Raw genomic sequence first — 144179 nt, 5'->3', positions numbered from 1 at the left:
CCCTGCCCATTTCTATTATGACCCTTATCCACAGTCTTAGGTTGTACGGCTGAGGTAGAAGATAGGTGTGTTGTTATCAATACACCTAATCTATTAACTTCTAGGGCCACACTATCCAGTTTGGCTGTCAGGGGTTTCAATAATTCTTCAATCTTTGCCTCTAATTTTTCTTCGAGGGTACTAATCAATAAGGCAAATTGCTCCAGATTAATATTTGTGGCCGCTACATTATTCCCTACATGTGAGTCAGATTCTCTGGCATTGCTATTTGGCACTGGTTGCACTATATCTACTCTTTTCTTTCCATGCTTCCCCCCGCGTTTAGTCAGTGGCTTTCTACATGATCTCACTGGTCTAGGAGAAGGGGAGGGCAAAGGCTGCTCAGTTGCCTCAGTAGATATGTAGGATACATTTTCCTGGAAGTGAACATGAACCTGTGCTTCAACAGCTATAAAAGACCTATTGCTTACTTCAGGTATATCATCTATGGCTAAGTCTACAACTAAGGACGGCATATCATCATCATCTGGCACCCGGTTACTCCCACGACCTAATGAGGCCCTACGTTCACTATTGATTTGAGTTACCTTTTTTACCAGATAATTATCCATAGTACCTAGTCCAGGTGCAGACCTATCTTTGTTAGCTTTAGACATCGTCCGAATATAGAACAAGACAACAGGCTTCAAATGCACTTTAGCCATTGACAGGTGAAATACAATAAAAGTCTCACTTGGGTAAACAAATCCTGGCCCAAAGTCCGTGGCCCAGCCTGGCCTCCTCTGGCCTCTGAGGGCCTAAGAGGGCCCGCCCTTTGCCCGGGCTTAGCCCGGCGCCGCACGCGCACGTCCCGCGTGGCGGGGAAGGGTTGATACCTATAAGGATATAACGATATGGGGCGGAGCTTCGGTGGCGGTGTTGGCCCTGCGGTCTCCTGGGCCTCAGAGTCCTGCAAAAGTCCGTCCAACAGCCCCCAAGCATTGCGCCTATCCACAGAGGCGCGAGTAGTTTTTAAAGCCCCGGTGAGAGGGGGGCGAAGCTTCGGTGGCGGTGTTGGCCCTACGGTCTCCTGGGCCTCAGAGTCCTGCAAAAGTCCGTCCAACAGCCCCCAAACGTTGCGCCTATCCACAGAGTCTGCCCCGGTTCAAGTTACCGGCCGCTCCATCTTCTGCTGCCTGAGTCCTTTTAGCCACCAAACAATGACAATGTTTTATCACCATCTTGTGGTGTGTCCCTGGCTAAGTTGTATTCCTCAGAGACATCAAAGGAATCTGGCAGTGGTGAAAATCTTAGACGTCAGGAGCAGACGTTGTGGATGTTACATCAGTCGCCCCCTCCATGTCAGAGGGAACATCTTGTGGAGCCTCTACTCATATTACTCTGCTGAATTGACACACATTTTTTAGATTAATTTACAAGATTAATAATAAGGCCCTCCACAACATCAGACCAGTATACCTAAACAACCCCCTCTCCTTCCACGCACCCAAGAGAAACCTCTGATCAGCCAACCTCTCTCTGGCCATCATCCCAGGCATCTGCAAGTCCAGAACTGGAGGAAGGTCCTTCTCGTACCCCACAGGCAAGACCTGGAATGACCTTCACCTCTAGCAAAGCTCTAACTGCTCCAATTCGGAGGGACATATAGACCTGGCTCTACAGATGACTCCAGCACCCTATGGAGCTGCCCCCCATCCCCATAGCATCTTGAGACCTTCATGGGTGAGTTGTTGCACTTTCTTTACAAGCCCCTGATAGATGGATTGATTGCTTTCAGTTTTGACTTCATGTCATTTTAAAGTGATTATTTTGAATTGTTTAGAAGTCTATTTCTCGCTAATATGAAGGCAATTTTGTGTTTCTAGGATGCTAAAGTTTCAGTACTACATCTCCCACACTACGTCAAGAAAAACATGTAAGTATTATTAAGGAGTCAATTATACTAGTATGGTTTTTACTGTATCTTAATAACTGCTGGGAACAAATGTGCAACATACACAATTCAGGCTTACTATTAGATGTACTGAAGGGGCTGGAATTTTAAGTGTTGTTTATTCCAACAATGCTGTCTGGCTGGAGAGTTTACTCTGTAAGGTCCTCCATAGAAATTGACAGAGGCGGTGTGGAGGATACACTACCTGCTCCTCACATCTCATAGAGCCAGAAAATCTGTAAGCAACCTTCTCCTGGGTCTTGGATCCAGCTCAATCCACTTATTGAAATTCTGGGAGACTCTAGCCAAATTGATTTTCTCCAGAATGGCCCTCCATATAATATTTTTGTCTGAGAGACAGGGACATTGAAGACACATTTTACCCAAATAACCCTTCATTATGTGCTGCACATTCCTATGTGCAGCACTTTCAGCTTCTTCTCACTAAATGTTAGCTTTTTTTCGCATTCTGCACCATCATTCTCTGATGATTCTTTACCTCTGCTTTTCAGGACATGTTAGCAGAAAAGGCTTGAGATATTCCGAATACAAAGGAGAAGTAGGATCAGCAAACAATGCCTACCATTTTGATGGTACAGAGCCCCCCTTTCAGATCATGTAATGTTATGAAATACGTATTTGCAAAGCACACTACCACCCATGAGGGTATCCTGGCATTGAGTGGTTGTGTGTCCCTAGGCTTGCGAATGATAGGCTTGTTTTTTGAAAATACAGGTCTTCAGCTTCTTGTGGAATTCGAAAGAGAGGAAGAGGCTTTGAAGTGGCATGGGAGGTAGTTTCATGCTTTAGTAGAGATGTGTGAGGATGCTTGTCCTCCTAATCTGTTTCTGCGTATGCATGGGATGTGCGCAAATAGGAGTCTTGTTTGCAAAGGTGTCTAGATCGTTTGTGGAAGGAGAGGGAGGTAGGTGAGACCTGAGTTGAGTAGTGTCTTATATGTTTGGGTGAGGAGTTAAAATTGATGGCATTTGTGTATTGGGAGCAAGTGTAGTCCCCTGAGGTATGTTGTGATGTGAGTTCTGCGTGGTAGATTGGTTATAAGTCTGGAAGCAGAGTTCTGTATGTTTGTGGTTGTAGGAAAGTAGGATCTGCTTTCATGGTTACCCTCACGTATTGCCTGATGCTAAGCTGTTTGACTAGTCTGATTGGGGTTCAGCTAATTAGGACCCCAGTCTATCTACTTTCTCTCTTAAATTGGTTTGTTCAGTAGTTATGTACATCCCAGATTGGATACTGGATTACCCTTATCAGTCCCTAGCATATGGTATTTAGGTACCTAGGGCATGGGTATGCCAGAGGTCTTACATGTATTATGCCTCCCATGGGAAACCATGCAAAATTGAACTACAGGCCTGCCATTGCAGCCTGTGTAAGCTGGTGCTAACACCACTTACGAAAGATATAGGTTTACTATATCTGCGGTTGCTGAACTTAAAACCTATACATCACCCATATAGCAGGCCTTAGCAATCCTGAAGGCAGGGTGCCTGGTTCTAAGTGTGAGGGTGCCACTGCATGAGCAAGACACTCCTACAGCGTACAGAGTCCATTCTCCCAGGCTGGAAGGGAAGCAGCCACATACCATATAGAGGGGCATCGCGTAATAACGCTATGACCATCTCGAAACTGGCTTCAATAAGCCCCATCGTGTTTGGTATCAAACATGTTGGAATCATACACCTCACTGTAAACTGCATGGGAGGTATGAATCCAAGCACTGGAAGAGCCCTCCGTTAGGCTCTAAGTGTTCCTAGTACCAACCTTTTTGACCCGGATGGCACAAGATGGTTGCTGCCGACCAGGGACACGTTTCTGCCCTCCTGCTGCTGAGCCAAGCAAAACAATAGGTATCCTGTCACAGAGAGGTGTGATCATGTCCCAGACAGGATTTAGTGTATTGTGACTCGTTGGAAGCGCTTGCCAGCTCCACATAGTCTGCAGGTAGAGCACTTTCGGTGCCCTCCATGCATAGTCCAGTTCAAACCAGTTCAGGGAGCCGTTGGCTCCCACTCTGGCGCAAATTGGACAAAGGGCAGTATCCTCCCTCTTGTCCAGCCCAACTTTGGGAGGGATCCCCATCTCATCCCAACACTTTTCAAAAGGGTACTTAAGGGCTTATCTGTGGGTGGGACCCTACATTTGCCGAGGGACAAGATACAATTCTGACACCACTTCACTTCTACTGTCTGGGCACTTTGGCCTGTGCTGGACTTTGCTTAGGCTTGATTCAGTCTCCCTTTCAGTTCGCTGCATCATCTGTACCTGTGCTTCACACAGGAACCGTCCAAGGCCTGTGGGCATCCAAGACCCTTTAAAGAAATCTACCTTGGAATGAAGGAGTCACTCCCCTGCATTTGCAGGCACCACAACTAAGTTGACCAGTCTGCTGATCCTGAGTTCCTCTGGACTCCTACGGTTCTGTAACACAGGTGGTGATTCTCCACAGCTCCCAAGTCCTGCCCTGCCCTCCTACCAAGTTTGAGGCCAGTATCCCTCGTGGGGGCTGCAATAACTGAACCACTGTGCACCATGTCAACTTGCAGTTGCAAAGGCTTGTTGACTTCTTTCCAAGAAGCTCTTTGGGTTCCAAGTAGCCCAATCTTGAGCTTCTCCTGTGACCAGAGTATTCAACCACATCACATCATTGTGCATTGTAGCCAGCATCTTTGGTGAGCTGCTTGAGGTCCTCTCACGACTCCTGTGCCTTCTGCCTGTGGGTCCATTTGAGGGTCACCTTTACTTCTCTTTGGCTCCCCTGATTGTGTGACCTGCCCTTGCTCCCCTGCTTGTGGTGAGTCTCTGGGGATTTGCTGGTCCCGACATTGCACCTTCCTTGATTCCTTTGTGGGTTGCATTTGCTGAGGCTTGTTTGTGCTCTCGCCGGACACCGACCCCTCAGAAATAGACATATGGATGTGGGACAGCTTGTGTATTGCTTTTGGACTTCCTCAGCATCACCTGGCCCTCACAGTTGCTGAGTCAAGGTCTTTGTCAACTCTCTGGCAACACCCCACATTGGTGGGCATTCGTTTATCAGGCTTCCTGGTCACTCCTGAGTGACATAGACTCTGTCCCCTCTGCTTGCAGGTACTCTTCACATTGAATCCACCTTTGGGTTCCACCGGACACTTTCTCCTTCTCCAGCAGCAGCATTTTCCTGAAGTCCTCTATTGGGTTCGACTGCAGTTTCCAACGCCACTTCACACCTATGCACCCAGCTTCCCTGGTGTAGGTAACTTGGGTACCACGGTATCGACTGGTGGGGTGGCTCTCCAGCCTTCTGTCCACCATGAGGTTTCTTCAAGGTCCTTAATCCTTGAAAATCCAACTGCGACTTGCGCATTGAGTTGTACGGAACACGCAGTTGTGTTCTCACACTGCACACAGTCTCTGTGGGGTCCCTATCTACTCACCTTGGGTGGCTCCTTTGGTCCCAAGCACTTCTAAGACCTCTCGAAATTGTCTTGACCAGAGTCCTCATGATTATACCACTTTCTTAATATATGGTTTGGTCCCCCCCAAGGGATCCATTATATATTTCATGCTATTTACTGTGTTTCTTTGCTAAAGTATTGTGTGCATTATGTTTATCTCCAGGAAGGAGATATCTAAACATTTTGGAGACTATATGATAAATACATATTTTAATAAATACGTTGTATTATCTTTTTCACTTAATCTATACAATAAGATTGCATTTTGCTAACACAAGCTGCTTTACACTCCTTCTGGACTAGGCCTGAAGGCTGCTCTCCACAGTTGTCACTTAGAGAGCTTACTAAGGTTGTCTAAGACCTCTTATATCACCATAAGGGTTGTCTGGACTAGTGCATGGTGCCCACTTACATTAGTGATAATCAAAAGGGGGAGAGAGAGGTACATTAGTGGACCTGGCCTCCTGTACAAGATGAGTTAATCAAAGAAAATCCACTAGGGTTTAGAGATTGGAGTCATTCCTGATAGAGGCAAAGACTTATTTTTCTTAAAATAACCCTCACCCACCAAAAGGGATGCTTCGTCATCGGATTCTTCCCGCACAGCTCCGGGAGGACTGAGAAGTGGGAGCACTTTTGAGAGGTGGGGACCATATTGTAAAACTAGAGTAGGAGTGAAGAGGGTAAGTGAATAGTGAAGAGAAATGTTAAAAAGTTTAGATTGCTTGTGGCCAGGTATTTTCACACATGACAAGGTCTTCAAGAAGGACTGGTCCCTCATTTCATGGCACTGCACACACGACTGACTTATTTTAAAAATAAAAACCGCCACCAAGATCTCACAGGAACTGAAGATGGATATACAGACAAATGAAATTCAACTTAAAAGCTACCAATCACTCATCTCTCTAAAAAAGAGACAAGGAGAGCTGAATCAGGCCATGAATGATTTTGAGTTCTCCTTGAAACAGAGTAAATTCAACAAACTCAAGAAAGAAACCACAAAGTTCAGCCACGGACGGGTATATATCCATATACCAGGGTGGATTACACCCCATTCGAGAGACATCAGGACTTTAACACCGCTGTGGACACATCAGATACCGGATCAAAAAGTTCTGCTCTACCAGAAATAGCAGAATCCACTATTTTTATTTTATTTATTTTGCGTGTTTGTAGAGCGCTAGAATAGACTCCCTGGGGAGTATCTCCGCGCTTTATGACTGTCGAACCTACAGGAGAACAATTTACATAACTGCAATCCAATTCTGAGACTGTATAGTTAGCCCTGGAACAGGAACGTCTTCAGCTTTTTCCTGAAGGCCAGATGATTTTCAAGCTGCCTAAGCTGGAGAGGGAGGCCATTCCAAATCTTCGGTCCCCTTACCGACAGAGCCTTACCCCCTTGTCTTGCCCGCTTGATCCTAGGAATCATAAGAAGCAATTGATCACTGGACCGTAGGGCACGGGAAGGGACATACGGCACAAACTTGTCTGCCAGATAAGAGGGACCCAAACCATGAAGTCCTTTATGTATCGTACAACAGATCTTAAAGGTGACTCTCTGACGAATGGAGAGCCAATGAAGCCTGGCAAGAAGTGGTTTTGATGGTGTTCTGGGAGGAGCATTTACCACCAGCCTAGCTGCAGTGTTCTGCACAACCTGCAACCTGTCCAGATCCTCCTCATTAGCTGACAACAAGAGACCATTACAATAGTCGAGACGACTGATAACCAGCGCCTGGACCAGGGTCTTTCTAATGGTGTCTGGAAGCAGTGGGAAGACTCTGCGCAGTAGTCCTATAGTTCGAAAACAGGACCCCACAATGTTGGTAACATGCTGCTTCAGGCTGAGTTCTTGTTCCAGACAGACCCCTAGGTTCTTGACTATCTGCTTAGGCTCAGGGACTGGGCCAAGGTCTAAAGGCCACCAGTCAGGAGCCCAGCAGATTTTAGCCTCCCCAAAGAGCATAACCTCTGTCTTTGAAACGTTGCACTGCAACTTGTTCAAAGACATCCATTGGGAAACTGCTCTCATCCCCTCAGAGAAAGAATGTAATACCTCTGGAGTTAGATGGTCAAAGGGAAAGAGCAGCTGAGTATCGTCAGCATATGACACTGGGTAAAAACCAAAGGCTCTCAGGATATTCGCCAGGGGGACCACATAGATGTTGAATAATGTAGGGCTCAAACAAGAGCCCTGTGGCACCCCCTTAGTAATCCTGGTCTCCTTGGATCGAAAATCTCCCATGGTGACACATTGGGTTCGATCCAGAAAAAAGCTCTTTAGCCAAGCCAATGCCATGCCCCCTAGTCCAGTCTCAGTCAGGCGCTCGACCAAAATTTCATGTGAGATGGTATCAAAAGCTGCCGATAGATCCAGCAGCACCAGGACAGCTGATGTTCCTTTGTCCTGGAGCATGCGTAGATCATCGGTAATTGACAGCAATGCTGTTTCCGTGCTGTATTTTGGTCTAAAGCCCGACTGAGATGGATCTAGTGCACCAGTGTGTTCCAGGTGATTAGACAAGTGCTTGTTGACATGCTTTTCTATGAGCTTTCCCAAGAATGGTAAGAGGGAAATGGGTCTCAAATTAGTCATGTCCGCCCACGCAGTGGCGATATTCTTGCGGATGGGTCGCACTTGGGCTCTCTTCCACTCTAAAGGGACACAGCCTGTATCCAAAGAGAGGTTGACCAAACTTTGGATTTCTGGTGCCAATATGCTCCTCACTGCGATCATCACTCTCGGTGGAAGCTGATCCATAGGACTCCCACTTTTTATAGTTGTAATGAGTCCCTCCACTTCAGCCACAGTGATGTTAGGAAAATTAGTGAAGGTGGGGGCGAGGACCTTTTTACTCGCTGGGACCACAGTGGGAAAGATAACATGTCCAATAGATGCTATGGAGACATGAATCTTTTCATAGATGGTTTCAATCTTGTTCGTGAGGAAGCAGGCAGTGTCGTCACAAAGTTGTTGAGATGAAGTGTCAACACTCTCACACGCGTGATTAATTGAGGGCATAGTTTGAGGTTGGAGACTCTCTCTTCTTATGTTTACTGTATGATAATTTAGGACCATTGACCTACCTCCTTGATTAACATGACAAATGGTGCTGCACCAAATGCTTAGTCTTAGACATACCACCATTACTAGGACTTTAGGTAAATGCATTAGGCATGGTCTCACTATTTAGTAGACTCAGGTCTTGTGCAATTTAGATCCTTTCCCGCTGTGGTCATGTTGTTGAGCTCCTGTTGTTTCGCAACAAAATTTATTTGTCTAAACGTTTTGGTGGTGACAATACGGTTATCTTTTTGTAAATATATATATATATATTTTTTTCAGATCCCTTGGTATCTGCACAGTCATGATGATAAAGGTCCTGATGAAGGCGGCTTAAAGCTGCGGGAGCCTTAAGTTACATCTTGGCCCATGTTCTTAGCATTGTCATCTTGCTAAATATTAATTCAGTTCCTTTCACCATCCTAGTTTGTAGTTTGAGTGTGGTATGATTGTTAGCACGTGAGTGTGTTGAGAGATATGGTTGTTACCAAGGGCTATTACTATATTATTTTGTATATTGCATGTTTTATATTTTTGGTTGCATATATTTATGATTCAATTGTACCTGTTCTGAATTTTTGATATGAATTGAAAAATGTTTGTCTTGTGATTTCTGATTGATAGCAGAATTTATATGAACTAAAAGATAAAAAGAGAAAAAATAAACTTTTATATGTTTTGAATAATTTCAGTATATTATCTATCTTTTGTCACCTGGTTTGGATATTCACTAACTTAATTGTGTAATTGAATTAGAAGGCCATTGCAGGAACGTTCTTACATTAGAATTGTTGTTTGTTCCCCTCTGTTCCTGGGCCACAACTTATCTTTTTGAGGGGGTCCCTTCTTACATGTTGCTAACACTCTCACATGCTGCAGGCTTCAGGAAGGAGTTCAGTATCTGGTAGAGAGTCCTCGGCGCATTTCCTACCGCCTCTAATTGTGAGGTGATATGTTGTTTACGGGCTGTTCGAATAGCTTCTTCTTATCAAGTAAGAAGAGGTCAAGGTAGAAGAGGAGACTACAGAGGACCAAGATGGATCGGGCCCCAACCAAGGCCCATAAATGTATCGAGTAGCCGCCTACTACGGTCCCCCGATCACGCAAAGCCCACCAATGGCATACAACCATTGGAATCCGGCACCACATGAATTTCAGTACTATCCACAGAATCCTTTTTTAGGATCACACCAAGGCCAAAGAAGAGGCCTCACATGGAGAAGGAACCAAGTGCACTGCGCAACAGAAGAAGAAGACTCGAGAAGGAAAACGAGGAGCATGACGGGTGCCCAGAACCAACAACTCACAACCAGCAAACGAGCAGCCTAGTAGTAAATTTGACCAACTTTACCCTATCAGAAACCCAAATGGAGGTTCTAGAAAAAGAACTGGGTTTTGTCCCTACAGAAAGAATGGACACATTTAAGATGTGCATTGAAGTGAATGAGTTCATTAGGAAACTAAAATTAAAAATGTCCTTTTCAGGAAAAGAACCAACGGATCACCTCAAGGATGATACAAGATTAAAACTAAAGTCCACATTTACCCCACCAAACACCAGCATGCCACCTGAAATTCTAGTTTTTTGCAAAGCAGTTCTCAAAGACATCAAAAGCCTGGATAACAACGACAGTAACATTTTCCACAACACAACAAGAGAACAAAAACAAGCAATGAAGGAATTGGGGAACAACAAAGACCTAGTCATAAAACCGTCTGACAAGGGAGGCGTCAGTGTGATCCAAACAGTGGCGACATACAACAATGAGTGTATGAGATTACTTGATGACCAAAGTAACAATGGAGAACTCGCCACAGATCCAACAGAGGCCGTGAGGGTACAGATTGAGAGCATGGGGGAGGAAGCCCTTATACACAAATGGTTATAAAGGAAAGAATGTGATTTATTGACCAAACAGCACTCCAAGAGACCCTACTTCTATACAAACCCTAAAATCCATAAAAGCCTCAAGTAACCATAAGGACGCCCTACAGTATCATGGATTGGATTGATCGTGTAGCCAGTATCCAAATTCGCAGACGCCTTTCTATGACCACCGGTGCAGAATCCTATACTTACCTATGTGACACCAAAGACGTCCTTCGCAGTCTACAGGACCAACCTTTCGAACCAGACACAGAATTACTGATGGGTCTCGATGTGGAGATTCTATATACCAGCCTCCCACATGGAGAAACACTTAACCTAATTGAGGACGTTCTTTTTGAAACATAATGGGATTACCAAGCACCCCGTAACATTGTCATGGAATGCTGCAAACTGGCCCTCACTAGAAACTATTTAAAATTTGAGGGAACCCTCTATCTCCAGACGCATGGCACGAGCATGGGCAGCACCTTTGCGCCCAGCTTAGCGGGACTCTACGTATACCACCTGGAGAAGCACAAGGTCCTGAATGAGAACCACAACCCTTTCTTACAACGCATCAGTCTATGGAAACGCTACATAGATGGCGTTCTAGTAATATGGAAGGGAGAAAAGGAAACAGCACAAAGGTTGTTGACATGACTGAATGCCCAAAATGATTTCTTGAAATTGACAAGCACTTCATCAGACCAAAAACTGGTGTTTCTAGATCTCAATTATTGTATGCCAAAATGGGGCACTAAATAAAACTACACATATAAATCCAACGGCAAAGAACTGCATCCTAATCATTGATAGCTTCCATCCAAGACACCTGCATAACAAGCTCCCATTTGGACAATTTCTACAGCTGAGAAGGATTTTATGGAGCAGGCAACAGACCTACACCAGAAATTGGTGAATAGGAAGTATCCTGTGCAAGTAAAAAAAAGCATTTAAATGGTCTCGGAACTATAATAGAGACGCTCTATTACAAATAAGACACCGAAACCAAAGGAAGCCAGACCCATATGTATTACTACATATAACAGAGTCAGCAACCAGCTAAATAAAATAATCAATAAACACTGGCGCTTGCTAAACTGTGGGGACTTGACATTTCCAAAACCTATGTTCTCACATAGCAGGGGAAAACCTGAAGGATTTATTAGTACACACTAGACCACAAAGGACCAATAATGAGACATAACAGTCCTTTCTAACCCCTTTATCTGGCCATCATCCATGTGGGACATGCAGTGTCTGCAATTTCACCACAAAAAGCCAAAAGATACAGTTCAATGATAACACTTCCTGGGAACAATGGCGCGTCACCAATTGTAATTCGAAAAACATAATCTATATGATCACCTGCCCATGCCAATTGCACTACATTGGTATGACCACTAAGATGGTAAAAGTGCGCATTGGTGAACACAGAAATAACTTACGCTGCAAGAGAGCTACAACCAAGATGTCCGCACACTTCATCGATAAGAGACACACAGTATAGGACCTAAAATGGACTGTATTAGAACAAATCCCAACTGAATCCCAGCTCTTTGAAAAAGAGCAACGTTAGGTTTTTCGCTTGAGGACACATGTTGATGGACTGAATGACAAAATTACACGTGCCATTTCTCATGATACCATTACTACGCGAACTCACAGCATCTAGACCTAATTAGTGACATCATTTAAGAATGCACATGGTCCAAACTACCAGTAATGAAATTGATTCTATTCCTCATACTAATGAGGCTAGTGTATCAAACTAAAATCTCTAGTTCTGATTATTAGGTGAGGAAACGACAAACCACCAAGTTTTTTCAGTGAAGTTTCAAAGTTACACGCAGTCTATTTATACATCACTAAGATCCTAAAGGGCAGGGGCCTTTTTGATGAATTTTGCAGTATATGGTGTCATAAAAGAGGGCGTAACATCTACTTATCATAGAAACAGGGGCTTTGCCAAGCTCAGCATAAGAAACTGTCAATTACCGCATAGCACATGACCTAAACAATATGGACTATGACAGCCTTTTACCGTTTATTGCATATTATTTACAAATGGCAGTGGTGGAAAAATTGGTAGCACATCTATTCCTCTTGTGCATTCAATATGACCATGCAAGTACTGGTGCCCCTCGAGGATAAGAAAACCGCACCCCACTGCCTAAGGTGCAAAAACACCGAAGCCCAATTGGAGCCAGTGAAAACATGAAACAGAGATAAACCTTAGCACTCTTAATTAATTTTGCGTTGATTTGTAAAGTTATTTAAGCAAATCAATTCAAAACACCAGAAGGACATCAATATTGTTCTTGCCGTATGAATAATTGCCAGAATATTGAGTTACAAAGTTAAAACACAGTACCAGTATAAACAAGATTATGTGGCAATCCTCCTTTCAAGTGCTGAACCGGCAGCCGACACGTGTTTCGTTTCATAGAAACTTTTTCAAGGCTTCAATCATTGTATGCATGTACGACCAAATAGTACAAAAAAAGTCCAAGTCTTGTAATGGGGATTCGTTTGTCCCTTGGTGTCTCTTTTTAATATAATAGAAGACCGCGTCACGTCTTAATTGGTATACGTCCACTCATTATTTATTTGTTTTCGTAGGGCTGTGAAATTCCTCTTATATAATCGAGACTCCATCGCGGCGCAGTCCTTTCAGATTTGATATTGCATATGACCGCATAAACACACTAATATGATGGTCACTCACTTTTTTAATAATACCCCTCCCAGAATACACCAAATATAGCTATTAATGGTAGCCATTTTCAAAATTAGCGGCCCAGGCAATCATTGTGCGAGGCATCAAGTACGTGCAGCCCAGGCTTTAAAACCAGACCGACAAGATACTTCCTTTAACCAAGAAGCCACAGGCAGGCTGAGATTGCTGCGAGAGGGAGTTTCTTTGATGTAGTCATTACGGCTTAGCTGCATCACGCAAAACGGAACAAGCAAAAGCCTGAGATATATCTAAATGATGTAATGTTTTATTTCCCTTCTGCCTCCAACTTTAAAAACACAGTTTTTTCCAATGGAGTGTAACTAGAAGCATCCCTCCCCTCCCGTTCAGAGCTCATGATGCAGCATAATATCTCATAAAAAGTAGTACCTTCCAATTAAATACTTTTACAAACTTCGCTAGAACAGCTAGCACTTAACCATGATGGCATTATAGAGTGTGTGTGCTTTCTGTTACATGTTGTTTTGTCTTGTTTGATATTTTTACTCACAGAGTACAAAGGCACTTCAGACAGAGTCACACCAATAGAAAACTATATCACAAAATATATCACGGTTTTCCTCCACCAGATGGTGATATGGTTTGCATTGTATAATGTTCTTGGTAGGATAACCCATGTTCTTTATGCATTATCATTCCAGATATGAAGTAAGCAAGACCATCATACTAGGTCCTGAAGCAACATACCTACTGGGTATTGTATAAACAAATTAAGTAATCACTGTATAGATATAGAGTGAATCCACTTACCTGTTCTTAGGACTGATTAGAAGGGATTAACTCTATTTAGTCCTGATGAAAAAACAGGGGCAGGCTTTGCAACATGTAGACTGGGAGCCTACACATACATCATATTGTGAGCCTCCCAATAACACCCATTTTAACAATTTCAGCCACTAGATTTTTTTTTTTTTGTAATACTTTATTTGAAAAAAGAAAATTCATAAACGTACGAACATTCCCAGATACATAGATACCTAAAACAGTATTACAAACATTGCAGTTCCATTAAATTTAAAATATCATTTAACAAAACTAATAACGAATAAAACAAGGGGCATCACTAAAACAATCATTTCCAGAAGGAACAGTTCAACCATTGGGTAGCAGTTTGGATCTGGTAAACCAAGCGCATGACACATATTTGGCGACCCCACAAACAATGTACATAGAGGAGGTGTTAGTTAAAATGATACGCAGGTCTGATTTGTGGTCCCTAACTCCAAGCTCCCTACAAACAGGTTTCAACCATTTTGATCTGGCTCGTTTATAAGCGGTGCAAGCAAACAAAAAATGGCTAAGAGATTCTTTCGGACACGAGCAACCTGGACATTTTAGGTCGGTCTCCCTCCTATCCTTCCACCCTTCCTTAAAAGTATTGAGGGGGAGGGTTCCGTATCTTAATTTAAGAAACAAAGTTCTATCACGGGGAGTCTGGATAAAATCTAAGAATGACTCCAACTTCCTGAAGGGCTTGTGTTCGAGGAAGTTGTTCGTCAAGGAACCCCATTTCGTCAAGGAACCCCATTTCGAATTCTTTAGATCCTTTGCCTCAACCCAGTCCCAGTAAAGTTTTTTAACAGTTTGTTTCGGAGGGGGGGATTGGGAGGCCCAGGACTCACCCAGTCCTATAGATACAACCAACTTTTTTAGATTATTAAGCCATTTTATTTTGTTCGCTGTATTCAAGCCAAGAAGCTCCTCTAGTACTAATGCATGATTGGATAATTCAGGGGTCCTTCTGAGGCATACCCAAAATAACAAGGGGCGAATTTGGATTAAATCTGAAATAGATCTTTGGCCCATGTCAAGGAATAATGGTTTCAAGGGGGTCGAAGAAGGAAGCGAAACTATGTCTCTTATGAACTTATTTTCGGCCACTACCAAAGCTTTGGTGTTCTCAGCACCCCAAAGTTCAGAGCCATATACTGCCGAAGGTAGCGCTTTCCCCCCATAGACTGCCAAAGCGGGAGCTACGGGTCTACTAATGGAAAGGCGCTGGTTTTTTAATATCGCTCTAGATGACTTTTTAAGATTCAAAACCATTTTAGATATATGGAAGTTCCAGCTTATGTTATTGCAAAGCCTCACTCCGAGGTAAACGAATTCAACCACTACCTCCAGGGGGGTGCCATTCAGAGAGAGGTTAACCCTCCTATTCTTTTTATTGGCGGACAGCACCATCAACTTAGTTTTGGTGGTGTTGACCGTCAATGCCCGGTCTTGACAGAAGATACAAAAACGATTGAGTAGTCTCTGCAAACCCATAGGGGTTTTGGATAGCAGGAGAGTGTCGTCTGCAAAGAGGAGTGTTGGTGTTTTCTCGCCGGCAAGGACTGGGGCATCCGCAGGGTCCTCCCTCAAATGGTCCACCACCCCATTTATAAAGAGGGAGAACATGGTAGGGGCCATCACACATCCCTGCCTCACTCCTCTATTGACCGGTATCCTCCCTGTCAATTGACCCTGGCTTCCCCAGCGGATCCGCGCATAGTTCCCTTCGTGGAGTTTAATAATAAGTTGCAGCAGATAACTGGGGAAACCCATATCCAATAGGACCGACCAGAGTTTGGCGCGTGGAATAACATCGAATGCTGTTTTTAAGTCTATGAAAGCCAGATATAGACTACCTTTGGCGATCGATACTGACTTCCAATAGACTGCACAGAATCGAAAGACCTGGTCCATTGCACCGGCATTGCGCCTAAACCCCGCCTGGAAGTGAGATAGGATATCCTTGTCCATAAGCCAAGATTCTGTTCGATTTATTATGACCCTGCCAACTACCTTCTGGATGGTATCTATTAAGCCTATTGGTCTGTAGTTGGCAGGGTCCTCTCTGTTGCCTTTCTTGTATATGGTAATAACCTCTGCACCTTTCCAAGATTCTGCAACAGGGTGTTCCTGCTGGATAAGATTCAGTAAACATGCTATAAAATCTGCCCATAGTTTAGGATCGTGCAATAGTAAGTCCCCTGGAAGGCCGTCTGGGCCAGCTGCCTTCCCCAGTAATATTTTGGAAATGGCGTCCTGTACTTCTCGCCGGGAGAATTGGTTTTCCGTGGGGCCATGCTTAGTACCGTTCTTGCTTTGGGGTTCAATAACTGGAGATGTTGTTGTGCCTTTAAGACTGACCTCACAGTATAAATTTAAAAAATGGGAAAACCATTGCTGTTCTGTTATGTGATTTAAAATTGGCTCTGCTCCCCTCTTATCAAGAGCGTTGGTCAATTTCCAAAAAATGATAAAGTTTTTCCCGCTGGCTGCGGCCTTGAGCTGCTGCCAGTGCTCCTCCTCCCAATCCTTCCTCGCTGATATTATACTGCTGTGGTACTCCTTTCTAGCCATTCGGACTGCTATGGGGTCCTTGCTTTTTATCGCTAGAGTAATAGCTTTCCTTTTTACCCTGCAATCTGCCGTATACCAAGGATTACATTTAGGTAGTTCACGATTTAACGTAGGGTTCTCCTGGGACCTCTTACAAAAAAAGCCACCTACTTTGGTTAATAGATCTTTGTAGGTGGTTTGCAGATTAAATCCGGGGGGGTTTGCTGGTGCCAAAACCGCTCCTGTGAGGTTACAGGTTTCAACTGAGACTATCTCTTTAATACATTTAAGTTTCTCCTCTTCACACTTGACCGCATTCCATTTCAGTTTCCGATTGCAATATGTTGGAAAAACCTCTTTGGTAATCATCTCTGGTTTTTCACTTGTATAGGTCCCATTTAACCATTGGATTACCATACATAATGGATTGTGGTCACTATCCGAAGATTGCCTAACCTCCATATCAACTAGGGCAGGCCATGACTGTGTATCTAAAAGGATATAGTCAATTCGCGAAGGGCAGCCTAGCTTGTTGTAGGTCATCGCCCCCTCACGATCTGACGCCGTCCGCCCGTTAAGAGCCCTTAAGTTGTGATCTAATACCAGAGCGTTCAGCTGGATTGCTCTGGCTGTCGATTTCTTTATGGGAACCAGAGCTAAGGGAGGTATGGCCTGTCTCCAATCCTCTACGTTGGGGCCCAAAGGTTCTTCATCGTCTAGGGGTTCAAAAGTACAATTCAAATCCCCTCCTACTAGTATTTTAGATCTGGGAGGAAGGTCTGATAACATCCCATCTAGAAGCTCTATGATTGGTGAGGCTAGCCCGCCCTGGAGGCCTCTAGCATTGATACAAAAGAGTTCAAGCTTAAAACCCCCTGCCTCACTCTTAAGGGTGATATGCAGAATGTCATTACAACCAGTATTGTGGGTGGTAGCAACACAATTCAAATTCATAAAGTTTAGATTCCTAGTGGCCAGGTATTTTTTAACATTTCTCTTCACTATTCACTGAGCCTCTTCACTCCTACTCTAGTTTTACAATATAGTCCCCACCTCTCAAAAGTGCTCCCATGTCTCTGTCGGTTGCAGGATGCCCCGTCCTGCAGTTGGGCGGGAAGAACCAGATGGTGAAGCATGCCACCAAGGAGCCTTTTGGTGGGTGAGGGTTATTTTAAGAAAAATAAGTCTTTCCCTCAGGAAATATTTGGAGTGACTCCAATCTCTTAACCCTAGTGGATTTTCTTTGAATAACTCACTCACATTAGTGGACAGCATATACCAGGCCAGCCTCTCACAGTGTTCTTGTAGTGAGTTGTTTGGTTCCCCCGGCATGGGGGTTGCTCCCAAAGTCCAACTTGCTGGTGAACAGGACATGAGTAACAGTTTTCCTAGTGCTCTCTCTTGTTAGTCATTTGAATATCTTTCTTAGCATCTTCAGAGTGTGGAAGCAGGATGCGTTTATGGCATTGACTTGTGCGGTCATGTCCAGTTTGCTCTTGATGATTATTCAATGGTTCCTACAGTGGGTTCTGGTTGTGTGTGCTGGTCCGAGTTTAGCCTGTCACCAATTGGAGTCCCATGGTGAGGTGTTCTTGCCGAAGGTCACCACTTCTGTCTTGTCAGTGTTGAGCTTGAGACAGGAGGCTTTCATCCAGTTAGCAACTTTGGTCATGCAGGCAGTGAACGTGTTTCTTGTATTGGGGGTCTGGTACTAGATGGAGAGAGAATGAGTTGCATGTTGTCTAGTTAGGAGAGGATGTTTTTGTGTGTGTGGATAACATTGGCCAGAGTGATCATGTATGCTTCGAAGAAGGTGGGGCTGATCCATGAACTTTAAGACACTCCAAAGATGAGTTTGTGGCTTCAGAGGAGTAACGTACCAGGCTGACAGCTTGTGTTCTGTCCATTAAGGAGCAGAACACTTAGAAGCAGTCCTTGAATGTCTGATGAGGTTGGAGTGTGAAACTGTGTCAAATGCTGCAGAGAGGTCCAGGAAAATGAGGGCTGCTGTGTCTTCTTTCTGAAGGTGTTTAATCACTTGCTCATTGTGATGTCATGAAACAGTCCCTGAATGTGACGTTCCCATTTTTCAACTCTCAAACAGCAATTTGCAATTTATAAAATTGCTATTAAAGAGCCAGTAAATTATGAATGCAATTTAGACCAAATCAGAAATTACTGAGGTGCCTGCATGACACCTACCAAATATTGATTAGGAATTTGTGAATCGGAAAGGATAGCAAAATGCAATATGGTATTAAGTAGCTTTATACATCTTGCACCATCCACTAAATTGCACCAGACAATTGTTGACTATATTATTTCACAAATATTTGGAGTTCACTACACTGTTACCAAATGTTTCACTTGGCTGAACTGTAGAAGCCAACCTATCAACATATAAATTTCACCATTTATGAACAAAACTAACCAGCTCAATAATTTGCTTTTAGAAATACAGTGGCTGAAAATCTCTACCAATCGCTAAAACAAATGGTTGGTTCATGTATAAAGCAAATGCTGGCATACTCTAACAGACACCTTACAATTTCAAGCAACTGACATTCTCTGTGGTTTGAAAATATGTGTGCTATATTAAAGATAAGCAGGGCAATAGACTTTTAATTTCACTTGATAGTCTATGGGGATATCAAAATAAACATACAAATCGCCAGGTACAATTGTTGTAACCTTATCTGATGTAAGATCACGTAGAGGTGTATGTGGGCATTCAATTGATGGGAAGCTACCAAATGGTCTATTGGCCTCATCAGATCAACAAGATTCACTTGAAGCATTTCAAAGTGTGGGTGTATGTCTCCTACAGTTTTCTCACATTTCTAGGATGGTTTAGCAATCAAAGGCAGACCATATCAATGTTTGTCCCCTCAACAAGCAGTAAGTATCAGATATCCTGGTGGGACTAAGGGGCATATATACAAAGAAGTGACGGAGCACAGTGTAAGCCTCTTTTGCTTTATGCCACTCTGCCCCAATTCTGAAACGCAGGGCTGCAATGTTTTTACAAATATAAGTTGCAGCCCTGTTACCCCCTGAGCTGGCGCTTATTTCAGCTGCCTAGTGCCAACGCAGGCACCCTTGCACCTAAGTTTTTGGAAAATGATTTTTTATGTACATGAATGTCTCCCTTCCAGCACATAAACAATCTTAAATGGTGATTTGTAACTTCTATGCATGCTGCTTTGTGCAGCGCACGTAGAAGTTGCAACTCGTGAGTAGGAAAGAACACCTTCCTACATATAAACAATAATACTGCACAATGCAGCACACATAGAAACAGCAAAAATGAGGAGAAAGATGGATAAGGGGCTGACGATGAAGGCCCAGATCCTCGGGGTGACTGGTACCTGTTTCGGCCTACTAAAGATGCTGCGGAGGTTTTTACCTTTGTTGTCGGAGGAACACAGGAAGCTGACCGTGCAGGCTCTGATAGGCTCCAGGTTAGATTATGCCAACATTCTGTACCTGGGCCTACCAGAGTACTTGTTGCAGCGGCTCCAAGTCGTGCAGAATGCGGCGGCCAGGGCCATTTTTGGTCTTAATAGACGTGCTAGCGCTTCGGGTCTATTGCTGACGCTGCACTGGCTACCCATCCGCAAACGTATCGCCTTTAAGGCAATGACTTTGGCCTATAAGGCTCTCCACGCGGTGGGAGCAAAGTACCTCCAAAAGAGACTTGCCTTTTACCATCCAGCTCGCTCTTTGAGGTCTGAATCTTTATTCCTGGCGGTTGTTCCACGTGTGAAGAGAGCGCGCCTGGGCGGCCGTTCCTTCGGCTTGCTGGCTCCACAGATGTGGAACTCGCTTCCGCTCTCACTTCGGGGGGCTTCCAGTCTCCTTGCTTTTAGGGGAGGTCTTAAAACCTGGTTGTTCACCCAGTAGGCCTCTCAGTAGCCTTTTTACTGTGTTCTGTCTTGTTTTTTTCTCCTTTTACTGTGTTATGTTATGGTGAAGTAGTTCTCCTTACCTAAAGCGCCGGGATACTCTTTTTGAGTCACCGTTGCGCTATACAAAAGAATAAATAACATAACATAACATAACATAACAGAAATAAAGCGTTTCTCCTTGTTTTCCATGTTAAGACCAGGTTTTTTTTAATCAAATTTTGGTGCGGCCTTCTATTTACTCCACACTTGTAAAAAGGGGACAGCGTCAAAATCAATGGATGTTGCGGCAGATCGCCCACAGCAACACCCATTGCCCACTCCTTTCACGCGGAGCATAGCTTGAAAGGGTAACTTATGTACAAGGCAGCGTTAAGCCACGTTAAGTGGTTTAACACAGCCTTGTAAATAAGGTGAAGCCCCTATCGCCACAGGAACGTCTTTAAAAGTGATCATCATTTTGAAATGATCATGACAATGATTGATAGGAAACTGCATAGAGGATCTTGTTTGTAACCTGTGTGCTTAAAACCAACGGAAGATGATCTTGGTGTTAAAGGCGTGGGTTTACACTTGATAGGTTACACTTGGCTGATAGCGTAGGTGGTATATGGAATTAAAAGTCCCATATAGTTAAGTGTTTCAATATACTTGTTTAAAAGTTGTAACGTGTCATTAGGACAATTAAGTGTGGTATTTCTATCCATTTATTTTGTATTTTTCGCAAATCTCCATGGTGAGTATTACATGCAAGGCTCAATATATTTTAGAGCCTTTCCAAAAACAGGCAGGTAGAGAGTTCGCTTCATTCTCTGGCACCAAGGACTTCATCAGTGCGTCAACATGAGACAGATTACCCAGGAACTACAAACTCCAGCAAGCTCCTAGCATTCCAGGAGTGAGGTGAGCATTTGGTAATGATCAGTCCTGTGAAACTTCACAGGAGTAGCTTTGGAATTCTAACAATCTTTCATCAAGGGTAGAAAGACTCAGGGACAGTAGGAATCTAGGAATATGTTTGCAAGATTTTATTAAAATTAAAATCATATGCTTGTGCACAGAATCTGAACAATATTAATTATAACAATACACATCTCAGTGACAATGATGTTAATGATTAGATAGAACAGCAGAAAATATTGTAATTTTGTGACAGTATTATAAGGACTTTCTGCAACCCCTCATTTCCCTAAGGTGACTAAGCAAAACATAACACCAAAAATGTGCTACTTTAGCTTCATATGTGGCTCATCCCCTCCTTCCTATTTGAAGAATTCAAGGATTGCTCAATAAGCAGCATATGTTGTGCCTCTTCCCTAGTTTTGCAGGTGCTCCATAGAGCCTGGAAAACAGGACTTGGTGTGCCTTCTTTCAGCCTTCAGTAAGAAAGGTGTTCACAGCCATTGAATGACCCCTGTCATGAATCCATACAGTGATATCCTCTTTATCTAAAAAATACTTGCTTCCAGCTTATATAATCATGTTGGTGATCATCTTCTCTTCAGAGCAAACAATAATGAAGCTTCTTTAACCTTTCGCCTATTTACATCCTAAAAAATATTCCTTTTACTTAAAACTATTTCCAATACATCAAGATAGGACATTCTCTGAAAGGTTCTTCGTAGCTTATGAGCGATTACTAGAAACACAACCATGCTGGGGGGCGTGGCTTGGACGCTGGCCAAGATGGCGGCGTAATCCCGGAGCTCCGGCGCCGCTCCTCACAACAGACGCATTTGGGAAATTTTCCTGCTATCGACTGCCAGCATGAACCAAGTCCCGTGAACCGGAACATGAGGAGAGCCTAGCGCCCTCATTGTTTCCCGGTTTCGCGACCTGTTCGGCGGCTACGAGGGAGTCCAGTTTTTGCGGCTCCGGTCGCCATTTTGTGCGCTGGCCGCGTTTCTCGGACGCAGCCGGCTTCTAATCCCTTGCAGCTGTTTCATACCTCATCTTCGGCTGGCAAAGGACACTTGCTGCACAATTCACTATGGTGAGCCCAATTCAATTAGGACTTGCTTTTTAAGGCATTTTTACACAGCGCACACCTCCTTCATGGTCTCTGGTGCCATTTTGTGACTGTGGCAACTCACCCTCCTCCTACGTTGCTTCTTTGCCTCATTGTTTTCGCCTCTCTCAGTCATGGCCATGGATTAATGTGTTTCCAGCTCACGCACTCCTTCGCTCTGCATGCCTTCTTGCTTATCAAGTATTGCATTACTGCGTCAGGAGTTCTTTCTTCACGACTTGCCTCAGGAAATTAAGCACTGCTTCTTTCATCTTCTCATATGGCTTTTTCTCATCTTTATTTCCTGCTTAGAAGACCGTCAATGTTCTTTTTAAGAGCTCCTGCATAGCTGAAGGCGACTATAATAATTCCAGTGGCTTTCTCCTCCTTGTGCATATTCATTATCAATTTATTGTCCTTTGCCTCATGGTCCGTTTGAGTTCTTCTGTCACCCTGACGTGCTCTTCTGCCTGACACACTACCTGATACCTGGTGCTGACCTGTGGTTTACTCCTTCCTCTAGTCGTGACCTTGTGCGGACCTTTCATATTCTTACTCTTCAGGTGCCTTTTCTTGTCAGGAAGACCCTATACTTAATATTGACTTTTTACCTCCGCTCTCACTATTCTGACCACCTTTCATGGGCCGGCTCTGCACTTTGAGACTCACCAATTTACCGAAGCCACCCATTGGTTCTGATTCCGACTCACCTACCCAGGAAATGGAGGAGGGGTAAATCTTCGAAGTCGGACTCTGCACATGGGGCTATCCCTAAGGCTTAAATGGAGGGAAAACGCAAGCCTCTTTGACCTCATCCAAACGTCTGAAGAAGGATCCGCCATCCCCTGGGAACAACGTTTCATCCTCTCTTGACCTTATCTTGGAAGAATTGTGGGCCTTCAAACCTTTTATGGAAGCAACCACAAAAAACATGCAGTCCATGCAAGAGAAATGGTCATCTCTAGATGCACGGGTCACAACTTTGGAACAATCTTCGGACTCTTTTCACTCTGTCTCCTCTCGCCTTCCTTCAATAGAAGCTGAAATTCTTCTCCTACGGCGTCAAACAGAGGATTTGGAAAATAGAAACCGAAGGAACAATCTAAGCTTATATGGTCTTCCGGAACTTTCAGAAGGGTCCAATCCTACCACCTTCTTTCAATCGTTCCTTGCAAAGATTCTTGACAATCCGGCTTTATCTTCCATTAACATCCAGCGAGCTCATCGTCTCGGCCCTAAGGCTGCATCCAAGCCTAGCCGTGTAATCATGCTGTTTTTGCAGTATACTGACCTCTTGCAGGTCCTTTCAGCCGCCAAGCTCAAGAAGCAGATTATCTGGGTAGGTCATCGCCTTTATCTCTCTCAGGATGTCTCCAAGGCAACCGCTGATCGAAGGAAAACATTTTTGGATTTACGGCCGCAGTTGAGAGCCCTCGGTGCCAGGTATGGTCTCTTACATCCATGTCTTTTCAAGGTCACCTATAAAGACAGAACAACCACGTACAAAGATCCTGTGGCCTTACAAGCTTTCCTTCGTCAACAGTCTCCTGATGTCATGGATACCTCTAGACCTGGATGAGTGACTTTGTTGTTCATTGCCTACAGTGGGTTCTGGTTGTGTGTGCTGGTCCGAGTTTATCCTGTCACCAATTGGAGTCCCATGGTGAGGTGTTCTTGCCGAAGGTCACCACTTCTGTCTTGTCAGTGTTGAGCTTGAGACAGGAGGCTTTCATCCAGTTAGCAACTTTGGTCATGCAGGCAGTGAACGTGTTTCTTGTATTGGGGGTCTGGTACTAGATGGAGAGAGAATGAGTTGCATGTTGTCTAGTTAGGAGAGGATGTTTTTGTGTGTGTGGATAACATTGGCCAGAGTGATCATGTATGCTTCGAAGAAGGTGGGGCTGATCCATGAACTTTAAGACACTCCAAAGATGAGTTTGTGGCTTCAGAGGAGTAACGTACCAGGCTGACAGCTTGTGTTCTGTCCATTAAGGAGCAGAACACTTAGAAGCAGTCCTTGAATGTCTGATGAGGTTGGAGTGTGAAACTGTGTCAAATGCTGCAGAGAGGTCCAGGAAAATGAGGGCTGCTGTGTCTTCTTTCTGAAGGTGTTTAATCACTTGCTCATTGTGATGTCATGAAACAGTCCCTGAATGTGACGTTCCCATTTTTCAACTCTCAAACAGCAATTTGCAATTTATAAAATTGCTATTAAAGAGCCAGTAAATTATGAATGCAATTTAGACCAAATCAGAAATTACTCAGGTGCCTGCATGACACCTACCAAATATTGATTAGGAATTTGTGAATCGGAAAGGATAGCAAAATGCAATATGGTATTAAGTAGCTTTATACATCTTGCACCATCCACTAAATTGCACCAGACAATTGTTGACTATATTATTTCACAAATATTTGGAGTTCACTACACTGTTACCAAATGTTTCACTTGGCTGAACTGTAGAAGCCAACCTATCAACATATAAATTTCACCATTTATGAACAAAACTAACCAGCTCAATAATTTGCTTTTAGAAATACAGTGGCTGAAAATCTCTACCAATCGCTAAAACAAATGGTTGGTTCATGTATAAAGCAAATGCTGGCATACTCTAACAGACACCTTACAATTTCAAGCAACTGACATTCTCTGTGGTTTGAAAATATGTGTGCTATATTAAAGATAAGCAGGGCAATAGACTTTTAATTTCACTTGATAGTCTATGGGGATATCAAAATAAACATACAAATCGCCAGGTACAATTGTTGTAACCTTATCTGATGTAAGATCACGTAGAGGTGTATGTGGGCATTCAATTGATGGGAAGCTACCAAATGGTCTATTGGCCTCATCAGATCAACAAGATTCACTTGAAGCATTTCAAAGTGTGGGTGTATGTCTCCTACAGTTTTCTCACATTTCTAGGATGGTTTAGCAATCAAAGGCAGACCCTATCAATGTTTGTCCCCTCAACAAGCAGTAAGTATCAGATATCCTGGTGGGACTAAGGGGCATATATACAAAGAAGTGACGGAGCACAGTGTAAGCCTCTTTTGCTTTATGCCACTCTGCCCCAATTCTGAAACGCAGGGCTGCAATGTTTTTACAAATATAAGTTGCAGCCCTGTTACCCCCTGAGCTGGCGCTTATTTCAGCTGCCTAGTGCCAACGCAGGCACCCTTGCACCTAAGTTTTTGGAAAATGATTTTTTATGTACATGAATGTCTCCCTTCCAGCACATAAACAATCTTAAATGGTGATTTGTAACTTCTATGCATGCTGCTTTGTGCAGCGCACGTAGAAGTTGCAACTCGTGAGTAGGAAAGAACACCTTCCTACATATAAACAATAATACTGCACAATGCAGCACACATAGAAACAGCAAAAACGAGGAGAAAGATGGATAAGGGGCTGACGATGAAGGCCCAGATCCTCGGGGTGACTGGTACCTGTTTCGGCCTACTAAAGATGCTGCGGAGGTTTTTACCTTTGTTGTCGGAGGAACACAGGAAGCTGACCGTGCAGGCTCTGATAGGCTCCAGGTTAGATTATGCCAACATTCTGTACCTGGGCCTACCAGAGTACTTGTTGCAGCGGCTCCAAGTCGTGCAGAATGCGGCGGCCAGGGCCATTTTTGGTCTTAATAGACGTGCTAGCGCTTCGGGTCTATTGCTGACGCTGCACTGGCTACCCATCCGCAAACGGATCGCCTTTAAGGCAATGACTTTGGCCTATAAGGCTCTCCACGCGGTGGGAGCAAAGTACCTCCAAAAGAGACTTGCCTTTTACCATCCAGCTCGCTATTTGAGGTCTGAATCTTTATTCCTGGCGGTTGTTCCACGTGTGAAGAGAGCGCGCCTGGGCGGCCGTTCCTTCGGCTTGCTGGCTCCACAGATGTGGAACTCGCTTCCGCTCTCACTTCGGGGGGCTTCTAGTCTCCTTGCTTTTAGGGGAGGTCTTAAAACCTGGTTGTTCACCCAGTAGGCCTCTCAGTAGCCTTTTTACTGTGTTCTGTCTTGTTTTTTTCTCCTTTTACTGTGTTATGTTATGGTGAAGTAGTTCTCCTTACCTAAAGCGCCGGGATACTCTTTTTGAGTCACCGTTGCGCTATACAAAAGAATAAATAACATAACATAACATAACATAACAGAAATAAAGCGTTTCTCCTTGTTTTCCATGTTAAGACCAGGTTTTTTTTAATCAAATTTTGGTGCGGCCTTCTATTTACTCCACACTTGTAAAAAGGGGACAGCGTCAAAATCAATGGATGTTGCGGCAGATCGCCCACAGCAACACCCATTGCCCACTCCTTTCACGCGGAGCATAGCTTGAAAGGGTAACTTATGTACAAGGCAGCGTTAAGCCACGTTAAGTGGTTTAACACAGCCTTGTAAATAAGGTGAAGCCCCTATCGCCACAGGAACGTCTTTAAAAGTGATCATCATTTTGAAATTATCATGACAATGATTGATAGGAAACTGCATAGAGGATCTTGTTTGTAACCTGTGTGCTTAAAACCAACGGAAGATGATCTTGGTGTTAAAGGCGTGGGTTTACACTTGATAGGTTACACTTGGCTGATAGCGTAGGTGGTATATGGAATTAAAAGTCCCATATAGTTAAGTGTTTCAATATACTTGTTTAAAAGTTGTAACGTGTCATTAGGACAATTAAGTGTGGTATTTCTATCCATTTATTTTGTATTTTTCGCAAATCTCCATGGTGAGTATTACATGCAAGGCTCAATATATTTTAGAGCCTTTCCAAAAACAGGCAGGTAGAGAGTTCTCTTCATTCTCTGGCACCAAGGACTTCATCAGTGCGTCAACATGAGACAGATTACCCAGGAACTACAAACTCCAGCAAGCTCCTAGCATTCCAGGAGTGAGGTGAGCATTTGGTAATGATCAGTCCTGTGAAACTTCACAGGAGTAGCTTTGGAATTCTAACAATCTTTCATCAAGGGTAGAAAGACTCAGGGACAGTAGGAATCTAGGAATATGTTTGCAAGATTTTATTAAAATTAAAATCATATGCTTGTGCACAGAATCTGAACAATATTAATTATAACAATACACATCTCAGTGACAATGATGTTAATGATTAGATAGAACAGCAGAAAATATTGTAATTTTGTGACAGTATTATAAGGACTTTCTGCAACCCCTCATTTCCCTAAGGTGACTAAGCAAAACATAACACCAAAAATGTGCTACTTTAGCTTCATATGTGGCTCATCCCCTCCTTCCTATTTGAAGAATTCAAGGATTGCTCAATAAGCAGCATATGTTGTGCCTCTTCCCTAGTTTTGCAGGTGCTCCATAGAGCCTGGAAAACAGGACTTGGTGTGCCTTCTTTCAGCCTTCAGTAAGAAAGGTGTTCACAGCCATTGAATGACCCCTGTCATGAATCCATACAGTGATATCCTCTTTATCTAAAAAATACTTGCTTCCAGCTTATATAATCATGTTGGTGATCATCTTCTCTTCAGAGCAAACAATAATGAAGCTTCTTTAACCTTTCGCCTATTTACATCCTAAAAAATATTCCTTTTACTTAAAACTATTTCCAATACATCAAGATAGGACATTCTCTGAAAGGTTCTTCGTAGCTTATGAGCGATTACTAGAAACACAACCATGCTGGGGGGCGTGGCTTGGACGCTGGCCAAGATGGCGGCGTAATCCCGGAGCTCCGGCGCCGCTCCTCACAACAGACGCATTTGGGACATTTTCCTGCTATCGACTGCCAGCATGAACCAAGTCCCGTGAACCGGAACATGAGGAGAGCCTAGCGCCCTCATTGTTTCCCGGTTTCGCGACCTGTTCGGCGGCTACGAGGGAGTCCAGTTTTTGCGGCTCCGGTCGCCATTTTGTGCGCTGGCCGCGTTTCTCGGACGCAGCCGGCTTCTAATCCCTTGCAGCTGTTTCATACCTCATCTTCGGCTGGCAAAGGACACTTGCTGCACAATTCACTATGGTGAGCCCAATTCAATTAGGACTTGCTTTTTAAGGCATTTTTACACAGCGCACACCTCCTTCATGGTCTCTGGTGCCATTTTGTGACTGTGGCAACTCACCCTCCTCCTACGTTGCTTCTTTGCCTCATTGTTTTCGCCTCTCTCAGTCATGGCCATGGATTAATGTGTTTCCAGCTCACGCACTCCTTCGCTCTGCATGCCTTCTTGCTTATCAAGTATTGAATTACTGCGTCAGGAGTTCTTTCTTCACGACTTGCCTCAGGAAATTAAGCACTGCTTCTTTCATCTTCTCATATGGCTTTTTCTCATCTTTATTTCCTGCTTAGAAGACCGTCAATGTTCTTTTTAAGAGCTCCTGCATAGCTGAAGGCGACTATAATAATTCCAGTGGCTTTCTCCTCCTTGTGCATATTCATTATCAATTTATTGTCCTTTGCCTCATGGTCCGTTTGAATTCTTCTGTCACCCTGACGTGCTCTTCTGCCTGACACACTACCTGATACCTGGTGCTGACCTGTGGTTTACTCCTTCCTCTAGTCGTGACCTTGTGCGGACCTTTCATATTCTTACTCTTCAGGTGCCTTTTCTTGTCAGGAAGACCCTATACTTAATATTGACTTTTTACCTCCGCTCTCACTATTCTGACCACCTTTCATGGGCCGGCTCTGCACTTTGAGACTCACCAATTTACCGAAGCCACCCATTGGTTCTGATTCCGACTCACCTACCCAGGAAATGGAGGAGGGGTAAATCTTCGAAGTCGGACTCTGCACATGGGGCTATCCCTAAGGCTTAAATGGAGGGAAAACGCAAGCCTCTTTGACCTCATCCAAACGTCTGAAGAAGGATCCGCCATCCCCTGGGAACAACGTTTCATCCTCTCTTGACCTTATCTTGGAAGAATTGTGGGCCTTCAAACCTTTTATGGAAGCAACCACAAAAAACATGCAGTCCATGCAAGAGAAATGGTCATCTCTAGATGCACGGGTCACAACTTTGGAACAATCTTCAGACTCTTTTCACTCTGTCTCCTCTCGCCTTCCTTCAATAGAAGCTGAAATTCTTCTCCTACGGCGTCAAACAGAGGATTTGGAAAATAGAAACCGAAGGAACAATCTAAGCTTATATGGTCTTCCGGAACTTTCAGAAGGGTCCAATCCTACCACCTTCTTTCAATCGTTCCTTGCAAAGATTCTTGACAATCCGGCTTTATCTTCCATTAACATCCAGCGAGCTCATCGTCTCGGCCCTAAGGCTGCATCCAAGCCTAGGGGTGTAATCATGCTGTTTTTGCAGTATACTGACCTCTTGCAGGTCCTTTCAGCCGCCAAGCTCAAGAAGCAGATTATCTGGGTAGGTCATCGCCTTTATCTCTCTCAGGATGTCTCCAAGGCAACCGCTGATCGAAGGAAAACATTTTTGGATTTACGGCCGCAGTTGAGAGCCCTCGGTGCCAGGTATGGTCTCTTACATCCATGTCTTTTCAAGGTCACCTATAAAGACAGAACAACCACGTACAAAGATCCTGTGGCCTTACAAGCTTTCCTTCGTCAACAGTCTCCTGATGTCATGGATACCTCTAGACCTGGATGAGTGACTTTGTTGTTCATTGCCTCATTGATTCTGCTGCATTGCAATTTTTGTTACCTTTATTGCTGTCGCATGATATGTTTTTCCTTACTGTTTCTGTTATAATGATTGTCTTATGTTCTAAATTCCTGTATTTTTCCTAATGTTTTTTCTCATTTCTTCAGATATGTCCCCTCTCATCTTTATCCTGATGTCTCTTATTGTCTTCTTATCTTACCCATTGGATTTATGATATTAGAGGTTCGTTGCCGGTTCTGGTCGTTGTCGTCGTCATCTCCCGCCACCACCATCCCTGTCCCTGTTCTGGATATTTTGTTTCGTAAGTATGTCTTTCAGTCGTTCGTTTTGGACTTGTACTGTCTTTTTGTGTATTCTTGTATCTGTCCTCTCTCTCTTTATCTCATCCTTGCACTCTCTCTTCCTGGTTTCTCCCTTTCTCCTCTTTTTCCTCTTTTTGGATACAATCTTACCATTGTACTAGTTTATTCCTCTTCTTCCTTATTTTCTCATCTTATCTTTATCTCCTTCTTTGTTCTTTATTCCTATCTATTCTTCTTACTCTTTTTTCATTATATCTCTTATGCATTACTGAGCATGTTACGCTTAACTGTTTTTTAAACTTGGTTAATTCCGTGTAACGACATGGAATGTTAAGGGATTAAACAAGGGTTCTCTCGCATTTAGCAAGACTAAAAACTGATGTTGCCCTTCTTCAAGAGACCCATCTTGCTGAGTCGGAGGCTTTGAAACTTAAACGTTCTTGGGTGGGTCATGTTCTATGTTCTCCTACGACGTCTAGGAAAAATGGTGTTGTACTTTTGTTACATAAAAAGTTAAATGTTTCCTCGATTACCCATGAATGTGATGCTGATGGTCGTTGGCTCATTGTTAACTTACTCATTGATAACATTCCACTCACTTTATTTAATGTGTATGGCCCCACTGGGATCGATAGATCCTTTTGGCCTGCTATCTCTTCCAAGTTGTCTTCCCTTTCTGGAGATTATATACTTCTCGGAGGAGACTGCAATCAGATTGTTGATCCCTTCCTTGATCGTCACTCGAAAGTTACTTTTGTTCCCTCTAGGATGCATACACAGTTTGTGAACTCCTTTCAAACCAATGCTTTAGTAGATATTTGGAGATTATACAACCCAGACCTTAGAGAATATAGTTTTTTCTCCCCCCCTCACCAATCCCAATCCCGTATCGATCACATATTCCTCAGCAAATCCTTATCCCAACACGCTATCCGTTCTGAAATTGGTTCCATTTTACTCTCCGACCATGCCCCTGTGTTTGTAGACCTTGACCTTCTTCCATTCTCCCCTCAATCTGGCAGATGGAGGTTTAAAAATGCTCTACTTTTGGAACCCTCCTTTTGTTCTGAATTCACTGCCTTTGTCAAGGAATTTTTTCTTTTAAATCAAACCCCTGACTCCCCTTTTGTTATGGTTTGGGATTCATTTAAAGCAGCCTCTAGGGGTTTTGTTATCAACTTTGTTTCTCGGCGCAAGAAAGATCGGCAGGCCAAATCGGAAAAGATCTTGGCTGACATTAAAGCCCTTGAGCTTGCTTATCACGCTTCTAAATCTGACTCCTCCCTTAAGGCTCTTATCGAAGCAAAAATTTCTTTTAATAAATTCACTACATAAGCTGCTTCTAATACTCTACTAAAGTGTAACTCTAGATACTATGGAGCTAAGAATAAAATGGGAAAGCTTTTGGCCAATTACCTGAAGATTCGTAAAGAGCGCACAAAAATTCAATCAATCAAAACTTCTTCTGGAGAATCTACATTTAAAGATAAAGAAATTCTCACTGAATTTGCCAAATTTTATGATACCCTTTATACCCCAGAACAAGATCCAACGTCTGATGAACTCCTCTCTTATTTTCAATCTCTTCCACCCCCCTCAGTTTCACATGTTGACTTTCAATCTTTAGAACAAGACATCTCGCTTTCTGAAATCTCTCATGCTGTATCTAAAGTTCGTCATGGCAACTCTCCGGGTCCTGATGGATTTACTATTGAATTCTATAATCACTTTGCTTCTCTTCTTCTCCCTAAACTCTTACTTTTATTTCAATCTTTTTCTACTGCCGGTTCATCTAGCGGTTCGTTTCAACAAGCCTTAATCTGTCTAATTCCCAAAGAAGATAAAGATCACTCCTTGTGCAAAAATTATAGACCAATATCTTTAGTCAACACTGATTACAAAATTCTAGCAAAAATATTAGCGCTTCGTATGGATCCCCTCTTACCAGATATAATTGGTCCTGAACAATCTGGCTTCGTAAAAGGACGCCTCTCCTCTGATAATTCCCGAGTTTTTCTTAACATCCTTAGCAAATCTTCTTCCTCGACTCTTCCTTTTGCAGCTATTTCCCTAGACGCCGAAAAGGCGTTTGACAGGATTGGGTGGGATTTCATGTTTCAGGCTTTACGTTGGATTGGTATCCCTTCTAAATTCATTTCTATTATATATTTACTTTATTCTGACCCTCAAGCCTCTATTTTTGTTAACGGGATGTCCTCAAATTATTTTTCTTTGCACAGAGGGGTTCGACAAGGTTGCCCTCTATCACCCTTACTTTTTGTTTTAGCCTTAGAACCCTTTCTTACCAAAATTCGTTTAGATGACACTATCTCTGGCTTTCATTTTGGTTCTCAACAAGTCAAACTTTCGGTTTATGACGACAATATTCTTTTTTACTGCTATGATCCTACCACCTCTATTCCCACTTTTCTTCAACAGGTTTCTTCTTTTTCTGCAGTCTCCGGATACGCTTAAACGCCGACAAATGTCAAATTTTACCTTTGAATTCTCTTTGTCAGAAACATCTCTTTTCTTCTACAGGTTTTTCTTGGCAACCATCTAAAATCAAGTATCTAGGGGTTTGGTTTGCTCCTTTATTATCTGATACTCTCAAGTTAAACTTTGATTATATTTACAAAAAAATGGATACAGCCATCGCTCGATGGCATCCACTCTTTTTGTCCTGGTGGGGTCCACTCAACTCCATAAAGATGATGCTATCTCCCTTGCTTCTATATACTCTTTCCATGCTTCCTTTACACATTCCTCTTTCTTACTTTAAGAAAACGGATTCTTTATTACTAAAATTCTTATGGAATGGCAAACGTCCTCGAATAGCTCTTGCTACTCTGCGAAAAGATAAAGCTCAATCTGGTGTATGTTTTCCTGATTTCAAACAATACCAGCACGCTTTTTCCATGAAACAATCCACTCGCTGGTTTTCAACTACTCTACCTCATTATCCTCCTGTCTGGATTAGCATGGAATCCTCTTTCATCTCTCCTTTTACCTTCCGTGAATTTCTGTCCTTTACGTCCTCTCTAACTCGTGTTCGCTTACCTATTCTTTCACATTCTCAAAATCTTCTCTCTCCTTACTTAACCTCATCATATCCTTCCCTCCTCTCCACCCAAGACCAACCGATTTGGAATAACTCATCTTAAAATCCGTAATCGTACTCTTTATTGGAAAGCTTGGCACTCTAGAGGAATATGTTGGATCTCTCAATTACTTTCTCAGAATACACCTCTCTCCTTCCAGGATCTTCAATCTATTTTCTCTTTACCTGCTTCTGCCCGTTTGCAATATAATTCTCTTCACCCTGTCTTGCTCTCCTATCTCCAATCTCTTTCATCTTCCAACGATATTCCTTTGAATCGCAGACCTACTTCCCTTCTATTGGAAGCTTCTCCTTCTGCATCTGCTTTATATAATTCTTTCCGTTTTGTTTCTGATAGGTTGAAATCCCGTATTGAACTTGCATGGGAGCTGGACCTTTCTCAGAGCTGGCCTATACTTTTTTGGGATATAATTTGGACTAAACTTCACAAGACCTCTAGAGCTGCTAACACTACCCAAACTTTATTTTTTATTTATCATAGAACTTTACTTACTCCACTTGCTTTTTCCCATTTTTCATCAGAAACCCCTCCTACCTGCTGGTGTTGTCCATGCCCTTCTGCCGGTCTCCACCATATGTTGTTTGAATGCCCACCTACCTCCCAATTCTGGCAGTTAGTTTGGCGGCAAATTCAAAGGATTTTCCATTTTCAGGTCCCCTTTTCACCCTCACTAGTTTTTCTCGGATCCCTCTCTCCAGACCTTCCTCAATCTCCTAACCACTACCCTTTACTTGACCTTTTCATTGCTATCGCCTTTCATACTGTTACTTCTAACTGGAAGCAGGCCACGGATATTTCCTATCAGTCCTGGTGGAATGCAATTTGTTTCAATCATCGTTTAGACACTAATTATGTATCCCCCATTTCCTTAGCTCTAAAACGTGACCTGATTTGGCTCCCTTTGGTAACTTACCTCTCTTCTTCTTCCCTTATTCCTCCCTCTCCTACACCTAAAATAGTCGAATTTCGCAAACCCCCATGAACTGCTCATTACCTGTTTACCTGATTCCTTATAATTATTAAGTCTTAATATACTATGTTTTTACTTATGATATTGCTTTTCAAATGATATGTTCATAACTTTTCATGCTTGTAATGCTTACTTTTTTATGAAATTATTATTGTTATTACATTGTTTATTTCCTTGATCAGCTTACTGTAACTCTTCTCTCCCCCCTTTTTCCCCTTCCCTCCTCCCCCCCTTTTTTTCTTGTCCTCAATAAATCAAACTTAAAAAAAAAAGAAACACAACCATGCTAAAATAAAACATGAATACTTTCAAGCAAGCTAAATATTCACGTTGCAATGAAATACATACTTTTATGATATCGTCCTGCAGACGCTGCCACAGACGCTGCCATAGACCGGACCTCTTCTTCTGGCCGCAGGGGCACCTGGAAAGTAGCCGCCACCGCCGAGAGTCATTTCCTGAACAGCTTGCACGCGTCGCCGCTCCGGGACTTCAAATCCCGGCAGCCTACGCGGCGGCGCGCTTGACAGTGACGCGAGGGCGCCAGGAGGCGCACAAAAGCGCCGCTGACACCGGCGGAGCGGGGAGGCATCCACTTACCTGCAGACGCTGCCACAGACGCTGCCATAGACCGGACCTCTTCTTCTGGCCGCAGGGGCACCTGGAAAGTAGCCGCCACCGCCGAGAGTCATTTCCTGAACAGCTTGCACGCGTCGCCGCTCCGGGACTTCAAATCCCGGCAGCCTACGCGGCGGCGCGCTTGACAGTGACGCGAGGGCGCCAGGAGGCGCACAAAAGCGCCGCTGACACCCGCTTCGCGGGACGCGAGCGGGACGCCCGGACGAAGCCCGGACAAAGGGCGGGCCGTCTGAGGCCGTCCGAGGTTGGCCACGGTTGGGTTGGGCCAGGGACTCTGCTCTAATTACTCCATCTACAGCGTATAACGGCAGTCCAGGCTCACTAAGTTCCAGGTAATTAGTAACCTTACTATCTGCCGTACTAATTTTAGTCATAAGTGGATTAGTGTTGCCAAATGCCTGCAAAAAAACAACCCACATCTTCTAATACAATGGAGAATTATCTTGTACAGGTTGTGGCAAAAATCAACATTGATAGAAGGACCTCACTGGGTTTGGAATCACCACTACAATCACCATTAGTAGACATAGAGAACGAGGATTCATTTGCCTTGTTAAATAACAGTCTCCTTGGTGGGGCACATGCCTCCCTCCAGGATTCAATCTGTATTCAGCCTAGTGGCATTGTTGCTAATAGAGAAGAAAATAGTGACACAGATGCACCAACTGTCCTTTCTGTACACAGCGAGTCTGCTATTTCTACCGCTCCCCCCATCCCCGCACCTAGGGTTTCTGGGGGTAAAAGGAAAGCCATACAAAAGAGAGGAGGCTTAAGGTCATCTAAAAACAAAGTTGCGTCGCCACCAAGGAAATCTACCGATGATGATGAAGAGGATTTGTCTGGGGAAACTTATGTGACTCTTTCCGACGATTTATTGCAAAAACTATGTTGTCTGATGGATACAAAAATTAAAGGGATGGTAAAACCCCTGATCAGTAAAATCGATAAATTAACTGCTGAGGTAAGCAAACTGGAAGGTCTATTGGGGAAAACTTTGGGGGAGGTGAGAAAATTACCAGAAGCCATTTCAACATGTGTCCAGCCTCTGTTGTCAGAAATTAAATCTAACCACTCTAATGGATCGACTTCTGTTGTTACACAAAATACCCCGATACCCTTACTGGCAAACTTACCTGATAGGCCTTCCGGAGATGTTTCATCTGCTTTACCTTATGGGGAATCAATTGCCACGAATGGAGCATCAGAGCTCGTCGTTGAAGCCTCACCACTAGTTCTCGTTCTTGCTAATGTACCCAAACTAACCCCCGGTGATGTTGAGTCGACTGCGTCATTACTCAATAAATCATTGTCATGGCTAACTAATAACATGGCCATAACACCGTGGGGCAAGGAGCAACTTGCGGAAGAACTGGTGAATGCACGAAGGGTCGAGTGGATTGGGAACAGGGCAAAAAAATTTAAGGGGGATTGCGTTGTACTTAACTTCTCTGACCCCGAGGTCCTGCCAAATATTTTACCAAACCTCCACCCGCCCCAGAAAAGATTTACCCCTATTGTTCCTCTGACTTTAGATTTCTTTTATCCTAGAAAAGGTAGAGGTCCTAATTGCAGCACTCTCAGAACAAAATGGAACGTTGTACCCAAGAGGGGCAGCAAGAACTCTGATCTTGCTGAGTGGGGTCTGGGAGTGGAAAATAGATTTGCTGCACTTTCCAACCTAGACGCTTGTGATTGACTATCATGCACCCCTTTTACCGTGTTGCAAGTTCCTATGGCTGCAAACTATACAGTGGTTTCGAGTTGTCCTAAACCTGTTCAGGATGTGCCAGATATGCCTGTATCTAGAGCTGGTGTAGTTATTGCAAACCCTAATGAAACTGGCAATGTTGTTCCGTTGTCATCAGGGTCGGATTATCGCACTTGTTCTATAACAGTAAACACAACTGGGAATTTATTGTCTTGGAATATTGCGGGGCTTTGTTCAAAAATGGATTGTGGTACTTGGTCTGGCTTTGTCAGCCAATATGATGTTTGCATTTTCCAAGAAACCTGGGCTGTAGATCCTGTATTTGCTCTTGGTTATCTGAATTTTTACCTCCCAGCCACGAAGGGTCCTAAAGGGCGACCGATGGGGGGTCTTACGATATGGGTGCGCCAGGCTCTCATGGTTGAAGTGAGAAACATTGAGCTTCATCAAAAAGACATTCAGCTCATTAGATTAAAGGGTAGCTCATCTACCTCCATGGACATCTACAATGTATATGCCAGGGGGGGAAATGCAAGAAAATCTGAGGTCCTTTTGTCCTTGTACAACTTATTAGAAACTCACTCATCAGGGAATAACGTATTAATAGCCGGCGACCTAAATCGCACTTTTGAGCCTTTAGACACTGGCGATGTACAATTGGGTATGGAAGAAGACATCCTATGGGATATCCCCGCTCTCACTGCAGTCCCAATAACTCGTTGGACTGAGGACATTCTTGGCCTAAACGCTATGTGTTTTGAACATGGGTTAAGGGCCTTGAATGGCCGAACAAAGTCTGACAGAATACCAGCTATGACCTTTAACAATGGAAGAAATAAGAGCCGTATTGACTACGTAATATGTAGTATGTCTCTATGGCCAAAGGTCATTGATATGGCTGTGCTGGAAAGGTTAGAGAGCGATCATGACCCTTTATGTGTCCTTCATAACTGGTGGAAGTCTGATGTCGTTTTAAATACCTGTGTTGAACCCCTCCCGCCTTTGATTATACCCACTAATGATATGCGCAGGCTGAGGTGGACCAGTGTTAAAACCGATTTGCTGGCTTTGGGAAAAATTAATATGGCAACTGATAAGGCCATTGTGGCCCTTGAGGGTGTGGTCAGGTCACCTTCCACCCAGAACATAGTTACTCAGGTCCACAGTGACCTTTTCAAAGAAATACAATGCCATTTTTTAAAATCGACTAACAACAAAAAGCCAGGGAAACCTAGGCCAGCCAAATGGTATAACCAAGACTGTAAGGGGGCCAGGGCCCGTTTATGGGCCGCGATTAAAAATAAAAACAGGGAGACCATTAGGATGGCGAGGGCACAATACAAATCTTCAATAATTAAGGCTAAAAAAGATTGGGATGAAGCCCATTGGAATAGGTTACAGAGTGCCAGTGACCAAAATAACTCTAGGTTATTTTGGCATATAGTTAAATGGGGCCATGACAGGATTGAAGATGCCTCTACAAATAATGTCCCCCAGGACGCTTGGGTTAAATTTTTTAGTGAACAATACGCATCGAGCAACCCGGCCACGGATAGCGTTCGTGTACCCCATGAAATGACGGAAGCAGACACCTTTACGCAGCACGAAATAATGATGGCACTTAAATCTGTCCATCAAGGTCGTGCTCCTGGCATCGACGGTGTACCTGCAGACGTTTTTTTAAACGATACTGCAAGGTGGTCTAAATACATCCATCTGCTAATCAACCACATCGCCAGAGGTGCAGATATCCCTGTGACATGGAGGGGTGCCGTCATCATCCCGATATATAAGAAAGGGGATCGTGCTCTGCCTAGTAATTACCGTCCGATCAGTTTGATCGATACTGTTCAAAAGATAGTTGGTCGTGTAATTGTCAATAGGCTGCTTGATTGGGTTGAGGATAATAACATCTTATCCCCCTTCCAGGCTGGCTTTCGCAGGGCAACCAGCACTGTGGACCAAGTCTTCCGTCTTCAGCTGATTCAGTGGAGGACCGTGGTGCTAGGCGGAGGCAGCCTGTATGCAGCATTTGTTGATCTGCGGGCTGCCTTCGACCTGGTCCCAAGGTCAAAACTGTGGGAAGTTCTTGTGACACTTGGGGTCCCCGGGGAATTGTTGTCCTTAATCATGCGGCTGCATGAGGGCAATTATGCCAAAATTCGCTGGGGTGGGTATGGTAATGACACCGTTGAATTTCCAGTTGAGCGTGGGGTTAGGCAGGGTTGTTCAATGGCGCCTACCCTGTTCACTCTTTTTATTAACGGTGTGGTTTCTTCTATGCAGTCCCAGGCAGTTGATGCTCCTTCTCTTGCAGGTGAAAAAGTTCCAATTTTAATGTTCGCCGATGATACTTTAATTTTATCAAAAACACCAGCAGGGTTGCAAAAAGCACTGGCAATATTTGATGATTTTTGTGTAGTTCATGGATTGGAGGTAAACGGGTCCAAGACAAAACTCATGGCCTTCAATCCTCACAGAAATTTTAAATCTAATATTTCGTTGAGTGGCCGTACCCTGGAGGTAGTTAAATCCTTCACTTACCTAGGGATACATATTTCCAACGATAACAGGTGGCGGTCTCACCTTAATATTGCTATATTAAGGCACAAGCAAATAGCTGGCACAATTATTAAAGAGCAAAGGAAATCATTCACCAAGCCCATCAAATCACCTTTGATAATCTACGAGGCAAAAGCAATAGGGTCTGCCCTGTATGGTGCAGAACTATGGGGGTATGAAAACCTTCAGGAGCTCCAAACCTCAGAAAATAAATTTTACAGGAATCTGATAGGTGTCCCTCAGAGCAGCCCGCAATTGCCTCTAAGATATGAATTAGGTAGGAGAGCAATTTCTGATAAGGCCAAACTACGTCCGATTTTATATTGGCGCAGGCTTTGGACCACGCCAGAGCTCTCTCACTATGCGAATGGGTTTAAAGATGTTGCCACAAGAGATTGCTACAACAAAATTAAATGGTTTAAATCATTGAAGATTGCCTTGTTCGATATAGGACTTAATGCCCTTTGGGTTGACCCAGCCGGGGCCCTATTCCCTTCTAAGTCTACCATAAAAAGTATCTACTGGGAACATGTTGTTAATAAAAGTACGCTTAGTTTAAACAGTGGGTCCATGACCACCAGTTACCTAGAGACCAAACTGTACCCAAATTATGAAATGTATTGGGATTATATATTAAAGCCCATGGACAGGAAACTGCTTTTCCAACTGAGGGTTGGTTCCTTGCCTTTATCCAACTTAACATCTAAATGGAAAGCAGGGGGTGTGTCAACCTGTCCTGCCTGTGGGGTAGGCAATGAGACCCTTGGTCACTTTCTGTTCTCATGTTCAAGGTACTCTATTCCTAGGAGAGTTTGGTTGGCTCCAATGTGTAGGAACCTAGGTACAAAAAACAGCATGGTAGCACTGCGGATTTTAAGAACTACATCTGCTAACTGGATTATTATTGCCATTGCAAAGTACCTGGGGTGGGCTTGGGTTTTAAGACAGAGAACGATTAGAGGGCAATAACTCAATCTGTTGTTTACAGGATTGTCAGTACATGTCTATTCTCTGTAATAATTTATGATATTTTCAGAGACTGCTAGGCCTTAGTCTATTCTCTGGAAAAATGATCATTTGGTCAGAGACTGCTAGACTTGTATTTATATTTTAGCATTTATAACATATTCAATTGTAACGTATCATCGGTTAGAAATTTTATGATAAATCTTCTTCTTTTTAAAAATTGCTTATTTATGATCACTATTTTGGCACTTTTTCATATCTATCCCGCTTTGATAATTTTCTTATGTATTATTCTAAATATTAACTGTGTGCTTAATGTCTAATATGACGTTGTAAATTTAATTGTTTTTTTTATTATATGTATGTTTGTCTGCTTTTATGAGTAATACTCGAAATAAAGCACTTTGAAATTGAAATTGAAATTGATATCGTCACTTGTAAATTTGGATTTAAAACATACTCCTAAATATAACAACATATGTAACTCAAACGTGGATTTTTAGAAATAGAAATTGGTGAAGATTATAACAGGCTGGCTCTGGTCGCTTGGTTCCTGTTTTTTTTTTTTTAAACATAAAAATGTACCATGTTGGAATCGAGGCTTATTATGAAACAAGTTATTAGGATGTTGCACTGCTTGGAGAACATAGATTGGTGAGTTTCCCCATTACTAACAAATGTTCGAAAACATTATGTGCCTGCCCATGTGACGCATCACCCTATTCTGTTATTTGTATTTGCACCCAAAAAAAAGATTTTTAAAACCAGTTTTAAAAAAGATGGTGCTGAGACAATGTTGTATAGCTTTTTTACTGATGCAAAGTTTAGATGAACTGACAATTTTAGCTGTTGCCTCTTTTTTGAAAAATGTTATGAACTATAGAACATTTTTACGAAAGTAGCTGATGTATGACTATTTTTAATTATCATGACATCATTTCCTTGTAAAAATGTGTTTTTAGGATGAATGTCTAATATACTGCTTTTATGATTTAAAAACGAAATCACCTGACATCTTGGTAAGATAGGCTGGATGAAGCAAGCAGAACACTGCCTGATATTAAAGCACTGCTTATTCCTAGATGTATCTTATGCACCAGCATCCCATATATGGAATCATAAATGTGTTTGTGGTTTCTTGTAAATCGCTTCTCAATCCATTGTAAGGTACCAAACAGGTTTACAATATACAAGTATGAAGTAAATGACCTTGGGTAAAGTGGAGCATTTAGACCATATAATAGAGCAAGAATACATGAAAACACAGTAAAAACCGATGTGCAATGTAGAACAGTACATTGGGAGATTGCATAGTGTGGGACGTGACAACATGAATGTAGAGTGAGTTACTGCAGAACGTGAGTTCATCTCTATGGGGCAGATCTACAAGACTCTTGCAACACTTTCACGCCGCCGTTGTGTCACCATTGTGACCCAGTGGCATCGTAAATAATGCACCACATTGCGACACAGTAACAATGTGACGCATCTAGGGAGATGCGCCACGTTGTAAAGCCCTGCGCTACATTATACCCGTATCAGGTATAATGTAAGCAGATGAGCGTTCGCACGCAAGATAGTATTTCAAAAGTGACGCAGTGAAATCTACATGATTTCATGAATCATTTACAATGCTGCTGCGTCAAAACTTTATGTCTGCTTGAAGGAGGCGTAACGAGTGATGCAGCACAGCAAGTACAGGTCTCCCCTGAGCAGTGCTGGAGTTGCGTCCCACTTGCGAAACAACTCCAACACTGCCTAACCTTTATGCCGACAGATGCGTCACGCATGTGTCAATCCTTGCGACACGGTGTGGCGCATTGTAAATACGCTGCATCCATGGTAACGCAAGGGTTTTTTTTTGCATGACGCAAATTAACTAGCGCATCTCTGCTGATATGCAGAAATACACCAGTTCTTGTAAATCTGTCCCTATGTCTCTATGTCTTACGTGGATGCACTAAACAGCTCACAACAGAACAGAGTTAATGGATCACTGTGGAGTGTGCGAAGTACTGGTGATCTGAGATACTCAGGATTCTAAAGAATGGTGATGGATTAAACCCAGATCTGTTGACTGGGTGTGAGTGTTTGATTGGTTCAGATGCTCTGTCCATCACCACCCCCTTTTGTACCACTTTGTTCACCATAAGTTGGCAGGGTATGCTCAGACGTGAGTCCCTTGCTCACTTTGCCACTGGATTCAAGCAAGCCGGGCTGAAGACGGCTGAAATGCCAGAAACCGGTCCTCAGAAGCTTGTTTCCGGTCCAGGGAAGGCATGGCTTGGCAGTTCGGGCTGGGCTGTTCCCATGAGTCACAGGGTCAGACTGATTTGCATATGGCCATGTCTGAACTGGTGTGGCAGAGTGGGCTAAAGAACGGTGATGGATTAAACCCAGATCTGTTGACTGGGTGTGAGTGTTTGATTGGTTCAGATGCTCCGTTCATCACCACCCCCTTTGGTACCTGTTTGTGTGAGAGCGCAGGAGAGGAGAGAAGAGGCTAAATTTAGTGAACTTGGCCCTGCACTGGTTTCACCCTCCAGGCCAACAATTCTGTAAAATATTTAAAGATAGAAAGGTTGTCAAAGAGATCATAATCGAAAGAAAGAATAACAGAGTGAGTTAGAGTATTTCCACAAGCTATCTAATGTAACATATGTTAGGATAAGTGGGTCTGTTGCTGTAAAGTGGTTCCTGGGCTCGGTTGTGGGTTGCTTGGGACTACTTTAAATGAAGTAACGTTTGATCACTTCTAATTACCCGGGGTAGATTTACCCTCGATTCCAGCCACTGTCCAAGAGTCCTTGAATCCCCTGACCCCCTTCTGCAGCTGCCTGACCTTCAACCAGGCTTTAATACCAGCCCCATTCCCTGCCAGCATTTTGTCTATCACCTCAATGAGCTCCTGCACCTGCCGCTCCCTATCTGCTCCCGTCGCTCGGTTGTTGAAGGCACAGACCCTCCGCCCACACCTATTGACCAGCTCTCTAAGCTTCTGCTCGGATTTACGTACAAAGTTTAGAATAGTTTCACCCTCCAGGTCGTCTTTCCGTGTAAAGACGATCACCGTGAACTTTAGCGCCTCCTCCCCAAAAAGGCGCTGGATCCTCTGCACGGACTCCCGCTCCTCCAAGGTGAACCGTCCGGCCTGGAGCACAAGGAGGATGACATGTGCACCCGAGGAGGAGGGCTCTGTGCACCGCTCCTTCTTTGCGACCACCTCCTCGTCAGGTCCTTTGGAGGGAAGGATTCCTGGAGTGTCCACCACTACCAGGCGCCTTCCCCTCCACTCCACCTCCCCCCTCTGACACTCCATGGTCACAGGCACTGCCGAGCCTTTGGACACAAACTCTCTCCTCCCCAGGATGCTGTTCCCAGTGGCGCTTTTCCCGGCTCCAGAGGTCCCGACAAGTGTTATACTCAGCTCATCTGTTCCTCTGCACTGCTCACCTGTGGAAGGAACATTCACAGGTGAGTGCAAACACAGGTGAAGAAAGAGATAGCCATAACTGACAGTACAAAGCATAATCACATTTCCCCTCCTTGTGCTCCCTCCACTGGAGGGGGAAAAGGTCAGAAAGTGTAGCTAATGGGGGATCCTCCTTGCAGTTGTGGGATAAATAGGCAATGTTTGGGACTTTCACGCCATTTGCTGATCTTGAACTAAAATTGCTGTTGAAACCCCCTCCCTGATGCACATCAGTCACCTCGAAGACCCCCTCCTCAGTTATGAGACCAACTGTGTCTAACACCTCACACTCACCCAGTAAATCTCCATGTCCCCACCTAATATGTAAAGCCCTCCTGGCTAGATGCATTTTATTCTTGTTTGATCTCGGCTGTGGATGACAGTTTCATAATGTTCCACTGTGTAACGTCTTTATTATTACTGTGATGCGCTACCCAATGGTTGCGCCCACGTTTTATACATAAAGATATTAGAAACAGTAATGATTTATGTTTGTGGCAGCTGTTTTTATTTGTTGTGGTACCTCTACACTGGATCACACAGAATCACGAAAGGGATTTGCTGTCTGCCTGCTCCCTGCTGTGCTCTGCTCTGGCAAGAGAGAGGGTGAAGGACTTTCTGGGGGCGTGTAGATATTCAAACAGCATCACGGAAACCATGCAAATGATGACAAGATTGCATGGATGGCACTTAAACCACTTGCCAGGGGTGGTGGGCGTAATTTTGCATTCATGGAGGGTGCTACTTATAGGGGTTATGAGCGATGGAATATGCACAAGAATACGTTATAACGTTATAACGTATTCTTGTGAATATTCCATGAATGCAAAATTACGTCTTAGGGTGGTGTAGACAAGGAGGCTTGAATAATAATTAGTATGTCCACTTGTCAGTTTCTATTTTTATTAAGGACTGGTGCCTCACAACCAATTCACTAAGAGGCATTCTTTAGTTGTGTATGTAATAATCTTTTTGTGATGTTTGCCATATAATCAATTCATTTATGTTTCACTTTGTAAAATTGTATATAGATGTCACTTATTGTGTTTTCTTTGATGACAAAAAAAAAATAATAATAATTGTCTAAAAAATTCTATATAAAGTATGAATTTGTCTAACTAAAGTTGTCCGACCTAGTAATTCATTAAACTAGGCGGGGTAGCAGTTCAAATAGAACCTGTCGGGCCAATTGTTTTTGTTTATTAGATTATAGAGGACCAGGCAGTGACAGGACCCGAGCCTCCCTTTGCTCTCGCATCTTAGTCATTTGGCATGCTTACATGAGCCAGGAATGCCCCTTGCATTTATGCTTACTATGTAACCCTAAGCATATATAAAGGCCCAGTTTTCTGTACTCCTTAGACTGCCTCATTCAGTTGCTAAGGCTTCTGTGTGACGTAGTCTGACTCATTTGAGGTTAATAAAGATGCTCTTTTATATTTCAGCGTCTGTGCCAATTTCTTCCTTGTTGGTTTAAAAGGACCAAGTATCAGTGGGAACCCTGTTTCAGATTTCAATGTTCTTTAAATGGCGCTCCAACGTGGACCTCATCAGAGAAGTGGCTATCTGAGGGAGTGATCTTCTCAGGAGACAGAAATCTACTGTGGGGGACAGGACAGGACTCTACTAAGGAGGTACTTTGTGCTCGGAGATTCTGGGGATTCTCTGTCTCTGTAGCCCGGTATATTTCTGGTCTTCCTGATTTTGATCCTCCACATGATGTCACCCCTGACTGAGAACCTTTTTGGCGTGAGTATTAAAAAAAAAAGACCGTTAGGTCATTCAAAACTTGGCAGTTAGAATTTGGACAACCATTTGTTTGGTAAGAGTCGTTCTGCAGCTCTTACTGTTGGTTGTGATGCCTTGGATTGGTAAGGTAGTTTAGTAACGCTTACAGTGGCTTTGGAATTTTGAAATTTGTGTTGGCCAACTTTGGATTTGTAATGGTTAGATATGCGAATTGCAATTTGTGTAGGCAGGTAATGAGGAGATTTTTCTCTGTCTGATTTTGTTTGAAGGGTGCAACGTACGAAGAGTACTTTAAGCACTACTTTGGGTATAAAAATTGCATATTCTGCAATATTTTTGCATGCCTGTTTCAAGCACACATCGAAGAATGTGTTGCTTTTTGGAGGTACCATAGTGAGATGTGAATTAAATGAGCCGGCTCCCTTGAGGGAATAGCTAGATAGGTTTAGGTATAAAAACATATTGCTTCCTTGGTGATTCTGTATCCCCAGGGAATTAAAATATGGATCCTTTTTCTGTGCAATTTTATGAATGGAGATCTGCAGAGCGATTTTTTGGTGTTCTGCCAGCCAAAGCTAGTGAATTGAGAGTATTTTGGCTTCTTGGAGATAAAACTGTTTATTGGGCAGTGTTTTTGCAGTCTTTTGGAATACTATTGAGAAGCGCTTCTTGTAAATATGACTTACAACTAGTATTTACAGATGGTTTGGTTTAAGTACAGTCTGTGGGCTGTCCTTTGTTTCAGTCTTAAGTGTTGATCTGTGGGTTAAATGTGTGTTTAAATGTCTATGTGGTTAGTTGTTTCACATTAGTGATACTTCTGTAAGTAAATAGCGATTGCGCTGTTTATGAAATAATGGCTATTATGCGCGCTGTATTATGTGTCCTGAGTGTTTGACCCCTTCTGTATATGTCTAAAATGAGCTCAATGCGTGTGTGTTTTTTCTTGGTGTCTTCAGTCTGTTATGCAAAATGTCATTTAATTAATATTAAATAAAAATTAAATAAAAATCCAGAAATGAACCAAATGATATGCTAAATAAATTATATGTTACTATTTAAATTATAGCGTAAGCAATTATGCACATGTACAAACTGCCAATGCTTAAAAGATAAAATTAAAATTCACATTCAATAAGAATAAAAAAGGTCTCAAAAACGAAATTGTGTGTTTTGCAATAAATAAACTTACAGCATTGTTCTTAGATACATTGTATTAGATATTAACAGGCAAACACATCATCTAAATACATTGGATGTTGCTGAACTGCACACACATTTTCGATCTAGAAATGTCTCAGTTTTAAATACACTGTCCCCAAGCTTACATTTCAACACTAAGAAAAGCTTTACAAAGGCTGTGTTTTTACTGCCGCTAAGCAAACAAACAGCTGTTATTTTTGTAGGCCACAGAGAGACAGGAATGTTCACTCAGCCAGGATTTTGTCCGTTAAACACAGGTAAAATCCTACATGTCAGACTGCAGTTTTAAAAAAAGTTACAAAAATTAGGTTTATTACTCCAGATACCAGGAAAACATTTTCAATTGAGGATTTCCTTTTCTTAAAGCTTTTTATAAGCATATTCTTGGTTCTGATGCTAAAAAAATAATTGTCCTTTTAAAAAGTGGCACAAAAATCTGTCAAGTTTCAAGTTAGGCTTCTGTGCTTAGGCTTGTGAATGAATGCATCTAAATATAATAGGCAAGGGATGCAGCTTGATTTTCCTATGTGGAATTGGCAAAATGATTGGTTTTATTTAAAAAAACATATATATATTAATTATGAAATTTGTTTAGAAAAATAAGTGCTTTTAAATGTGTTTTTTAATATTTATAAAGCTTAATACTCATACTGTGACCTCCTAGCATTAAAATTAAATTTAAGTTGTGTTGTACCGCATAATGAGGATATTTGTATATGGAATTTCACTCTGCACAGACGTAAAATAACTAATTTTTATGAAGGTATATATGATTATTTTCTCCTGGGCTATGTAATGAACATTCTGATAATGAATATTATGCAAATAAATTATAGGACATTTTCCTTGAAACTGGACTAAGATTCTTGAGTTGCGAGTTGTGCAGCTCCACCGTGGAAACAACAAGAACCTGCTGGTGGGGCTCAAACGGGCACAGGGAGAAGACTCCCCTCTGGCTTGGTTATACAGCGGCTTCAATTTTCCCAAGGACTTCTTCTTTTTGTCAATAATGTATCCCTTTAGTTGTCCGATTTTTAAGGAGAAGCAGCCCTTTGCAGCTCTTCATCCTAATTCCTATGTCCCTATATGGTCCTCCTGGTCCCAGATATGATGGATGTTCTAGCCCTCATAAAAGGAAAATGGAAAAGTCAATTGGAAAATGTTTGTATTAGATAAGTGATGTTAGCTATTCTTAAATTTAAAATGAATAGTCACTGAAATGTATAAGAGCCCTGATGATTGTAGGATTTGCTTTAGCTTAGGACTAAAAAAATTATAATTCTGTTTGTGATAGTGGTCATTACTTTCTCCTGCTATCTGTAGGTAAATTATGACCCAATGCTCTGTTCTCTTTGTATTCCTGCTTATAGCGTACATATACCTGCTTAATGAAATGTTTAGAATGGAAAATGCCCATCTAGCAATGAATTAGGAAATTGATAAAAATATGAAAATTAATGTGTAAATATTTTCTATGTTCCCACTGGATCATAGGAATGTCTTCAGCTAATGCTAAAAAGGTTGTCTGTCGTAAATTGACGGCAAAGGGTTAGCATTTAGCTGAAGCCATCCTGTATTTAGAAGTTATCTTATCCGCTTTGTGAAAGCCATTTTGTATTTCTGGCAGACATTTTGTTTGCCATGTGCTCTGTCCAACCTTTCTGTTAATTGCTCTTGAAGTCTGCCTAGAGACAAATTAAATTTAGCATCTTCCACCTTCGCACATGCCCAGAAGGGCCTAGCTAGTAGAATGAACCTGCTTCTCTAGTATAACTGTCAGGCTATTTTTGCTGCTGTATGGAGAAGTAACTCTCCTCCCACTTTGTTGAGCAAGTAGATCTTGTATGCCCAACTTAGTCATTTTGCATGCTTACATGAGCAAGGACTGCCCCTTGCATTTATGCTTACTATGTAACCCTAAGCATATATAAAGCCCCGGTTGTCTCTACTACTCAGACTGCCTCATTCAGTTGCTAAGGCTTCTGTGTGACGTAGTCTGACTCATTTGAGGTTAATAAAGATGCTCTTTTATATTTCAGCTTCTGTGCCAATTTATTCTTTGTTGGTTTAAAAGGACCAAGTATCAGTGGGACCCCTGTTTCAGGTTTCAATGTTCTTCAAGCACCACTCACAAAGTCTTGCTTTGGTCTTGTTGCGACTGAAATGGCCTTCATGTCCCAAAATGATCAATTTGCCTTTTAAACCTCTTGCAGCCACCACACGCTTCTCTCTAAAGATCTTTCCATCCAAAATGCTCAACTCATCTTTTACGCTGAAGAAATTCTCCAAAGTGGGAGACAGTATCTTCCTCTCCAGCCAACCTTTCACAATGAAGTCCTTTTGCACATCAAAATCAGGGTCACTTGAATAAGAATCGGCCCACTCCTTGTCTTCTAATGCAGACTCACAAATCCAATTCACTGTTACTCAATTTACATTATCAACATTAAGCTGAATTGGCAACCTGGACATGCAAGCAGCCTTACAATTCTTTAAACCAGAGATAAGTTCAACCACAAAATTACAGTTGGACAATCCATCCACTCATCTGGAGATTCTAGGGGAAAGATTATCCATCTCTCTACAAGTGAAAATCCTGGAGAGTGTTTTATGATCAGAACTCACAGTAAAAGGTATCCACAACAAAAAAGAAATTAAAATGAAGTACCGCCCAAAATACAGCTAGTGCTTCCCATTCAAGAGTAACACTTTTCCACTTCTCTCAAAGCATGAGAGGCAAACGCATCTACTGTTCACTCTTCATTGTCAATTTGAGCAAGTACAGCGGCTAACCCACAGATGCCAGCATCTGTGGTTAAGATTGTTCTCTTGTTTACATCAATATGACACAAGGTGGGTAATCTTGCAATGCAATCCTTCACACAAATAACATGCCACTTCACATTCGTTGGCCCATACACACTAAGATCCTTTTTTAACAGAGATCTCAAAGGCTGAGAAATTAAGGCAAAAATCTGAATGAATATGGAGCAAAACTCAACCAAACCAAGGAATATCGTACCTGATCTTTGTTAACAGGCTTAGGAGCTTCCATTATACTCCTAGCCAATTCCATTTTAGGACTAATCCCTTCACTGGAAAATGTCTGACCTAAACAAGTCACAGATGTGACTCTGAACTTGCATTTCTCTCTTTTGATTACCAAACCTGCATTCTGCAATCTGTCCAACACTTTCCACAAAATTCCATCATGTTCCTCAAATCTTTACCATACACCAGTATGTTGTCTTGAAAAAACAACACTTTTTCCAAACCTGGCAAAACCTGTTTCATCACTCAGTGGAAACATGCCACAGCAGAGGCAAGTCCAAAAGGCATTCTAATAAACTGGACTGCACCTATAGGTGTTACAAAAGAAGTTAAGTGTTTAGGCTCCGGATGTAGCCTAACTTGGAGTTAAGCAGAGGACAAGTCCATTATACTAAACATTCTAGCATCGTTTATGAGGGCCAAGGTATCTGTGATATTCGTTACAGGTTGTCTTTCAACCAACCAAATAAACTTATTCAAACCTCTTAAATTTAAACACAAACACATCTCTTTTCCACCATCCTTGGGTGTCAAAACCACTGGAGCCAACCACTCTCATTGTTCAGCAAAAAAACAATGGAATTAGGCCAAGTTCTCTGTACAGGGGTGAATGTATGACATTGTTCTGCATTCTGTCCATCAACTGTTGTTTTTGCATTTGTCACCTTGAGTGGGACGGGTATGCTCAGATGTGAGTCCCGTGCTCTCCACGCCACTGGAGTCAAGCTATCCTGGCTGAAGACGGCTGATAGCCAGAAACCGGTCTTAGGATGCTTGATTCCGGTACAGGGAAGACATGGCTTGGCAGATCGAGCTGGACTATTCTCATGAAGCAAAGGGTCAAGTCTGATTTGCATATGGCCATGTCTGAAATGGGTGGTGGGCCATGTCTGAAATGGGTGGTGTGGTGAGCAAAAGAAACTATGGATTTAGGCCCAGTTCTCTGTACTGGGGTGAATGTATGACATTGTGGTGCATTCTGTCCATCAACTGTTGTTTTTGCATTTGTCACCCCGAGTGGGACGGTTATGCTCAGATGAGAGTCCCGTTCTCTCCACCCCACTGGAGTCAAGCTGTCCTGGCTGAAGACGGCTGATAGCCAGAAACCGGTCCTAGGATACTTGTTTCCAGGCCAGGGAAGACATGGCTTGGCAGCTCGGGCTGGACTGTTCCCATGAGGCACAGGGTCAATGCTGATTTGCATATGGCCATGTCTGAACTGGGGTGGTGTGGTGAGCCAAAAAACTATGGATTTAGGCCCAGATTTATGTACTGGGGTGAATGTATGACGTTGTTCTGCATTCTGTCCATCAACTGTTGTTTTTGCATTTGTCACCCCGAGTGGGACGGGTATGCTCAGACGTGAGTACCGTGCTCTCCACGCCACTGTAGTCAAGCTATCCTGGCTGAAGGCGGCTTATAGCCAGAAACCGGTCCTAGGATGCTTGCTTCTGGTCCAGGGAAGAGATGGCTTGGCAGTTCGTGCTGGACTGTTCCCATGAGGCACAGGGTCAAGTCTGATTTGCATATGGCCATGTCTGAACTGGGGAGGTGTGGTGAGCAAAAAAACGATGGATTTAGGCCAAGATCTCTATACTGGGGTGAATGTACGACATTGTTCTGCATTCTGTCCATCAACTGTTGTTTTTGCATTTGACGCCATGAGTGGGACGGGTATGCTCAGACGTGAGTCCAGTGCTCTCCACGCCACTGGAGTCAAGCTATCCTGGCTGAAGACGGCTCATAGCCAGAAAACGGTCCTTGGTTGCTTCATTCCACTCCAGGGAAGACATAGCTTGACATATCAGACTGGACTGTTGCCATGAGGCACAGGGTCAATCTGATTTGCATATGGCCATGTCTGAATTGGGGTGGTGTGGTGAGCAAAAAAACAATGGATTTAGGCCCAGATCTCTGTACTGGGGTGAATGTATGACATTGTGCTGCATTCTGTCCATCAACTGGTGTTTTTGCATTTGTCACCCCGAGTGGGGCGGTTATGCTCAGATGAGAGTCCCGTTCTCTCCACCCCACTGGAGTCAAGCTATGCTGGCTGAAGACGGCTGATAGCCCGAAACCGGTCCTAGGATGCTTGTTTCCGGTCCAGGGAAGACATGGCTTGGCAGCTCGGGCTGGACTGTTCCAATGAGGCACAGGGTCAATGCTGATTTGCATATGGCCATGTCTGAACTGGGGTGGTGTGGTGAGCCAAAAAACAATGGATTTAGGCCCAGATCTATGTACTGGGGTGAATGTATGACGTTGTTCTGCATTCTGTCCATCAACTGTTGTTTTTGCATTTGTCACCCCGAGTGGGACGGGTATGCTCAGACGTGAGTCCCGTGCTCTCCACGCCACTGTAGACAAGCTATCCTGGCTGGAGACGGCTGATAGCCAGAAACCGGACGTAGGATGCTTGCTTCCGGTCCAGGGAACAGGAGGCTTGGCAGTTCGGGCTGGACTGTTCCCATGAGGCACAGGGTCAAGTCTTATTTGCATATGGCCATGTCTGAACTGGGGAGGTGTGGTGAGCAAAAAAACGATGGATTTAGGCCCAGATCTCTGTACTGGGGTGAATGTATGACATTGTTCTGCATCCTGTCCATCAACTGTTGTTTTTGCATTTGTCACCATGAGTGGGACGGGTATGCTCAGACGTGAGTCCCGTGCTCTCCACGCCACTGGAGTGAAGCTATCCTGGCTGAAGACGGGTGATAGCCAGAAACTGGTCCTAGGATTCTTGATTCCGGTCCAGGGAAGATTTGGCTTGGCAGTTCGAGCTGAACTGCTTCCAAGAGGCACAGGGTTAAGTCTAATTTGCACATGGCCATGTCTGAACTGGAGTGGTGTGGTGAGCAAAAAAACTATGGATTTATGCACAGATCTCTGTACTGGTACGAATGTAGGACATTGTTCTGCATTCTGTCCATGAACTGCTGTTTATGCATTTGTCACCCCGAGTGGGACCGGTATGCTCAGACGTTAGTTCCGTGCTCTCCTCGCCACTGGAGTCAAGCTATCCTGGCTGAAGACGGCTGATAGCCAGAAACCAATCCTAGGATGGTTGATTCCGGTCCAGGGAAGACATCGCTTGGCAGTTCGGGCTGGACTGTTTCAGGCACAGGGTCAAGTCTTATTTGCATATTTCCATGTCTGAACTGGGGTGGTGTGGTGAGCAAAAAAAAAATGGAATTAGGCCCAGATCTATGTACTGGGGTGAATGTATGACGTTGTTCTTCATTCTGTCCATCAACTGTTGTTTTTGCATTTGTCACCATGAGTGGGACGGGTATGCTCAGACGTGAGTCCTGTGCTCTCCACACCACTGGAGTCAAGCTATCCTGGCTGAAGACGGCTGATAGCCAGAAACCAGTCCGAGGATGCTTGATTCCGGTCCAGGGAAGACATCGCTTGGCAGTTTGGGCTGGACTGTTTCGATGAGGCACAGGGTCAAGTCTGATTTGCATATGGCCATGTCTGAACTGGGGTGGTGTGGTGAGCAAAAACACAATGGAATTAGGCAAAGATATATGTACTGGGGTGAATGTATGACGTTTTCTTCATTCTGTCCATCAACTGTTGTTTTTGCATTTGTCACCATTAGTGGGAGGGGTATGCTCAGACGTGAGTCCTGTGCTCTCCACGCCACTGGAGTCAAGCTATCCTGGCTAAAGACGGCTGATAGCCAGAAACCGGTCCTAGGATGCTTGATTCCGCTCCAAGGAAGTCATGGCTTTGCAGTTCGGGCTGGACTGTTCCCATGAGGCACAGGGTCAAGTCTGATTTGCATATGGCCATGTCTGAACTGGGGTGGTGTGGTGAGCAAAAAAAGCGATGGATTTAGGCCCAGATCTCTGTACTGGGGTGAATGTATGACACTGTGCTGCATTCTGTCCATCAACTGTTGTTTTTGCATTTGTCACCCCGAGTGGGACGGTTATGTTCAAACGAGAGTCCCGTTCTCTCCACCCCACTGAAGTCAAGCTATCCTGGCTGAAGACGGCTGATAGCGAGAAACCGGTCCTAGGATGCTTGTTTCCGGTCCAGGGAAGACATGGCTTGGCAGCTCGGGCTGGACTGTTCCCATGAGGCACAGGGTCAATGCTGATTTGTATATGGCCAAATCTGAACTGGGGTGGTGTGGTGAGCCAAAAAACAATGGATTTAGGCCCAGATTTATGTACTGGGGTGAATGTATGATGTTGTTCCGCATTCTGTCCATCAACTGTTGTTTTTGCATTTGTCACCCTGAGTGGGACGGGTATGCTCAGACGTGAGTCCCGTGCTCTCCACGCCACTGGAGTCAAGCTATCCTGGCTGAAGACGGCTGATAGCCAGAAACCAGTCCTAGGATGTTTGATTCCGGTCCAGGGAAGACATCGCTTGGCAGTTCGGGCTGGACTGTTTCGATGAGGCACAGCGTCAAGTCCTTTTTTGCATATAGCCATGTCTGAACTGGGGTGGTGTGGTGAGCAAAAAAACGATGGATTTAGGCCCAGATCTCTGTACTGGGGTGAATGTCTGACATTGTTCTGCATTCTGTCCATCAACTGTTGTTTTTGCATTTGTCACCATGAGTGGGACGGGTATGCTCAAACGTGAGTCACGTGCTCTCCACGCCACTGGAGTGAAGCTATCCTGGCTGAAGACGGGTGATAGCCAGAAACTGGTCCTAGGATTCTTGATTCAGGTCCAGGGAAGATTTGGCTTGGCAGTTCGGGCTGGACTGCTCCCAAGAGGCACAGGATCAAGTCTAATTTGCACATGGTCATGTCTGAACTGGAGTGGTGTGGTGAGCAAAAAAACTATGGATTTATGCACAGATCTCTGTACTGGTACGAATGTAGGACATTGTTCTGCATTCTGTCCATGAACTGCTGTTTATGCATTTGTCACCCCGAGTGGGACGGGTATGCTCAGACGTTAGTTCCGTGCTCTCCTCGCCACTGGAGTCAAGCTATCCTGGCTGAAGACGGCTGATAGCCAGAAACCAGTCCTAGGATGTTTGATTCCGGTCCAGGGAAGACATCGCTTGGCAGTTCGGGCTGGACTGTTTCGATGAGGCACAGCGTCAAGTCCTTTTTTGCATATAGCCATGTCTGAACTGGGGTGGTGTGGTGAGCAAAAAAACGATGGATTTAGGCCCAGATCTCTGTACTGGGGTGAATGTCTGACATTGTTCTGCATTCTGTCCATCAACTGTTGTTTTTGCATTTGTCACCATGAGTGGGACGGGTATGCTCAAACGTGAGTCACGTGCTCTCCACGCCACTGGAGTGAAGCTATCCTGGCTGAAGACGGGTGATAGCCAGAAACTGGTCCTAGGATTCTTGATTCAGGTCCAGGGAAGATTTGGCTTGGCAGTTCGGGCTGGACTGCTCCCAAGAGGCACAGGATCAAGTCTAATTTGCACATGATCATGTCTGAACTGGAGTGGTGTGGTGAGCAAAAAAACAATGGATTTAGGCACAGATCTCTGTACTGGTACGAATGTAGGACATTGTTCTGCATTCTGTCCATGAACTGCTGTTTATGCATTTGTCACCCCGAGTGGGACGGGTATGCTCAGACGTGAGTCCCGTGCTCTCCACGCCACTGGAGTCAAGCTATCCTGGCTGAAGACGGCTGATAGCCAGAAACCAGTCCTAGGATGCTTGATTTCGGTCCAGGGAAGACATCGTTTGGCAGTTCGGCTGGACTGTTTCATTGAGGCACAGGGTCAAGTCTGATTTGCTTATGGCAATGTCTGAACTGGGGTGGTGTGGTAAGCAAAAAAACAATGGAATTAGGCCCAGATCTATGTACTGGGGTGAATGTATGACGTTGTTCTTCATTCTGTCCATCAACTGTTGTTTTTGCATTTGTCACAATGAGTGGGACGGGTATGCTCAGACATGAGTCCTGTGCTCTCCACGCCACTGGAGTCAAGCTATCCTGGCTAAAGACAGCTGATAGCCAGAAACCGGTCCTAGGATGCTTGATTCCGCTCCAAGGAAGACATGGCTTAGCAGTTCGGGCTCGACTGTTCCCATGAGGCATAGGGTCAAGTCTGATTTGCGTATGGCCATGTCTGAACTGGGGTGGTGTGGTGTGAAAAAAAAGATGATGGATTTAGGCCCAGATCTGTGTACTGGGGTGAATGTATGACATTGTTCTGCATTTTGTCCATCAACTGTTGTTTTTGCATTTGTCACCCCGAGTGGGACGGGTATGTTCAGACGCGAGTCACGTGCTCTCCACGCCACTTGAGTGAAGCTATCCTGGCTGAAGACGGATGATAGCCAGAAACCGGTTCTAGGATTCTTGATTCCGATCCAGGGAAGATTTGGCTTGGCAGTTCGGGCTGGACTGCCCCCAAGAGGCACAGGGTCAAGTCTAATTTGCACATGGCCATGTCTGAACTGGAATGGTGTGGTGAGCAAAAAAACAATGGATTTAGGCCCAGATCTCTGTACTGGTATGAATGTAGAATATTGTTCTGCATTCTGTCCATGAACTGCTGTTTATGCATTTGTCACCTCGAGTGGGACGGGTATGCTCAGACCTGAGTCCCATGCTCTCCACACCACTGGAGTCAAGCTATCTTGGCTGAAGATGGCTGATAGCCAGAAACTAGTCCTAGTATGCTTGATTATGGTCCAGGGAAGACATGGCTTGGCAGTCTGGGCTGGACTGTTCCAATGAGGCACAGGGTCAAGTCTCATTTGGATATGGCCATGTATGAACTGGGGTGGTGTGGTGAGCAAAAAAACGATGGATTTATGCCCAGATCTCTGTACTGGGGTGAATGTATGACATTGTGCTGCATTTTGTCCATCAACTATTGTTTTTGCATTTGTCACCCCGAGTGGGACGGTTATGCTCAGACGAGAGTCCCGTTCTCTCCACCCCACTGGAGTCGAGCTATCCTTGCTGAAGACGGCTGATAGCCAGAAACCGGTCCTAGGATGCTTGATTCCGGTCCAGGGAATACATGGCTTGGCAGCTCGGGCTGGACTGTTCCCATGAGGCACAGGGTCAAGGCTGATTTGCATATGGCCATGTCTGAATTGTGGTGGAGTGGTGAGCAAAAAACAATGGATTTAGGCCCAGATCTATGTACTGGGGTGAATGTATGACGTTGTTCTGCATTCTGTCCATCAACTGTTGTTTTTGCATTTGTCACCCCGAGTGGGACGGGTATGCTCAGACGTGAGTCCCGTGCTCTCCACGCCACTGTAGACAAGCTATCCTGGCTGGAGACGGCTGATAGCCAGAAACCGGACGTAGGATGCTTGCTTCCGGTCCAGGGAACAGGAGGCTTGGCAGTTCGGGCTGGACTGTTCCCATGAGGCACAGGGTCAAGTCTTATTTGCATATGGCCATGTCTGAACTGGGGAGGTGTGGTGAGCAAAAAAACGATGGATTTAGGCCCAGATCTCTGTACTGGGGTGAATGTATGACATTGTTCTGCATCCTGTCCATCAACTGTTGTTTTTGCATTTGTCACCATGAGTGGGACGGGTATGCTCAGACGTGAGTCCCGTGCTCTCCACGCCACTGGAGTGAAGCTATCCTGGCTGAAGACAGGTGATAGCCAGAAACTGGTCCTAGGATTCTTGATTCCGGTCCAGGGAAGATTTGGCTTGGCAGTTCGAGCTGAACTGCTTCCAAGAGGCACAGGGTTAAGTCTAATTTGCACATGGCCATGTCTGAACTGGAGTGGTGTGGTGAGCAAAAAAACTATGGATTTATGCACAGATCTCTGTACTGGTACGAATGTAGGACATTGTTCTGCATTCTGTCCATGAACTGCTGTTTATGCATTTGTCACCCCGAGTGGGACCGGTATGCTCAGACGTTAGTTCCGTGCTCTCCTCGCCACTGGAGTCAAGCTATCCTGGCTGAAGACGGCTGATAGCCAGAAACCAATCCTAGGATGGTTGATTCCGGTCCAGGGAAGACATCGCTTGGCAGTTCGGGCTGGACTGTTTCAGGCACAGGGTCAAGTCTTATTTGCATATTTCCATGTCTGAACTGGGGTGGTGTGGTGAGCAAAAAAAAAATGGAATTAGGCCCAGATCTATGTACTGGGGTGAATGTATGACGTTGTTCTTCATTCTGTCCATCAACTGTTGTTTTTGCATTTGTCACCATGAGTGGGACGGGTATGCTCAGACGTGAGTCCTGTGCTCTCCACACCACTGGAGTCAAGCTATCCTGGCTGAAGACGGCTGATAGCCAGAAACCAGTCCGAGGATGCTTGATTCCGGTCCAGGGAAGACATCGCTTGGCAGTTTGGGCTGGACTGTTTCGATGAGGCACAGGGTCAAGTCTGATTTGCATATGGCCATGTCTGAACTGGGGTGGTGTGGTGAGCAAAAACACAATGGAATTAGGCAAAGATATATGTACTGGGGTGAATGTATGACGTTTTCTTCATTCTGTCCATCAACTGTTGTTTTTGCATTTGTCACCATTAGTGGGAGGGGTATGCTCAGACGTGAGTCCTGTGCTCTCCACGCCACTGGAGTCAAGCTATCCTGGCTAAAGACGGCTGATAGCCAGAAACCGGTCCTAGGATGCTTGATTCCGCTCCAAGGAAGTCATGGCTTTGCAGTTCGGGCTGGACTGTTCCCATGAGGCACAGGGTCAAGTCTGATTTGCATATGGCCATGTCTGAACTGGGGTGGTGTGGTGAGCAAAAAAAGCGATGGATTTAGGCCCAGATCTCTGTACTGGGGTGAATGTATGACACTGTGCTGCATTCTGTCCATCAACTGTTGTTTTTGCATTTGTCACCCCGAGTGGGACGGTTATGTTCAAACGAGAGTCCCGTTCTCTCCACCCCACTGAAGTCAAGCTATCCTGGCTGAAGACGGCTGATAGCGAGAAACCGGTCCTAGGATGCTTGTTTCCGGTCCAGGGAAGACATGGCTTGGCAGCTCGGGCTGGACTGTTCCCATGAGGCACAGGGTCAATGCTGATTTGTATATGGCCAAATCTGAACTGGGGTGGTGTGGTGAGCCAAAAAACAATGGATTTAGGCCCAGATTTATGTACTGGGGTGAATGTATGATGTTGTTCCGCATTCTGTCCATCAACTGTTGTTTTTGCATTTGTCACCCTGAGTGGGACGGGTATGCTCAGACGTGAGTCCCGTGCTCTCCACGCCACTGGAGTCAAGCTATCCTGGCTGAAGACGGCTGATAGCCAGAAACCAGTCCTAGGATGTTTGATTCCGGTCCAGGGAAGACATCGCTTGGCAGTTCGGGCTGGACTGTTTCGATGAGGCACAGCGTCAAGTCCTTTTTTGCATATAGCCATGTCTGAACTGGGGTGGTGTGGTGAGCAAAAAAACGATGGATTTAGGCCCAGATCTCTGTACTGGGGTGAATGTCTGACATTGTTCTGCATTCTGTCCATCAACTGTTGTTTTTGCATTTGTCACCATGAGTGGGACGGGTATGCTCAAACGTGAGTCACGTGCTCTCCACGCCACTGGAGTGAAGCTATCCTGGCTGAAGACGGGTGATAGCCAGAAACTGGTCCTAGGATTCTTGATTCAGGTCCAGGGAAGATTTGGCTTGGCAGTTCGGGCTGGACTGCTCCCAAGAGGCACAGGATCAAGTCTAATTTGCACATGGTCATGTCTGAACTGGAGTGGTGTGGTGAGCAAAAAAACTATGGATTTATGCACAGATCTCTGTACTGGTACGAATGTAGGACATTGTTCTGCATTCTGTCCATGAACTGCTGTTTATGCATTTGTCACCCCGAGTGGGACGGGTATGCTCAGACGTTAGTTCCGTGCTCTCCTCGCCACTGGAGTCAAGCTATCCTGGCTGAAGACGGCTGATAGCCAGAAACCAGTCCTAGGATGTTTGATTCCGGTCCAGGGAAGACATCGCTTGGCAGTTCGGGCTGGACTGTTTCGATGAGGCACAGCGTCAAGTCCTTTTTTGCATATAGCCATGTCTGAACTGGGGTGGTGTGGTGAGCAAAAAAACGATGGATTTAGGCCCAGATCTCTGTACTGGGGTGAATGTCTGACATTGTTCTGCATTCTGTCCATCAACTGTTGTTTTTGCATTTGTCACCATGAGTGGGACGGGTATGCTCAAACGTGAGTCACGTGCTCTCCACGCCACTGGAGTGAAGCTATCCTGGCTGAAGACGGGTGATAGCCAGAAACTGGTCCTAGGATTCTTGATTCAGGTCCAGGGAAGATTTGGCTTGGCAGTTCGGGCTGGACTGCTCCCAAGAGGCACAGGATCAAGTCTAATTTGCACATGATCATGTCTGAACTGGAGTGGTGTGGTGAGCAAAAAAACAATGGATTTAGGCACAGATCTCTGTACTGGTACGAATGTAGGACATTGTTCTGCATTCTGTCCATGAACTGTTGTTTTTGCATTTGTCACCATGAGTGGGACGGGTATGCTCAGACGTGAGTCCTGTGCTCTCCACACCACTGGAGTCAAGCTATCCTGGCTGAAGACGGCTGATAGCCAGAAACCAGTCCTAGGATGCTTGATTCCGGTCCAGGGAATACATGGCTTGGCAGCTCGGGCTGGACTGTTCCCATGAGGCACAGGGTCAAGGCTGATTTGCATATGGCCATGTCTGAATTGTGGTGGAGTGGTGAGCAAAAAACAATGGATTTAGGCCCAGATTGCTGTACTGGTTTGAATGTATGACATTGTTCTGCTTTCTGTCCATCAACTGTTGTTTTTGCATTTGTCACCCCGAGTGGGACGGGTATGCTGGGACGTGAGTCCTGTGCTCTCCACGCCACTAGAGACAAGCTATCCTGGCTGAAGATGGGTGATAGCTAGAAACCTGTCCTAGGATGCTTGACTCCGGTCAAGGGAAGATATGGCTTCGCAGTTCGCTCTGGACTGTTCCCATGAGGCACAGGGTCAAGTCTGATTTGCATATGGCCATTTCTGAACTGGGGTGGTGTGGTGAGCAATAAAATGATGGATTTAGGCCCCGATCTCTGTACAGGGGTGAATGTATGACATTGTTCTGCAATCTGTCCATCAACGGTTGTTTATGCATTAGTCACCCCGAGTGGGACGGGTATGCTCAGACGTGAGTCCCTTGCTTTCCATGCCACTGGAGCAAGCTATCCTGGCTTAAGACGGCTGATAGCCAGAAACCGGTCCTAGGATGCTTGATTCCGGTCCAGGGAAGACATGGCTTGGCAGTTCTGGCTGGACTGTTCCCATGAGGCACAGGGTCAAGTCTGATTTGCATATGGCCATGTCTGAACTGGGGTGGTGTGGTGAGCATGAAAACAAAGGATTTAGGCCCAGATCTCTCGACTGGGGTAAATGTATGACATTGTGCTGCATTCTGTCCATCAACTGTTGTTTTTGCATTTGTCACCCCGAGTGGGACGATTATGCTCAGACGTGAGTCCCTTTCTCTCCATCCCACTGGAGTCAAGCTATCCTGGCTGAAGACAGCTGATAGCCAGAAACCAGTCCTAGGATGCTTGATTCCGGTCCAGGGAAGACATGGCTTGGCAGCTCAGGCTGGACTGTTCCCATGAGGCACAGGGTCAAGGCTGGTTTCCCTATGGCATGTCTAAATTGGGGTGGAGTGGTGAGCAAAAAAACAATGGATTTAGGCCCAGATCTCTGAACTGGGGTGAATGTATGACATTGTTCTGCATTCTGTCCATCAACTGTTGTTTTTGCATTTGTCACCCTTAGTGGGACAGGTATGCTCAGACATGAGTCCCGTGCTCTCCACACCACTGGAGTCAATCTATCCTTGCTGAAGACAGGTGATAGCCAGAAACCGGTCCCAGGATGCTTGATTTCGATCCAGGGAAGACATGGCTTGGCATGTCGAACTGGACTGTTCCCATGAGGCACAGGGTCAAGTCTGATTTGCATATGGTCAAATCTGAAATGGGTGGCGTGGTGAGCAAAAAAACGACAGATTTAGGCCCAGATCGCTGTACGGGTGTGAATGTATGACATTGTTTTGCATTCTGCCCATCAACTGTTGTTATTGCATTTGTCACCCCGAGTGGGATGGGTATGCTTGGATGTGAGTCCCGTGCTCTCCACGCCACTGGAGTCAAGCTATCCTGGCTGAAGACGGGTGATAGCCAGAAACCGGTCCTACGATGCTTGATTCCGTTCCAGGAAAGACATAGCTTGGCAGCTCGGGCTGGACTGTTTCCATGAGGCACAGGGTCAAGGCTGATTTCCCTATGGGATTGTCTGAATTGGGGTGGAGTGGTGAGCAAAAAAACAATGGATTTAGGCCCAGATCTCAGTACTGGGGTGAATGTCTGACATTGTTCTGCATTCTCTCCATTAACTGTTGTTTTTGCATTTGTCACCCCGAGTGGGACGGGTATGCTCAGACATGAGTCCCGTCCTCTCCACACCACTTGAGTCAAGCTATCCTTGCTGAAGAAGGGTGATAGCCAGAAACCGGTCCTAGGATGCTTGATTCCGGTCCAGTGAAGACATGGCTTGGCAGTTCGAACTGGACTGTTCCCATGAGGCACAGGGTCAAGTCTGATTTGCATATGGTCATATCTGAAATGGGTGGGGTGGTGATCAAAAAAACAACAGATTTAGGCCCAGATCGCTGTACTGTTGTGAATGTATGACATTGTTCTGCATTCTGTCCATCAACTGTTGTTATTGCATTCGTCACCCCGAGTGGGATGGGTATGCTCGGACGTGAGTCCCGTGCTGTCCACGCCACTGGAGTCAATCTATCCTGGCTGAATACGGGTGATAGCCAGAAACCGGTCCTAGGATGCTTGACTCCGGTCCAGGGAAGACATGGCTTTGCCGGTCGGGTTGGACTGTTTCCATGAGGCACAGTGTCAAGTCTGATTTGCATATGGCCATGTCTGAACCGGGGGTGGTGTGGTGAGCAAAAAAAGAATGGATTTAGGCCCAGATCTCTGTACAGGGGTGGATGTATGACATTGTTCTGCATTCTGTCCATCAACTGCTAGCTTTCAGGAAAGGTCTTAAGACCTGGCTGTTTACTTTATAGGTTTTTTTTCTTTCTTTTTGTTCATTACATTCCCTTGCTGTTTTATTGTCGTGTTGTGTTACTTTCTGTAGGTCTCGCTGTGAAAGCGCCAGGATACTCTTTTGGAGTCGCTGTGCGCTATACAAATAAAATGTAACATAACATAACATAACATAACATAACTGTTGTTTATGCATTTGTCACCCCGAGTGGGATGGGTATGCTCAGACTTGAGTACCGTGCTCTCCATGCCACTTGAGTCAAGCTATCCTTGCTGAAGACGGCGGATAGCCAGAAACCGGTCCTAGTATGCTCTATTCCGGTCCAGGGAAGACATGGCTTGGCAGTTCTGGCTGGACTGTTCCCATGAGGCACAGGGTCAAGTCTGATTTGCATATGGCCATGTCTGAACTGGGGTGGTGTGGTGAGCAAAAAAATAATTATGGATTCAGCCCCAGATCTCTGTACTGGTGTGAATGTATGACATTGTTCTGCATTCTGTCCATCAACTGTTGTTTTTGCATTTGTCAGCCGAGTGGGACCGGTATGTTCAGATGTTAGTCCCGTGCTCTCCACGCCACTGGAGTCAAGCTATCCTGGCTCAAGACGGCAGATAGCCAGAAACTGGTCCTAGGATGCTTGATTCCGGTCCAGGGAAGACATTGCTTGGCAGTTCTGGCTGGACTGTTCCCATGAGGCACAGGGTCACGTCCGATTTGCATATGGCCAAACAGCACTCATAGCATATAAATCACATCTAAACACAAATGCTTAAATGCACTTTTCTTCTGCAGAAAAGATACTGACTTCAGTACAGACCGCTGTAATAAGAGAAAGAGGACTGGCTCGAGGAAAATTAATAATTTTCGTAACTTCAGGTAATGGCGTTGACTTTATCCTAGAGGGATTCTTGTCTTTACACCCACATACATGCTAGGTACACTTTGGTACATCTAGTTAGCGTTGCTTCGTAGGAGTACGCATTCTACTGGCATGTATTTTATATACATGCCTGTATTCATTGTTTTAGCAAGATGTCCTCTAGACACTGCTCCTGAAGAATTGCCGATTGACCTGCTAGGGGTTGAAGGCAAGAAACATGTTGACCGCATACACATACTAGACTCTGTGGGATCATTGATATTCTAAACAGGGCTCTCACATTTAATTTAGGTTAGTACACCCCTTGAATAAAATGAGTTCCCTCTATGGCAGTACTAGTCCTATTTTAATCCATTACTCACACGTATGCACTACCTAGACCACTGACTCCCACTCACCAAACGGCTGTCTCTTAAAAAGATCTCTGGCAAAGAGACCCTTCGCTGGAGCTCGTCCTGCATTGCAGCGCCAGCTTGACGAGGAGCACAGCCCAATGATAAAGCATGACATCCTTATGGGTCTGTGAGGGAAATCCATAAGAGACCTGTTCACTCCCACTACCGTTAGGAACTGGAATTTTTTTGGGATTTGCGTATCTTCCAGGAGCATTGTGCAGGACCTCACCAAAAGCTTCTGTTCCTCTTTCTGATTTAAGTACCTATCATTAACCATCACACCGTCTCCCAAAGTGTCCATTGTATCGGGGCTCATCCAAACACAGTTCAAAGATTTTTTTGTGTATTTCTACCAAGGACTTACCCTAGTCCTTCAACAGGGTTAGAACCCCAATAATAACCAGTACATATGGGCAGGGGGTAGGTGAAAGATTAACCATTGCTCGGGCAGACATTTGGGCTGAAATGCTGATAAGCAGTGCAGCTGCACTAAGGGTCGTCATTTGAGGTTCTACTCGGATACTTCCAAGCGGCGAAGCAGAGGGGTTAGAAAAAGGCAGGGCCGTAGATAAAACAGACCATAATGCTTATCTGGTTGAACTTCATCAGTCAAAGATACTACATTTGGAGCATACAACATGGTCGCAGAATTAGGTTGTAGTGTGGACGTGCAACAAGGTGCTGAAGATTGCAGAGATATTACAATGTGATGTAAGGGAACCAGATGAGATGTAGAGGATGACAATTTTGATTCCAAGGCGTCTAAGTACACAACTATGGGAGAAAGTTCTGATTTTACCAGAGCACCTTAATGGGTGAAGAAGTCCTTGAATAGCTGCCCTGTGCCGTTTTGTGATATACAATCTATGTTCATCATTCCTGGTTGGGGAGCGTTATCAGGTTTCTTTGAAGCTGAGCAACGTGGTGAAGTGTCAGGCTGTATTAGGGTGATAGCTGCATTACAGGTTGTTTGGAACGCACTCCACGCTTGGACATCCTAGGTAATGCAGGGGACTGAGCATTACCCCTTACGTCACAAGAGCAAGAGCCCTTCATATGACATGTTAACTGGCAACTTAGACTCAGGGAATTAAGAGGAGTTGGAAACATTGAAGCAGCGGCACCATCCCCAGCGGTTGAGTTGATAATATTGGGAGAGGCCCGTAGTGAGGTAACTCTGAAGCCACAAACAAGTTCAGAGCTAGGGACGGTGGAGCCAATAGACAGTCTCCTTTCAGCAAGTGCTATTTTATTGCTCACCACATTCACAGCACATTCTAGCATCCCATCAATTGAGGTGCCCTTACACAATGGAATAGGGACAGGGCCAATCTCAATTACCTACTTTTTTCCTATGCTTTTACATGCACCAATACACCAAGATAGTAACAAACAATCAAAATATAGATTAGTAAATGTTTCCTCTACCTTAGCCAAAGGTGGGCTACTGGGCAAAAAGTTCTTCGAGGTTTGAAGCCGCAAGCCAAGAGACAGGGCCCAGCCAAGCCCACTCTGTTCCATTTGAGGATGGGTGAAGATGAGCCCGCCTTGGCCTGGGTACTCCAAGGCTCGGCCCACACTGCTAGGGTGTTATGGGAGTGGTCCCAGAAATAGCAGACAACGATAACACCAGGCAAACACTTGCAGGATGATAAAACACAGGATTCTGAGTCATTGAAGTGTAATAAATGATTGGAATAATAGTCAATGGAGGACATATTGTCTTGGTTAGCAAATGCAATGGGGCCTAAACTGTCTTGCCATGCTGCACTATCATGGAAACTGCTGGTTTACTGTATAATTGAATAATGACACAGAACGGGGGGGGTCCACTATGACCAAAGCCGCTCACCTGTTTAACAGTTTGAGCATAAGCAAGAAAAATAAAGCCTTCTCATTAAACATGTGTGGTGAATAATAGGCTTATTTGGGCCTGCAATCTTCACAGTGGAGTATCACTGTTTACCACAAGATATGGACGAGGAGAGGGAAAGCCTACTAACAACACAGAAGAAAGATTCAGTCTCATGCAGAAAGGAGAAAGTCAGATAAAGAAACATGACATTTAGAAAGCAAGGATAATGGAGTAAAAATAGTGGGGAGAGGTAAAAGAAAGGGAAATAATATTAATAACAGAACTTACTGGGGCTAGAAGAACTATTGGCTGTTGCCGTAGGGCCTGATGGTGGTGGTGGATCCAACCGCCGCGGAACAGGTGGTGGCAGTCCTTTCTTACTTTGCCTTTGAGGCCCTCCTGCCATTGGGTGCTGAAGTAAGAAATAAAGAAGATAAAAAAAATGTAGATTAGTGGTTCAATTAATCTCCCCAAAATTATTTTGACAGGCAAACTCAGTTGCATTGTACTTTTCTAAATCAGATCGCCTAGAGTACTAGTAGTATTGAGTTGAACAATTACTAATTTCCTAAACCTGACACCCTTAACCTTATTAGGTAGGTCGCTCCGCCTCCGCACAGCACCGCCTCTGCGTCCTGTCCCTGCCCCAACTGCTGCTGCTGAGAAATGCTTTGTGCCACTTGCTCTGTGCCCCGCTTTTTTCCTCTGTGCCTCTTGCTCTGTGCCCCGTTTTTTTCCACGGTATCACTTGTCCTATGCCCCGTTTATTCCTCTGTGCCTCTTGCTCTGTGTCAGGTTTTTTCCTCTGTGCACATTTTTTTTTCCACTGTCACTTGCCCTGTGCCCCGTTTATTCCTCTGTGCCTCTTGCTCTGTGCCAGGTTTTTTCCTCTGTGCACGTTTTTTTTCCACTGTGTCACTTGCTCTGTGCCCCGTTTTTTCCTGTGTGCCACTTGCTCTGTGCCCCGTTTTTTCTTCTGCGCCTCTTGCTCTGTGCCCTGTTTTTCCCTTTGTGCCACTTGCTCTGTGTCCACCTCTCCCGCCGCTGCATCCCCCTGCGGCCCGCCCCACTAACTGCCTTTCGCTGCCCCTACCTCCCGCCTCCCAGCTGCTCCTCCCTCCCTCCTCCCCATATATGGTGGCCGATACACGGTGAGGTAAGCGACCCTTGACATTATTAGATTGGTGGATCCCCTCCTCACAGCACTGCCTGTGCATCCTGTCCATGCCCCAGCTGCTACTGCTGAGGTAAGCTTTGTGCCACTTGCTCTGTGCCCCATTTTGTTCCTCTGTGCCCCGTTTTTTTTCCACTGTGTCACTTGTCCTGTGCCCCGTGTTTTCCCCTGTGCCTCTTGCTCTGTGCCCTGTTTTTTCCTCTGTGCCCATTTTTTTCACACCCACTGTTTCACTTGCTGTGTGCCCCTTTTTTATTTCCTCTATGCCTCTGGCTCTGTGCCCCGTTTTTTTCCATTGTGTCACTTGCTCTGTGCCTCGTTTTTTCCTCTGTGCCACTTGCTCTGTGCCCCATTTTTTCCTCTGTGCCTCTTGCTCTGTGCCCCGTTTTTCCCTCTGTGCCACTTGCTCTGTGCCCCGTTTTTTCATCTGTGCCTCTTGCTCCGTGCCCCGTTTTTTCCTCTCTGCCCGTTTTTTTTCTCCACAGTTTCACTTGCTCTGTGCCCCGTTTTTTTCCACTGTGTCACTTGCTCTGTGCCATGTTTTTTCCTCTGTGCCACTTGCTCTGTGCCCCATTTTTTCCTCTGTGCCTCTTGCTCTGTGCCTTGTTTTTCCCTCCGAGCCACTTGCTCTGTGCCCCGTTTTTTTCCTCTGTGCCCCGTTTTTCCTCTCTGCCACTTACTCTGTGCCCCATTTTCTCCCCTGTGCCCCCGTGATTCTGTGCCCTTGCCCCGTGACATCCACCGCTCATGTTCCCGCAGCTGCATCCCCCTGCGTCCTGCCCCCCTGACTGCCATTCGCTGCCCCTACCTCCCGCCCCCCAGCTGCTCCTGCCTCCCTCTTCCCCATATACGGCGGCAGCCGCTGGCATGCCGAAGGAGTGCCTAAGGCAAGCTCGTCTGCGCATGTCCTCGCCTGGACCGTGCCAAGCAACAGGTCCCCTGGCCCCCACGCACGCCACAACGCACGCCTCCGCTACGACGCCAGCACCCTCCACGCACTCAACATCGGACGATCACGCAGCTGCTGCCTGGCCACCCCGAAGTGCACCGATGGACCCTTCTCCTGCCGGATCTGCAGCTTCACCAGCATCTGGCCCGCCAACCCACCTACCAAAGAACCCAACAACCTCAGAAGCATCCTTCTCAACTCCCGCTCCGCACGCAAACACACCATGGAACTCTGGGACCTACTGGACTCCAACACCCCAGACGTCGCCTTCCTGACAGAGACCTGGCTGAACCCCTCCTTGGCACCCGACATCGCCATAGCCATCCCGGAAGGCTATAAGATCATCCGAAGGGACTGCACCACTGGAGTAGGAGGAAGAATAGCCATCGTCAACAGGAGCACTCGCAAAGTCTCAACGAACAACGATGACACCCTCAGCAACGCCAAACACCTGCACTTCCAGATCCTCACCGATCTGAACACCACCCTCAGAGGAACCCTCATCTACGACCCCCCGGACAATGAGCACAGTTCAGTGACTCCATCACTAACCTCGTCAGCACACGCCCTCGCCTCCACGGACTACATCCTCCTCGGGGACCTAAACTTCCACCCGGAGAACAACAACAACACCAACTCCTCCACCCTGATCGACAACCTCGCCAACCTCGGACTCAGACAACTCGTCACTACACCCACCCACTCCGCCGGCCACACGCTTGACCCAATCTTCTCTGCAAACTCCCAAGTCTCCTTCAACCACACCACCGAGCTCCACTGGACCGATCACCGCTGCATCCACTTCACCTTCCGGAAACCCACCACTGCACCCAACACATGCTGCGAAGCTGCTGGAGCAAAGTCACAGAAGACCAGCTTTCCACCACCCTCGCCTGGAACCCACCCACAGATCCAACCGACCCCGACACTGCCACCCGCAACCTCAAACAGTGGATCAACGACTGCACCAACACCTTCGCCCCCCTCAATAAGCCCTCCAACACCCACACTAACAAGAAAGTCAGCTGGTTCACTGAAGACCTCCAGGCCTCCAAACGAACCTGCCAAAAACTCGAAAAAACCTGTCCACGTGAACGAACAACGGAAAGCAACACCGCCCACAAAAACGCCACCCACAGACACCACCACCTCATCAGATCCGCCAAAAGGACCACCTTCAAAGATCGCCTAGAAAACAACGCACACAACAGCAAAGAGCTCTTCAACATCATGAAGGAACTCTTCATCCCCAGCTCCAACACCAACGACATCCCACCTTCACAAGACCTGTGCGACTCGCTGGCCACCTTCTTCTATCGCAAGATCACAGACATCCACAACAGCTTCAACGCCGCCACCAACCCCGGCAACCACTGAGACCCCCGCTCCCACGACCACCACCCGCACCAACCGCCTGATCTCCTGGACCAACATTAACGACGACAACACCATGAAGATCATGAACACCGTCCACTCAGGATCCCCGGAAGACCCCTGCCCACACCACATCTTCAAAAAGGCCAGAAGCACCATCGCACCCCATCTCCGGACAGTGACCTTCCCAGAGAGCTGGAAGCACGCAGAGATCAATGCCTTACTCAAGAAACCCAAGGCGGACCCCAAGGACCTCAAGAACTTCCGACCCATCTCCGTGCTCCTGTTCCCGGCAAAGATCATCGAAAAGGCAGTCAATAAACAACTGACCAGCTTCCTCGAGGAGAACAGCATCCTCGACCCATCCCAGTCTGGGTTCCGCAGCAACCACAGCACTGAAACTTCCCTCATCGCTGCCACCGATGACAGTAGGTCCCTGCTAGACAACGGAGAAACCGCTGCCCTAACCCTCCTGGACCTGTCAGCCGCTTTCGACACGGTCTGCCACCGCAAACTACGAACACGCCTCTACCATGCTGGAATCCAAGAGAAGGCCGTGGACTGGACCACCTCCTTCCTCTCCAGCAGAACACAGACCATCCGCCTCCCCCCCTTCCGCTCCGAAGCCACCAACATCATCTGCGGTGTACCCCAGGCTCATCCCTCAGCCAAACGTTGTTCATCGTTTTACATGGCACCCCTCGCCCACGTCACACGACGGCATGACCTCAACATCCTCTCCTACGCCAACGACAGCCAGCTGATCCTCTCCCTCACCAAGGACCCCCACACAGCCAAAACCAACCTCCACGAAGGAATAAAGGCCTTCGCTGACTGGATGAGGAACAGCCGACTGAAGCTGAACTCGGACAAGATGGAGGTCCTCATCCTCGGATCAACCCCCTCGGCCTGGGACGACTCCTGGTGGCCGAATGCACTAGGAACACCCCCAATACCCACTGACCACGCACGCAACCTCAGGGTCAGCCTCGACTCTACCCTCACCATGACAAAACAGGTCAACACCGTCTCCTCCTCCTGCTTCAACACCCTTCGCATGCTTAGCAGGATCTTCAAGTGGCTCCCCACCGAAACAAGAAGGACGGTCATCCAGGCCTTGGTCAGCAGTAGAGTGGACTACGGAAACGCACTCTACGCAGGATCCCCGGCCAAACTCCTGAAACGGCATCAACGTATCCAGAACGCCTTTGCACGCCTGATCCTCGACATCCCTCGCTGCTGACACATCATGCCCCACCTGAGAGACCTACACTGGCACCCTATCAACAAGAGGATACCCTTCAAACTCCTCACCCACACAAACATGGCACTCCACAACACCGAACCAACATACCTCAATAACCGTCTCAGCCTCTACACCCCCACCCGCCAGCACCGCTCCGTAGAATGCGCCCTCGCCACCGTCCCAGGCATCCGAAGAGTGACCGCCGGCGGCAGATCATTCTCCCACTTCGCCGCCAAGACATTTAACCCCCTCCCCATTCGCCTGCAGCAGACTGAAGACCTCTTGACCTTCAGAAGACTTCCAAGACCTGGCTCTTCGAACAGTAGCAGCTTCCTCCCTCCCCCCAGCGCCTTGAGACCCGCGCAGGTGTGCAGTGCGCATTACAAATGCCATGATTGATTGATTGAAGCCCTATTACTAATTTCTTAAACCTAAATTACATTTGGAACTACTAATGTATGCAAGGAATGATGTTTGCTTCTCAACCTCCTATGATGGGCCAACTCAGGGCCTGATTTAGCTCTCGGTGGACGGTTACTCTGTCACAACTGTGACAGATATGCCGTCCACTAAAATATAAATCCCATTATATTCTATGGGGTATATATTTTGGTGAACAGGATATCCGTCACTGATGTCCACCAAGATATAAGTCAGGCCCTCAGTCTCTCTTTTCAATGCAAAAGTGCATACTATACATCACTGGGAGATTGTGACTGTATCAGCTGCATAAAGAAAGACACAGAGAACATTTACTCAGTGAAAACACTACCAGTATCTTACTGATAGGACATAGGAGTCTGCATGACTTCTTAAATAATTAGTGCAAAAGGGGGTGGTGATGGACAGAGCAAGTGAACCAATCAAACACTCACACCCTGTCAACAGATCTGGGTTGAATCCATCACTGTTCTTTAGCCCACTTTGCCACCCCAGTTCAGACATGGCCATATGCAAATCAGTCTGACCCTGTTCCTCATGGGAAGAGTCCAGCCCGAACTGCCAAGCCACGCCTTCCCTGGACCGGAAACAAGCTTCCGAGGACCTGTTTCTGGCATTTCAGCCGTCTTCAGCCCGGCTTGCTTGAATCCAGTGGCAAAGTGAGCAGGGGACTCATGTCTGAGCATACCCTGCCAACTTATGGCGAACAAAGCGGTACAAAAGGGGGTGGTGATGGACGGAGCATGTGAACCAATCAAACACTCACACCCAGTCAACAGATCTGGGTTTAATCCATCACCGTTCTTTAGCCCTCTCTGCCACCCCAGTTCAGACATGGCCATATGCAAATCAGGCTGAACCTGTGCCTCATGGGAACAGTCCAGCCCGAACTGCCAAGCCATGCCTTCCCTGGGCCGGAAACAAGCTTCTGAGGACCGGTTTCTGGTATTTCAGCTGTCTTCAGCCCGGCTTGCTTGAATCCAGTGGCAAAGTGAGCAAGGGACTCACGTCTGAGCATACCCTGCCTGGCTGAAGACGGCTAAACCGGTCCTAGGATGCCTGATTCCGGTCCAGGGACTGTGTGCAACATACTGCTCTAGGTATATATCAGGACTTTCTACTTCATTATGCCCCAGTGGGCAGATATTGCAACAATGTCAATAGTAAGGCAACAAATTAAATGTGGCCCTGGTGAGATAATATCAAACCAGTAACAACTAAACATGCTAACACATTAACACAGTCTCGCAATAAAGAAATACAAATAGCAAACTGTCCTTAATTACTACCATAACTAGTTCCTTAGCCTTCCAAAAACAAAAATGGGGGTATCCACACCAACAGCAGCTTCCACACTCACTAAATGGATAGCTTCTCAAATATCACTTCCCAGCTGGTCCAATGTCGGTGTACAAAAAAGAAGAGAACACAGCGAAAAAGATTAAAAAGAACAACCTTATTAAAACCAAGTATCTCATTAGTATGTTAATAACCACGTCATTGGAGGCAACCTCATATATAATGTATTACATAAGAAAGAGAAATGGTGAACAACAAAAAAAGAAAGACAGAAAAAAGAAAAGATAGACAAAAGAAGAGAAGGAAAAGAAAGAGGGGGAAATGAAGAGAATAATGCCTGTGGTCAGGGAAGTGTATCAGGGATACAAAGGGTGCAAGCAGAAGCATGAACATTAAATTGTATATATCTCATATCATAAAGCCATGCATCATATTCCCCTAAAAATGTAGACAGTTCCTCATCTGAGTACAAGTCTGATCGTACCTTAGTATCTAATTCCAGAATGTATCTGGATTCCATTTTCCGCAATTTGTGCATTCTTTGTCCACCCCTATTGGATTTGGCTATGCAATTAATCACATTAAAACGCTGTGCTGTTATGGATTTCTTCAAAGTGGCGAGCAACTGGATACTGTTTATCCTTATTTTGGATGGCTTGCATATGTTCCAACACTTTTTTCTTGACAGGAAACATTGTACTGCCTACATATGATTTTTCGCATGGACAGGTGAGAAGGTATATATACAAATCATATAACCACAAAAAAGAGCAGACCAGGTCTGGGGAATAGTGTGTAGCTGTACTAGCCAGGGTGCAATAAAAGGATGCGTGCAAGAACACATGATGGTGAAGATCACTGACTATATGAATCCCATCAGATCACCTTCGTGGTGGAGTTTGCGTCATGTGGGATGTTTACTGATCATTCCAAGACGCAACCGACCTTATAGTGCCGATGCAGAAATGGATGTCAGGAAGATAGTCGTGATAATCATCATAAAGTGATATTTGACTAAAGTGAAGTGCCTAGAGAAAAGTAGTGAAAATAAAATCGACTACATGGGCGTTGTAAAGTATTCAAAACGCACTCAATGTGTCAGAGATTAAAAATACGCCGGGTAATGAGATTACCCAATGGCGCTGTGAAGAACGGTCGACATGTTTCAGCTCTAGGGGCTTTCCCCCAGCTTTCTTCAGGACCATAACAAAAAGAGGCTACTACAACCCAGAATGAGATGTTAAATCAAAACCCAACTATGTACTACTACAAAATAGGTACATATCTACCAGGAACCATCACAGTTGAATGTCCACTGGAAGGAAAGGAGATCGTCTTCTTCCTAGAAAAAGGAATTTGATTTACAACCACATCATATATCGAGTACGCATCTAAATACATACACACCAGCCGCACCGGCAAACCACACTTGCATGAATAATTGACATTCTGCATATTTAGGGAAAAGCTTAATAGCTCAAACAACATGAGGCATTTCCACATGATGCTACTCACCCAGCCTTGTGTGGGTGAAGACCTCACCTCACCCGGCAACCGCTCGGGAGTGTGAGACCCCGCTCTATAGTGTAGATAAAAGGAAACAATGAGTAACAACCCTATAGTTTCCAAGCCAATCGCTCTACACAGAAACCCAACATACGTGTGAAAGTAACCCTACTGCAAAAACCTCACAGACCTTACTTTGGTGTGCGATCTCACATGTAATGGACCCAAATAATACAATTACCCTAGTACCATCAGACACAAAGACATACTCAAGTTCAACTAAGTGGGTGTTTACAATAGGTTATAAAGCATATATGCCTATGAAACACAGTATGTGATTATGTGTGACCTAGAACTAGTAATTGCAAATTGCCATGATCCAGAATATAACATTTACCCAATGACATAAAACCTCAAAGCCCTTGGTAATGACCTAGAGATTCATAGGCTTGACGGGCCGTCATAACTAGACAGCACAAGGTTCCTCAACCAACAAGACTCCATAGTGCGAGATATCTATTCCTACTCTGACAGATTCAAGTTAACTGCAGCGAGACAATCAGGGAACTGACCTGTCCGTCGGTGACTCGGATGGTAACCCGAGCGGAAAAGGAGGTGTCGGAGAGGCCGTTTATCGCACTTATATAGCTGCCATTCATTAAAAGAAGTGGCCACAATCGCCATTAAGAATCGGCAGACTGTAGCGTGAATGAAAAGACACTACTCCCATGCGCATGCGCATTAGCGCGATACCGATAGAAAACGTCAGCGCGTGCAGGGAAACACTGCTCTTGCGCACATGCGCCTTGACGTAAATCTCCCAGACAATAACGTATGATTCGTTATTGTCTAAGTGCTGATTAAAGAAAAAAGCACACACTAACAATCAATAGGGACATTGATTTCAACGGTGCAGGTAGGTAGCACGAGACCCAAGCACAACAGAAAAGCTTTTCATACTCGAAGAGCTCATAGTGAATGGTCACTTGGGTCATGAAAGCACCCTAAATTTTCTTATAGCTCCGATTGTAGGACCATATGTAAGTGTCCTATGCCCGATGTTTGTTTAAATAGGAAAAGGTGACGCTGAGGTCTCTCGAATGGAATCCTTATGGGGTGGAGGAACTTTAACCCCAAGAAGCAAACAGAAAAACGTGTAGTCTCTGTGGAGTCACTCTGAGTGATGTATCCACAACAGACTGCTTGTCCTGTGGAGTATTACATCTCCAAATGATAACTCGTAATAAAGTTATAAAGGGTCACAGTTAGATAAGGCACAACATGGCCCTTAAATAGTAAGTGCCAAAAAATAGGTTTATCAGAAGGGGAGTATACACAATTATGTTAGGTGAGCCTAAAGGATGCAACCAGAGGTGCGTTGCCTCCATTCTCAAAAAAGACCCGCAACTAAAAAGTTGCTCTTTATACAAAAAACAAAACAGGTATGTGGAGGGTCAAGGGGATATTTAATGACCTGTCTGCTCATACCCCTTACTACAATATATAACCACAAAAAAGAGCAGACCAGGTCTGGGGAATAGTGTGTAGCTGTACTAGCCAGGGTGCAATAAAAGGATGCGTGCAAGAACACATGATGGTGAAGATCACTGACTATATGAATCCCATCAGATCACCTTCGTGGTGGAGTTTGCGTCATGTGGGATGTTTACTGATCATTCCAAGACGCAACCGACCTTATAGTGCCGATGCAGAAATGGATGTCAGGAAGATAGTCGTGATAATCATCATAAAGTGATATTTGACTAAAGTGAAGTGCCTAGAGAAAAGTAGTGAAAATAAAATCGACTACATGGGCGTTGTAAAGTATTCAAAACGCACTCAATGTGTCAGAGATTAAAAATACGCCGGGTAATGAGATTACCCAATGGCGCTGTGAAGAACGGTCGACATGTTTCAGCTCTAGGGGCTTTCCCCCAGCTTTCTTCAGGACCATAACAAAAAGAGGCTACTACAACCCAGAATGAGATGTTAAATCAAAACCCAACTATGTACTACTACAAAATAGGTACATATCTACCAGGAACCATCACAGTTGAATGTCCACTGGAAGGAAAGGAGATCGTCTTCTTCCTAGAAAAAGGAATTTGATTTACAACCACATCATATATCGAGTACGCATCTAAATACATACACACCAGCCGCACCGGCAAACCACACTTGCATGAATAATTGACATTCTGCATATTTAGGGAAAAGCTTAATAGCTCAAACAACATGAGGCATTTCCACATGATGCTACTCACCCAGCCTTGTGTGGGTGAAGACCTCACCTCACCCGGCAACCGCTCGGGAGTGTGAGACCCCGCTCTATAGTGTAGATAAAAGGAAACAATGAGTAACAACCCTATAGTTTCCAAGCCAATCGCTCTACACAGAAACCCAACATACGTGTGAAAGTAACCCTACTGCAAAAACCTCACAGACCTTACTTTGGTGTGCGATCTCACATGTAATGGACCCAAATAATACAATTACCCTAGTACCATCAGACACAAAGACATACTCAAGTTCAACTAAGTGGGTGTTTACAATAGGTTATAAAGCATATATGCCTATGAAACACAGTATGTGATTATGTGTGACCTAGAACTAGTAATTGCAAATTGCCATGATCCAGAATATAACATTTACCCAATGACATAAAACCTCAAAGCCCTTGGTAATGACCTAGAGATTCATAGGCTTGACGGGCCGTCATAACTAGACAGCACAAGGTTCCTCAACCAACAAGACTCCATAGTGCGAGATATCTATTCCTACTCTGACAGATTCAAGTTAACTGCAGCGAGACAATCAGGGAACTGACCTGTCCGTCGGTGACTCGGATGGTAACCCGAGCGGAAAAGGAGCTGTCGGAGAGGCCGTTTATCGCACTTATATAGCTGCCATTCATTAAAAGAAGTGGCCACAATCGCCATTAAGAATCGGCAGACTGTAGCGTGAATGAAAAGACACTACTCCCATGCGCATGCCCATTAGCGCGATACCGATAGAAAACGTCAGCGCGTGCAGGGAAACACTGCTCTTGCGCACATGCGCCTTGACGTAAATCTCCCAGACAATAACGTATGATTCGTTATTGTCTAAGTGCTGATTAAAGAAAAAAGCACACACTAACAATCAATAGGGACATTGATTTCAACGGTGCAGGTAGGTAGCACGAGACCCAAGCACAACAGAAAAGCTTTTCATACTCGAAGAGCTCATAGTGAATGGTCACTTGGGTCATGAAAGCACCCTAAATTTTCTTATAGCTCCGATTGTAGGACCATATGTAAGTGTCCTATGCCCGATGTTTGTTTAAATAGGAAAAGGTGACGCTGAGGTCTCTCGAATGGAATCCTTATGGGGTGGAGGAACTTTAACCCCAAGAAGCAAACAGAAAAACGTGTAGTCTCTGTGGAGTCACTCTGAGTGATGTATCCACAACAGACTGCTTGTCCTGTGGAGTATTACATCTCCAAATGATAACTCGTAATAAAGTTATAAAGGGTCACAGTTAGATAAGGCACAACATGGCCCTTAAATAGTAAGTGCCAAAAAATAGGTTTATCAGAAGGGGAGTATACACAATTATGTTAGGTGAGCCTAAAGGATGCAACCAGAGGTGCGTTGCCTCCATTCTCAAAAAAGACCCGCAACTAAAAAGTTGCTCTTTATACAAAAAACAAAACAGGTATGTGGAGGGTCAAGGGGATATTTAATGACCTGTCTGCTCATACCCCTTACTACAATATATAACCACAAAAAAGAGCAGACCAGGTCTGGGGAATAGTGTGTAGCTGTACTAGCCAGGGTGCAATAAAAGGATGCGTGCAAGAACACATGATGGTGAAGATCACTGACTATATGAATCCCATCAGATCACCTTCGTGGTGGAGTTTGCGTCATGTGGGATGTTTACTGATCATTCCAAGACGCAACCGACCTTATAGTGCCGATGCAGAAATGGATGTCAGGAAGATAGTCGTGATAATCATCATAAAGTGATATTTGACTAAAGTGAAGTGCCTAGAGAAAAGTAGTGAAAATAAAATCGACTACATGGGCGTTGTAAAGTATTCAAAACGCACTCAATGTGTCAGAGATTAAAAATACGCCGGGTAATGAGATTACCCAATGGCGCTGTGAAGAACGGTCGACATGTTTCAGCTCTAGGGGCTTTCCCCCAGCTTTCTTCAGGACCATAACAAAAAGAGGCTACTACAACCCAGAATGAGATGTTAAATCAAAACCCAACTATGTACTACTACAAAATAGGTACATATCTACCAGGAACCATCACAGTTGAATGTCCACTGGAAGGAAAGGAGATCGTCTTCTTCCTAGAAAAAGGAATTTGATTTACAACCACATCATATATCGAGTACGCATCTAAATACATACACACCAGCCGCACCGGCAAACCACACTTGCATGAATAATTGACATTCTGCATATTTAGGGAAAAGCTTAATAGCTCAAACAACATGAGGCATTTCCACATGATGCTACTCACCCAGCCTTGTGTGGGTGAAGACCTCACCTCACCCGGCAACCGCTCGGGAGTGTGAGACCCCGCTCTATAGTGTAGATAAAAGGAAACAATGAGTAACAACCCTATAGTTTCCAAGCCAATCGCTCTACACAGAAACCCAACATACGTGTGAAAGTAACCCTACTGCAAAAACCTCACAGACCTTACTTTGGTGTGCGATCTCACATGTAATGGACCCAAATAATACAATTACCCTAGTACCATCAGACACAAAGACATACTCAAGTTCAACTAAGTGGGTGTTTACAATAGGTTATAAAGCATATATGCCTATGAAACACAGTATGTGATTATGTGTGACCTAGAACTAGTAATTGCAAATTGCCATGATCCAGAATATAACATTTACCCAATGACATAAAACCTCAAAGCCCTTGGTAATGACCTAGAGATTCATAGGCTTGACGGGCCGTCATAACTAGACAGCACAAGGTTCCTCAACCAACAAGACTCCATAGTGCGAGATATCTATTCCTACTCTGACAGATTCAAGTTAACTGCAGCGAGACAATCAGGGAACTGACCTGTCCGTCGGTGACTCGGATGGTAACCCGAGCGGAAAAGGAGCTGTCGGAGAGGCCGTTTATCGCACTTATATAGCTGCCATTCATTAAAAGAAGTGGCCACAATCGCCATTAAGAATCGGCAGACTGTAGCGTGAATGAAAAGACACTACTCCCATGCACATGCGCATTAGCGCGATACCGATAGAAAACGTCAGCGCGTGCAGGGAAACACTGCTGTTGCGCACATGCGCCTTGACGTAAATCTCCCAGACAATAACGTATGATTCGTTATTGTCTAAGTGCTGATTAAAGAAAAAAGCACACACTAACAATCAATAGGGACATTGATTTCAACGGTGCAGGTAGGTAGCACGAGACCCAAGCACAACAGAAAAGCTTTTCATACTCGAAGAGCTCATAGTGAATGGTCACTTGGGTCATGAAAGCACCCTAAATTTTCTTATAGCTCCGATTGTAGGACCATATGCAAGTGTCCTATGCCCGATGTTTGTTTAAATAGGAAAAGGTGACGCTGAGGTCTCTCGAATGGAATCCTTATGGGGTGGAGGAACTTTAACCCCAAGAAGCAAACAGAAAAACGTGTAGTCTCTGTGGAGTCACTCTGAGTGATGTATCCACAACAGACTGCTTGTCCTGTGGAGTATTACATCTCCAAATGATAACTCGTAATAAAGTTATAAAGGGTCACAGTTAGATAAGGCACAACATGGCCCTTAAATAGTAAGTGCCAAAAAATAGGTTTATCAGAAGGGGAGTATACACAATTATGTTAGGTGAGCCTAAAGGATGCAACCAGAGGTGCGTTGCCTCCATTCTCAAAAAAGACCCGCAACTAAAAAGTTGCTCTTTATACAAAAAACAAAACAGGTATGTGGAGGGTCAAGGGGATATTTAATGACCTGTCTGCTCATACCCCTTACTACAATATATAACCACAAAAAAGAGCAGACCAGGTCTGGGGAATAGTGTGTAGCTGTACTAGCCAGGGTGCAATAAAAGGATGCGTGCAAGAACACATGATGGTGAAGATCACTGACTATATGAATCCCATCAGATCACCTTCGTGGTGGAGTTTGCGTCATGTGGGATGTTTACTGATCATTCCAAGACGCAACCGACCTTATAGTGCCGATGCAGAAATGGATGTCAGGAAGATAGTCGTGATAATCATCATAAAGTGATATTTGACTAAAGTGAAGTGCCTAGAGAAAAGTAGTGAAAATAAAATCGACTACATGGGCGTTGTAAAGTATTCAAAACGCACTCAATGTGTCAGAGATTAAAAATACGCCGGGTAATGAGATTACCCAATGGCGCTGTGAAGAACGGTCGACATGTTTCAGCTCTAGGGGCTTTCCCCCAGCTTTCTTCAGGACCATAACAAAAAGAGGCTACTACAACCCAGAATGAGATGTTAAATCAAAACCCAACTATGTACTACTACAAAATAGGTACATATCTACCAGGAACCATCACAGTTGAATGTCCACTGGAAGGAAAGGAGATCGTCTTCTTCCTAGAAAAAGGAATTTGATTTACAACCACATCATATATCGAGTACGCATCTAAATACATACACACCAGCCGCACCGGCAAACCACACTTGCATGAATAATTGACATTCTGCATATTTAGGGAAAAGCTTAATAGCTCAAACAACATGAGGCATTTCCACATGATGCTACTCACCCAGCCTTGTGTGGGTGAAGACCTCACCTCACCCGGCAACCGCTCGGGAGTGTGAGACCCCGCTCTATAGTGTAGATAAAAGGAAACAATGAGTAACAACCCTATAGTTTCCAAGCCAATCGCTCTACACAGAAACCCAACATACGTGTGAAAGTAACCCTACTGCAAAAACCTCACAGACCTTACTTTGGTGTGCGATCTCACATGTAATGGACCCAAATAATACAATTACCCTAGTACCATCAGACACAAAGACATACTCAAGTTCAACTAAGTGGGTGTTTACAATAGGTTATAAAGCATATATGCCTATGAAACACAGTATGTGATTATGTGTGACCTAGAACTAGTAATTGCAAATTGCCATGATCCAGAATATAACATTTACCCAATGACATAAAACCTCAAAGCCCTTGGTAATGACCTAGAGATTCATAGGCTTGACGGGATATCTCGCACTATGGAGTCTTGTTGGTTGAGGAACCTTGTGCTGTCTAGTTATGACGGCCCGTCAAGCCTATGAATCTCTAGGTCATTACCAAGGGCTTTGAGGTTTTATGTCATTGGGTAAATGTTATATTCTGGATCATGGCAATTTGCAATTACTAGTTCTAGGTCACACATAATCACATACTGTGTTTCATAGGCATATATGCTTTATAACCTATTGTAAACACCCACTTAGTTGAACTTGAGTATGTCTTTGTGTCTGATGGTACTAGGGTAATTGTATTATTTGGGTCCATTACATGTGAGATCGCACACCAAAGTAAGGTCTGTGAGGTTTTTGCAGTAGGGTTACTTTCACACGTATGTTGGGTTTCTGTGTAGAGCGATTGGCTTGGAAACTATAGGGTTGTTACTCATTGTTTCCTTTTATCTACACTATAGAGCGGGGTCTCACACTCCCGAGCGGTTGCCGGGTGAGGTGAGGTCTTCACCCACACAAGGCTGGGTGAGTAGCATCATGTGGAAATGCCTCATGTTGTTTGAGCTATTAAGCTTTTCCCTAAATATGCAGAATGTCAATTATTCATGCAAGTGTGGTTTGCCGGTGCGGCTGGTGTGTATGTATTTAGATGCGTACTCGATATATGATGTGGTTGTAAATCAAATTCCTTTTTCTAGGAAGAAGACGATCTCCTTTCCTTCCAGTGGACATTCAACTGTGATGGTTCCTGGTAGATATGTACCTATTTTGTAGTAGTACATAGTTGGGTTTTGATTTAACATCTCATTCTGGGTTGTAGTAGCCTCTTTTTGTTATGGTCCTGAAGAAAGCTGGGGGAAAGCCCCTAGAGCTGAAACATGTCGACCGTTCTTCACAGCGCCATTGGGTAATCCCATTACCCGGCGTATTTTTAATCTCTGACACATTGAGTGCGTTTTGAATACTTTACAACGCCCATGTAGTCGATTTTATTTTCACTACTTTTCTCTAGGCACTTCACTTTAGTCAAATATCACTTTATGATGATTATCACGACTATCTTCCTGACATCCATTTCTGCATCGGCACTATAAGGTCGGTTGCGTCTTGGAATGATCAGTAAACATCCCACATGACGCAAACTCCACCACGAAGGTGATCTGATGGGATTCATATAGTCAGTGATCTTCACCATCATGTGTTCTTGCACGCATCCTTTTATTGCACCCTGGCTAGTACAGCTACACACTATTCCCCAGACCTGGTCTGCTCTTTTTTGTGGTTATATATTGTAGTAAGGGGTATGAGCAGACAGGTCATTAAATATCCCCTTGACCCTCCACATACCTGTTTTGTTTTTTGTATAAAGAGCAACTTTTTAGTTGCGGGTCTTTTTTGAGAATGGAGGCAACGCACCTCTGGTTGCATCCTTTAGGCTCACCTAACATAATTGTGTATACTCCCCTTCTGATAAACCTATTTTTTGGCACTTACTATTTAAGGGCCATGTTGTGCCTTATCTAACTGTGACCCTTTATAACTTTATTACGAGTTATCATTTGGAGATGTAATACTCCACAGGACAAGCAGTCTGTTGTGGATACATCACTCAGAGTGACTCCACAGAGACTACACGTTTTTCTGTTTGCTTCTTGGGGTTAAAGTTCCTCCACCCCATAAGGATTCCATTCGAGAGACCTCAGCGTCACCTTTTCCTATTTAAACAAACATCGGGCATAGGACACTTACATATGGTCCTACAATCGGAGCTATAAGAAAATTTAGGGTGCTTTCATGACCCAAGTGACCATTCACTATGAGCTCTTCGAGTATGAAAAGCTTTTCTGTTGTGCTTGGGTCTCGTGCTACCTACCTGCACCGTTGAAATCAATGTCCCTATTGATTGTTAGTGTGTGCTTTTTTCTTTAATCAGCACTTAGACAATAACGAATCATACGTTATTGTCTGGGAGATTTACGTCAAGGCGCATGTGCGCAAGAGCAGTGTTTCCCTGCACGCGCTGACGTTTTCTATCGGTATCGCGCTAATGCGCATGCGCATGGGAGTAGTGTCTTTTCATTCACGCTACAGTCTGCCGATTCTTAATGGCGATTGTGGCCACTTCTTTTAATGAATGGCAGCTATATAAGTGCGATAAACGGCCTCTCCGACACCTCCTTTTCCGCTCGGGTTACCATCCGAGTCACCGACGGACAGGTCAGTTCCCTGATTGTCTCGCTGCAGTTAACTTGAATCTGTCAGAGTAGGAATAGATATCTCGCACTATGGAGTCTTGTTGGTTGAGGAACCTTGTGCTGTCTAGTTATGACGGCCCGTCAAGCCTATGAATCTCTAGGTCATTACCAAGGGCTTTGAGGTTTTATGTCATTGGGTAAATGTTATATTCTGGATCATGGCAATTTGCAATTACTAGTTCTAGGTCACACATAATCACATACTGTGTTTCATAGGCATATATGCTTTATAACCTATTGTAAACACCCACTTAGTTGAACTTGAGTATGTCTTTGTGTCTGATGGTACTAGGGTAATTGTATTATTTGGGTCCATTACATGTGAGATCGCACACCAAAGTAAGGTCTGTGAGGTTTTTGCAGTAGGGTTACTTTCACACGTATGTTGGGTTTCTGTGTAGAGCGATTGGCTTGGAAACTATAGGGTTGTTACTCATTGTTTCCTTTTATCTACACTATAGAGCGGGGTCTCACACTCCCGAGCGGTTGCCGGGTGAGGTGAGGTCTTCACCCACACAAGGCTGGGTGAGTAGCATCATGTGGAAATGCCTCATGTTGTTTGAGCTATTAAGCTTTTCCCTAAATATGCAGAATGTCAATTATTCATGCAAGTGTGGTTTGCCGGTGCGGCTGGTGTGTATGTATTTAGATGCGTACTCGATATATGATGTGGTTGTAAATCAAATTCCTTTTTCTAGGAAGAAGACGATCTCCTTTCCTTCCAGTGGACATTCAACTGTGATGGTTCCTGGTAGATATGTACCTATTTTGTAGTAGTACATAGTTGGGTTTTGATTTAACATCTCATTCTGGGTTGTAGTAGCCTCTTTTTGTTATGGTCCTGAAGAAAGCTGGGGGAAAGCCCCTAGAGCTGAAACATGTCGACCGTTCTTCACAGCGCCATTGGGTAATCCCATTACCCGGCGTATTTTTAATCTCTGACACATTGAGTGCGTTTTGAATACTTTACAACGCCCATGTAGTCGATTTTATTTTCACTACTTTTCTCTAGGCACTTCACTTTAGTCAAATATCACTTTATGATGATTATCACGACTATCTTCCTGACATCCATTTCTGCATCGGCACTATAAGGTCGGTTGCGTCTTGGAATGATCAGTAAACATCCCACATGACGCAAACTCCACCACGAAGGTGATCTGATGGGATTCATATAGTCAGTGATCTTCACCATCATGTGTTCTTGCACGCATCCTTTTATTGCACCCTGGCTAGTACAGCTACACACTATTCCCCAGACCTGGTCTGCTCTTTTTTGTGGTTATATATTGTAGTAAGGGGTATGAGCAGACAGGTCATTAAATATCCCCTTGACCCTCCACATACCTGTTTTGTTTTTTGTATAAAGAGCAACTTTTTAGTTGCGGGTCTTTTTTGAGAATGGAGGCAACGCACCTCTGGTTGCATCCTTTAGGCTCACCTAACATAATTGTGTATACTCCCCTTCTGATAAACCTATTTTTTGGCACTTACTATTTAAGGGCCATGTTGTGCCTTATCTAACTGTGACCCTTTATAACTTTATTACGAGTTATCATTTGGAGATGTAATACTCCACAGGACAAGCAGTCTGTTGTGGATACATCACTCAGAGTGACTCCACAGAGACTACACGTTTTTCTGTTTGCTTCTTGGGGTTAAAGTTCCTCCACCCCATAAGGATTCCATTCGAGAGACCTCAGCGTCACCTTTTCCTATTTAAACAAACATCGGGCATAGGACACTTACATATGGTCCTACAATCGGAGCTATAAGAAAATTTAGGGTGCTTTCATGACCCAAGTGACCATTCACTATGAGCTCTTCGAGTATGAAAAGCTTTTCTGTTGTGCTTGGGTCTCGTGCTACCTACCTGCACCGTTGAAATCAATGTCCCTATTGATTGTTAGTGTGTGCTTTTTTCTTTAATCAGCACTTAGACAATAACGAATCATACGTTATTGTCTGGGAGATTTACGTCAAGGCGCATGTGCGCAAGAGCAGTGTTTCCCTGCACGCGCTGACGTTTTCTATCGGTATCGCGCTAATGCGCATGCGCATGGGAGTAGTGTCTTTTCATTCACGCTACAGTCTGCCGATTCTTAATGGCGATTGTGGCCACTTCTTTTAATGAATGGCAGCTATATAAGTGCGATAAACGGCCTCTCCGACACCTCCTTTTCCGCTCGGGTTACCATCCGAGTCACCGACGGACAGGTCAGTTCCCTGATTGTCTCGCTGCAGTTAACTTGAATCTGTCAGAGTAGGAATAGATATCTCGCACTATGGAGTCTTGTTGGTTGAGGAACCTTGTGCTGTCTAGTTATGACGGCCCGTCAAGCCTATGAATCTCTAGGTCATTACCAAGGGCTTTGAGGTTTTATGTCATTGGGTAAATGTTATATTCTGGATCATGGCAATTTGCAATTACTAGTTCTAGGTCACACATAATCACATACTGTGTTTCATAGGCATATATGCTTTATAACCTATTGTAAACACCCACTTAGTTGAACTTGAGTATGTCTTTGTGTCTGATGGTACTAGGGTAATTGTATTATTTGGGTCCATTACATGTGAGATCGCACACCAAAGTAAGGTCTGTGAGGTTTTTGCAGTAGGGTTACTTTCACACGTATGTTGGGTTTCTGTGTAGAGCGATTGGCTTGGAAACTATAGGGTTGTTACTCATTGTTTCCTTTTATCTACACTATAGAGCGGTGTCTCACACTCCCGAGCGGTTGCCGGGTGAGGTGAGGTCTTCACCCACACAAGGCTGGGTGAGTAGCATCATGTGGAAATGCCTCATGTTGTTTGAGCTATTAAGCTTTTCCCTAAATATGCAGAATGTCAATTATTCATGCAAGTGTGGTTTGCCGGTGCGGCTGGTGTGTATGTATTTAGATGCGTACTCGATATATGATGTGGTTGTAAATCAAATTCCTTTTTCTAGGAAGAAGACGATCTCCTTTCCTTCCAGTGGACATTCAACTGTGATGGTTCCTGGTAGATATGTACCTATTTTGTAGTAGTACATAGTTGGGTTTTGATTTAACATCTCATTCTGGGTTGTAGTAGCCTCTTTTTGTTATGGTCCTGAAGAAAGCTGGGGGAAAGCCCCTAGAGCTGAAACATGTCGACCGTTCTTCACAGCGCCATTGGGTAATCTCATTACCCGGCGTATTTTTAATCTCTGACACATTGAGTGCGTTTTGAATACTTTACAACGCCCATGTAGTCGATTTTATTTTCACTACTTTTCTCTAGGCACTTCACTTTAGTCAAATATCACTTTATGATGATTATCACGACTATCTTCCTGACATCCATTTCTGCATCGGCACTATAAGGTCGGTTGCGTCTTGGAATGATCAGTAAACATCCCACATGACGCAAACTCCACCACGAAGGTGATCTGATGGGATTCATATAGTCAGTGATCTTCACCATCATGTGTTCTTGCACGCATCCTTTTATTGCACCCTGGCTAGTACAGCTACACACTATTCCCCAGACCTGGTCTGCTCTTTTTTGTGGTTATATATTGTAGTAAGGGGTATGAGCAGACAGGTCATTAAATATCCCCTTGACCCTCCACATACCTGTTTTGTTTTTTGTATAAAGAGCAACTTTTTAGTTGCGGGTCTTTTTTGAGAATGGAGGCAACGCACCTCTGGTTGCATCCTTTAGGCTCACCTAACATAATTGTGTATACTCCCCTTCTGATAAACCTATTTTTTGGCACTTACTATTTAAGGGCCATGTTGTGCCTTATCTAACTGTGACCCTTTATAACTTTATTACGAGTTATCATTTGGAGATGTAATACTCCACAGGACAAGCAGTCTGTTGTGGATACATCACTCAGAGTGACTCCACAGAGACTACACGTTTTTCTGTTTGCTTCTTGGGGTTAAAGTTCCTCCACCCCATAAGGATTCCATTCGAGAGACCTCAGCGTCACCTTTTCCTATTTAAACAAACATCGGGCATAGGACACTTACATATGGTCCTACAATCGGAGCTATAAGAAAATTTAGGGTGCTTTCATGACCCAAGTGACCATTCACTATGAGCTCTTCGAGTATGAAAAGCTTTTCTGTTGTGCTTGGGTCTCGTGCTACCTACCTGCACCGTTGAAATCAATGTCCCTATTGATTGTTAGTGTGTGCTTTTTTCTTTAATCAGCACTTAGACAATAACGAATCATACGTTATTGTCTGGGAGATTTACGTCAAGGCGCATGTGCGCAAGAGCAGTGTTTCCCTGCACGCGCTGACGTTTTCTATCGGTATCGCGCTAATGCGCATGCGCATGGGAGTAGTGTCTTTTCATTCACGCTACAGTCTGCCGATTCTTAATGGCGATTGTGGCCACTTCTTTTAATGAATGGCAGCTATATAAGTGCGATAAACGGCCTCTCCGACACCTCCTTTTCCGCTCGGGTTACCATCCGAGTCACCGACGGACAGGTCAGTTCCCTGATTGTCTCGCTGCAGTTAACTTGAATCTGTCAGAGTAGGAATAGATATCTCGCACTATGGAGTCTTGTTGGTTGAGGAACCTTGTGCTGTCTAGTTATGATGGCCCGTCAAGCCTATGAATCTCTAGGTCATTACCAAGGGCTTTGAGGTTTTATGTCATTGGGTAAATGTTATATTCTGGATCATGGCAATTTGCAATTACTAGTTCTAGGTCACACATAATCACATACTGTGTTTCATAGGCATATATGCTTTATAACCTATTGTAAACGCCCACTTAGTTGAACTTGAGTATGTCTTTGTGTCTGATACTAGGGTAATTGTATTATTTGGGTCCATTACATGTGAGATCGCACACCAAAGTAAGGTCTGTGAGGTTTTTGCAGTAGGGTTACTTTCACACGTATGTTGGGTTTCTGTGTAGAGCGATTGGCTTGGAAACTATAGGGTTGTTACTCATTGTTTCCTTTTATCTACACTATAGAGCGGGGTCTCACACTCCCGAGCGGTTGCCGGGTGAGGTGAGGTCTTCACCCACACAAGGCTGGGTGAGTAGCATCATGTGGAAATGCCTCATGTTGTTTGAGCTATTAAGCTTTTCCCTAAATATGCAGAATGTCAATTATTCATGCAAGTGTGGTTTGCCGGTGCGGCTGGTGTGTATGTATTTAGATGCGTACTCGATATATGATGTGGTTGTAAATCAAATTCCTTTTTCTAGGAAGAAGACGATCTCCTTTCCTTCCAGTGGACATTCAACTGTGATGGTTCCTGGTAGATATGTACCTATTTTGTAGTAGTACATAGTTGGGTTTTGATTTAACATCTCATTCTGGGTTGTAGTAGCCTCTTTTTGTTATGGTCCTGAAGAAAGCTGGGGGAAAGCCCCTAGAGCTGAAACATGTCGACCGTTCTTCACAGCGCCATTGGGTAATCTCATTACCCGGCGTATTTTTAATCTCTGACACATTGAGTGCGTTTTGAATACTTTACAACGCCCATGTAGTCGATTTTATTTTCACTACTTTTCTCTAGGCACTTCACTTTAGTCAAATATCACTTTATGATGATTATCACGACTATCTTCCTGACATCCATTTCTGCATCGGCACTATAAGGTCGGTTGCGTCTTGGAATGATCAGTAAACATCCCACATGACGCAAACTCCACCACGAAGGTGATCTGATGGGATTCATATAGTCAGTGATCTTCACCATCATGTGTTCTTGCACGCATCCTTTTATTGCACCCTGGCTAGTACAGCTACACACTATTCCCCAGACCTGGTCTGCTCTTTTTTGTGGTTATATATTGTAGTAAGGGGTATGAGCAGACAGGTCATTAAATATCCCCTTGACCCTCCACATACCTGTTTTGTTTTTTATATATACAAATCAGCCAGACAAGATAGATGTTTATCAATCACCCTGTAGGTTTCTGGGTGGCAAGGGTATTTTCATGGTAGGTGTGGGTTTTTGGGTGGTATGGGTGAATGTGGCTCAATGGTTAGAGCGGCAGACCCTGACGCAGAGGTCTAGCCTGGGACCCGGGTTCAATTCCCCGCCTCGGCGGGTCTTGGGCTCAAAAATTCCACGGACCTGATAATTCCCGCCTCGGTGCCTATTCCAATCATGAAGTCCCACTCTGCAACTCTAGGCAATAGCTTGCTTAATCTCCACAACGGCCCCCACAACGCTAAGGATGCCTGGCCTCCACCTTGGGAGTGCCCAGGAGTGGACACCTCACAGGGAAAGCCAGGATGGGTTCCACAGCGGTATTCGTACAAGTGCCTAGAGACCCTTGCGGGTGAGTAGTGCGCTATACAAGTATCAATTTACAATTTACAATTTTACAATTTACAATGCTTGTGTGTGTGAGTATATATATATTAACTGAAAACACCATAGGTTTCACACACGTTATAGTTAAAAATTAGCATTTAAAAAACCTTAGAAATTCACTGAAAAACCATAGGTTTCCCACATGTTATTGTTAGTTGGACATTTCACTCATACAAAACCATTGAAATTCCCCCGTTATAGTTAACTATAACTCGCGCGCCCGCAATGCACTGCTGATGATGTCACATATTACATCACTCATGACATGGTCAGTGACATCACTGACATCACTCATGACATCACTGATGACATCTCAAAGGACATCACTGATGACATCACTCTGCAAACGCCCCCCCTGGCGCGTTTGCAGAGTGGTGTCTTAAATTTTTTGGGGAAATCGGGAGGGTACGCGTAACCTACGCGTATACCGGGATTTTAAAAAAAAAACAACAATTTTGGAGCCTTGGGGGTCCTTGTGGGACCTCCTGAGCAGGCCTAGGGGGTCAGGAACCTCCAGTATGCGCCAGGTGCTGCCTTGCAGAGAGGTGTAAAAAGGGGCGTGGCCTCTTTACACGTCTCTGCAAGGCAGCCCCCTGGCGCGTTTGCGGAGGGGAAACTAATTCCACTTGAATACTGGGGGTCCCTGGGATCCAACTAGCCCACCAGGAACCTCCAGTATGTGCAAGGGGGCTGCCTTGCAGAGAGGTGTAAAAAGGGGCATGGCCTCTTGTAAAGAGGTGTTGTTTTATATATATAAAAATAATCCACAGGTATTCAGGTTAAAAGTGTAGATTTATTCTAGTAAATTGCAGAACACCACGGGAGTGCGTCCTTCCTCTCCGGAGCATGAACGGTAACTGAAAAGTACAACCGTCCATGCCAGAGAGTCAGGCCGCCCTCACGAGAATGCATATTTAAATAATAATACAATAGGTTAACAACATTAGACTTCATGTGCACCTAACAGAAAGTGTGCGCATGAAGTCGGAATTGAAAGGAAACAATGGCGCGTGCAGCAGCACGTGTACATGTATACATATTACATCACCCTTCCCCTTTCATAAACAAATAAACAAAATTAAGATAAATAAAAATCTTTGTACTTTGAAGGAAAAGAGCAATTACGTGTGGGTCTTATTTGTTCAGTACATGCCAGATCATTACTTAAAGAACTTAAAATCGTCGGACTAACTAAAGAGTTTCCCAACTCCTGATCCTGAGAAGGAGCAGGTTGAACCCGACAGTCTAAATTATTTTGTAAACTTGTGTTTTGGGAAACTGGTTCAATAGGAAACTCACTTTGTACACCTAAATCTTCCAAGAAATGTGAAAAGTGTAAATCATCTTGTAATACTTCTTTTTTTTCAATAATCCTTCTGGCTTGATCTGGTGTTAACCTCGCCAAAACTCTTTTACTCCACCAGCCTCTTTGACCAGGGAATAAAGATCCCTTTGAAGTTTTCAAGACCTGTATAGGAAGTGAAAACCTAGAAAGACCCTTCTTGACTTTCATTGGAGACTTAATCAACACCCAATCTCCAATTTCAAAATAAGAATCATTTTTAAATTTCCTGCCACCATAATATTTCTTTTGAACAGCTTGTTTGGAAGAAACATTCTTGAGCATCCTTTCTTTATCTTTACAAACCAAACATGAATTGTCACTTTTCCTCAAATCCCTGATCCATGAAGGACACATTGGGTTCCCTTTTCCTCAAAAGTCTAAAGGGAGAAACTCCAGATTTGTGTGTGGGGTAATGAGATATGCCCAAAGTTTTTGTTTTTTTTAAATATCTACAGGAACTCTCTCAGCTAAAGCTGTCTGTATCCCTTCTTTTATGACTCTGTTCATGCGTTCAACTAAACCGTTGGCTGCTGGGGAATACAAAGCAACTTTTAAATGTTTGACATCATGAGACAACAAAAACTTTTCCATACTAGATGAGGTAAAATGTGAACCATTGTCCGTGACCAACTCTTTGGGAAAACCTTCAGTCATAAAAATTCTTGTCAAGAAGTTAATCACAGAAGCAGAAGAGGCTGAAGAACAAAACTCAAATTCTAGCCATTTTGAGTAATAATCTACTAACACCAAAATGTATTTTTTATCATTAGTAAGGAGATCAAACGGGCCTGCAAAATCTAGCGCCAATTTCACCCATGCTTCCTCAGTTGTTGGTACATTGTATAGAGGGAGTTTCGCAATCTTCCAGTGCTTGTCTGAGACAAGACATGTACCACAGGCATTTATCCAATCAGTAACATTAGACCCTAGAGCAGGCCACCAAAAACTTTCTTTTAATCTTCTAGCCGTTGCTCCTATGCCTAAATGGCCCTCATGCGCTATGTCAAAAATCCTTTTTCGTAAAGAAAAAGGGGGTACTGCCAAATCTCCTCGCATAACTAAACCTCCTACTATAGAAAGTTCCTCACTGACTTGTGCAAAAGATTTCAAAGTGGATGGTAAGGACCTTTCTTTAGGCCAGCCAGTCACAATCATGTTCTTAACAGCCTGAAGAGTAGAATCCTCTACAAAAGCTTTTAACCAATCGTCCTTTGCTACATGAGGAAGGTTAGAAATAACATCCTCAACAGTGGCAACCACATTTTCTACATCATCAAACCTTGTGGGCAAGTAGCTATCTTTTAATGACAATCTAGATAAACAGTCCGCTCTACCATTACGACCACCTGGTATATACTTGATAATAAAATTATATTCATGCAAGCGAGACAACAATCTTACTAGCCTTGATGACGCTTTACCTGTGCCATTTCCTGACAATAAATGAATTAAAGGTTTGTGGTCTGAGAAAATTTCAAATTGTGTGCCCCAAATAAAAGTTCTAAATTTTTCAACAGCCCAGGTACAAGCCAGAGCCTCCCTCTCTATTGTGCTGTAGTTAGATTCAGCAATAGAGAGAGATCTGGAAGAGAAACCCACAGTGTTCTCTTTCCCATTTACCCATTGGGATAAGACCGCCCCCAGTCCTTTTTGGCTCGCATCCACTGATAATAAACATTTAAAACCAGGTGAAAATGGAGACAAAGCAGGAGCCTGAAGAATTAATTTTTTCACTAATTCAAACGCTCTTTGTGCATCAACATTCCATGTAAAATGAACATTTTTCTTCAGTAAAAGGCGTATTGGTTGGACAACCAGTGCATTGTTCGATATAAATCTAAAATAGTATTCTGTCATTCCCAGAAATGACCTAAGCAAATCCTTGGTATGAGGAACCACCACTTCGTCAATAGCCTTTGTAAAGGAAAATTTGGGACTGATTCCAGAAGCTGAAATGGTGTGTCCTAAATAATCTAGTGATTGAACCATAAACTTGCACTTATCTGCACCCAGTGTAACTCCAAATTCTTTAAACTTCTCAAGTACTTTTCTTAAAGTAATAATGTGTTCATTCTTATTTTTTGAGAAAATCAGGACATCATCCTGGTAAGCTTGAACTGAAGTAATACCTGCCAACATGTGATCCATGAGCCTCTGGAAGACGCTAGCCGCAGCGGCTAGGCCAAAAGGTAGCCTAAGGTATTTATATGCACCAAAGGGTGTCATGAAGGTCAGTGGAAGAAGTGGAAAGAGGAATTTGGTGATAAGCCGATTTTAAATCTAAGATGGAAAAGCAAGTGGCACCAGAAATATTTGATAAAAGATCCTGAATTTTCGGTAATGGGTGACAATCTACTAGTATGTTTTTATTTAGTGAGCGTAAATCAGCACACAAACTAATCGAATTATCTTTTTTACGCACAATAACAATAGGACTCACCCATTCAGAGGAGTCTGTGGGAGTTATGATCCCTTCTCCTACTAATTTATCAAGTAAGATCTTCAAATCAGACCTCACACTTAAAGGAATGGGCCTGGCCTTATGTACAATGGGGATAGCATTCTCCTTTAGCTTTATAAAATGCTCTACTTTTGTGATCTTACCAACGCATGTTGTGAACACATCCGAAAATTCACTTAAAATTTTTGTTTTGAAAGATGAAACATCATTCTCTTCAGAATTATCAATAACATCAATAGAAACATCATAATAGATTTGAATGGGATTTTCAGCACCAGGAACTAACTTTAGCCCCATCTTAGCCAGATCTTGCCATCCAATAATGTGCTTACCTTGAGGAGCCACATACACTTTTGTATAAATTTTTCTCCCCAAACAAGACACAAATTCAAGGAAATAACCATGGATTTCAATGATTTTACCCCCATAACCTTTAGGAATAATATCTAATTTTTCTAATTCTTTGCCAGGCCAATGTTTCTCAAATAGTATGTCTGAAATGATCGTAACTGGTGCTCCAGAATCACCCATCATTTCTATTTTTAAATCACCAATTATAAATTCACCTGAAGGTTCCTTGACCTTTTTCTCAGAGATACTCACATTTATAATAACAATATCAATAGAAAGCATCATTCTTTCCATACTATTATAAAGAATGATAATATGTTCAGAAGGATCTTCATTTGAAATTTCTCTAGTATCTAAAGCACTCACTCTAACAATTTTCTTGCTTCTACAAACACTATAAAAATGACCAGTTTTTCCACATTTTGTGCATTTTCTACCTAACGCTGGGCAAATGGGACTGTCACCCAAGTGCGATTTCGCTCCACATCTGTAACATAATGATGAACCTTTGTTTTGTCTAGCTTGAAAAGGCTTGCTAAAGCGTGACCTGTAAGAAATATTGTTAACAGAAGAATCATGTTCAACAACATTAATAGGAGAAACATTTTCCTGATTCAGACAAGTAGACGTAATTATGGATCTTTCTATTCCCTTTGCTATAATAATAACTTCAGTTAATGTTGGATCTCTGCAACTAAGAATTCTCTCCTGTATTTTTTTTAAGAAAACAAGAGTATACAAATTGGTCTCTGATGTGATAGTCTAGTTCTGCTCCAAAGTTACACTCAGATGCCAAATTTCTGAGAATCGATATATAGTCTTCAACTGATTCGTCTGAACTCTGTTTCTTCTTTCTAAAGTTAAATCTTTCTAGCATCACACTAGGTTGTTCCAGAAATTTCTTATTTAATCTCTGAACAGCATCTGTATAGACATTCCATCCTTCACCACCACTTGGAGGTAGAATAGTGACCGGTAAGTTATTAAAAGTTTCACGTCCAACTCTCCCTAAGAAATTGTATAGGAGGGCAAGTTTGCGTTTAGCTGAGTAATCCTCTGCATCTATGGCTACTAAATAGTTTTCAAAAGATTTATTCCAGAGTTTCCAAGGTTCTTTAGGTTTACCTTGATGAGGTAAAAAATGTTCCAATTGAAATATTTCTTGTTTTGCCATTAGTGATAAAAGTTTTGTCTTTTAGAAATTAAAGTTTAACCAGTTCCTTTATTTTACAAGGTTAATATGGATTTTAGGTTCACTTTCCACAAGTTGACTTAAGAAAATATAGAACTGACAGTCTTATCAATGAAGAAAATAAGAAAGTAATTCTTTTTTTTAAAAAACTTACAGTTCTTTTCTATCGAAAAATTGTGCTCCAGTTTGTTCCAATAGCCAGTAAAATCGTTTTTTGGAAAACAATTGTGCTTCAGTACCTTAAACAACAAGGAATAAGTGACGAGCCAATCATTTGATTTAGGGGCGTGGACGCAGGAGGGAAAACCAATAGAAAGAGGTTTAACAGCAAGGCGCAGACCCCTTTTTTTACAAATGAAATTGATGGGCTTGAAGGAAGAATCACGTGTTTCCTCTCCGGTCAGGATGCTTGCCGGGTAAGTGGAGGTGCAGGAAGCAGATCGAAGGAGACTTGAGGCACAAATGACTGGTGATGTTCGTGCAAAATGCCGAAAAACGTCGCCAATTGTAAAGAGGTGTTGTTTTATATATATAAAAATAATCCACAGGTATTCAGGTTAAAAGTGTAGATTTATTCTAGTAAATTGCAGAACACCACGGAGGTGCGTCCTTCCTCTCCGGAGCATGAACGGTAACTGAAAAGTACAACCGTCCATGCCAGAGAGTCAGGCCGCCCTCACGAGAAGGCATATTTAAATAATAATACAATAGGTTAACAACATTAGACTTCATGCGCACCTAACAGAAAGTGTGCGCATGAAGTCGGAATTGAAAGGAAATAATGGCGCGTGCAGCAGCACGTGTACATGTATACATATTACACCTCTTTACACCTCTCTGCAAGTCATCCCCCTGGTGCATACTTGAGGATCTTGGTGGGCTACTTGGCCCCCAGGGACCCCCAGTATTCAAGGGGAATTATTTCCCCATCTGCAGACGCGCCAGGGGGCTTGTTTGCAGAGTGGTGCCTTAATTTTGGGGGGGAATTGGCAGGATGCCCGTACCTTACGCGTATCCCATGATTTAATTTGGGGGGGCCTTGCGGGTCCTTGTGGGACCCCCTGAATAGGCCTAGGGGGTCAGGGTGTTTCTACCCTGCCCCCTTTGTGTGCTTTGCGCACTTGTTTCACTGATTTCTTGTGCCTCGGTTCTACCAAGGTACAAAAGATGGCTGCCAACACTTCCTGGTTTGGAGTGCAGTTGACATCCAATTAGCATGCAGATCGTGCTCGGGAATGTACGCGTACTGTACGCGTAGGGGACAGAGTACAGTACAGAGTACGGTAAGCTTCTATAGATATGCTTATGATTTTACTTATGATTTTCTCAGGTACTATTAATCGGATTTACACCATTCAACAAAAAGCATGATCTGCGAACTGAACTCTACCTTTTTGCCAAATTTGGTGTAATTCCGTTCAGCCGTTCGGGTTGTAGCCCTGGCTCAAGGTCCTATGAAAAATTGCATGGGGAAAACATGTTTTGGGACCACCCTTTTTTCTGGGCCCCTGCTTCACGAATCACCCCCAAACTTTCAGGGAAGGAGCGGAGTGGAGCAGGACATTTTCTTGGAGAAATTCGCGAAGATTCGTCCTCCAGCGCCAAAGTTATTCCAAATAGAGTGTTGCAGATTTCCTATGGAAACTAGGTTTTAACTATAACTACCTACCGCCAGTAGGTAATATATATATATATATTCACTGAAAAAACCATAGGTTATACACCATATATAGTTAGGGATTAGCATTTACAAAACCTTATTTTACTCACACAAAACCATTGAAATTCCATATATAGTTAGTTGTACTAACTATATATCGCGCACCCGCAATCCACTGCTGATCATGTCACATATTACATCATTCATGACATGGTCAGTGACATCACTGATGACATCACTGATGACATCTCAAATGACATCACTGATGACATCACTGATGACATCTCAAATGACATCACTGATGACATCACTGATGACATCTCATTTGACATTACTGATCACATCACTGATGACATCATTCATGTGATAATACAATTAACCTCTTCAGACTCTAATATAACCTTAGATACACTCAGTGTAAACAGACACTCACAGACTGTCACTCATCCATGGAGTTACTCACACACCTAGTCAGTCATGCAAAAATCAATCATACCTCCATTTTCTCAACTATACAGTTATACACACCTTACTTATTCAAACATATACTAAAACATATTTACTCTCTTATACAATCCCTGATACAAGTTCACAATGATCCATACAGCCACTCACACATTCACTGGCTCTTATGCACAGTTATTTATATATGTCAACTCTCACATGTACTGTGTTTTACATATGTACTTACTTTGACATGTAACACTGAGATATCCATTCACTCACCAATACACTCATGCACACAGTCAACCGCCCATACAGCTGTTTCCACATGCACTTTTGAACCCATACATCTAGTGAATCAACTGCTTACATATCTATGCACAGAGTCATACACCTCCCAGCCACCCACACACACACTCTGTCGCCCATACAAATACTTGGGCAACCAATCAATAACCCATATAGTTACTCATATAGCTACTGATCAACACATGCAGCAGTTTACAGAACAACAGACATAATGATGCACAAATTAAGACAGTTTAGTCACTAACCCATGCACTCAGTGAGACACATTTAATCACTCACTCATACAGTCAGTCATGCACCTACTAAATCCTTCATCCAGATACTTATACATCCACTCAAGACATATTTTAACTTTACAGAAAAATACAGTCACTGGATGTTGTCATCAGTGATGTCATCAGTGATGTCATTTGAGATGCCATCAGTGATGTCATCAGTGATGTCATTTGAGATGTCATCAGTGATGTCATCAGTGATGTCACTGACCATGTCATGAATGATGTAATATGTGACATGATCAGCAGTGGATTGCGGGTGCGCGATATATAGTTAGTACAACTAACTATATATGGAATTTCAATGGTTTTGTGTGAGTAAAATAAGGTTTTGTAAATGCTAATCCCTAACTATATATGGTCTATAACCTATGGTTTTTTCAGTGAATTTTCAAGGTTTTGTAAATGCTAATTCCTAACTATATATGGTCTATAACCTATGGTTTTTTCAGTGAATTTCATTGGTTTTTTAACAGCTAATATCAAAACCTTTACAATGTATTCTTCTTTAAATAGAAAAATATTTTTTACATGTTTTTAATACAATTTTTTTTTTAATTATATTTATTGTTTCGCTCCCGGTACGCGAACCGGTTAGCTTCCCGTTAGCTCAATTCGGAGGCGCGACCCGGTCCGCGAACCGGTAAACGTTCCGTTTGCGCACCTCTCGCGTTAGAAAACAACATCGTGACGCGTCGCGTCAGCATGACGTTTCGCGTTCTCGCGTAATACGTCATATTACGTGCTACGTTAGCGTACCCGGAAGCGCAGCGGTACGCGAACCGGAAGCGATCCGGGGCGCGGCGCCGACCGCGTAACGTAAACACAGCAGGTCATGTGACTCGGTAATAACACTTTTCATTGGTTCATTTCACTTTTGGTTTCCTAATGATGTAATACTAGGTCATGTGATCTAAAATGAACACTTTTCATTGGTTTAGAACTTTTGCTTTTCCCAAATGATGAAAACCCCTCCTTCTTTCCTCACTCTGACTTTCATCTTGGTGAGAGAAAGACCCTTTATTTACACTTTGACATGGCTTCATTAGTAGCTTCAGCTGGTGCTAACCCACCACCTCCACCAAATCCAAGAAAGAGAGGACCACCTGCTGAAGTAATTTTGCAAGAAGAGGAAGAACAGGAAGAGGAGGAAGAGGAGGAAGAGCCAAGGTTTTTGCCAGAGGAGCCCAGGAGGTACAACCGAAAAGAGAATTACATTTGGCAATTCTATAGAATTCCTGAGGGACAAAAAAAAGTGAATGCACGCTACGTGTTTTGCCGTATATGCGGTGATAGATTGTCAAGGGGAACTGAAAAAAAATACAGTTACGGCAATCACACTATGCATCGGCATATGAGTAGGTGGCACCCAAATAATTATAGTGCTGCCCAGCTACGTGATGAGCAACAAAATCCCCTCCCAAAGGCAAGAAGATCGGTTGTTCCAGAGGTGTCGGGACCAGAGGCGAGGGAGATGATCCCAAACATTCAAATGTTGTTTGGGCACGTGAAGCAAGTGTGCGTGCACTGCGGCGATTTCATCTGCTACAGGGAAAGTAGCATCATTTTGATTATGAGAGCTATTCAGAATCATGTTAATGTTTGTCCGAGATGCCCCAAAAAATAAATTCTATTTTTTTTGTTGCTCCTGTTGAGCCCTTTACAATGGATCGTTTTTGTTTCCCCCCCCCCAAAAAAACGAAAAAAAATATAAAAACGTTCAGAAAATACAAAAAAAGTAAAAAAATGTTTAAAAAATACTAAAAAAAATATAAAACAACAAAAACATAAAAAAAAAGTTCTTTTCAGAACTACCTCCCCATTATAAAAAAATTGGTAGAATATTTGGAACTCTGCCAACCTCTATTTCTCTTAGTTCGCTCCCTGGAGCGCTACCCGGTACGCGTACCGGAAGCTAACCAAAAAAAATATTTTTTAAAAAAAAGAACAGTAAGTATAAGGTAAGCAAACAGACAGTTATGTGAAAAGAAAGACAGCTCTAGGGAGTAAACAAGAGATACTGTTACCTACAATCCACTGCTGATGATGTCACATATTACATCATTCATGACATGGTCAGTAACATCAACAGCAGTGGATTGCGGGTAACAGTATCCTTAGTTTACTCCCTATAGCTGTCTTTCTTTTAACATAACTGTCTGTTTCCTTCCCTTATAGTTACTGTTCTTTTTTAAAAAAAAAATTTTTGATCAGTCATAAACAGTGACATTAATAGAAACAGAGAGAGTGAACAAGAGTGAAGAACTATGGTCCTCCTCAGCCACCCTCAGAAAACCAAGGGGGTCAAGATACATCTACCGTGCCCCCTTCTACCCATTCTGAACATTATTTGCCCTCCATCTTGTATATTGATTCGACCGAAACACAAAATGGTGGACTCCCGTAACGCTGCTGGTTTGCGAACCGGGCCACTTCCCGGGAAGCGGTCCAAAAAAAAAGGTGGGAAAGTAATTCACAGACACTAAGAGTAATAGAGACAGAGTGAGTGAACAAGACTGAGGAACTATGAGAACAGAGGGACTGAGAAAAAAAGTGGAAGGAGTTGAGTAAGTAGGTAATAGAGAAAGGAATGAGGAAAGTAGCAAAGGCAGGAAACTGAGGGTTAAAGAAGTGAAGCTTTGGATCTAATAGTAGGTGAATGTGATAGAAATGTAACGAAAAGAGTACAACTATTTACCTTATAATTGCCGTTAAATTATTCACTTTTTATTTTTATACTTTCAATCTGTGAAAGAGAGAACCAACATTTGAAAAATATTAAAACATGTATTTAAAAATTACAAAAGACAAGGGAAAAGATTGAAGGACAAATAGTTTTTCAACAACTTTGACACTGACAGAAGCTTCTGCTTCTCCAGGTCCCCTACACAGTCCTAAAGATATACATTTTAAACTAACAGTATCTTGATGCAGATGAAGTGAGGCCTATCTTAAAACATGGTGCATCTTTTGCATTGCTCTTGTTTCAGAAAAGTGTCGCTTCAGGATGCCAATAACATGTCTCCTATCCAGAGATTTGTTTGAGGTGAGGCCTACTCAGAGTTCAAGATGAGATTTACACTTGTTGAAGTGTACAGAGGAGATAATATCTGTGAAAGTCTACCAATGAAGTCAGTCATGTCCACTGCACTCTTCAACAAAGTAGAAACCTCCTATGTTTCCCTGGACAGACCTAAACTTGATCTGCACAATGTGATTCATAATGATAGGAAACACAGGTGATGTAATTGAAATATGTGCAATTTATTTTGCTCATTTCACAATCACATCACTTGTGTTTCCTTTGCTTAGGTATCTCATTGTGCAGATGTAGTCCAGCATATGAAAGAATACGTAGAAGTGCAGCACTGCATGCAACAACGTTGACACTTACAGAAGCCTCACCTTCTCCATGCCTCCTACACAGTTCTACATATACATCATAAATGCAAACAGTACAGAATTAATTATACATGTAAAATGGTTTATTTTTGCTGTTCTCAGAATGTATCAAAATTCACTAAAAACAGTGACTTGAAGGTATTCATCATGTAACAGCGGGGAAAAAAAAACACAATCAAAATGATTGTGTTTAAAAAACCCATACAACATCAGAAATCAAAATTCAGAACTCCTTAAAGTTAACTTACTTTCCATGACGTCCAAGGATGTCCTATGAACAGCTTACACTCTTTTGTGCTGTTATTACTTTCAGCCCGCCACTTTCTGAAAGAAAACCTCCATCGTTTTTAAAAACACGTTACATGCAATAAATGACTTCTTGCTCTCTACCACAATTTTCCACAAGGCCAAATCTAGTCAGAGCCATTTATAACTCTTGGATTTCTTGTAAGCCAATCCCATCATTTGGCATTTCCGCAACTTTCAGAATTAAAATGTTGAAGATCATTTTCACAATCCTGGAATAGTAATATCTTCCCCTTCTTGCTCAGTCATGTTCTACATTTCCTATGACACTGATACTGCTTAATATGAAGCAGACTTACACTACCTCTATGACTACTACAATTATTTAATTCTCTACATCACTTTTAATCACAAAGCAATGTAAAACAGTAGACAGCATTGCAGACTTACATTCCCTCTACTCCATGTTTTGATTGGCTGCTTCAATTAGCTTATAAAAAGAAACAGTTTTTCTGAACTCATTCAAAGTGCACATATATCTCCATGATGTCCAGTCCTATGATTAGAAGTTATGTCTCTGAACTACACTTATCCTCAAGGCCAAATTGTGTAGGAGCCATTAGAACTTCTTGAAATTCCACAGAGCACATCCCGAGATTATTTCCCTAAAATTTTGGTTTTAAAAACACCAGGTAAGAGTTTTTAAGGTCATACGGCAATTTTTTTTTGAAAATTAAAACAGAATCATTGCAGAATGACCAGCCATTTCTACACTTTAAATAAGCTGTGTAATGTCCTGATGTTATTGAAGGGCCGTCATGATATATAATTGCTGTAGTTACAAAAGTCCTTCCTGATATTGACAACTGCGAAGCTACAAATTTTTTTATTAAAGTTGTCAATTTTGTTCCATCAGGCCTACATCGTTGGAACATTAAAATGACGTACTGGCCATATGTTCGTATAAATAATGTGGACATCATTTCAGATTTACATTGGCTACACTCCATGTTGTGATTAGCAGCTTTTACTAGCTTATTAAAGGAGACTGATTTACTGTCTGGCAAAGTTAAATATATAAATCTTTCTGAGTCTACACTAGTAGTACTTGATACCATACAGTTCTCGCAGTCATGCTGCCATTGATAAGAAAGCCCAAACAGCTGATCTACATCTACACCTTCAGCATGTAATACATCAAGCATATACATTAAAAACTCCTGACAATCTTGCTGAATATTTTGAGAGAATTGTGTTTGGCCTGAACATCTGTCTAACAGATTTCGAATTTCAGACACACTTTCTATGTTTCTTCTATCAGTGGTACATTTCTCTAACACAGAATTTAACAAACTGCAAAATCTTTGATCAGAATTGACCACAATCTCTTCTTTTACATTTTTTAGAGAAAACAAAACATTAATTACTACATTAGCATAGCAGTTGACACCAGAACTGTTTTCAAACTGAAAACCAACAACATCTTCAACAGAATCCTTTTTGTTTCTGCTTGTAATTTTAGGTTCATTGACTTTTTGTCTTTTTGCTACAACCTCCCCAGTATTGTTCTCATTTCTTCGTTTCCGGCCTACCACACGTTTCTCAAACAAAGGAAACTGAGGCAAATGTGGCGCATACTCTCTTCTTAACCTATTGTATTCCTTAACACAATCTAGATCTGCACAAATGTTTGTGACATCACACTCAATCAAATACAATCCCGATAAAGTTCTAACTCGTGACAATGCCACATATGCCATACCCTCCTTGAACACAGAACTGCCAATATTCACTAATGCACTGTCTACACTTAAACCTTGCGATTTATGGATTGTCACCGCATATGCCAAGCAAACAGGAAACTGCTTACGGCGAACATATAAGTCTTTTACAAGCAAAAATCTAGCAGAACAACAAGCAATTAGCTGTACTTCCTCAATGCCATCAAATGTAATTTTTAAAAATTCAATTCCATCTCTATTTCTGTATTTCACAAAATCAACAACATTACCCATTGATCCATTTACCAGACCTCTTTCAACATGTAAATTCCTTCTTAAAATTATACGGCAGTTCAAGCACACATTCAGAGTCTTTTCAAAACCTGCAGTTTTAGATATACTCTTCTCTAATGAATCCAATTTTGTTTTCAGATTCTCAGACAAAATAATTGTTGATCCCATATGCTCTACTCTATCAATAGCTTCCAGTTTCACAATCTCTTGCTTTTCTAAATGCAACATTTTGTTGTTAAATTTGGCACATTCTGCAAGAGTTGGCATCAAACATATTCCAGATTTCTTTTCAGTAATTTTCTGAAAAATATTCTCAGGCACAACATCTTGTTCTGGATATAAATTTGACAGTAATCGTGCATGTAAAACTTCTTTCCCATGCTCGGTCACTTTTCCAATTCTAACATCTTGTAGAATAGTCTTGTAAACTTCATCCTTCGCCTGACGCATATTTTCATGCAGTTCAGCATAATTGAAGTTTAACCATATATTGACGTTGCCAATGCTGCCTATGCACTTCCTGGTATCTTCATGCGTGAGCATTTTGAACACAGGTTGCCCTTTCACTGGTGTCAGCTGCAGAAGATCTCCGAAAACAATGATGTGTTTGCCACCAAATAACACATCATACTCTGTTTTGAGAACTTCTTGCATCCTCAAATGCACAAAGGCAAGCATGACATTGGAAACCATGCTTACTTCGTCAATGATTAGAAGTTTCATTTTCCTCAAGATTCTTGAAACTTCAAAACAAGCATCTCCAGATAGCTTGTGATATTCTAATTTGTTGTCATGCTCCACTGGCAGCATCAGTAAACGATGTAAAGTAATCCCTTTAATATTATGTGCTGCGAGTCCAGTTGGAGCAGTGACAACACAAGACAGCGATGACTCTGTCCTTTCCTGCAAATAGCATGAAGTTGCTTTAATGAGGAAACTTTTTCCAGTTCCCGCTTCTCCACTCACGTACAGTTGGACAGGCTTCAACGACGTACATGAGCACTCTTTCTTATCATGACTTAATCCATGATCAATTTGCATGGTAACTTCATCATATATTTTCCTCTGCTCAACGTTGAGTTGCCTTTCCAACTCTTCTAAGTTAACCGCATCCTCTTGAGCATGTGCCATGGCTCTTTCCACTTCATTCATAGCAGTGGCAGCTTCATTTTCGATAACAGGTCCTCCTAGTGGATCCTGACTCAATGAAGCAGAACTCTGACTGTCCTGAGAACTGTCTCTGGCAATCTCGGCTGCAATCGTTGCTTCCTGCTCAATTTCCGCATTCAACATTTCTACATATTTGGGAAAAGCAGGACATTCTATGGTCTCCTTGGCGGCATTGAAAGAGTCTTCGTAACAGAGAAAATCTCCAAGCAGTTCCTCTTCTGCACGCCAAGGCGTGAAAAGTTGCAAAAGTGCTAAATAGAAAAACTCCTTTTTTTCAGGAGATTCGCCACTCAATTTTCAATGGTTTACCAAGTGGCATTTTCTTTGCTTGACCAGACATCCCTCACTTCCTATTACAGCATACACTCCTTTCTCAGTATCTTCTTTGATGTTCCTCTTGAATATGTAATTTTGCAGAACCTCATACAGACAAACATTCTCGAGGTGACTGCTTCGATTTGGATAATATGTATCCAACATGTTTGTCTTCAAAATGTCGGTACTGTTTGGCTCCTTTTCCGCCAAATACTCAATTTCCCGCACAGGTTTGAGAACTCGATTACGCGTTGCAGCAAGACCAAGACTCGCCCAAACGATACTCCTGGACTTGGCATAGAGACTTGCTGAAGACAACCGGTCAGAACATTCGTACGCTCCGATTTCTCGATGCGACAACATCTTCAGACTGAAACTGTACAACTTCTTGCTGAGGCTCTTTTCATGGGAAATGTCCTCCCACATATCCTTCAATTCTGTCTTCTCTTTTTTGGTGATGTAAGACGTCACATACCGAGCCACAGCCATACAGTTATCAGCCACAAACTGTATATCCATGTTAGCATTCCACATGGACAAAATCACCGGGTTGTAGTCGTTGATGTACTTGGACTCTTCGTTCCTCTTCAAATTGTAAGTGTTTTTAGGTGATTTCTTCATGACATTGTGTCGCAACGAAGACATCAAACTGTTTACTCTTCCTTTAGAAATCACCGGTCGTGGAAAGCCGAAACGACATTTAGTGTAGAACTTGTCTTTGTTTCGGAATTTACAACGGCAGTACTTTCCACATCGATGGCTTTGGAAACGCAGAACTTTTTCTCTTAGGCTTTTCTTCTCCTTTGCGTTTGGAACAGCACACGTAGAATACTGTTGGATGAAACTCATCACTGAGTCTTCTGGATCCGTTCCAAATTTAGGTGCATCCTTGATCCACAGCAACATATGTATATGAGGAGCACCTCTTGCTTGGTACTCCTTTCTCCAGAAGAAATCCAACACCTCTCCAAGAGGTGGATTCTTCTTATTCATGATGAAAGACATCATAGCTTCAAATCTATGATTGAAGTACCTACATACATTGACTGGATCCAAAGAGCACAGTTCTCCAGGTGTCTTGAATTCGATGTTATCTACGTTAGCATTTGCCTCTCGTAGAAATTCAAGTAAGTCTTCCCAGCCATACTCGGCACAGCTCAGAGTGAGGAACCATGTGGGAGTACCTAAGTTCCTCAGCATACATTTTAAATCACCATGACGACGGTACCAGTACTCATTAGTACCACGCTGACACGCCATGAGATTAATCAGGTGAGAATCCAAAATACTATCTTGGACATTGACTTTATCCATAAAGTCACTTGCCGAGATGTTTTGCATGTGTATACCACTTTTCAAGATGTGGTTCACTGCATATGACAGTCCAGACAGATCGCTTTCAAACAGGAGATGAAACAAATAAGGAATGCATTGTCGAAACCTAGCATCTCCTGCATACAATCGCAAAGTCCGGTATTCAGAAGCAGGAATTTGATGAGGTCGCTCATCATATCTTCCTCCCTGACCTGTTGGAAAAAGCTGTGGGAAACACCGAGCTTCCAAACTTTCCTCCCAAACACTAATGGGACTCCCTTTGGCTTGTTTCATTTGAAACAAGTCAATAGCATTCCCCATGACTTCCTTGGAATGCAAAGGATGAACACTATAATGTTCATATATTTCTTCACTAGTAGAGGGTTCTACTTTCTCAATTTGACCAGCACACAAATCGCTATCCTCTTCCTCACTTACTTCCTCTTCTGCAACATATACATTCTTATAGTATTTATAATTTTTTTTCAAATACAATGTTGCCTTTTTAACTTTCCTAACATCTACTAAATCTTGCCATATTTTCTTATTCTTTGTCGGAACCCCATTAACTAAGATAACCAGAGGTTCCTCTTCCACTTTTTCTACTCCAATTGTGTTAATGTTTTTCTTGAAATCTAGAGGCAAATAAACAACTCTTCCCTTTAATCCTCTCTGTAAATCTGATGGAGGCAATTTCCCTGTCTTTGGCTCCATTCTTACAATAGCCTGAAAGGGATGGATACTTTGAATCAAAATAGATTCATAAGTATTTAAGTCCTTCAATTCAGAAGGAATCTCAACCAATTCCAGATTATTATGAACTGCTCTAGCAGGCATCTGGTTTTGTTTTAATTTGTTACAACAATAAGTACACACACGTTGATCCAATCCCAAATCAAAACAATTTTCTACCATCAAGTATGTTGCAAAATCCTTCCATTCACTATTATTTTCCCTTTCACTTTTTGCATATAAATCCACTAACTTAGTCTGATTCTTATAATAAGTGCGTCGACAACACACACAAGTGAAATTAGGCCTCTCACTTGATTTCACGTCAAACGTCGCAATTTCCCTCTGGAAATTATCTGTACTGGAAACCTGTACACTATCTTCCACATGACCCTCTACTTCTTGCTCAATTTCAACATTCTCCTCTTTACTTCCAAAGTAACAAAACTCAATTTCTTCACATATATTCTTCACATCTATTTCAGAACCATGCAAAAGAGCAGCGCATAATTGTTTCAGCATAATTGCTGGACTCTTAGCATAATACAACATTCTAACTAATTTCCTCACTTTGTTATGATGCACTGCTAGCATCCAGAAATGATGAAAAACACTCTGGCATACTCTCCTGGAAAGACAAGCCAGTGAATGACCATGCAAACCTGTCACTTCTCTTACTCTGCAAGGATCTAATTCTTGCAACAACATCATTTTCTGCTTCAAACTTTTTTTGTTAAATGACCGTACAAAATCACAAAGCAAATTGATGGAATCCTGTTGCACACTGCAAATACTACTACACTTCCAGGTGTACACAGGACCCTTAGCACGTCTTCCTAAAACCTCATTACCTAACACCTCTTCTGCCTCTGTTGTCACAAGTTTTTCTTTTTCAACTGGACAACCATCTTTCACTTCATAAGCACGACCACTGGTGTCAACTGCATGCACCAAATCATTATCCTGGAAATAACTCTCCTCATTAAAAAATGCCTCACAGCTTGAACTATGCATCCATTCTCCAGAAAAAACTTCACAAAAATTACTACGATTAACTATTCTCTTCCATCTACTATTTCTTTTGAAATCAAAAATTGCCTTGTTTAGCTTCCTAATTCTATTGATTATCAAAATAAATAACTTACGTTTAATTTCAAATGCCTGATCAATAACTTTCTCAACTTTTTTTTTTCTCTTATAAAAAACGAGTTTCTGTTGACCTTTCTTAATATTTTTTAACAAATTGCCAATTATCCTGTTGCGGAACATTCGTTTACGAATCTCCCTAAACTGTTGTTTCCTTCTACTATCATGCACAGATTTATCTCTTGCTCTAGCAGTAACATTTTTCATTGTCCTTTTCTTTCCATTTGATTTCCTTCTCGTTTTATGGACTGAAACATTTTCTGTAGTAATATTTTTTTTATTACAAATATTTCTTATGAAATATTTAGAGCTCTTACCCGGTGCTTTCTTCGTGGCTTGAGAAATCTTTTTGTTAGAGGACTGCTGCGTTTTTTTTTTCACCTGCTGTCTTTGACGTTTTGCAGCCTTTATCTGTCTTTCTATTGTAGGCATGGTGAAATCTTGAAATGATCTGCAGTTGAATCTGTGGAAAAATATAATAAAAAATGTTATTAAACATTATTACCAAACAGTAAATCAATAACAGTGATCAAAAACTTAACACACTACTTGACATTTTAATTTGAAGATTTTTTAGTCATTGGCAATTTTACAATACAGAAATACCAGAAAAGAAATGACATTTATATTTATGTTACCTATGCTATTTTATATGTGAATCTGATCTAATTTTATGAGCATATTTTAATATTTTATTGAAGACACTACACATAACCTGTTTTTGAAGGTGTCTTTATTTTTAAATTAAACGGTTTACCTTTTTACTTTTTATTAATTATAAATTTTAAAAATAAATGTTTATATTTCCAAAGGCTCAAGCAGGTCAGCTTCCCATCCTATATCATATTATTCGGACAAATCTGCATCCTCATCACGCTCTTCTTCATCCTCAGGATTTAAATCATCCAAAGGATCAACATCCACTGATGTTTCAATTACAAGTTCAATGATGAGGTCAAAATCAACTGATTGCAGATTGTCGCTCATGTTGAGGTTGTCTTTATCTTTAAAGAAAGATAACAACAATGAGATGTTGCAGAGTAAGAGACAAATCTCAGAGATTATAATAGTAAAATTGTTTAACAAGATTAACATTTTGCAGCTATTATTTAGCCATGTCCAGCAATGCTGAGCAGGTGAAGCCTATGTCTAATTTTTCACTGAACAGGACTCATCTCTTCTTAACCTTGGATAAGCCTCACCGACTCTGTGTCCCCTGCACATACTTAAATGTAAAGGGGCAGATTTATATTAAATGGCACATCCCCAGGCATGCACCAGTTAACGTGCACCACTGCTCTGCCACCCATGGTGTGCCGCATTTACAATCAGATAGGAGAAAGCTGCGTCAAAACCCTGCGCCTGCTTGAAGCTGGCATAGGTCTTGACGCAGCATTGTGGAGATGGGGCACCCCTGAGCCTTGCTGGAGCTGCATCGCACTTGCGATACAACTCCAGCAATGCGCCACCTTTACGGCACAGATGCGTCACGCATCTCTGCCGTTTTTGCCCCATGCTGCGCCGCATTGTAAATGCAGCACACCATGGGTGGCGGAACAGCGGCGCAGGATGACTGTCACATCCCTGGTGATGCGCCAGTCATCATAAATCTATCCCTAAGCTTCTTATCTTGTTACAGATGAACTGCCATATGTATCATCAAAATATTTTACATTTTCTAAATAGCGAATTTTAAGGAATAAATAGCGATTCTTTACCATTCCTAATTTGCGATGAGCAAATTGCTAATTGCAAGTTACCCATTCATTTCCATGGGCTAGGAGGCTCATAGGAATGAAGATTTAATTTGCGATTAGCAATTTGCTCATCACAAATTAGGAATTTTTCCAAGGGTGCAGGGGTGTCTCAAGAACACCCTGCTGCACCCCTGAAAAACAAATTTGGGGGCATATGGCACACATACATGCCCTAAGGGCATGTGTTGGCGTCATATGGCACCTTTTGTTTTTTTGAAAAAAAGCTTTTTGAAAAGAATTCACAAATTACCACCAATTTACCACAATAGTTTCCAAATCCTTAATGTCATTTTTTACATAGTTTGTGTTTGATACATTGCATTTAAGTAGTCACAAAATTTGCAAATCCTTCAGTGCAATTGCAAAATAAGGAATAGCAAATTTTGCTACTCCTTATTTTGCATCAAACTTGTTTGATACATACCATTTGTCTAATTTACATTTGCAAAGGCCGAAATTCGTAGAATTTTGATCTTTGCAAATGCTAATTAGCTTGATACATATGGCCCCAAGTGAGGCCTGTCTTGCGACATGGTGCATCTTTTGCATCACTGCTGCTTGGGTTTTATGTGGTACGTTTTTTTTACACCATGACATATCTGCCTAAATGCATCAATTTGTAATGTTGTCGCCTCATAGCAAATCTTTTGCACCACCGCTGCATCATAAAAGTGACGCACAGTGGCACAAAAGAGGCATACACCTATCATAAATCTGTCCCTAGCATTTTAAATGATTAATCCAGGATGACAATAAAGTGTGTCCTATCCAGAGGTTTGTTTAAGGTGAGGCCTACTCAGGATTGCAGATTAAAGTTACGCTTGATGAAGAATACAGATGAGATAATACATGTAAAGGCCTACCAATGAAGTAAGTAATGTGCACTTTATTGCGCCAGTCATCATAAATGTATCCCTAAGCTTCTTATCTTGTTACAGATGAACCACCATATGTACCATCAAACTATTTTGCATTTCCTAAATAGCAAATTTTAAGGAATAAATAGCAATTCTTTACTATTCCTAATTTGCAATGAGCAAATTGCTAATTGCAAATTACCCATTCATTTCCATGGGCTAGGAGGCTCATAGGAATGAAGGTTGCAATTTGTGATTAGCAATTAGCTCATCACAAAATAGGATTTTTTTCAAGCGTGCAGGGGTATCTCAAGAACACCCTGCTGCACCCCTGAAAAAGAAATTTGGGAGCATATGGCACACCTACATGCCCTAAGGGCATGTATGGGCGTCATATGGGACCTTTTGTTTTTTAGAAAAAAATGCTTTTTGAAAAGAATTCGCAAATTACCACAAACTAGAAGTTGGTGGTAGTTTCCAAATCCTTAATATCATTTTTTACATATTTTTTGTTTGATACATTGCATTTAAGGAATCGCAAATTTTGAATTATTGACATTTTAAGTCATTTCCACATGTGCAGTGTTTTCAAAATATGATTTGAAAATCGTTTTTGGGAAAAAGTAATGGTTTGCAAATTTATGACAAGGACATAATGGTGTATGCTTCTCTATAAGGCATTTCAGTGTCTCTGATGTCATTTTTCCCATATTACATTATAAGACCTTTCCCCATGGAGCACATTCCTTGTAAATATGCTCCCACCTGTGCATTGCGAATTTAGATTTTGACTGTTTGAGTCACATAGCCATGTTAAAAGTGACCCAAAAAAATAGCAAACGTTTTAAAATAACACATTCATGTGTCTTAAGGACATTTTAAGTCATTTCCCCATGGACAATGTTTTCTAAGTGGCGCAAAAGAGGCATACACCTATCATAAATCTGTCCCTAGCAATTTAAATGATTAATACAGGATAACAATAAGATGTAGCCTATCCAGAGGTTTGTTTAAAGTGAGGCCTACTCAGGATTGCAGATTAAAGTTACGCTTGATGAAGAATACAGAGGAGATAATACATGTAAAGCTCTACCAATGAAGTAAGTGATGTCTACTTCATTGCGCCAGTCAGCATAAATGAATTCATAAGCTTCTTATCTTGTTAGACATCAACCGCCATATGTATCATATAACTATTTTGCATTTCCAAAAAAGCGAATTTTAAGGAATAAATAGCGATTCTTTACCATTCCAAATTTGCGATGAGAAAATTGCTAATTGCTATTTTACCCATTCATTTCCATGGGCTAGGAGGCTCATATAAATGAAGGTGCAATTTGCGATTAACAATTTGCTCATCACAAATTAGGAATTTATTCCAAAGGTGCAGGGGTGTCTCAAGAACACCCTGCTGCACCCCTAAAAAAGAAATTTGGGGGCATATGGCGCACATAAATTTTAACAACATTCCTTTACCTCAACAACGATTTTCAAATCATAACTTCAAAACACTACACATGGGAAAATTACTTAAATTGTCCTTAAGACACATAAAAGCGTTTTTTGATTGGCTTTCCTGCATGGTAGGGTCACTTTTAACATGGCTATGTAACACAAACATTCAAAATCTAAATTTTCCATGCACATGTGGAAGCATATTTACAAGCAATTTGCGCCACAGAGAAATGTCTTACACTAAAATGAGAAAAATAACATCAGGGACAGTCAATTGCCTTATAAAGAACCATACACCATTATGTCCTTGTCATGAATTTAAAAACAATTCCTTTTCTCCAAAAACGATTTTCAAATCATAATTTCAAAACACTGCACATGAGAAAATGACTTAAAATGTCATTAAAACACATAAAAGCGTTTTTTGATTGGCTTTCCTGCATGGTAGGGTCACTTTTAACATGGCTATGTAACACAAACATTCAAAATCTAAATTTTCCATGCACATGTGGAAGCATATTTACAAGCAATTTGCGCCACAGAGAAATGTCTTACACTAAAATGAGAAAAATAACATCAGGGACAGTCAATTGCCTTATAAAGAACCATACACCATTATGTCCTTGTCATGAATTTAAAAACAATTCCTTTTCCCCAAAAACGATTTTCAAATCATAATTTCAAAACACTGCACATGAGAAAATGACTTAAAATGTCATTAAAACACTTGAAAGCGTTTTTTGATTGCCTTTCGAGCATGGTTGGGTCACTTTTAACATGGCTATGTAACACAAACATTCAAAATCTAAATTTTCCATGCACATGTGGAAGCATATTTACAAGCAATTTGCGCCACAGAGAAAGGTCTTACACTAAAATGAGAAAAATAACATCAGGGACAGTCAATTGCCTTATAAAAAAGCATACACCATTATGTCCTTGTCATGAATTTAAAAACAATTCCTTTTCCCCAAAAACGATTTCAATTCCTTTTCCCCAAAAACGATTTTCAAATCATAATTTCTAAACACTGCACATGGGAAAATGACTTAAAATGTCATTAAAACACATGAAAGGATTTTTTGATTGCCTTTCCAGCATGGTTGGGTCACTTTTAACATGGCTATGTAACACAAACATTCAAAATCAAAATTTTCCATACACATGTGAGAGCATATTTACAAGCAATTTGCGCCACATAAATCATAATTTTCTCCTTAAAGCACACTATTCTCTATCTAAATTAAAGAAATATTTTCTCACCTTAGCAAATACTTTGAGTTTGAAAACAGTCTCAGAAACACACCAATTTGTCTTCAGCAGAGCAAAAGGTATGCACTCCAGAGTCTGCAGCTATCAAAAGCACAGAAATGCTGTAATTCTTCACACATATTTCTCATGTCACCCAATCAAAACTCTTCCCTCACTTTTTTTCAAATGAAAACCCTTCCCCCTCTGCCCTTTCTGCCTATTTTCCATAGCAACCACCTTTTGGAAGACCTCTGGTGTTTGCAAGTTCACACAACAATGTTGCAATTGAACTCTGAACTCTCAGTGCACCTGCATATCCAGTGTATTCTTTCATTTAATGATTTTTTATTGACCACTCAAAATACATCTTTCAAAGAACACATCTGTGCACCCTAACTTTCTGTTTTCATCAATCAAAATCCACCAATCACTGTTACTGCTTCATGAACACAGAAACTCCACAGTTTTTTTTTCATTTTACACTCTCATTTTTTCAACTGCCATTTCATTGCCACACTTCATCTGACTGCAGGAGAACCTTCTCTCACCATGTTTTCTGTCTGGATTGTTGGTCATAGTTATATTCACTGGGCTCAAAGGTACGTTGAAAGCAGGAATTTACCTAACCTCAATTTACAAGATGTGGAAATTAAGTGGTTTGGACACAGAGGATTAAAATGTCACCAATTGATACCATTGGTGAAAACCTTTATGCATTTGCCAAAACCTGACCTGTTAATTGTGCACTGTGGAGGTAATGACTTGGGCACTTTGACTGGTGTAGGTCTGGAAATGCTTTTAAAGGACACCTTTGAGCAATTAATGGCACTTTTTCCTCAGACTGCCTTGGTATATTCAAATATATGCCAAAGACAGAAATGGAAGTGGTCAAACCAATTTTGTCCACAAATTGAGAAGTCGAGGAAGCATGTAAACAAATCTGTTTCAGCTTACATGAGAGACCATGGAATGGGCTCCCTGTACAACAATAACTTGCGTTACTACATGCAAGATATCTACAGAGGAGATGGAGTTCACTTCTCAGATGAGGGCAACAGAGTTTTCACTCTGAATTTAAGAATGTGCATTGGTACCTACTTATAAGTACCTAAATGTACCATAAACCCAAAAGCTCTTCTCAGAGCTACCCTACATCTAATCACTCACAAATATTATTTTACTCTAACTTTTTTCACTAATTTTCAACAAAGTACGCTCCCTGGGGCGCTACCCGGTACGCGTACCGGGAGCTAACCTCGCGAAATTTTATAAAAAAATATTATTTTTTTCGCACATATAAGCCTCCTCAGCCACCCTCAGAAAACCTAGGGGGTCAAGATAACTCTACCGTGCCCCCTTCTACCCATTCTGAACATTATTTGCCCTCCATCTTGTATCTTAATTCGACCGAAACACAAAATGGTGGACTCCCGGAACGCTTAAGGTCCGCGAACCGAGGCGCTCAACGGTTCGCGTACCGGGTCGCTCCTTGGAAAGATAAAGGAAATAAAAAATAATCAACAAAACCAACAATCAATTAACATACAACATTTGAAAAGTCTATCATTCATTTTTCATTGTAGTACGCTCCCCAGAACGCTTCCCGGTTCGCGTACCGGGCGCTACCCACGCAAAAAAACAAAAAAAAATATTTATTTTTTTTTGCCCCGCGGTGCCCTTTTAAAGCCTCCACATTAAACCTAGGGGGTCAGCGAGGATCTACTATGCCCCCTTATGGTTATTTCCCCCTTTGTTTTGACGTCCTCTTGTCTCTCGATCCTACCGAGAGACAAGATGGCGGCCGCTCCGGACTGTTTAGAATGTTGACAGACACCGGAGAGCCAATCAGCTTCGCTACGCGAAGTTCCGATACGCGTAAGGTCCGCGAACCGGGGCGCTGCCTGGTCCGCGCTTACAGATATATATCTTTTTTTAAACGTTAATTTCTCAAAATCCACTGCAGCACATATATTGAGACCTACAAAAGGCACATCGGGCTACCAGTCCCTACAATTTTGCCAAGTTTCGTGCAAATCCATTCAGCCGTTCGGGCTAAAAGTGAGGCTAACCGCCCTATGGAAAACTCAATGTTAAAAACACGTTTTGGGACCCCCCTTTTTTCTCGGCCCCCCCTGGACGAACCCCCCCCCAAATTTTCAGGGGCTGCTCAGAAACAAAATGTTCCATTTTCCAGAAAATTTCAGCCAATTCCGTCCACAAACGCCAAAGTTATTAGACATAGAATTTTCAAAAATCCCATAGGGAAAAAATCCTAACTATATATACCTACTGGCGACCGCCAGTAGGTAATATATATATATATATGTATATATATATATTCACTGAAAAAACCATAGGTTATAGACCATATATAGTTAGGAATTAGCATTTAGAAAACCTTATTTTACTCACACAAAACCATTGAAATTCCATATATAGTTAGTTGCACTAACTATATATCGCGCACCCGCAATCCACTGCTGATGATGTCACATATTACATCATTCATGACATGGTCAGTGACATCACTGATGACATCACTGATGACATCTCAAATGACATCACTGATGACATCACTGATGACGTCTCATTTGGCATCATTCTTGTGCTAATACGATAAACCTCTTCAGACTCTAATATAACCTTAGATACACTCAGTGTATACAGACACTCACACACTGCCACTCATCCATGGAGTTACTCACACACCCAGTCAGTCATGCAAAGAAACAATCTCACCTCCATTTCTTCAACTATACAGTTATACACACCTTACTTATTGAAACATATACTAACACATATTTACTCTCTTATACAATCCCTGATACAAGTTCACAATGATCGATACAACCACTCACTCAGTGGCTCTCATGCACAGTTATTTATATATGCCAACTCTCACATGTACTGTGTTTTACATATGTACTTACTATGACATGTAGCATTGAGATATCCATTCACTCATCAATACACTCATGCACACAGTCAACTGCCCATGTAGCTGTTTCCACATGCACTCTTGAACTCATACACCTAGTGAATAAACTGCTCACACATCTATGCACAGAGTCACACACCTTCCAGCCACCCCCACACAAACTCAATCTCCCATAGAAATACTTGGGCAACCAATTAATAACACATATAGCCTCTCGTATAGCTAATGATCAACACATGCAGCAGTTTACATCACAACAGACATAATGATGCACAAATTAAGACAGTTTAGTCACTAACCCATGCATTCAGTGAGACACATTTAATCACTCACTCATACAGTCAGTCACGCACCTACTAAATCCTTCATCCAGACACTTATACATCCACTCATTCTTCAATATCTAAGACATATTTTAACTTTACAGAAACATACAGTCACTGGATGTTGTCATCAGTGATGTCATTTGAGATGTCATCAGTGATGTCATCAGTGATGTCACTGACCATGTCATGAATGATGTAATATGTGACATCATCAGCAGTGGATTGCGGGTGCGCGATATATAGTTAGTGCAACTAACTATATATGGAATTTCAATGGTTTTGTGTGAGTAAAATAAGGTTTTCTAAATGCTAATTCCTAACTATATATGGTCTATAACCTATGGTTTTTTCAGTGAATTTTCAAGGTTTTGTAAATGCTAATTCCTAACTATATATGGTCTATAACCTATGGTTTTTTCTGTGAATTTCATTGGTTTTTTAACAGCTAATATCTGTAGCTGTAAAATGTATTCTTCTTTAAATACAAAAATATATTTTATATGTTTATGAATAATTTTTTTTTTAAATATTTTTTTTTCTTCGTTCCCGCTTCGCGAATCGGGAAGCTTCCCGTTAGCTGACCTTGATGCCGCGAAATAGACCGCGAGCCGGTAAACGTTTCTTTACCGCAAGTGCCGCGTTAGAAAACAACATCGTGACGCCTCCCGTCCGCATGACGTTTCACGTTGTCGCGTGATACGTCATATGACGTGCTACGTTAGCGAACTGGTACGCGAAGCGAGTCGCAAAGCGCAGGTTTCTGGAAGCAAACCGGGAGGCCCTGCAAAGCGCTTAACGTAAACACAGCAAGTCATGTGACTTGGTAATAACACTTTTCATTGGTTCATTTCACTTTTGGTTTCCTAATGATGTAAGACTAGGTCATATAATCTAAAATGAACACTTTTGATTGGTTGAGAACTCTTGTTTTTCCCAAATGATGAAAATCCCTCCTTCTTTCCTCACTCTGACTTTCATCATTGTGAGAGAAAGACCCTTTGTGATCACTGAGCAATGGCTTCTTTAGTAGCTTCAGCTGGTGCTTCCCCACCACCTCCACCACATCCAAGGAAGAGTGGACCACCTGCTCAAGTTGTAATTCAACAAGAAGAAGAAGAAGAGGAACAGGAGGACGAGCACGAAGAGAGGCAGTTTTTGCCTGAGCAGCCCAGGACGTCTCACCGGAAAGAAAACTTCATTTGGCAATTTTTTAAAATTCCCAAAGGTCAGAAAAAAGTAAATGCAAGATACGTAACTTGCCTTATATGTCAAGATAGACTGTCCAGAGGGACCGACAAAAAATACAGTTTCGGAAACTACACAATGCATCGCCATATGACTAGGTGGCATCCTAACAACTACAGTGCTGCACAGTTTCGGAACGACCTAGATAATCTCCCTATTATGGCCAGAAGATCTGTTGTACCGGAAGTAACGGGACCAGAGGGCAGGGAGATGGTGCCAAATATACAAATGAGATTTGGTGATGTAAAACACATCTGCGCATTTTGCGATGGATTCATTTCCTACGGAGAAAAAAGCATCACTCTGATCAACAGAGCTATTGACTATCATATGCAAGTTTGTCCGAAACGCCCAAAATAATAAATACTTCTTTTTTTTGTTTTGTTGCTCCTGTTGAGCCCTTTACAATGAATCGTTTTCATTGCCCCCTCCAAGAAAAACCCCAAAAAATATAAAACTGTTCCGAAAAATTCAAAAACAGTAAAAAAATGTTCAGAAAAATAAAAAAAAAAGTTCTTTTCAGAACTACCTCCCCGTTATTAAAAAATTGGTACAATATTTGGAACTGTGCCAACCTCTATTTCTCTTAGTTCGCTTCCCAGTTCGCTCGCGGGTACGCGAACCGGAAGCGACCCAAAAACAGTAAGTATAAGGGAAGGAAACAGACACTTATGTTAAAAGAAAGACAGCTATAAGGGAGTAAACTAGAGATACCATTACCCGTAATCCACTGCTGATGATGTCACATATTACATCATTCATGACATGCTCAGTGACATCATCAGCAGAGGATTGCGGGTTTTTTGGCAACATGCCTTATCCACGGTTTAATAACGCTGCCTTTTGCTTTATATAAGTTTTCAAATTGTATGAAATATATACCAATAGGTCGTTATGAACCTTTAGGTAGTGCTTTTCTTCATGAGGTCTGGTCGCTTCCATACACATACAGATGTTTCAAAGATGATCAAGAAGTTTATCTGAATGGAGAGGAATGCACTGAGACGCCAGATCATTCACTAATGTGTAGGCACATACATTTACACGGTTCATGCAACAAACACCGACCAAATATGGCTTGCGTGTTGCAAGGCACGCCAGTTCCTGCTATCATCCCCACGTTCAAGTTGTTGGAAAATGGTAGTTATTTGATGCTCAATAATGAAGATTGTTCTGAGTTAATTAAAAGTATTCCTTTTATCGTAACAGTAAGTGAACGGGTTATTTGCTGCAGAAATGTTCTATTTCCTCCCACACATGAACATAGGGAGTTTTCAATCTGGCCACAAATACCAACCTTGAGACACGTTTCAATGGCATGGCAAGAATAAGAGCTCTTTTGTCTCAGAGAGAGGTGGCCTTGAGTTCGGCCCGTGAAACTTTCGTACTTCACATAGCGAACACCCATACAGAGGTGCAAAACCTTTTTCAATTAACATTTGCCTTTCAATTTCAGCAACATGTTTCCGACTATCTTTAACGCATCCTCCACAAAGTCCCTGGTGCACTTTTTTAAAGTTGTTACCAGTGGTCTCGTGACTTCATTTGAGAAAATCTTTGGAGTCATCCCTGCTTCCTTTCATTGTATTTTCTGCACTCTGGTTCGTGGATTGGCATTTTTACTTGCATTACCAGCGGACGCTCTTGTGCTTTTTTACATTTTTAAATATGGATGTCCCTCCTATGCAACCTCCGACCCTGCAGCTGCTGACACTGTTCCGCAATCGCATGCTAGAATATTATGGCACAATGCCGTTGGCGATATTAAGCACGGCATATGGATTATCTTTTCGGTTCTCCTACTTCACCTGTGTCCAGCCTGTATTTCACTGCCTGACCTGTGATTTCGATTGGGTCATTGATTTGTGTCTCTGCGGACCGGTTTCTCCTGACGTCGACTTTAATCAGCTGATGACTCCTATCATTACTCACGAGTTGGTTTGTCCTGGCGAAAGGATTATGGCTGTGGCATTGATGCATGGACTACTTGGTCCCTGGAATTTACTGGCGGCAGCACAGTCTTTCTTGGAACAGAGCTTTCTTGAAAACCCACCGAGCTGTCCTCTGATGGTGATAGAGGTTCCGGTGCTGGGAGAGCACGTATGTTCTTTTCCGCTTTTAAATTGGATGGCTGAACTGTTTTCGGATGAAGACGGTGACTTCCTATTGGAGGCTGTTGCAGCTTATTTTGCATACACAGTTATGTCATAGACCTTTTTCATGTTTGATATGCTGAGTACTAGCATTTCATTGACAATTCATTGACTTATTTGTCAAGTTTTTATTATTTACCTTGCCTATTGGCTTAAGACTCGATAAAGTACTTGGCTGTTTTATTTTTCTTTAGCATTAAATTTTCCTAGTTTTTAATGCTTTACCTTGCGGACCGTCCACATATAAACTTGCAATCTGCTCTCATGAGATGGCACTTCTATTATCTTATTCAGTTCGTTTCCGGATCATGAGGAGGTGTCATCTAGGTCCTGGATATCTTTACACCGTGTTAAGTTAGCATGGGCTCATTACCGGTTTAAACGCCATTTTTCCTTTTTTGCAACTTCTGCACACGACACTTAGTTGTTGCTTTAGCTTTCCACCTAGTAGTTCATCGTGGTTTACATGAGAATAATATGTTATTGGTCTACTATCTGCTTTACTTGTTAAACTATATCTGTACAGCGAGTGCTAAAGTTTCAAGAACAACACGATACAGAATTGTTATGAGGTCTGATCTCCACGACTTCATACTCATAACATAAGTGCAACTTCTGCCAATTCTGGGCATGAGGCGGGTTTTATATTGCTTTGCCGAACACACATACACAACAGTTGATGCGGTTCACATGAAGAGAGAGCTGGTGTATGCTGATGTGATTCCTTCAAATCTAAGACACTAAAGTATGGGCACGCCCTAAACCAACACAAAGAGACCTTCTTAGCAAATAATATAATATGTGTATTAGGGAGGGTGAGATATAAGCAGCCGCGGGCCGTGGAGGGAGTTACGATGGGGCAGGGAGGCGGGGAGGGGGAGAAGCAGGGTGGAGCCCTCTCTACCTTGCCCCTCCCCCTCCCCACCTCCCTGCCCCACCGTAACTCCCTCCACGGCCCGCGGCTGCTTATAAGTGTTGCTAACTCTTATTCATTTACAGCATGTTAACATACTGTCACCATTCGCTTTTTATGTACTAGTAACTATGCTGGTAATTTTGCTACTGATAATATGTGTACTTGTATTCTCCACCCTGCTTCTCCCCCTCCCCGCCTCCCTGCCTCACCGTAACTCCCTCCACGGCCCGCGGCTGCTTATAAGTGTTGCTAACTCTTATTCATTTACAGCATGTTAACATACTATCACCATTCACTTTTTATGTACTAGTAACTATGCTGGTAATTTTGCTACTGATAATATGTGTACTTTTATTATCTAAGGTACTACGCCTGAGAAGACGGCATTAGTAAATAAACATTTCAAATACACATCTGTTCTTCTTAACTCCATGTTCTGGTTTCTAAGAAATCTATAACGACCGACTGTTCATGAGTTCCACGTATCCTGAGGTACTATAAGTTCATATTCTGGATTGTCTAAACATTGAGAGTTTGTTATATCCAATGTGACACTGTACCTAGCTTGCTAAGGAGTTTTTGATTACTAACGTGAGTTTTGGGACACCCTAATTCGCCGAGGTTCCAATCCTCTGTCCACAGTTCTGTGTGAGAACAGAAACCCTGCGACAGGGGCACCCCCGACCCTTGCTGGAGCTTCATCACACTTGCGATACAACTCCAGCAATGCATTCGCCGAGGTTCCAATCCTCTGTCCACAGTTCTGTGTGAGAACAGAAACCCTGCGACAGGGGCACCCCCGACCCTTGCTGGAGCTTCATCACACTTGCGATACAACTCCAGCAATGCGCCACCTTTACGGCACAGATACATCACGCATCTGTGCTGTTTTTGCCCCATGATGCGCCGCATTGTAAATGCAGCACACCATAGGTGACGGAACAGCGGCACAGAATGACTAACACATCCCTGGTGATGCGCCAGTCATCATAAATGTATCCCTATGCTTCTTATCTTGTTAGAGATGAACCGCCATATGTATCATCAAAGTTATTTGCATTTCCTAAATAGCGAACTTTAAGGAATAAATAGCGATTCTTTACCATTCCTAGTTTGCGATGAGCTATTTGCTAATTAGCCGAATGTAGCCCAATGAAGCCCAATGTAGCCCAATGTAGACCAAAGATGGCCGCCAGACACACAAAAAAACAAATGTAGCCCAAATATCAGCCAGATGTAGCCCAACTATAGCCCAGTGACAGAATGACCAATCAGCTTCGCAAACCTCCGTTACGCGAAGCGGAGCGCTGTTACAGATATATATCTTTTTTTGAACGTTAATTTCTCAAAATCCACTGGAGCACATATATTGTGACCTAGCAAAGGCACATCGGGCTACCAGTCCCTAATATTTTGCCAAGTTTCGTGCAAATCCATTCAGCCGTTCAATTATTATTATTATTATTTTTTTTTGCCCCGCGGGGCCCTTTTAAAACCTCCACATCAAACCTAGGGGGTCAGCGAGGATCTACTATGCCCCCTTATAGTTATTTCCCCCTTTGTTTTGACCTCCTCTTGTCTCTCGATCCTACCGAGAGACAAGATGGCGGCCGCTACGGACTGTTTGGAATGTTGACAGACGCCGGAGAACCAATCAGCTTCGCTTCACAAAGCTCCGTTGCGCGAAAAGTCCGCGAACCAGTGCGCTGCCCGGTCCGCTGTTACAGATATATATCTTTTTTTAAACGTTAATTTCTCAAAATCCACTGGAGCACATATATTGAGACCTACAAAAGGCACATCGGGCTACCAGTCCCTACAATTTTGCCAAGTTTCGTGCAAATCCATTCAGCCGTTCGGGCTAAAAGTGAGGCCAACCGCCCTATGGAAAACTCAATGTTAAAAACACGTTTTGGGACCCCCCTTTTTTCTCGGCCCCCACTGGACGAACCCCCCCCAAATTTTCAAGGGCTGCTCAGAAACAAAATGTGCCATTTTCCTGAAAATTTCAGCCAATTCCGTCCACAAACGCCAAAGTTATTAGACATAGAATTTTCAAAAAACCCATAGAGAAAAAATCCTAACTATATATACCTACTGGCGACCGCCAGTAGGATATATATATATATATATATAAATATATGTATATATATATCTATCTATTACCCACACTCCTTCATACTACATGTAAACATGCACCCTCCGACATTTGACATTCTAGTTTCTACTTTGGCTACGTTGCATGAGCATGCATGCATGTGCTTTTTGTTCAAGTGAAAGAATAACATATTGAGCATAGATTACCTAATAAAAAGTTTCTAGGTCCTGTCCTTATTCAAGAGCATAGAAAAGTAGGTTTTTATGTCTGATCAGAAGCTAATGAACAGAGGTAAAACCCAAAATTTCAGCAGAAGATAATGTAATATAACAGGGCATGCAGGCTTTAAGTGGGATGAAAAAACTGGGGGATCTCTCAAAGAGGTGTGGTCAATGTAATTAAGGTTATGGCTTAAAAACCCGTAAGCTAAAAATATGTTTAGCACAGTGTGCCGCAGTCTTATATTTTGCTCTTCCTGTCATTGTGCCCAGGTATGATACAACAAACCACATCATACCTTCAAGTCTGGTCTAGCGGTTTTGTTAAAGGTTGCTAGTTGCATAAGACCAAGCGCACTTCAATGAGCCTGCTGCCACTGCAGTCAGGAAGAAAATAATTGACCGCCTGTGCCAGGGCACAAAATGGAGCCCGACAGAGACCCGTTTTGAGGCCCTTAAAAAAACTGCTGGTGCTCAGACCCGGTGAGACCCTGCCCACTTAAAGCCCTGGGGGCAGGTGACTAAAGGTTCTTCTGTCTCGGTTTTCAAGCTTAAACAAAGCCGTGAACATAAACTGCTTAATCATGAGCAAGTAGGGCATGACAAGGTGTGCAAGGTGATGCCCTCTGGTTTAGAGATTCGGGTCCTAATTGGTGGAGTTTAAATGTCCAATATACTAATTTGAATATGTATCAGTCATTGACAGAGTGCCAAACTAAGTAGCTTACAAGCTCCATGTGTAAGTCACTCCGAGCTTGTAAGAAACACATACTCTCTCTCTGAACTCAACCACTGCACGTTCGGCTGCATTTTGCACTTTATAGCTTCCCCTTGCAAATTCTAGGAAAGTTGTATGTAAGGCCTTTGCAGTATACCATCCTGGAGTTTATTATGAAACCTATTACAAGGACTTTGTTTTCAAGACAGGAAAATGTTTTAGACTGCATAACAATGAAAACAGCGCTCCACTGCATTTGATTTACCCGCAGAACTTTCTGTGAGAAATGTAGTCAGATGAAACGTCTATAGAGCACTGGCCTAGTCTAAAAAGTTGTTCTGCATGATTCACTCAGTGACTTTCAGGAATTAAGGATGCCATTAGTGTCTTAATAGCTAGAGCTTCAAGAAGGCTTCCCTGAATACAAAAAAGTTTGCCTGACCTCTTCTCAGAAGAAAATAAAATAGGTGAAAAATAGAGGTGAAGTAAGAAAATTGCATATCCACAAAGAGCATGTTTCAAGTTGCACAAGCAAAACACACAAAAATTATGGACGGAATGTTGCACATTGGCAAAACACAAGCCCATCCCACTGTTAGAAACTTTGTTTTTTTTATCTACCCCATGACCCTGTCATGGCCGGCATCTCACCCAAATACTTTCCAACAAGGAACAATCTGCAAACTTGGGCCATTTCCTTTATGTTCCCTGAACTGATTTTGGATCCCAACTCATATTACTACCTCAGATGCAACACTATATTATTAATTACATTTACAAATAAAAAACAAATTTAAGAGAAACATTTTCAATCTATTTTGTTACTATTATTTCATACACCCAACTATCCATAATTTCTTTCAAAAATATGAAAGGCACATGAACCGTTTATTCAGTGATTGCATACGCTCTTTTGTACTACTGTAAGTCATTCTCTGACTAACTAAACTGTGTTGCAGATTACTTAAATACATACATACTCCTGGAGTGAAAAAATGACTCTAACAGTACTGCCTCAAAGTTTCTATGAGTAGCAGTGTATTTACAGAATAACTGGAGCAATGCTCTCTTTCTACATCACAGAAATGTTACGTTTATAGATAGTACTTCAAGAAATTCATCTCTGCATACATAGTGCTTGAGTGCTAAAAAAAAACTACCTCGCTCGTTCCATAACTGCATAAGTAGTCCATGATTGATTTAACTTGTCAGCTAGTACTGCCTACTTCATTACATGAGCCATGGCTACTACCTAAATCACTACATCAGTAAAACGATAATACCTACCTCTTTACAATACTGCATGGAAACTGCCTGAGTAAAAAGATAAATTTGAGAGTAATTTTGGGGTCACTGTGGGAGTGCATTGGTAGTACCTGAGGGAATAGATTACTGTTTTCATACTACCTGACCTATTAAGTACAAGAATAGAAACGTGGGGTTTGCATAATTGTGTTGCTAATGTCTGATTCATTCATGTCTGTAAACCACAACCTCCATGATTGTATAAAACATTACCCCGTTCATACATTTAGCTACCTTGAAACTACTTTTATTCATGAATTTGATTCCTTGGTATTTCATTTGCTGTCAGAAGAAACATAAGTCATTTTTCCTAACACAGAACCACACTGTTTGTTCTGTTCAATACTATCTAGATTGTACACAAGTTAAATCAAACGGAAATTGTAACTTTCCGCCCCTAATTGAAACAGTTTTTTTAACAAACTCCAGAAGTTGCTGTTATTCTCTCTCTCAGTCTGCTTTTCAAAAGCGGTTATCTTATTCCAAATAACCTACAAGCGGGCGTCCCGTACATACCAACTCTTTCACAACATGTAACATGTAGCACCAATGTGTTCTGTCCTCCCCCACATGCCTTTGGAGATAGTTTGCTGTGGCCTCCCATTCCTACTTTGAAAACAGATTTTCATACCGAACACAAAGTCAAAGCGCTACTGTTTCAACAACAAGTCACTCTCACACACCAGCGCATGAGACCTTCGAATCGCAGGTGGCTAAACCATGAAGTGACATTGACTCACCACTCTATATCAATATCCCACTACATTTTGAACAATTTATACGCCGAATATTAATTCACCCTGAAACCGAAGGCCTAACCACATGTTTTTAAAGTAGTCAACCCCAGCCTCGTTGTCACTTTTCAGTCTATTTTTATAGTAGGACCGGATTTCATTCACTCGAATTATGCAAAAGCATTTGGCGGATTCTCTTGCTGCTGTTTTGTGCAGTGCTCGTTCTTTAGCCTCTGCCACGAAATGGCTGCCCAAGCTGTGCTTCAACTCCATCCACGTCAATTGCAGCTGTACCATGAATGGATGCTACAACTTTTTAAATGCTTGCTGTTGGTGATATTTGGCATCAGATTTAGGCGGAATTTCCGGTACGTGTATTTCACTTGCATGCAACCTGTCTTCTACTCTCTCCGGTGCCCCTTTGAATGCGACCTGCATGTCTGCCTCTCTGCTACTTCACACGATCCACTGAATAATGAACTGTGGCTGTGACCATCGCTGGTTCTTGACAAGGGCTGTTCCGGAGATGCACGCTTGATGGATGCGTTTCATAATGCAGTAAGGGGGAGATAGAGTACATGCACTCATATGCAGCGCCTCTTGCACCAGACTATCATTGAATATAATCCAAGTTGCCCTGACATGCTCCTGCTTGCAGAAGATTACGATGACTATGTCTTTCCTTTCAACTTGCTGAATTGGATGGCGATCCTCTTTGCTTGGCGAGGTGCAGATGACTTTTTGGAGCTCATTGCATTTCACGGGCTTCTGAGTTCTTGGACTTCCATAATTCTCCAGAGGTGTGCATGGTAACCTGATTTGACGGCCTCTTATTTCTACACTTCAAGAACACTTTTTTTTTTCCTTTTTCCCATTTCACTTTTCCTTCCTTTTTGGATTTTCAGGTATTGACTTTACGAATTCTATCATACAGTTTTACTTTTGTTGTGGCACATGAACTGCACATTACGCCATTTACTTTAAAATATATTTAAAACATATATTTTTTTAAGTTTCATGTCTCTGTCATATGTTACAAGTTCAAAACTTACAGTTAATACCTTTCCCACCATGTCTTTAACTAGGGCTTTTATTTGGGTGACAAAACTACAGGGTCTCTCAAAGGGGCGTCGCCAATGTAACTAAGGGCGTGGCTTAGCACACATAAGCAAAACATCTGTGCTTAGCATAGTGTGCCACACAAAGGGTATTTTGCTGTTTCTGTCATTGCATCCAGATATGATACAAATAACATCATGCTGCTATCTGCAACTAGCCGGGACTATTAGCTTTGTCAATGGTTGTTAGTTGCATATGAGAAATAAGCTGCAATTATGGCTAGTATGTAATTTTGAAAAAGTTCCCCCTAAAAGCCCTGCTGACACCCTAATAATGCTACAACTCCTGAGTTTCAAAAAGAGAAGGGAAATTCAGAGAGAAAATGACGCTCTTCAAATGATTTCCCTTCTCCTCCTACCTACAACGCTCGCCTGAAATGACGTCATGCCTTAACTTCTCCACTAGTTAGAAGTGACCAGTGTGAGCTTGTGCATATCCATGTGTCTGCTGTCACAAAAAATGGACCGCCTGTGCCAGAGAACAAAACAGAGCCCTATAGAAACCCGTTTCCAGGCCTCCTTTAAAAGACTGTCAGTGTTCAGCACCGGTGAGACCCGTCCACTTAAAGCCCTGTATCTAACCTCATTTGACTGTTGCATCTTCACTACTCAGCAACTACTAACAATGTTGGGCCTACCCGAATACAAACCAGAAACCCTTTTCATGTCAGTTGAAAGTCTCACCATATTACTGAAACGATGCATGCATCTACATCTCCCTTTTCCTAGAGGCATCATACTTAAAACAAACATACATATAGATCTATACCTTTGTTTTATACTTATTCCATCTTCTGATACATAACTTGTGTGGAAATACATGTTGAAACATAGTCATACCTCAGCAAAGTTAAACTGTTAACACAAATTATGCAGCAATGTAAATAGGCGTGATATGTCAGTTGCAACTCTATGCGATTATTTTTCTATAGCATAAACATCGATTACGACGTTCTCTGTGCTCGTCTCATACCCCCAGCAGTCCAGGTAGGGTAAACATGGATAGGCCTCTATTACCTTCCTTTTATAAACGAGGGAAGAGGAACCAGAGCGGGACCAAGGACGAAGGAGGGGGAAGTCAAGGGACGTGTCATTCCTGAAGTCTTCATTTGCAGGGCCTCTAATATACTCAGATTCAGCACAGGAAGAAAGCTTAAAATACACAGATTCAGCACGGGGAGAGAGCGTACCAATTATTTTGACTTACATCAGTGGTTCTGAAATGTTTTCGACCCGTGGCTGCCTTGACCCATTGGCCATTGCCCGTTGCACCCCACTGTTACTTTTTTGGAGGGTGGGATGTATGGAAGTCCGGACTCGGGAGTGCTTGCAATGTTCTCCCTAAACATATTTGGGATGAACCTGATGAACACTTTTTCATATTACTAAGGCAGTGCATTTAATAAAAAGATTCTTATTCACACTTCTCTGCCCATGCTTTTTTTAGAGTAAGATCTCAAACTTTTTTATCACACTTACTATGCTAGATGACACCCCTATGCACCTAGGCCTGATTGCCACTGTTGCTGCGCTTGACGAAGATTTGCATTCATTTCCATACCTACCCATGTCATACGTGACTTTTTAAACCACATACAGTTTTATTTTGGCTCTCTTCTCACTAAAATTGGCTCCAAATCAATGCAAGTAAAATCAATTCCTCTTATTATTTTTTTAAACGTGCCTCTTTTTTGCTTCCAAATGTTGGCATTATGCCATATATGGTGTTTTATTTCCCTGTACTCAAGGAGAGAACAGACCTGTCTGGAAATGTTTGTGTACTGAAAGAAAGCACTTTCTCCACCTTCTCCTTTCCGTGAGTCGGAACCACACACGCTGTTGGACCCGTGATTTCCTCATTACGGTAGTACAGTAAGCTTCCGTTTCATACACTTACGCATTTTTGCTTATTTCACACACGCAGGACTTTTTATGCACGCCTGGCACTTAATATTGCGCTGTCGTCTTTCATTTCACTGGAGACCTACATTCCAACCCACAACGCACCACGCTACCGTTTCCTTACACCTGGGCCACCGTTTCTTTGTTAAACACAGGGGCACTCGGTTCACTTTGGCCGTTTTACTAGCGCGTATTTATTTCTATTTAAGGCAGCACCCTTGTTCTTGTTGCTCTTCTATGATGCTTGTGCACTTCTAATACCATAGTTTGTCACGTTTTTTTACCCGGTTGTTTTCGATAGGACACATTCTCATTCCTTAAATCAGCACGCTTTTACTCATGTCTGTTACATTATACAACTTTGGATGATATTCCCCTCGGGCGCTTGTTACAAGTTTGGTATTTTTTATTATTTTTTCCTCAGACCTACTCCCCCTGAAGAAGAGCCATCCGGCTTGAAATGCATTGAGGTGATCTTTATGACATCATGCTACTGTTTTAAGTTCCATTAACATGATTCCACAGCTACTTTGGATTTATGATGTTCAACTTTTGGATTTACTTTGGATCATATGAAGTAATATGACCTACAGTACCAATTGAATAAAACCATGAATATTCACTCAACTAATGTTTGGTTTCTATAACGTATCTACAAGCAGCAATTAATTTTGCCTAAAGGAGTGCTCAAGTTTCCACCCTTATACCTGTAAGGCATTCCATTACCTATTCATTGCGCCTCAAAGGACAGGAGGTGACCTTCTTGAGCACCCTCACTATCTGAACTGTTCTACAACGACTTACCTTTATCATTTACAATTGGTGTGCAGCGGTTCCACTGTTTCCTGATTCATCTCCTTTAACCTGCCATCAATTAAGCACTACATTTACAGCTTTAGGCATGTTACTTACAAATCATCAACATCATGCGTTTAAGTCTAATTCGTTTAACTAAAACCAGCAGACCCTTCAACGTTAAATGTATTAAAGTGCTTGGTGTGTGGCTCCCCTGGCTGGATTTGACAGCTCCCCAGGGAATGCAAGGTACACAGTTTGGGAACTACAGATATAAGTGAAGGTAATTGTCAGTCTCTTTCCCTATGCTGAATGCACATATATTAGAGGGACGGCCGATCAAGAGTTTGAGATGGACACTTTCCTTGTCTCGTCCCCCTTCTGTTTTCTCACCCCTAAGGTTTCTCCCTCTCCTCATTCTAAAACGAAAGAAACAAAGGCCCATGTACCGTAACAAATAGTATTTAGACCTTCAGTGGCCTGTCCTGCCCACGTACGCACATCTCAAACTGTCAAAACATGAGCACATGTTAACCTACAAACGTGATATGCATATGCATGAGTCGGCACGTTGCTTCCATTCACTGCTTGGCAACCAAAAACTATTTAAACCACTCCCAGCCCTTTGAGATTTGCTTAGTCTTGTGTGTTCTAGTCACTTACCTGTTTCAAGTCTATGAGGCTTCCGTTCTCCAGCGTCGTATTCTTCGTCTGCAACAGCGTAAGAGCAGTCTTCCCCATCTGATGATCTTCTCCTGCAGCTGGCTCTGTTTTCAGCCAGTCCCTTCCGTCGTTCCGTCCTCCTTCCGGTTTCCGGGCTGGGAATTCTGGAATCTATAAAGGAAACAAATAAAGACCTGAGTAAAGACGTTAATAGCTTGCATTAAATTCTTATCTTCAGGACGCGTATGTCAGCGAAGTTATTTCATTTATTTTAAAAGACAAACATTCTTCAATAAGGATCTCGTTGGATTATTTAAAGAAATTTGGAACATTATATTTTGAACTTTTGTTCTAAGAACTTTTGTGCCAACTTTGGAAAATTATAATTTGAACGTTAGTAGTAAGAACTTTTGTGCTCAGTTCTTTCATTCACAAGTTTTGGATTATTTGAAATGATTGTATTGTGAATTAATCAAAGTGAACAGAAAGATTAACAAAAGAAGTTACAGACTTGTACGTTGTTGGGTTAATGATTAACAGACATTTGAATTGCGCAACTGTTATCTGAATGTTGGGAATAACCATTGTAATTACTTCTTGTGTTCTTGAGAGAATAATATTTTAGAAAAAACTCATTCAATCTGGATTTTGAGAATTTAGGTATTTATACCAAAAACAAAGACGTATGAAACTTCATTGTGTTTGATATTCTGGTGCTACATGATTGTTTATTAATATTTGTATTAACCCTGGGCAGAGTTAGCTGGGTTAGCTGAGTTGCACTACGCGGAACTCCGCGAAGTGCAAACAAATCTCCTCTGCACTATGCGGAGCTCCGCACGCAGCGGAGTATGACAGAAAAATGCAATTTTCGGTGATTGCACAGTCCGCAGTGTGCATTCATTGTTAACGGCACCATGCACGGTGCAAGCGGTCCCTGCTTTCCTTTTCTGCTGCTTGAGTAGAATTTTACTTGAGCGGCAACTTTCTCAACTCGGACAGGCAGTTTCTCAAAGCGAGCTGTCGCAAGCATACGCGACCACTCACAAAGAGAAACCTGAACTTCCCGTGGAGACATCTCACAGGGATGTTGATTTTCCATGCTCGCTCTCACCAATTTGATGTTGACGATCACGAACAAGGAAAAATATTTCCCAGAGCTTGATTTTTCTCGCTCGCGGTCGCCAACTTGATGATGACGAACGAGAGTGAGGTAAAAACTCCACTCAGCAATGCGAAGCAGAGTTTTTCTGAACTCCACAATCTCTGCGTAACATGGGATGCAGAAAACTCTGCAAACTTTGCGAGCGGAGCGGAGTTCACCACCCAGGGTTAGTCTTGATTTGACGTGACCAACTCCTGTTCACAGGTGACTGAATTTAAAAGACACAGTCCCCTTTGATTAAACCTACATTCCCGCATCCCTGAGAAGAGAGAAGTTGATGCAGTAAGATGCCTGGTGATATTTTGGCAATTCTCTTTTTTCTCTTTTCTCGTCCTCATTCCCCTCCCCCTGCTGTGATATAGTGTGGCCGTGTATACTCTAATACTGCCATTCTTTTCCAGTCCAGAAGAGTTGGAGGCTGTTGACACCACAACTCAAAAATCTGGAATACTGGTTAGTGGCAGTCATAACATACACTGCAAGAGTGTTGTACGTTTAATAAATAACTTCTGAAATTGGAAAAACAAGAAATAGTTCACATTGACGCTATTGATAAAATTGAGCACCAAGGAGGGACCATTCTTCTTTCGGAGAAACTACAGACTAAACTGCACTCTTTGGAAAAGTCTGTATCTAAAACTGCTGGCTTAGAAAAACTTTAGATGTATGTAGAAACTGTTGGGTAATTTTGCGGCGTAATTTGAATGTAGAAGAAGGTTTAGTAAATGGAGTAATGGGGAAAGTTGTTGATTTTGTAAAGTATCAGAACATAAATGGAATAGAGCTCTTGAAAATAAAATGTGTTCAGATTACAGAGGTAAAATAGATTGGGCATTGTGCTGTAAGTTTTTAGCTTGTAAAAGACTTGTATGTTCGCAGAAAACAGTTTCCTTTGACTTTAGCATAAGCAGTAACTATTCATAAATCTCAAGGTTTAAGTATGGACAGTGCTTTGGTAAATATTGGACGTACTGTGTTCAAAGAGGGAATGGCATATGTTGCATTATCTCGAGTAAGAACATTGTCTGGTTTGTGTTTGATATTGATTTTGATGACAACAAGATTACTGCTGATGTAAATTGTGTATGAGAATATAAACGTTGAAGAAGACTTTATCCACCTAATTTAGATGAATATCCCATTTATGAGATCTTTAGTGTAAAATAACAGACTGAGGTGACCTGATTAATCTGAGCAGAGAAAGTAAGATGTGTGTCCCAGACCACACCCAGTGGATGGACAGTCTCCTGCCCCCTTTGCCACAAAGCTGCATTCCAAATTGGAGTGCCATTACCAAACTCCATAATTTCGGTCTTCTGTGTGTTTAGTTTCAGATAGTTGGTGTGCATCCATTGTATGATGCAATCAAGACAACTATGAAACCTTGCCAACGGCGCCTCATTCATTGAAGATATAGAAACTATAATTGGAGTGTCATCGGCATATGACACAAGTGAGAAGCCAAAGTATCTAACTAATTTGGCCAATGAGGTCACATAAATATTAAAAAGTGTGGGGGAGAGCGCTGACCCTTGTGGACTCTACAAGGGAGATGAATTAGGTCTGACTTGAGGTTGTCCCAACAAACCTTATGTTCTCTGTTTGTCAAGAATGATGAAAGAAGAGCCAGCGCCTTGTTCCGGATTCCACTTGCCTTCAGCCGTTGCCGTTGAAGGATAAGCTCAACTTATGATGGCGTGTACCATGGGGCTGAGATTTTTGGAGTATATTTGGTCACAGCATGGCCTATAGGAGCTAATTCATTGCTGAAGGAGGTAATCCATGCAACAAATGCTGGGAATCATCTACTGTATTTACTGATGTAGATGGTATAGAAGCTTGTGCTATATAGGGCAGCTCTGGATTTGCTATCTGCTTAGCCTATTTAGGCCCAGGTGATGAGCTCGACTTAACGTTCAGGTAAGGTGTATTTTCCAAAATAGAGTTAAAAGGGACAAGCAAATGTTCAGACCACGCATGAGGGATTCATGAATTAACCATTAGGGAAAGGAGCTTGGAGCAAACCCTGGCCAGGGTATGGCCTGGCTGATGAGTATGGCCTGCAACCACCTGGTTCGGGCCTAGGGTTCTGATGTATCAAGAAAGTTGTCCACGCCTGGTTCTTTTTAACAATCTAAATGAAGAGTGAAGTTTGAGTAACGTGGGATAAGGTGTCAAAATGTATCTCCTAGAGTATCAAGAATAGTGGCCTGTGATGGGGGCCAGGCCCCATGAGGAAAGTACGTTTTTACCAATTTCTTTTTTTCTCAAGGTCTAGTGTGAACTAGTATGTCACGGATAAATTGTAGGGTATGGCATTCCACTCATTGATTCTGGAGCTGAGATTAACATTATTTCAATTGACAGGTTCAAGGAGTCGTGGTCTCAGATAATATTATTACCCCCTGATGTTATTACTACTGCGTTTGAAGGAAGCCGTATTAATTTGGGGTGGTACTTTTGAGGGGATATCAAATTTGAAAACAAAAATATTCATGATAAAGTGTACGTGGCATTTAAAGGCATTAATGTTCTAGGATGGTGGCATCAAGCTGAGTTTGGGATGATTATTAAACCAGGTCAGAAAAATCCTGTGTCTTTAGTCAACTCAGTAATTGAACAGGCGCACTGGAAAAAAAAAGTTTAAACCTGTTGTTCAAGAAAGAATTGGGCAGATTAAAAATGTTTCCCATTTCATCAAGGTAAAGAAAGATGTACCCCCGGTCAAACACAACTTCAAAATGTACCTCATAGTATCAAGAATGAGTTATCCACTATGTTAACTAAAATGCTAATGAAGGGATCATTGAAAAAGTGAATGCCACTTTCTGGTTGTCCCCCATCGTTTTGGCCAATTGCAGTCTGGCAAATGATGCCTCTTTGTAGATTTGAGATCCCTTAATAACGCCATTTGGGTAGAAAGCTGTCAGCTGCCACACATTGACAATATCATCACTGCCGTTGGCCAACCCAAATGATTTTCAAAGTTTGATTTGCGGGCATCAGATGAATTTAGATGAGGACTCTTGTGAATTAACAGCTTTTCAATGGTGTCGCATTCCATTTGGATTGGGCTTGGCAGCCTCTGTTTTTCAGAAGGTGATGACTAGCATGTACAAAGAAGTACCCGATGCCGTGATTTTTTCAGGATGATATATTGGTGCATACTGACGCACAAGAGAAACACAATGAGATCATTGAACAAGTTTTTCTTACTTTACAAACGAATGGTGTAATACAGGACAAGAGCATCTTTGCTGTGAATGAAATTGAATATGTAGGTCACAATCTTTCAGATGAGGATGTCAAACTGAAGCCCTGCATTGTTGAAGGCATTGTCAATGCTCCTCACCCTACCAATAAGGAACAGCTAAGGTCTTTTATGGGGTTGTGCGAATTCTATGTGACATTTATTAAAAAAAACTCTACTGGTCTCACAAAGTGTTTCAGAGCTCTACTGAAGAAAGTGCAGATACTATTTGGACATATATTTGTCAGGAACACTTTCAATTCATTAAGAAGAGTATCTTGGCTGCTCCAGCTCTTCAGGTGTATGTTGAGGGTTGAGATTGCTACATCACTGTTAATGCCATTTCTTATGGCATGGGTGCTGTGTTGTCTCAAATGTTGGGAAACAAGGAGATAACAGTAGGAATTGAATCAAGGAGAATGTAGGAAGTTGAACTTAGATAATCTGTTATTGAAAAAGAAATGCTTGCCTGTGTGTATGGGAATTGAAAAGTTCAAATCCTATATATAGGTCCATTGATGTTGAATTACAACCTTATTGCAAGGTGGCTAACACACTTTCAAATGATAGCAACTTACTTGTCAGGAAAGGGAGGTTAATTCCTCCAAAGTGTGTTAGACTTAAGATACTTGAAACTGCTCACCTGGGTCATTTAGGTATGACTGCCACCAAACGCAAAGTCTACAGTGATTTCTGGTGGCCCAGTGTGGATTGTGAGGTGGAGGCATTAGTGAGGGAGTTATACAATGTTCATTCAGAGACAAACATCTTACCATTACCACTCCTGTACCTAGGACTGTTTCACGTCCGGACTGGGTTTGGCAAAGAATAGCTGTAGATTTCTTGGGACCATTTCATGTCTTACCCAACAACATGAAATCCATTATAGTGTTGTTATATCACGTATCGAGATGTGTAGAAGCAAGAGGTGTGTCACAATAAAGCAGTGCACCTAGAAGTACTTATTAAAAGTGGTACTTTTGAAACAAATTATTACTGAACTCAGAGCCAAGAGTGTTATCATGCACATCCTATTTTTGAGCAACATTACAGTCTGTTAATTAAAACACACTAGGTTTTTGTACAACTAGTATTCTGAATATTTTCATATACAATAATCAAGAATAAGCATTTGCAATGCAATCCAATTTGACTCGCCTTTGGGTTCATATACATTTTTAACTAATATGGGGGATGTGTATGAGTCTATTACACACATCTGCCCAGAAATCTTGTGTTTATGTTTCATGCAATATCTATAAATTTGCTTCTTTAAGATCAATTCCGGACCTCATACAAGAGAACATGGAGGGTGTTGCAGAGATTGTTTACAGTCATATTAGTGAACCGCTGTTGTGGTACTATATTAATAACACACATTGGTGAAGCGGTACAAGTTTAAAAGATGCTCAAATGACTTGGTGTGGATGGATGCATGAACAATGAACAACTATGGGTTATTGACAGTCTGAGTTGCGGAATGGGGAAAGGATTTGCAATAAAATGAGGTTTAAGAATGGGTGGGACAGGTTTACAACTGGCATTGGTGGGGCATTTGGTTATTGTATTAGACTACCATTTTGTACATTGCAATATTCTCTGAGTAAAGTGGCCGTTTCTGCTCAGTAATGAGTGTAGTAATTTGCACCATATAGCCAGATGATATTCTCGTAAAAGTCACAGACCTCTCTTCTTTTTGTACAAGACAATAAAGTGATGAATAGCCAAAGCGTGGCATCTGGGGAGAGCTTCAGCCAGCACATGGAAGCAGGGAATGCCATTATTCCATTGCTGTAACTTCTTCATTTGACAAATGGACATATGAGCAGCAAAAAGGCGCGGTGTGCCATGCTGATGGTCAAGGCAAACATAAAAGTACTGCAAATATGTATTATGGCATACCCAGATGGGCGGAGAGCCCAATCACACACTGTGACAGTGTAATGGCCAATAAAAATATTCTCTTAGTGAAATCGCCAGGGACGGAGCTAAGAACACAAAGAAGGCAGGGCTGTGAGCCCAAGCGAGATGACGGCTCCCTTTTGAGCTCCAAAGGGCCTGCTTTTCCTTTAACACCATGGAGCTTTTTCCCAATACGTTTGTGGGATTTCAGCTCAGCATCCTATCAGAGAACACAGTGAGATAAAAAAATCTGTAAATCCGGGATTTGTAAAGGGCGAACTATTCACCCTAATGGGTCTCAAGGCGCTTGGGGACGTCGTGGAAATTAAGTGAGTTATTGAGTCACATGGTGCTGAGCTGATTTGCTGCCGTAGCCCGGGATCGAGATGACAGCGTAATGTGGTGCCACTCTCCTTCTAATCCCCTGGTAGCTTCTCTATCAGCGAGGTTGACAGCCAGTGGTAACTGCCTGTTTCTGGAATGGCTGGGCAGCATCTCTGAAGTCCTCATACTCACCTAAGCCCAGTAAGGTCCTTCCCATGAGCTCAGACATGGACATGGGTGGTGCCTGTAATGAGTGGCGCTTGCCTAACCATGACTTGGAAGCGCCTCTCATCTTCTAATCTCTCTGCCCAACCAGGAGGCATACAGCCTGCTCTGCCTATTCCAGCCAACATCGAGCCCTGAAGTCAGTTACTGCTGGTGTAACAGGCTATCTATCTGACTAGAGTTAGCCTCCGGTAAGGGCATTATCGCATTGGACTGAGCTTGGCGATCGCTTACAGAGAACTGTGGACTTTAATGCTTTGGTTTTGGTCTACATTCTCTGAGTAACATGATGGAGACCATCCTGGAACAACAGCATGGCTACCATGATAATCGGGAGCATCTGAGTGACGTAATGACAAAGTAAATGATGGTCAAGAAGAGTGCAGTCCCCGAGGATCTCTGCTGCTGCCTTGGAGATGTCGAGGCATCCAGGACACCAAGCATGGAGGACATCTGGCTAAGATCATTGCTCCTGAGTGCAAGAACACCCTGAGGGCCTGGCTGTAAGGGCACTGCAAGAACCCCAGCCATTGTTAGAAGATCATGCTCTGTAAATATGTGATATAATTTTGTCAACTTGCACATCTGCGCAACACATTAGACAACTAAAGTATTTGATGCTAAGAGAAATTTACCAAAGACTACATGCCACTACACTCATCCAGTATCACAGAACCAGTAGGATCCTAAGAGGTTTGCGTTTATCAATTAAGCCAATGATGTTTAAACTTAATGAGAAGATTATGGAGAAATGGTAAATGAGTCTTAACTAGTGCTCACTGGATTTATTTTGTTAATAATCGAAGAGCTGTCCCAGGTCTTGAAGGGCCTCGAAGAAGAAATATATGAGTTGAAGAACATGATTGAAAGAAGATTGGACGCCGACACTTGGCAAATAACTCTAATAGAAATCAACACTAAGTATGATTCCTATCTTAGAGAAATACATGCCCGCAAGATATGTAAGTTTAAGAGGGACACAATAGCTTGCAAACTGGAGAAAGCCTATACTTGGGCTGAGGTCTATGCTCAAAGATGTGGACACACAAGATACACTAAAACTTCCTCAGAAGAAAGCATAGCAACCAATTGTGACACTCAACTCATAAGTACGCCAGCGACTAATATTCAACCAGATGATAAACAAACCCATCTATTTCTGATTCAACGACTACGAAGATTACTTTTTTAGAGGTCAATACAGAAGCCAACAATCCTCACATCGAATGAGTTGGACAACAGGAGTCAAACAGAATAAGGCACAAAGAGGGAGGAGACATAATAACAAAAAACGGCATCACCACCGGGATCATCTCGTCTTTTGACTTAACTACAAAACTAATTTCAGTGTTAAACAAGGGATTGTCTTTTGTTTCTACACATTACACCAACTCCTTTCAGGCTAAAATCTCTTTTTTAAGTTCACATGAAAACTATGTTTAAGGTACCTATTTGACAATATTGAAATGACTAACACAATTAAGGAGGAACCAAGATACCAGGAATTTAAATCAAGGAGTGTTTTTACGCCCCCCTCCCCCCATTTCACACACAACAATTGATACCTTTATGATCCTGGTGAGTAAGAATTTACAAAAAATCACAAATTTTCAGTCAAAACACAACAACATACCGAGGAGTGAAAAGGAAGCGCTCAAGGTCTTAACATCATATACATACCTGACTCTCCTGTCCGCAGACAGAGGTGGAGCATTGGTCGTTATGGATCACGATTTTTACAAATGGAAAGTAGAATATGATAAAGAGGATACCACATAGTTACCCCTACATCAAGTTACCACGCCTGATTTTAAACGGGTCCGTTCAATGATTCTCGACAGAGCTGTTGAAATGGAGTGGATCAGCACCAGAACCGGGCAGTTTTTACATATGGAGACATACCCATTATATGTCGCCAAAAATTCACAATAAATTGGATGATCCACCTTTCACATCTATAGTTTCAGGATGCAGCTCCATTCACGAACCCTGGAATAAATTTCTAGACACCTTCTTACATTCTTTGATACAGGCCAGCCCCTCGTATGTATAGGACACCACGCACTTTTTAAAAGCACTGAAGAACATACAAACTGAAAATACACAGTACCTTTGGATTTGCAAAATCAATGGGGTTTTACTGTAAACATCAATACCATATCAAGAGGGCTTTGAGGTAGTAGAGTGCTCTCTTCTCAATACACACAACTTGAAAGCTTATAAAGTTTTACTATTGGAGTTACTTCAATTCAGGCGTTTTCACAGTTATTTCTAATAGGACGACTACCTGCTGACAAATGGTACACCCATGGGCTTTTTGGGAGCCCCAAGCTACTCGAACATTGTTATGTACAAGTTTGAAATGGAGAAAATACTCAGATAAGAAAAATGGCTCAAATATGTTATGTATCGCAGATACATTGACAATATTTTGGAAGAGGTGTGGCGCAGCGTCAAGGGTGCCTGACTCCGGACCACAGGGTTCACGGTTCGATCCCCAGGACCGGCGGCAGGTCCGCCCAGCACCATGTGACTCTGGGTAATAGCTCGCTTATTCTTCCCGAGGGCCCCCAGCGCCGTGAAACCACTTCAGAGGTAGCTGTGTGGCTTTACAAATTCAAAGTTATTATTTTCATTCTTTGGAAGGACACAAATGAGGATTTACAATGCCTAGTTGAAGAACTGAATCAAAAGAATCTGCTGATTACCTTTACAAACAGCATGGACAAAGCACACATTACATATTTAGATGCAGAGGTATTCATCTCTGATAAAGGAATTCAAACTAAAGTTTACAGAAAGCCAACACCTTGTTATTGAAGAGCTTTCACCTGTTTTCCCTTAAGAAATACTCACCTTTCTTCAAATGCATGCACATCAAACACATCACTTCTAATCAAGATGAATATTCAGCCACAATCCAGCAATACAAGAATCAGTTCCTTCAACGTGGATATCCGTGGAGATCGTGGACACAGCAGTGGAACGAGTGGGAGTCTTAGATAGGACAAAACTTTTAGGGAAACAATGTAAAGAGCCATTGAAAAGAGAAGTTTTTGTATCCACTTTTTCACGAAATTATCTACCTTTAAGAAGATTATCTTAAAAAGCTGGGAACTCCTTCAAGCGGAACCAAATTTCAGGGGCGTGCTTACTTTTCCACCTCTTTTTACATACACCTTGGTGAGCAATTTAAGACAAATTATGTCTCCAGATAAAAATCCACTGGTTGATGAAGTGTCACAATTGCACACCCTGAAACAATGTCATGGAGGGAGCTAGTATCTCACATCCAGGAACAGGAAAATGTATTCTGCTAAAACATACATCTGACTGCAACACTCAATGTGTGATCTATGTCTTCAAATGTCCTTGTGGATGTGGAAAGACAAGGTCAATATACAAATCACTGAACACAGGAGCACAATACTTGTCAAGAATACCAATTCTCCACCGACGACACATTGGCATGACCGAGGGCATAACATAGCCCGATTATGGTGTACCGTTTTAGAGAATGTCTCAGATAAACAGTGCAGAGACACCACCACATTTTTATGCCAAAGAGAAGTATATTTGACTGGTACAAGGAAACTCTTTCACCAAAGGGCCTTAATGATAAACTGGAACTGAAGTGCTGCCTATTGTTTATTTATGTTTCATTGTCACGAGTGCCATGTCGAGGGCCAGTCTTTCTCCACTTCTGAAATACACAAGTTTCCCTTTTTTAAGATATTTTCTCAAAATATATTTCTTAAGAGTAATTAGGAATTAGTCATTCTCACCATTTCCAATTGAATTGCACCTATAAAGTTTCCATCACACTACATCAAAACACCAGTCAGTCTACGATGAGGTCCACACATTGCTCGGGAGAACTATGTTTCAGGCAAGTTAAAGTTTCTCTATTGCTGAAATATCACTATTAATATTTGGTTTGTTAGAAATATAACATCTTCCATTACATAAATCATACCTCCTGCAGTCATAAGCATCTACATTATTTTAGATATTTTTCATACATATTTTTACCATCATCTTTATATGCAGGATTATAGTCTTGCACACTATTTTTTGTCCAGTACATCATATCAAAGGGGTATCTTTTAAATACTAGATTATACTTGTCTATACAGAATTGTTGATATTAACCACCATAGGATCATATTGATTTTTTTTTTAAATGATGTAATAGTTTTTCTAAAATTAGTGTAGGTTTCTAAATTCTCACAAAGTACAAATACATTGTGCTTTAATGTGTTCTATAAAAGTTATGATACGCTTTGTAGTGAAATACTGGCATACATAGCACGTATATGTTTTTCCAAATAATAGATTGTCTTCACCGGTACCATTGTGTCTGGAGGAATAGTCACATCCTCATGCTACTCAGTCGGGCACGTCATTTTGGAGGGTTATTGTTAATGTTTAAGTACTGTACTGATTATATTTTGGTACTGAATTTATTTACATTGATTAAATTGCAGCCTTTGGGCACAGATGTGCACTTAACCTCTAAAACATTTGTTCTGGTCTCTTTGATCATTATTCTTTTGTCTAACCATAAACACGTATCATCTAGAGTGAATTTACAACACGTATATATGTAACTACAACCCCTAGAATCTGAGGTATACATATGCACTTACTACCATTCTTATGTGAGTTTAGAGTTTATCTGTTTCATATCCTGCATGTAATTTATGTACTCTGACGTGCTTATGTAATGTAACTGGTTCTATTGTAAAGCGCTCTGACACCTTCGGGTAAAGTTGGTGATATTAAAATGCATAAATAAATTATTGAGAGGCATTTAAACAAATGCACCAATAACAAGCCTAAAATCTACCGATGTAAATGTCCTACCTTAGTTTCTGTAAATAAAACTTGCTGTAACTCATATATGCTGCTACTGACCGTAAAGCGCTCCAATGCTTTCTGGCCTGTCCGCGCCGTATAAAATAAGCATTTTAAATGACAATGTTTTTATTTATGTGTTTTGAAAATCTCAAAGCAGTGCGTAAACACGCACTTTGTATTTATAGTATTTGCTTAGTAGAAGCAAGGCTGGCAGTACCAGCACCTCTTTTATTGCCAGCCATGCTTCTTGTAAGCAAGGACTACAAGTAGAAAGTGCACGTTTATGCACCGCTTGCAGATTTTTAAAACACAAAAATAAAAAGCATTGTCATTTACCATGCCAATAGCTCAAACTCTTGCAAATTTGAGACATATTGCATTGTAAATGCTTGTATGATTACTGTTTTTTTTAAAAGTACACACTTCACAGTTTAGCTGGCAGCTCCTTTATAATACCTCCCAAAAAGAATATTCCCGTGGGATTAACAGCCAGCAGTCCTGACTTCACCCCTGATAGTCAATGGTTCAGAGATATCACAAGTTCTCGTTTCATTCACAAATGTGGCTATTCCAAATGGACGAGGTAGTCAGTATTTCAGTTGCATAAGTCTGTCAACCTGATTTTGGGAGGACCTTACCGAGGTCTAAATTGTGCTGCAGTAACTCCTGATATTTAAAGTGCCTAGAAACAGCTGAACACTTTCTGCATCTTTCAGTGTGGGCTAAGTCTGAAGTGAAATACTTCCAAAGTAGCATTGAGCCTGTGCTAGAATGAGATGACAGACGAGAGGCAGGTTCACTCCAGCACCTACAATAGCTCAGTTAGTAGAAGGAGAGCTGTAGGAGACAAACTGGAATCCTTAGGTCTCAGGTTTGAATCTCCTGTCAAAGACTATTTTTTTTGTTTCTAGTTAATCACGTTAAAGTGACACTGCCCATATATTGCTAAATTATCAGGTGTGTTTGCTTAGAATCTCCTGCGGAGATAGTGACATTTGAACAAGCGGTCAACAACCTGAAAGAGGAGATCCAAGAACCCAGAACCTACAACAACTTTAGGGCCAAAGAAAGAGAGGCCGTGCACAATCTCCAGAGCAATTCCAACATCATCATTAAACCCTCAGACAAGGGGGCAGGCATAGTTAGACAGGATAAAGCTGATTACACCAATGAATGCTGAAGACTCCTCAGTGACGAGAGAAACTACAACGACTCAGGGAAGACTCCACATAGCGCCTCAGAAATACCATAATCTCCCCAGTTGATACAGCGGAAGCCAGGAACCACATTTCCAAACAGGAAGCAGAGTACTTGTGTGCCAAAAAAGTAAAAACACCATATTTTTACACAGTGCCAAAAATTCACAAGGAAACCAGATCCACCTAAGGACGACCCATTGTATTGGTAATAAACTCCCTGTTGGAACCACCGCCACGCATTTGTGATTTTTATATGAAACCCCTGGTGCAAAAACCCTCCACATAAATCAAGGATACCAACCATCAACTCAACCTTATCAAGGACATGAGTTTTGACTCAAATACACAAATCATGGTAGGACTAGACACATAAAGTCTCTATACCAGGTTATCACAGGATGTCACACTGAGTCCTTGAACAGATGTTGGATGGTACTTCATGGGAATACAGCACCCCCAGGGAGTTCACCCTACAGTGAGCCACACTTTCCCTTAAAGAAAATTACTTCGAATTTGAGGGGGATGTGTTCCTCCAAGCCAACTGAACTTCTATGGGTAGCACATGTGACCCGAGTGCGGCAGGTTTGTACGTGTACCATTTTGAGACCACACACATCCTGCCCCTCTCAATCCATTCAGTTCTCACATTAAGTTCTGGCATCGTTATATCAACAACATCCTAATGATTTGGACTGGGACAGAGGACTCCCTAGCCAAAGCCAAAGAGGGATCGCTGCAGACCATGACATTCTACCAGCCCACGGCTAGGAACTAGGAACTCCCTCCTGAATTTCAGGAGTATCCACCCTCGCAGGCTCAGGGAAAATATCCCTTATGACCAGTTCCTCCATATAAGGGTAAACTGCA

The 144179-nt window shown here is 42.7% G+C and overlaps 1 protein-coding gene across 1 annotated transcript; it reads right to left on the bottom strand.

Annotated features, from left to right (window-relative positions):
• Positions 1-42939: 42939 nt before the first annotated feature.
• Positions 42940-130518, bottom strand: LOC144827843 (GTPase IMAP family member 9-like). The gene is made up of 3 exons (XM_078686008.1): positions 130388-130518; positions 66076-66199; positions 42940-43637 (listed from the first exon to the last, which is right to left on the bottom strand). Exons 1-3 carry the CDS (start codon positions 130463-130465, stop codon positions 42940-42942), a joined length of 900 nt encoding a protein of 299 aa, XP_078542134.1. The 5' UTR covers positions 130466-130518.
• Between the last annotated feature and the right edge of the window lie 13661 nt (positions 130519-144179).

The sequence above is a fragment of the Lissotriton helveticus genome, chromosome 4_1 (assembly GCF_964261635.1).
Source record: "Lissotriton helveticus chromosome 4_1, aLisHel1.1, whole genome shotgun sequence".
Classification (NCBI taxonomy): Eukaryota; Metazoa; Chordata; class Amphibia; order Caudata; family Salamandridae; genus Lissotriton; species Lissotriton helveticus.
Note: the sequence above shows the minus strand (reverse complement) of the source record. Positions and strands in the feature narration are given on the sequence as shown.

Excerpts from the sequence above, each read along its gene's own strand:
- LOC144827843 (XM_078686008.1), bottom strand. The coding sequence starts at position 130,465 with ATGGGGAAGACTGCTCTTACGCTGTTGCAGACGAAGAATACGACGCTG. Across the intron at positions 66,200-130,387 it reads GCCTCATAGACTTGAAACAG|CACCCAATGGCAGGAGGGCC; the intron begins GTAAGTGACTAG and ends TTCTTACTTCAG. Across the intron at positions 43,638-66,075 it reads CAATAGTTCTTCTAGCCCCA|GTGAGCAGTGCAGAGGAACA; the intron begins GTAAGTTCTGTT and ends TTCCTTCCACAG.